Genomic DNA, 116,329 nt, shown 5'->3' on the forward strand with positions numbered 1-116,329 from the left:
GTGGGTTCACCCATTATCCCTTGGTGCCTATGCATCCATGTGGACGACTCATTATGTGCATGGTTGGTATGTGTTTAGACGTGTTTGGCTAGTAAACCCGATTGAGAGCTACTACTCTTTTGATAGGGGTATTGAAGCCGAGTGACTTGTGATGGCAATGGTTGGGTCTGTGAGCATCATGCATGCCCACTGTTATTATGTAGTGGTCGGGTTGCATATGTTAGGGTTGGGCTCATAGGCATCCAAAAGACGGTTTGAGTGGTGTGAGGAATAACATTTATAGGTGGGAAGGACACATGGACTAAAAGGGCACTAGATATAAGGAAAGGAATTCGGATCACATGTAGCACGAGATGTAGTTGACTTTGCATTTGAGCTAGACTTATCCTTGATTTGCGCCAGTTCTTAGATCAATGGTGTTGTGAGAAAAGGTGACCTAATCCCTAGCCACAATATGATGTGACTTGACCCCATCGTCGTAACCCAAAAGACGGCTTAAGTGTTGTGAAGGATAGTGACGAGACAGTCCAGAGGAGGCTGGTGTTGTAACTTAATGCATGTCTACCATAGAGACTACATTCGTTAGAGTTTTGGATCATATTTGCGTTGTTATCACCATCATTCATTATTTCATTGTATTATATTGTATATAAATGCGTGTGATTGTCGTGTAGTGTGTGATTATGTTGACCTCACTGAGTTCTATGGAACTCATTCCTTTATATGTATTTTCTTTTAGATTATACTGTAGGTTGTGAGGACTCATTTTACCTAGACGATTTGCCACAGGCTAAGTCCTATGAGGGATCGGCAATAGAGGATACAGAACATGGAGAGTCGTGTTCTTGCATGGACTGTGCCTATGGAGTCAAGCCCTTCTGCTTTGGAGATACCATAGGAGAAAGTAGTCGCCTTAGTTACTATCACTTTGTTAAAACAATTTCTTCTTTTAAACTCTAATTATGATTTTGATTTAATCAATATGTGAGGAGACATATGTCCGCTGTTATCATGCAATGATAGGGTTCCATACGTTAAGATTTGGGCTTATGGGTGTCCAAAAGATGGCTTGAGTGTCGTGAAGAGACATGAGAGGTATCTGCCCTAGCATATGTTGAGGATCATAGGGTTACAAGGTGTTAATCCAACAAAGGTGGCTAGTCCGTGAGGGTTAGCATTCCTACGTGGAGAAGAATACTGGTCCAAAAGGGCACTGGGCATGAGGAAAGATATATGGACCACATGTAGTGTGTCACTATCTGACTTTGCATTGGGTTTTAGAACCCCTAACATATGCCAGTACTCAGACCAATGGTTGTGGTGAGAGAGTGTGGACCTATGCCTTAGCCATGGTGATGATGTGGAACATACCTTTACCCGAGATCCTGATAGAGGTAGCCAGTTAGTGAGGGATCAAAGTGACAAGACCTACCCAAAAGAGGGTTGATGTATATCTTAATGCATGTCTGGCTAGATAGAGACTAGCATGGTTATATCATTAGTAGCATACTCAACATATTATTGCATTATTCATCTTCTTATATTCATGTGATCGTGGTATATATAAGTGGATTATTTCCTTACTGAGCTCTCTAGATCTCATTCCTTGTGGATTTCTTTGTTTTCTCAGATAGTTATGTAGGTGAAAAAGAAGCCCCGTATCAATGGGAGAGCCCCACTAAAGATTTACTGGAGATGCCAGTGGGAACTGGTTACGATGAGCACGAAGCTTCATGTTAATGCCTGGAGTGCTCTTATGACACCCATGACAAGAATATAACTTTGGTCATTTGTCAATGGGATAAAGGGATGAAAGGGACATATGACTCTTTTCATAGGACAATTGGAAGAGAAAACCTATAAAATGCTTAAAAATTACTGTAAAAAATAATGAGACTATTTTCTTGGCTTTCACTCACTTACCCTATTATATTTATTCCTTAACATTCATTTTGGGATTTTGGAACATTTTTTTTATTATTAATTGATGTATTGTTTATTTTTGCTCTTGGTTATAAAATTGTGTGCTTTATTTATTACTGATAGTGTAAGTAGATCTTGTAGCTATGGATCACATTCATGGGTTGTTGGGGGATCCGATGCTTGGGTGGGGTGTGAGAACTAGCATGAAAAACAAATAGGAAAACATTCTATTATCAATTGTGAAGACGATGGGTCGTCTGGTTACTCTAAATAAGAGAACTTGTTTGGGGGGGGGGGGCATTTGGCAATTTTCCTTGTTCCAAATCCATAGCTCTCCTCCTTATAACATCCAAAGAAAAAATAAATAAAAAAAGAAGCACTCATTCACCTAGGATTTGAAGTCCAACTCTTCCAGCAAACTCATTCGACTCAACGTTTTTCATGTTCACTTCACTGGAGATTCACTTTGAAAATCGTTTCCTTTGTATTGAAGGAATGCGCTAAGCCTTCCATCTAGGGTAGCTTTAATTTTCATCAGAGTCTATGCATTCAAGTTCTCTTGGCATCTGACTGTTACCTTGCTCTTCTTTGTTGCCAATTCATGTGATACTTCAACTGCACCAATAAACTTTGGGCTAACAGCTTGATAGTATAGACCAGTAACAATTGAGCCCTTATTGTTCCTGGATAAAATGAAGAAAGGTGAAGCACATTGACTATCAAGAGGAGTTCAACTAAGGTAAATTTATTAACTCTAGAATTACACCCATAGAATTAATAAGATGATGTGATTGTCAACAGCAATAGACAGTCCAAAGGCCACCTTAGTTAGATCTGTGATTTAGGTTTCTCACATGAATACCATGAAGTTTGTTTCCTACCATTAGTTAACAAACAATTTCATTACAACTTTGTTTCGCAATTATAAATTATTTTTTTTGGTAAATATTATAAAATTGTAACTTTATCAAGTTAATTCTAAAATAATAATATTTCAAAATTATAGTTCATAATAAAAAGAACATATCAAGAACGCCTAACATTTATGTTGAAATATATGAAATTTTGTAATTCACAGATTTGAATAATCATTCAACTCATTAAAAAATAAACAATCTAATTTAATTCATATTTTTATAGAATTAGAAATAAAATAAGTAGTATTTCAATTGCCTCCCGTATGTTAAACTTATTCTTAAAAAAAAAAAATTGAGAATCATTGTGTTAAATTATAACTAAATACATAGAAGTAATAGACCACATAGACAATAGCCACAAACATTCTAATTGTCCATGTGAATTTTGTTTGATTATTTATTATCTTCAATCATGCATAATGTATTTCTTAAAAAAATAAAATAATAAGAGACACCTAAAGACAATTTGCAAAAAGAATAGACACTCAAAAAATATATAAACTTGGCAGAGACACCCCCAAAATGTCTCTTAAATTTTCACAATGGTATATACTCCTATTAACAAAGTTGTGAAGTCATGGTTTGGTAATTTCATAATTCTCATATTACCTCTAATCTCTTGTGACTTTACTATGTTGCCATTAAAAAATGATCATAAATTTAATCTTATTTCTTCCTCCATGAATTTCTTCTTCATTTTCAATTCATTATTTTATATTATAAGATATAAGATATAGAATAATACAACTAAGGATACATTCGTTATTTTCTGTAACTAATTAACTTTTCTAATGAAAAAAAGGGGTTATTGCCAATTTAGCATAGTTTTTGGGTATTTATGTTTTTCGTCAATGGGGTGTCCCTAAAATTTTTCCAAAGAAAATCATGCATAATATATGAAAACAATAGTTTATAAATTATTAGTAAAAAAATAAAAAAAGACATGAAGTACTCTTAAAACATTTCATGCGATTAACATTTTTAATAAGCATCACAATTTTGAATATTTAATTATTTTTGTTCACTTATATTCACTACTTCACATTATATAGTTTGAAATATCATCTGCTTTCATAATACATATCCAACAACCTACTGATGGTCACATAAGATTACTACTTGGGATGGGTTTATCTAGTTGAAAGTTGACCTAACCTAATTTTGACAAGTTTAACTAAATATTTAAACTCTATAGATATGGCATTATGAGATCTATTAGTAATTTTGCACACAAGAGTGAAAACTAATTAATTGCCATTTTTTTCTTTCATAGAAGTTAATTACTATGTCATATATGTGAAATATATTACTCCTGTCTTCTGTCTGATATTTTTCTACCCCATCGTTTATGATTATGGTGCATATGCACGTGAAAGTTTACTAGTTATAAAATACAAAGATATTTTCTTTTTGTTTTATATAAAATTCACTTCCTTTCCTTCAATTTTTTTTCCCTTTTTGAAACGGGCGATGTTTTATTTTATATTGTGGGGATGAGATATTACATAGTAGGCAAAATTGAACCCATGACCTCTCTACTGAGAGGTGTTGGTTTTACCAACTGATAAACCATTTATCTCATTTTGCTTGTAGTTAAACGGTCATTGACAATCTTTGAGGGTTAGTGGAACAATTGAGAACCTCAAATTTCAGTGGAGAGGCAAGTTGATTCAACCTTCTGGTGGCATATGTAGCATCCCCATCCCCAATTTCCTACATATAAAAAGCACCTTTGTTGCTAATGCTGGTTGAGTGGTAAAAATCTATACTTCTCAGTGGAGAGGTCTTGGTTCGACTTTTGAGGACCACATTACATTTCTAGTAAAAAAAAAAAAAAAAAAAAAAAAAACACCAATGACAAAATTTTACAAAATCACCCTCTACAAGTTTTTGTTGTTTATCATACATTCACTGCCAAATCGTTTGAATTAGAAGGTTAAATTATAATCTAATAGATAAGGCGCCATTATCAGTTTTTTCTGGTTACTTCCTTGTGAGAGAGCCTACACAGAATAGAGGCTTTAAACACCTATACCAAGATCGATGTTCTTTCACTATTGAGCTCAGCAGGTAGTTTTATTCGTTGCCCGAGATCTTTGGAGCAACGAAATTTCAGCCTTCTCTATATTATTTAATTCGATTGGGGTTCCTCGAATTTCGTTGATATATGAATCTTAATTTTTCAATTAGAAGAAATCCATCGCTGATTTGTTTTCTTCGTTCAGATTTCGGCCGCAATTAATCTAAGAACATGAGCAGTGTTCCAGGCCATTGCTTGCTTCAGCCATCTTTGTGCCTGCCTACTCTTTTAGAGCACCCAAGTGTAACCAGTTCTTCTGGGGTTTCCCAAAATGCTCCGTTGCAAGCCTTGATGGCAAATGAAATAGCCCTTAAGATACGAAAGTGCAGGTTTGTTAAAACACGAGTAACCAAAGGAAGACGTAGGGTGATTGCTGTTGTTCCACGGGCTGTCTTAGCCGCAGATCCGGCTTTCAAGGTAATTTCAACATCTTCGTACTACCCTTAGATGCTTCTAGGCTCCACATGAAATAGCTGAGCGATGCCTCAAATCTTTTATTTGAAATGGTTTGCAGTAGATGTTTGATGACATTTTTCTTTTAAATCCTGAATAGCCTGCAGGAAAATTCAGTCTGGATGAGAATTCTGAATTACAGGTAGTAACATCCTACTGCATTGTTCAATTTAACTTGAAATTATTTCAACGAAGTTAGTGACACAAAGCTTTATCCCTGTAAATGGGCAGATTAGTATTGGTACTTCTACTCAAGGGTCTAGTGTCAAAATTAATATTCAAGTTAAAAGTAGTAGGGAATCTCTCATTCTTCACTGGGGTGGCATTTTTCATGGAAAAAAGTAAGTACCTTGATAGGCCTCAAGTTTTAATGTTCCGTCTCCTCTCCAGACCCCACAAGGGAAAACCTGGCTTAGCTCCATTTTTCCTTAATGTGTATCTTTCCAAGTTTTCTGGTAAGATTTTATATTTTCTTTCTTTTCTTCCCCCTTCTTATTATTGGGTTTTCCAGGAGATGGATACTTCCTTCTTGTCAACCTGATGGAACAAAGATATACAAGAACAAGGCTCTCAGAACTCCCTTGATGAATGTACATAAGTTTTCCCTTCGAATCTTGTATAATGAATATCCATTCCTTCTGTTCTCAATTAGCAAATGGGTTTTTTATTTATTCTTATTTGCTTTCTCATAGTCTGGTTCGGAATCATTCGTGGAAATAGAGATTGATGATCCTGAAATACACGCCATAGAGTTTCTTATATATGATGAGAAACAGAATAAATGGTTAGTGTTCTTCAATTCTGATGGGACTTGCTTTGATGATTTTATTGTCTTTCCCTACTGAAAAAATCATGTTATTTATTATGTAGGTTTAAACATAATGGGGGGAATTTCTGTATCCATTTAAAGGAGGATCTTAGCCAGAATGTTTTGGTTTCTGAAGAGCTTTTGAGACATGAAAGACAGGAAAAACAGAAGTGCACTCCAGAGCAAGAGAAGGTTATATATTTCTTCTATCTTCACCCTGGTGTACAAACAAGAGCAATAGTTATATAAAGGGAAAAATATACTTGCGGGTTCTACATTATCTTGCATTTCATAGCTCTTTAGTTTGTCTCACTTTAGCAGTTTGTCAGTTTTGCCTTATCTTTGGCCTTTCATATTAGATTTATAAAATTGAGCAAGTTATTTGGAAAACTCATAGCTTGTTGATTATTTTCTATCTTTTACCTTTGAAAAATTCAAGTAGTGATTGATCTGTTGACAGGGATCAGGGGATCCATAAGTTTCAATTGATGTTATCATGTGTAGACCCAGTATGTTCTTGTTTTCCATGGAAGTTGTGTATTGGGTTTGTCTTGATGCAGGTTTTATCTTACAAAAAGGTAAAACTACAGCACTAGACCTGATCACCTGATAGCTAATCATCAAAGCTCTTTCCCACAGATGAACTGTCACTTATCTCCTCAGTGATAAACATAGGAGATGCAATTTTTTTACTCCACATGATTTGATTACCTGTAATTTGCTTTGAATTGAATCTATCACAAAAGGGGAACTGCAACTAAATGGGCAAGTTAGTTTTGTCCCCCCAACCCACCCCACCCCACCAAAAAAGAAAAATAATACTAAAAGAAACTATACTTATCAAAGAAACTTTATGCGTTTTATAGGTGGAATCTGAAGTATCTCAAATTGGACTACTGGAAGAAATAGCCAGGGGAGTGTCCACAGAGGAAGAACAAGCTAAGCTAACAGAACGGGATGACTACAGTAAAGCTAAAGAATCATCTATGCTAGAAAAAGAGAGCATGATACCCGATGATCTTGTACAAGTGCAGGCTTATATACGATGGAAGAGAGCTGGGAGGCCCAACTATTCCCCAGATCAACAACTTGTAAAGTTGAAATCTTCTGTGCCTTAATTAAAAACAATTTGTTGCAGTTCTCTTTATATGGTTATGTTTTCTATATGATTACATTTCCACTATTATTAATTTATTTTTGATGGATTACTTACAATTTCTTTCTTGTAATTTGTAAGATGGGTCTTTGCTTATGTTCAATGCTGATGTGGTTTGTGTTTCATTACCAGAAAGAATTTGAAGAAGCTAAAAAAGAGCTGCAGGGTGAATTAGATAAGGGTGCCTCTCTTGATGAAATGCAGAAAGAGCTCTTCAAAGGAGATATCAAAGCTAAAGTTTCAAAGCAGCTGCAAAATAAAAGATATTTTACTGTTGAAAGAATTCAGCGCAAGAAAAGAGATTTTATGGGGCTACTCAATGAATATGATACTGAATATGTAAAACAAAAGATTTCTATCCCATCAAATGGCCCAACTGCAGTTGAGGTTTTCCTAAATGGTAAAGTAGAGCAAGATGGTAGTCCCATCCTGAATAAATCAATGTTTAAGCTTGGTGATGGGGAGCTTCTGGTGAGTTAGTCTGTTACCTTGACATCTTTCTTATCAAATGGACATTGCGTTTAAACATCCTCCTGACTGCTTACTTTCCATTCAAATTCTCAAGGTGCTTGTAACCAAACCTTTTGGTAAGACAAAGGTTTATCTGGCTACAGATCTTAAAGGGCCACTTACACTTCATTGGGGTATATCAAGGAAGCCTCAAGAATGGGTGGTGAGATATTACAACATCTATTAGTAATTGACTCATCAGGCAGATTTTGTGTTGGAATCGATTGGTATTGTTATCTTAAAATTTATTTTTTCAATTTTGTGTATTCATTTAGTTAAGTGGATGGAATTTTGTAGGTACCACCTCAAAGCATACTGCCCCATGGTTCAGTTTTGCTAGACAAGGCTAGTCAAACAGAGTTTGTTGAGCAGTATTATGATGATCCTCCTTGCCAGGTATACCACAAGAGCATTGATTGTTTTATGTGTACTGATACTAAACCACTTTTGCTTTTCTATCTGAGGTTACATTGATATATTTGATTTTCAGGTGAAATTCGTGGAGATAGATATTGGAGAACAGAATTTTGTGGGGATGCCATTTGTCCTTCTATCTGGAAGAAAATGGATAAAGAATGATGGTTCTGATTTTTACATTGATTTTGGCCTTGGACCTGGGAAACTTAAGCTGGTTATCCTTTGTATAATCTTCCATGTGGAACATTTTTTAATATTTGATGAACTATCATTTTTTATTGCTCCTATTTTATGAATCTCATAATCTTCTTTTATTTTAAACAGAGGGGTGAAAGCAGTGGTGAAGGCCTTGCAAAGGACTTGCTGGACAAAATTGCAGAGAAGGAGAGTCAGGCCCAAAGGTCTTTTATGCATAGGTGAGTATTCCAAGGCTAGACCACTCATATCTATGTAATAAAAAAAATTTGTGTTAGCTAATTCTTCTACCAGCAGCAGCTCTTCTGGTAATGCTGCATACCTTCTAAAGAGGAAGTTGAAAATTTTAAAGGAAAAGAATTTACAAAATAATCACATTGGCATCCCTATTGGAATTAGCGCTAGACAGGAATTTACTAAATCATGTCTTGTGCTGCCACAGATTTAATATTGCAGCAGATCTGATAGAATGGGCAAAAGATGCTGGAGAATTAGGTCTAGCTGGGATTTTTGTTTGGATGAGGTTTATGGCTACTAGGCAGCTTATATGGAATAAGAATTACAATGTGAAGCCAAGGTATATCTCTTAAAGATATTTACTCAAGCAAGTGACATGTCTATATTTTAGTCCTTTCTCTTTCTACGAATATTTTATTTCTCTTAATTTGTTTCCGTCTTTGGTATATAATAAACATACTTGCTTTCTAATCTTACATAAGCTTCCCTTTTATGCAGAGAGATCAGTAGAGCTCAGGATAGGTTTGCAGACTCACTTCAGAATATATATAGAAGTTACCCCCAATACCAGGAGATTCTGCGGATGATTCTGACATCTGTAGGTCGTGGGGGTGAAGGCGATGTGGGACAACGCATCCGGGATGAAATCTTGGTCATCCAGGTAGGCACCAGATCTACCTCCTTTATTTTCTTTTCTTTTTCTGGTTCAGCTTTCATTTTCAAAATTTTGCTTGTTTCTGGAAGCGTTGATTAGAATCAAATGGAAAGATTCTGGTTGTCTGCAGAGGAAAAATAATTGTAAAGGGGGAATGATGGAAGAGTGGCATCAGAAGTTACACAATAATACAAGTCCTGATGATGTTATAATTTGTCAGGTACTTGCTGAGCTAATTCAGATAGACCTTTTCATTAGTTTTACTGCTACAAATGTCTCACAAGCTGTTTCCTTGTAGGCACTCATTAATTATATAAAAAATGACTTGGATATCGGTTCTTACTGGAATACACTCAATTCAAATGGGATAACTAAAGAACGCCTTCTAAGTTATGATCGTGCCATACATTCTGAGCCTAATTTCAGGAGAGACCAGACGGATGGTCTTTTGCTTGACTTGCAGAATTACATGAGAACCTTAAAGGTATGTTTTGAGATATAATCTGTACGTCAGTTATGAGAAAAGTATGCCTTATGACTTGGAGAATTACCATAGTTGTATTGTATCAAACATGTTTCTGAAAAAGGAAATGTTGGACCTTCAAGTGTTCTACAATGTGATTAAAAATGCACAGATTATGCTGATACATCAGTAGAGAAAATAAAAAAAGCCATTTTTGAGTGCATAATATTTTGTTGTTGACACATCAAAAGCTTTAACTGTCTGATGTTCAACTTTAAATACGGGGGGCAAACTGCAAAAATGTGTGCCTTAAATGCTGGCCCATATGATATGCTTTGGTATGTGACTATATGATGTTTATGGTTAAGGTATAGTACAAGATCTTCAAAGATGGTTTTGAACAATTTCTTTGGCATCATATGGAAATTATTCAAAAATTCCCACCCCCTAAAAAAAAAAGAAAAAGAAAAAAAAATTCCATGTTTTGTGGAGTTAACTTGTGGTATGGGTTTTTTGTTTATTTATCTTGCAGGCAGTTCATTCAGGAGCAGACCTTGAAGCTGCCATTGGAAATTGTATGGGTTACAGGGCAGAGGTAATGTGATTAATTTTTTGGAATCACTGAGATCGTTTGGGTGATTGTAGTAACTGATACAGTTTTTACTTCAGGGTCGAGGCTTCATGGTTGGGGTGCAAATAAACCCGGTGGGGGGCGCGCCATCAGGATTTCCGGTAAATTTTTATTTTTATTTTTTATTATTTTTTTGGCTTCCTATTGGCATTTCGTGGGTTAGTTACTTCATACTTGTATGCCATAGTTGGAAAACGAGACCCTCCTATATGGTTACATGAATATTTGGACAGGAATTGCTGCAATTTGTTCAGGACCATGTTGAAGATAAGAATGTAGAGCCTCTTCTGGAGGTTTGTCACATGATGATACTGGAATTTATCTTTCTTTTTCTACTTAAGGATTTATACCTTATTCTTGCAGTTTGCTGCTTTCTGTATCTACTTTTCTGATGCAGGGTTTGCTTGAGGCACGTAATGAGCTTCGACCTTTGCTTCGTAAACCCCACAACCGTCTAAGAGATCTTTTATTTTTGGATATTTCTCTTGATTCTATGGTTAGAACAGCCATTGAGAGGGAATATGAGGAACTAAATGATAATGGACCTCAGGTAAGTCCTGTTTATGGCACATGCATGTGTTTTCCTTAGCCCATATTTTTTCACTATTTGTCTCTCTTTCCGTTCTCTTACTGGTGTCTTAATTCTCTATTTGGTTCGTGGCAGAATGCTGTATATGCTTTAATGTAAAAATCTAAATCTTATCTGGCCATCTCTCTTGCAGAAAATTATGGATTTCGTCACTTTGGTACTTGAAAATCTTGCTCTATCAACAGATAATAACAGGGATTTAATCTACTGTTTACAGGTAACACTGGCTCAATTCAATTATTGTAATTGCATAGCCATCATTAGGAACTCCAAGTTATCCTTGGGGACCTTGTCTGAAAGGGAAGTCTTTTATTGTGACAATTAAAAATAAAAGATTAAAATTATACTTCTAAAGCTTTTGTAACTTTGTCACAACATAACTAATTAGCTTACTAGTGAGGCAATCATTTGGCTTTGCTAGTGAGTGGTTTTGGATTCTGAGAAACTTCCCAAGTTCTACTATTTGTGATCGGGTTGGTAAGCTCGTGTTTTGTGCCTCTGTCCATCATCTTTGGTGGGAGTGTAACCTTCGGAGATGAACTTCCAAATCACTCTCAGAAGATATGATTTGGAATGTCATCTATTTTTATGTTTCTTCTAGGCTTGATGCCTCTCCCCATCACCTGATTGATGATATCCCAAGGAACAGGCTTATTGTTGTATCCTGGGGCCTTAACCTTTCTCTCCAGTCTTCTCCTAAAGACCATTCTTGTATGTTCCTTTCTCGTTAATACATTGTTTATTCATCCCAAAAAAAAAAAAAAAGCTTACTGTCATCTCAAGCATTTGAGAATCAAAAACGAATTTTCTAATTCTTCATTTGTATGCATTGTCTGAACAACTTCATTTTGAAGCTGAATAAACATGGACCTCTGGTATATTTGATCTGGCTGTGGTCGCCATTGAATTACGCCTACTAATTTAAGTTTCAACTAATGATCCCCTTATGTAAGTTGTTATTGTTTTAAATTTCTTTTGGGTTCGATTTGGTTGAGACAAGGCTTGTTATTGTTGTTGTCATTGTTGTTGTTGTATGGACTCTATTGCTTTGCCTAATTCCAATCCCTTGTTGGTTGAGCTTTGCTCCCCCGCCTCAGCGTTGTGCTTTCAATAAATACGTTTCTTTCCCAATTTTTTTTTTTAAATGTGAATTGTTGCATGGTATAAGCTGATTTTGCAGATCAAGCTCCTTTAAGTAGTCTTTCCTCTTCCCAACTCATCCTGTCTTAATGTAGTTATTACCCTTTTTAATATCTACTGTTACCTGTATTTAATTTGATGGGTGAGTGGACAAGTAATGTCGGTATGATAAAGGACATGATGATTCCAGTAAAGCAGGAAAAAAGTTTTGTTTGCTTGTTATCTTGTGTCTAATCCATGGTTTATGAAGGTCTCAGTTTCTTTTTGCTGTTTTGGTACAAGGACATGTATTACCTGTTTTTGTTTTGAATCTTATACTGCTGTTGTTTTTATCTTTTACAAGGGATGGAATCATGTGCTGAAAATGTTCAGGGCTGGAGATGATGACTGGGCATTATATGCAAAGTCATATCTTGACAGGAGTCGGCTTGCTCTTGCATGCAAAGCAGAACAATATGAGCGACTTCTGCAACCATCTGCTGAGTACCTTGGATCATTGCTAGGAGTTGATCAATGGGCTGTACGTTGTTGATTTTGACAGTACAAACATACACTTTTGTAGTGCCCAGCACATGGGTCTACCCAGGGTACTGCACTTATATGTGCCTCATGCAGGTCAACATATTTACTGAAGAAATCACTCGTGCTGGATCAGCTGCTTCCTTGTCCTCTCTTCTTAATCGACTGGATCCTTTTCTTCGGAAGTCAGCTAATCTGGGAAGGTTGGTTGATATTTGTATATATTGTTTATACACTATATAGTTGAGAGTGCTAGTTAGAGACTTAAAGAAACTTAAGAATTCACACATTCTGAGACTGTTGTTGGGTTGTTTGACAATTATTTTGGCTTATTCTGATATCTGAATTTTAAGGATTGTCATTTGTGCTTCATATTATATTATACTGTCATGCTCTGATGCAACACTGTGTACGAGTAACAGTTGGCAGGTTATCAGCCCAATTGAGACTGTGGGACATGTTGTGGTTGTGGATGAATTACTTTCTGTCCAGAATGAATCTTATGGGCGACCAACAATATTAGTAGCAAAGACTGTGAAAGGAGAGGAAGAAATTCCTGCTGGCACTGTTGCTGTGCTGACACCTGACATGCCAGATGTCTTAGCTCATGTTTCTGTTCGAGCAAGAAACAGCAAAGTAATTGGCTGGTTCTATTGGCAGTGTTGAAATTTCTTCGCTGATGCTTAACTATTAACGGATGATGGATAGTATGCCATGATGTTTGAGTTTGATGTTTATTCTGACAGGTTTGTTTTGCTACATGTTTTGACCCTGACATCCTGTCTGACCTCCGAGGGAATGAAGGGAAGTTGCTACATTTAGAGCCTACTTCATCAGATATATTTTATAGGTACAGTACACTGTTCATTTAACTTTTAAAAATCTGTCACTGGGATTTCTGGTCTGTGTTCTTTGATTTGCAGATCAGATGAGTATGTTTGTGGCCTCCCTAGTGGAGGTGGGTGGAGTTTAAAAGACCTGAACAAGTGTTTTATTCAGCAAAACACTAAACACCATAGATATGTTCAAAAAGTTAGATTGACAGAAGTCAAAGAAGCCTTGTGAAAGATGAAAGCAGGCAAGACCAGTTCCATATGAGATACGAATAGAAGTTTGAAAATCCCAAGGGGGGCTAGGGTTTTATTGGTTAACCAATTTGCTTGTCTATCAATACAAGGAAGATTCTAGATAAATGGAAGAGTAGCATTCTAGTCCCAAATCCCAATGTACAAAAATAAGGGGATATCTAAATTCGCAATAGTTTTAGAAGCATAAAGCTAATGAGTCAAACTATGAAAATTTGGGGAAAAATTATTGAAGAGAGCAGAGACTCAACATCTCTGTTAACCTATTTGACTTCATGCCCAGAATATTCATGACAAAAGCTATCTATCCGGTGAGGAGGCTTCATGAAAGATATAGAGATGGCAAGAAGGATCTTCACATGGTCTTTATTGACCTAGAAAAGCATATGATAGAGTCCCCAAAGATGAATCCGTCATGTTCTAGAGAAGAGAGGGGTGTCAAGTACATATGCAGATGCAATTAACGATATCTATGAGGAATTTGGTGATGGGGGTGAGATTTGTGGGGGGTGAAGGCAAGGAATTCCCAATTATTGTGGGTTACATCAGGGATCAGCATGAAGCCCTTATTTGTTTGCACTTATTATGGCGATCTAAAACCAAGAGCATTCAGGACAAGTTTCCATGGTGTAGGCTTCTCATTGATGAGATTGTTTTGTGGATGAGACAAGAACCAAAGGACTAACACAAAGTTAAAGCTATGGAGACCAACCTTGGAAATGAGAGACTTTAGGATTAGTAGACAAAGTTGGAAGTATATTGTTGGATTCTATTAGGAGTCTAATAAGAGTTTGTATAGGAGTTAAGTTAGAGTTTGTATTCATATAGAATTCTATTCCTTGTAATATTCTACTTTCCACTTAATTATAAATAAAGGGCTTGAGATCATGGATCAATAAGCCATTCTACTACAATCGTTTCTTTCAACATGGCATCAGAGCCTAAGTTCGATTAGTATGTTCTTCTATTTTTTTCTGTGTCTTCAAACCTATAAACCCACAGAGATTTTTTCTCCAAAACCCTTCGCAGTTTTTCTTGTTCTTCAACAACCCAATTCGCAACCATCGTTTGGCAGAAATTTTTCCCTTTTCAAACCCATCGCACCGCACCGCTGCACTATTTTTCAGTTCCACCTGAAGACCGGAGAAGAAAAAAAGGGAAAGAAGAAGAGAAGAAGAAAAAGGGGGAAGAAAAAAGAAGAGAAAGGGGATAGGAAAGAACACGGGGGAGACAAGAAGAAAAGGAAAGAAGAAGAGAAGCCACCAGAGAGGGATACTAAGGAAAAAATCTGATTTCGGGTGGGAAGAAGATATGATGTATTGGTGGTTTTGGGTAATGATTTGGTTTTAGTTATTGTTTGGTCAATTCTTGGTTCATTGTCCAAAAAGAAAGAATGTCTCGGATTAGATGGAAGAATTTTTGGTTAAAAAAAAAAAAAAAAAAAAAGAAGAAGAAGAAGAAGAAGAAGAAGAAGAGGAAAAAGGAGATTTGATCATATCATGTGGCTAGATGGGAGTTAGTTACAAGGGAAAGAAGAGAAATTTTCAAATGGCAATAGATGGTACAGAGGAACATTACCCAAATTTTCATCCCTGGAAGATTGATGGGACAAATTATGATTTGGTACGAGACTAACTATGGGGAAGAGGACTTGTTGGATACATAGGAATATAAACCTACACAAGGCGTTCCAGGGAAAATGGATTGAAGATCTTTATTATGTCATCTTGAATTCCATGATCAAATAGGGGAACAAGAAGGCCCAAAGAAGGCTACTAGAAACATATGGATGGGGAATGATGCAGGTTTATGAGCTAGAAAGAAGAGAGACTACCAAAAGGAACTGGGCCACATTATGTTGAGTGGATCTCTTGGCAAGAGTTGGATCATTATGGGGATATCACCACTAATCCGGATGATGTGGGACTTATAAGAAGCAATTGATAAGATTGAGATATGACTTCGGGCAGGTTTGAAGTGGAGTACGATGGATCGAGTACAAGTCTAAGTGCTCCCTAAAGAAAGAGCTCGTTAGTGTGAGGAAAGTGGATTAGCATGATACTATTTGGAGAAACCAGGAGAGGAAAAGATCGGCAAGGAGATTGTAAGGTGAGAGTCAAAACCCTATATACTAAGGAAAATTGTTGGAAACTCCAGGGAAGCTGGATTTTGAGAAAAAAGAGCACAAAAAAAGGAAAAGAAAGATAGAGAGGCTAAGACCGAGATGTTGGTCTCTCAGGAGGAGGAGTTAACGGAGATGAACTGGGAAGCCTACCAGTTACTAATCAAAAACTCTACGTACGGGTAAAATTTACAAGCTAAGTTTTACTACGGATTATTGATACAGGAGCATAGATCATATGGAGTTATCCTCTTACAATATTAACGGAAAGGATAAAGTTGAAGCGATGGTATTCTATGGAAAAGGGACATAACATTCTCCAGTCTTGTCAAAGTTTTAATGTTCCCTTTTTACTAACTTGTTCATGAGTTACAATGACTTAAATTGTAAAGTGACATTTTCCCATCTATTGTGTCTTAGGATCGTAAGGGGAAGGAGATTGGAGTGGAAATAGACAAGGACTTATTTGCGAGCGATGAAGGATTACGGATACATCTTAATGAGTCCATTCGGTAATATGGACCTTATGGGGCAGTAGGCTAGGTCACCCCTAGGAACTCAAGAAAATATTGATTTAGTTCTCGTAATGAGGATGATTTAAGCGCATTGGGGACTGCTCTACTTATTTACCTTATCTTCATAATAGAAAAAATATTCCTTTATGTTAATTCATACCGATGTGTGGGGCCGCCGACGTGTGTCTATCAGCCATAGGTACTTTGTTACTTTATTGATTGTACTTGCTCTACATGGATTTATCTTTTAAAACAAAAAAATGAAGTTTTCCAATGTTTTGTGATTTTCATAATATGATTAAAACTTAGTTCAATGCCACTGTGAAGATCCTTCGCAGTGACAATGGCACAGAGTATATTGATGGTGAATTTCAAAGATATCTCTCTGACTCTGGCATAATACATCGGACTAGTTGCGTTATGGTAGAAGATCTCGCCTGAGAGAGATCTCGCCACCTTGAAAAGAGAGATCTCGACCATCTCGGTGAGATCTCGGTCGAGATATACAATTTTTTGCGTCAACTCGGTGGCCCATCTCGGTGGGTTTTAGGGTCCCAATTGGGTGAAACTTGGTATTTAGCTTAATTAAGGCCTGAACACGTTGGTGGCCTTGGATTTGTATAAACAACCCTATGTATGATTTCTAAGTCTACCCATAGTGTGAAACCGAAATGTAGTAGGATTATGGAATGCAATGTTATACAACATGTAATATAGAACCTTTAAAGCATATTAATGAAAAGCAAGTATATCAAATGCATCAACTAACTTCAATGTTATCAAAATTCCATCCATATGAGTATCATAATCTCAATTTTCAAGAATAAAATAATTATACAACCATTAGAAGTTTATATAAGTCATTAAATCATAAATTCATCGGACAAGTAGAGAATGATTGATCTTCCTTGTTGTAGATGTGTTAAGAGTAGTTGAAGTGAAAATTCAGCCAAAATCCACCAAAAAAAGGCAAAAATTGAGAGTTCAAGCGAGATCCGGTAGGCGAGATATGGCGAGATATGGCGAGATATGGCGAGATATAGCGAGATATGGTGAGATCTGAGCGAGATATCCCAATGCAGATTGACTCTATCTGCCTCGCAAGGTGGAAAAACGAGATATTGCGAGATCTGGCGAGATCTGCGAGATCTGGCGAGATCTCGCGAGATCTCCCACCATGGTTGGTTGATACGGCTGCCCAAAATGGGGTGGCGAAAGGAAGAATGGCATCTCTAGAGATAGCCCGTTTATTATGATTGCATGAATGTACCGACCGAAGACGGAGTGATGCTATTTAGCTTTTACCTTATGAATAGGATGCCCGAGAGGATACTTGGTTTTAAATGTCCTAATGAGATTCTTTAAGGAGCCTCTTTTGTTATTTCCCCAAAGGTTTTGGATGCGGGTTATGGAATCACACAGGAGTAAGTTGGCTCGAGCCTATGCGCATATTTGGGGTATTGACTCGAAAGGGTAAAATGTTATCATCCTCCCTCCAAGAAAACATTATATCTATGGATGTACTTTTCACGAGTTTTGCCTTACTATACACCTCTCAGGGGGAGAGTCCTAGAGGAGAGGTGTTCTTTCCGACTCTAGATCTTCCTTTCACACACCAACACAACTTAAGAGTCCCGAAGAGTTTCCGACGGGGGAGACTTGAAGATACTAAGGACTTAATCTCCCCTTCAATTCGAACCACGTGAAGAACCTAGCCAAGGGGAGACCACTCGTGAGACAACCGTTGGGGTCTTTCAAAACGATTGACCAAAATAAAGAGGTGCGGACTTATCGGAGGAAGAAATACAACCGGCAAAGCGGTGGAGAAAGGGGATAGTTACCACTTGGGTCGAATGATTCTAGAGGTATCTTCTTGATCTTCCTATTGTTAGAAAAGGGGGGATTTGTACTCAACATCCATAGCTAAATATGTTTTTTATAACTCTTTGTCGACTCTACGTGCTTTATATCCTCTCTCATATGATCTGCTCTAAAAGTTGGGGAAGCCATCTTGATAAGAGATGGAAGGAAGCTATGGTAGAGGAAATGAGGCAATGAAGAAAAATGACACTTGGGAGCTGGTTACACTTCCTCCGAAAAAAAAAAAGTGGGCTAAAATGGGTATTTGTGGTTAAACAAATATGGATGGATCAGTCAACAAGTTGAAAGCTAGACTAGTTGCAAAGGGGTTTACCTGGACCTATGGGATTGATTATCAGGGAGACCTTTGTTGGAAATAAATACGCGGAGTTCGGGTAGGTGAACAAAACTGGAACTGCACCAACTAGACGTAAAGAATGCCTTCTTACATGGGGAGTTAGAAGAGGTCTATATGGAAATCCACATGGTTTTTCCGATGACAATCGAGGAAAGTCGGTGAAGAGGTCAATATATGGGTAAAAAGTCCCAGATGCGGTTGGACGCCAAGGCAATGACCATTGGGACAAGCAAAGCAAGCCGATCATACACATGCAAGAAGTCAAGTACAACATCACACCTCATTGCTATGTAGACGAATTGTCATCACAGGGAATGATGGTGAAGAAATTCAAAATGAAGGACTACTTGGCAAAGAGCTTGAAATTAAAGATCTAGGGAAGTTACAAGATCTAGGGATGAGGTGGCTCGATCAAATAAAGGTATACCATCCCAAAGAAAGTATGTCCTAGATCTATATCGAAGTGGGAATGTTGGGGGTAAAGTAGTGATACCCCATGAAGCCGGAGCTAAACTTAAAGAAAAAGAGGGAGAACCAATGGACAAAGGAAGATACCAAAGGCGGTAGGAAGCTTACACGCCACACCGGGGACATGCTAGCGAGGTATAGTGAGCAATCAGCAGACCATATTTAGCCATATGAAGGCGTTATCGAATACTACAGTATTTGAAGGGAACTCCTGGAAAAGGAATACTTTTGTCACCCACTGATAATCTAAAAGTAGAAGCATACACTGATGCAAACTGGATAGACCTTGGATAGAGCCTGTTGGAGATCAAGGATCCATGTACCAGGCTCTTTTTATCTGAGATTCTCCTGAGTTGATGGACTATGGCTACTTCCTCTTACTCTCTCATCTTTAGTCAATCTTTTTCTTTTTCTTCTTTTTCCTTCTTATGTTCCCATATTCCATTTCTCTTCTTCCATTCTGCAGTTTTCCCTTCTCTGTTTTGATTTGATAAAGCTGATTTGTTGTTCTTGTATTCTTTGATTTGCAGAAAACATAGTCCTCTCTGCCTATCATCTCATTAAATGAGCTTTTTAGCTCAACATTTTCCTTTTCTTTTCTCTTTCCTGTTCTGTACTGATTTTGAAATCTTCTGTAAATTTCTTTTGTTTCAACTATTTGAACTGAAAATTAAATTATTGTGCATTTTCTGTAAATTGCAGTGAAGTCAGGGACAGTGAATTGTCAGAGAAAAGGTTGCCAAGCTCAAAGGGATGTGACCATTCTCCTTCTCCTACTTTGGTCAGAAAGCACTTCTGTGGTAGATATGCTATATCATCTGAAGAGTTCACAGGAGAAATGGTTAGGCTTTCAAATAGAATTTATTCCCTTGCTTAAGGTGTTATTTCCTTTATTCTTTATTTATTTTGAGGTGTAGTTTCATCTTAGGGTTTGACTTATTTTTCCTTGCCTTGCTGTGATAAGCAAGTAGCTCAGAGTTTGCTGAAAATATGGAATTCTGACTATGGAACAAGACATGGTATTATAATTTAAATTTTCATTTGAACTTGGCTAACCTTTATAGGCCCTTATATGTTGCAGGTTGGAGCTAAATCACGTAATATTGCACACCTGAAAGAGAAAGCACCATCGTGGGTAGGAATCCCAACATCAGTGGCCCTACCATTTGGTGTTTTTGAGAAGGTTCTCTCGCATAGTTCAAACCAGGTTTGTGTTATCTGGTCTAACCTTCCTTGTGTACTCATGTAGTCATGATCAGTTTCTTATGTCACCAGTCTACATACTATGTGTGTTCTATTCCTCCAAGATCAGCCATATCTTCTGCCTTTCATTTGATAAAGGCTTCTGTTGTGGATGTGGGTCAGGTAGAATGTAGGCCACACATGATCTCATTGAATAACAATATCTTAGGATGTTTAATTATAAGAGTTATGCAAGATACTGAAAACACTCATTTTCTGCTCGGGTTGATGGTTATAACCTCCTAGATGTTGAATTTTAATGGGAAACAGAAAAGTGAACCCACCCCATAATTATTTGGCAACCTCACAATGGAAAAAAACATTGACCTGGTTTTCTTTACAAGGAGTGTTGCCAAGAGCACTCTTTGTTTTCCACTTCTGGATGACATTTGTCACTAAATATAAGCATGATTCCTCTTCATTTCCACATTAAAATGGCCCCATGTTTAGGTTAGAAGAGGAATGATGTCATCTGACTTATGTGGACAAAACTATGTGATGCAGGATCACTCCCTTGGACCTGACTGAACCAGTTTGAGAAAGTGCATCGAAAAGTAGGTCCAAATTTGGTCAGATAAAAAGGAGGATATTAGTTTCTTTTTGTATTCTCTATTTAGCTTAGTCTTTTAGCCATTTTTCTTTTTTTCTTTTACACTTTGCATAGTGGTGGAGTTCCATTAAATTTCTGTTTTAGGGTGAAAATATCTGTCTTTTGATTTTCTTTTATTTATAATATGTAATTGTTTTTAGACAACCAGATCTTAAGAATGATATTGATTTTGGTTCAGAGTTAGGAAAAGCGTTGTTTGATTTTCTTCCCATTGTGAACCCTTCGATTGAGAAATAGAGGAGCACTAGTTACTTATAAAAGTGGGAATTGTAGCAGCCAAGTAGATTTCTTCCTAACAAGAAGTGCAGATGGAATTTCACATAAGGATTGTAAGGTTATCCCTTAAGAGAGCCAAACCACCCAACACCAGCTTAGACTGGTGGTCCTGGATTTTAATCAGTTCCTAGAAGCGTGGGAGGAGGGAACCTACCAATCCCTTAGGTGTCCAACTTCTAATATTGACTAGTTCTCTCCTTTAGAGTTCTGTTTAATAACCAAAATGTTAGCTCCTTTGAGATAATTGATGAGACATCACCTTCCTATTTTCCTTATTTTTCCTATTGTTGAACTGGGTTGGTTTATGGTGAACTTGATAGAATATTTGTGACTGGGGTTCTGTATCACCTTGTCCTCGGGGTAGTCAATAGAACTGCTTAAATGGTGATGTGGTTCATAATCATTTGAGTTCTGATGAAGCCTTTTATTTTGGATGAATAAAAAATTATATGAAAGAGAAAGAAAGATTACAAGGTCTTTAAGCAGATGATCGAAAAGAAGAAGGAAGATCCCAGGAGACAACAATAAGCCAATTCCTTGGGGTATCATCAACAGGGGGATGGGGAATAGCTACTAGTCTAGAAGAAACATCAAAATAGATGGCATTCCAAATCTGATGAAGCCTTATCACATGTTTCATTTATTTTTCAGCTTATATAAGAGAATCGATTACTGTATCACCTTATTGCAGGCAGTTGCTGACACATTGGAGACCCTGAATAAAAGGCTGGAAGGAGAAGACTTTAGCGCACTCGGTCAGATCCGCAAGACGGTTCTGCAGCTTGTTGCACCACCTCAGTTGGTAAGGTTTCCAGTTTAACAATGGCTCCTCTCCCACACACTTACAGTTCCCAGTCAATCTCAGTGAACAGACAGCAACCATAGAATGAAACCAGCTTAAGATAATGATAAATAGCTTTATCAATCCTTTATCCAAGAACAGAACAGAATAAGCATAACGTAGCTAATAGAAATGATAAGTTTCAGAAGTAGTAGTCTCCTCCGACAGCTACCTGTGAGGAACAGCTCTCCTCCTGCAAGGTCTACCTTGCAATTTCCCTAAAAATAATCAATTTACCTACCTTGCTATGCTTCCCCTATATAATAATTCCCTTCTTGACAAATCACCCCCTACCCCAAAACTTTCTGTTGGATTCTATTAGGAGTACAATTAGAGTTTGTATTCATGTAAAATTATATTCCTTGTAATAGTCTTCTTTCCACTTAATTATAAATAGAGGGCTTGAGATCATGGATCGATAAGCCATTCTACCAATTTCATATTTCTCAACATGGCATCAGAGCCTAAGTTCGATTAGGGAAGAAAAAGAGAAAAAATTCTCGGTGAGAAAAACCTACCTCCATTACCGAGACGTCTCTCCAAGCAGCCATCGCTTTTTTTTTTCATCTTTGAAAAAAGAAAAAAGAATAGAAGAACCATCACCGCTGCAAGTATACCATCACCGCTGCATCTCTTGTCGAGCCAGAAGCCACCCATCGTAATTCCCTGATTTTTTTAAAAAAACCCATCGACTTTTTTTTTCGCAGTTCTGTTTGGTTCTTCAGTTCCACTGCACCCATCGCAAACCCTCGCAAACCCATCACAACCCATCTCCTTTTTTCTCTGTTCTTCAGTTCCCACTGCACTACAGTGGGTTCGATTAGGAAAGACCAAGAAGAAAAGGAAAGCAGAAGAGAAGAAAGAGAAGAAACACCATCGCCGCTGCTTATCGCTACTTGCTGCATCTACCCCTCAATTTGAGAAGAACAGTAACAGAAAAAAAGTAGAAGAGAAACTGCTGCACCAAGCCACCATCGCCATCGCCTTCCCCTTAGCTTTCGTTCTCGTCGTCTCTCCTGCTTTTGGGACTTCAGGAAGAAGAAGAGAAAATGAATCAGATAGCCTATGACGATGGGTGAACTAGGTAAACATAAATCAGACAGCCTATTTTGGTTTTCTCCAAATTTAGACCAAACCATATTTTGGTTCTCTCCAAATTTAGACCAAACCAGACCATTGCATATTTGGCCGAACCATATTTTTATTATTTTATCTTTCTTCTAATCTACTATTCTGTTAGAGAGAGAGAGAAAAAAAAAAAAGAAAAAAAGAGACTTGTTTGGGTTGTTTGGCTATTGCATTCTACGACATTTCTGTTACTTTGAAAGGGTGAAGATTGAAGAACTGCAGATAATTTTGTCAACATGACAACTATTGATGATACTCCTACTTCCACTGGCTCCGAACATTACCACACTCTTCATCCTCTTTCGGTAAGATTTGATGGGACAAATTATTTAATTTGGTCCCGATCTACTTACTTGACTATTGCTGGAAGAGGACTTGTTGGATACATTATGGGCACCACTATCAAACCTACTACCACAGGCATTTCACAGGATAAATGGATCTCAAATGAATCTCTTATTATGTCATTTCTCTTGAATTCCATGGTTCCAAATATTGCTCGTGGATGTCTATTACTTGATACTACTGCCCAAATCTGGAAGGCTACTACTGAAACATATGGACAGTTGGGGAATGATGCACAGGTTTATGAGCTACGAAAGAAGCTTCATGAGACTACCCAAAAGGAACTGACTGTGGCCCACTATTATACTGAGTTGTGATCTCTTTGGCAAGAGTTGGATCATTATAGGGATTATCACCCCACTAATCTAGATGATATGGCGACTTATAAGAAGCACATTGATAAGATTCGAGTATATGACTTCTTGGCAGGTTTGAACGTGGAGTACGATCAGATCAGAGTGCAAGTCTTAAGTTGTTCTCCCTTTCCTACACTAGAATAGTCTTATGTTCTTGTTCAATGTGAGGAAAGTCGTCGATTAGCCATGCTTCATACTCCTATTATGGAGAAATCAGCTTTACAGTCTGTTCGCACTAAAACCGCTGCTTCCTCTACTATCCATACCAACTCCTACCTTGCTACTTTAGGTAAAACTTTTACAGGCTTTCAAGCTTCTTCAGTTTCTACTCCTTGGATCATTGATATAGGAGCCATAGATCATATGACAGGTTTATCCACCTCTTTCTTACAATATTCTCCAACTTCTGGAAAGGATAAAGTTTGAATTGCTGATGGCTCCTATTCTTCCATTGCTGGAAAAGGGACCATTCAACATTCTCTATCACTTCATTTATCTAAAGTTTTACATGTTCCCTCTTTCTCTACAAACTTGCTCTCTATCAGTAGTCTTACACATGACTTGAATTGTAAAGTGACTTTTTTCCCATTTTACTGTGTCTTCCAGGATCTGGTCACGAGGAAGGAGATTGGACGTGGTAAACTAGACAATGGACTTTATTTGCTTGAGCCAATTGGAGAATCTGTGTCTGCTTTGACTACATCTTCTAATCCGGTCCATTTGGTAATCTCAGACCTTCATCAGTGGCACCGTAGGCTAGGTCACCCCCCTCTAGGAACTCTTAAGAAAATATTTCCTGATTTGGTTTCTTCTTGTAATGAGGATAATTTTTTTTGTGAAGCCTGCATTTTTGCGAAGCAGACTCGTTCTACTTATTTACCTTCTCTTCATAATAGAAAACCTATTCCTTTTATGCTAATTCATACTGATGTGTGGGGTTCCTGCCGACGTGTGTCTATTACTAGCCATAGGTACTTTGTTACTTTTATTAATTGTCATTCTCGTTCTACATGGATTTATCTTTTAAAACAAAAAAATGAGGTTTTCCTATGTTTTTGTGATTTTCATAATATGATTAAAACTTAGTTCAATGCCACTGTGAAGATCATTCGCAGTGACAATGGCACAGAGTATATTAATGGTGAATTTCAAAGATATCTCTCTGACTCTGGATAATACATCAGACCAGTTGTGTTGATTGATACGGTTGCCCAAAATGGGGTGGCCGAAAGGAAGAATCGGCATCTCTTAGAGATAGCCCATTCCATTATGATCGCTATGAATGTACCTGACCAATACTGGAGTGATTCTATACTCACTGATTCTTAGCTTATGAATAGGATGCCAAGTAGAATACTTGGTTTTAAATGTCCTAATGAGATTCTTCAGGGAGCCTGTTCTTTTGTTATTCCCCCAAAGGTTTTTGGATGCGTATGTTATGCCAGAATCACAGCCCACCAAAGTAAGCTGGCTCCCCGCGGCCTACGCTGCATATTTTTGGGGTATTCTGCTACTCAAAAAGAGTACAAATGTTATCATCCTCCTTCCAGGAAAACCATTGTATCCATAGATGTAATTTTTAATGAGTTTTGCCCTTACTATACACCTCTCCAAGGGGAGAGTCCTAGAGGAGAGGTGTTCTTTCCGACTCTAGATCTTCCTATCACACACCAACACAACTTAAGAGTCCCAGAAGAGTTTCTTGACCAGGGGGAAACTTCGGTCAGTATAACTGAGGACTCTAATCCTCCCCCTTCGATTTATGAACCATATGAAGAACCTAGCCAGGGGGAGACCACTCCTGTGAGACACACTGTTGGGGTCTTTCAAAACCAGATTAACCAGAATAAGGAGGTACAGACTTACCAAAGGAAGAAATACAATCGGCTAAAGCAGGTGGGGAGAAAGGTGATACGTTACCACTTCAGTCTCCTGCTCCAAAATCAAATTATACTGTTCCCCTTAAGGGATCTTCTTCTGATCTTCCTATTGCTGTTAAAAAAGGGGTCAGATCTTGTACTCAACATCCCATAGCTAATTATGTTTCTTATAACTCTTTGTTTGTCTCCTATCGTGCTTTTATATCATCTCTGTCATCTGTATCTGTTCCTAAAAGTTGGCAGGAAGCCTATGCTGATAAGAGATGGAAGGCAACTATAGTAGAGGAAATGCAAGCAATGAAGAAATATGACACTTAGGAGCTGGTTACACTTCCTTCAGGAAAAGAACCAGTGGGCTGCAAATGGGTATTTGTGGTTAAACAAAATATGGATGGATCAGTCAACAAGTTAAAAGCTAGACTAGTTGCAAAGGGGTTTACCCAGACCTATGGGATTGATTATCAGGAGACCTTTGCCCTGTTGCGAAACTAAACACTGTCAGAGTTCTGTTGTCTATAGCTGTGAATAAAGACTGGAACTTGCACCAACTAGACGTAAAGAATGCCTTCTTACATGGGGAGTTAGCAGAAAAGGTCTATATGGAAATCCCACATGGTTTCTCCAACGACAATACTGCAGGGAAAGTTTGTCGGTTGAAGAGGTCAATTTATGGGTTAAAACAGTCTCCTAGATGCTGGTTTGGACGCCTCCTGAAGGCAATGACTTCTATTGGGTACAAGCAAAGCAATGCTGATCATAAACTATTTGTCAAGAAGTCAGGTACTAACATCACACTTCTCATTGTCTATGTAGACGATATTGTCATCACAAGGAATGATGGTGAAGAAATTCAAAAGTTGAAGGACTTTCTTGGCAAAGAGTTTGAAATTAAAGATTTAGGGAAGTTACAGTATTTCTTAGGGATTGAGGTGGCTCGATCAAAGAAAGGTATATTCCTATCCCAAAGAAAGTATGTCCTAGATCTATTATCAGAAGTGGGAATGTTGGGGTGTAAAGCAGTTGATACCCTTATTGAAGCTGGAGCTAAACTTAAAGAAAAAGAAGGGGAACCAGTGGACAAAGGAAGATACCAAAGGCTAGTAGGGAAGCTTATTTACTTGTTCCACCCCAAGCCAGACATCGCTTATGCTGTAGGTATAGTGAGTCAATTCATGCATGATCCATATTTAGCTCATATGAAGGCTGTTATCAGAATACTACAGTATTTGAAAGGAACTCCTGGAAAAGGAATACTTTTGTCACCCACTGATAATCTAAAAGTAGAAGCATATACTGATGCAGATTGGGCTAGATCTCCAAACAGGAAGTCAATTTCAGGTTACTGTACCTTTGTTGGAGGTAATCTAGTTACTTGGAGAAGTAAGAAACAGAATGTGGTAGCTTTATCTAGTACCGAAGCTAAATATAGAGCTATGGTTTGTGGAGTTTGTGAGCTACTATGGTGGAGTTTGCTGCAAGATATTAGAGTCCAAGTTCCAAACCCTATGATGTTATATTGTGACAACAAGGTTGCTATTAGTATTGCTAATAATCCGGTACAACATGATCGAACTAAGCACATTGAAATTGACAGGTTTTTTGTCAAAGGAAAGTTGGAACAAGGGCTTATCTGCATGCCTTTTGTAAGATCTGGAGACCAAATAGCAGATGTTTTCACTAAAGGTTTGAAAGAAAGAGATTTCCTTCCTATTATAGGCAAGTTAGGCATGACTAATATCTATGCCTCAACTTGAGGGGGAGTGTTGGATTCTATTAGGAGTACAATTAGAGTTAGTATATGAGTTAAATTAGCGTTTGTATTCATGTAAAATTCTATTCATTGTAATAGTCTACTTTCCGCTTAATTATAAATAGAGGGCTTGAGATCATGGATTGATAAGCCATTCTACCAATTTCATATTTCTCAACACTTTCTAATTCAGTTATTTCCATTTCAGGACAGCAATGTCTGTTACAGATCTTATTCCTTCTTTTTATCTCTTCTTATACAATCCCTTGCTTCTCTTTCTATTTTTGCGATTTTAGACCCACGATACTAGGGGCCTATCATTTCCTACTAGTAAGAATGAAAATATATTTATTGAGCTTGTAGCTTAATATGATAGGAATGAAAAGAGAGAGTTTTTAAATATCTTAACAGAAGCCCACTACTTAACACAGTCCAAATTAGCATAATTTGTACTGAAGCCAGGTAATAAAAATATAAATTGTCCAAACCAGCTTTAGGAACTATAAAACTTGACAGAGGAAGTATGCCTGCAGACTTCAGTAGGCCAGTGTGCTAGCCTGATTTCTCCCTTTAAGAGTCCCAGTCCATTTGCACGAGAAGATAGTCGCAACCCAGTTTCATTTGGTGTGTCAGATTATCGTGTCCTTGTCAGGTTAGTGGGCTTTAATTAAATCTGAGAACCCACTAGAGCTCTCTAAAATTCATATTATTTTAATTAGTTATACATATCATTAGACACTTTTTTATGAACTGAACTCATTTAGAAAACAAATTTCTAATTGCTTCAAGCTATACCAATCAACTTCTGAGGAACATTGAACTCCAAATCTTGATTTGTGGAATTGAGAACTGTATCTGCTAATCTTGAAAATAATTTTCTTTTTCTTTTGAATGTTAGATTTGCAACTTTAAGTGCTGTTTTACTCTTATTAGTGGATTTTCTAGGATAAAATCATAATTTAATCTTGAGGGCTGTACTCAGCTGAGCTAAGTCAAAATGTGCCTTTTCGACTTTCTTACATGCCACATGCTGAAGTTTGAGAAATCTGTTAGGTCTGCTCCACTAATTCGCCGAAGGGAAACTAAATGCATTCCCTCACCTCTCCACCACCTATGGGGAAAAGAAGAGTCAATTTATATAGATAGCTGCTATTGTCATTTATATCTCATGCTTTTACAGTTTTAAGTTATACAGAAAAAAAATATACGTAGTTGGCATTTACTGCTTCTTCCTTTGGTGCCTAGCCTGTAAGTCTCATCTGCTGGTACTTCTTCATTACCTGGTCTGGAGTCCTGAAGACACATTCATCGATTTATTTTTATGTTCCTGGGCAATGGGCATGGTCCACATGAACCAAGCTAATCCCTTCTTTTTGTTAGTGATATTGATAACCCGGTCACCTGTAAGCATAATAAGACTACCCTTCTTTTGACATTACTTTTGGTTACCTATTTGTAACTTCTTGAGATAGCTCCTTGAAAAATGGGTTGACAGCTGAAAACTTCGATGATTATTTTTTTTTAATAAAATACATTGTTTATCAAAAAATGCATTTTCAGATACAGTTTCCCTCATAAAAAGGGGGCAAAACAGCGGTCACCAGGGGAGATACCAAAAATCTTATTTGTTGAGACCTATCATTGCTAAAGATGGGGTTACTTCAAAAAGGAAAAGGAAGCGGGAGGGGTTAGGGCATGTGCGGGAACACTATTTGTTAATTTGTTGAATCCTCACCTCAAACAAGAATCTTTGACTCCAAAAGTCCCAGGGTAGATGAAATTTACGCATCGATACGGCTTTTATTTTCAAATAAGACATGTAAAATTATATTTTCTATATTACATATGGTTAGAGGGTGCTGAGCAATGTCTTGTTGTCTAGTTTCCCTTACACTGCCTTGAGTCACCAGTTCCCTGATGTCGGTACTGCTTGGAGTACCATAGATATTCATGAACATACATGGGTTTACGCATGCCACTGCATGCCGTGGCATGTGGTTGATGTGGGTGTGAAATTTGACAGAGTGGCTGATTCAGCTGATCACGCACTAAGATATGCTGATTATCATGAATTGTGGAGTAGCAATTTATGCATATAAATATTATTGTTATTGTTATCATTATCATCAGCCCTGATGGAAGGGAGATGCTGTTAGGTGCAAGAGTTGAAGAACAAGATGCAAAGTTCCAAGATTCCCTGGCCTGGTGATGAAGGCGAGCAGCGATGGTCACAAGCATGGATGGCAATAAAAAAGGTAAGCATTAGAACTCTATATTCAACTGAAAGGCCTATTAGATATTTTCACTTTACCTTCATCTATCTCAGGAAAATATGATTAGTCAATATATATCTAGAGGCTTAAGGTTATTTTTGGGTTTTAATTTTGAGTAGGAGGTAAGAAGTCCTTAAAATACCCAGTTTTCATTGTTTCACCTTTTGCATTTTCACAAACATCAAAATGCTTACCATTAGGCTAATTACAAAAAATATTCAAATGTGATTTTCATTTGCTATCAGTTCACAAACAGGGAGAAAAGCAATAAGTCCACATATTATAACGTGATGGATGTAGAAACTCATTAAACAGGTGGAACAGGAGCATGGTGGTTAGTGTCATTACCTGACCTTTTGCATATTTTCTGTTATTGTCTACTGTCCAATTGTATTGTACAGAACTGCCACCCAAGGGTGATATTTTCCAGATATGCAACATGTGAAACTTTATGGTCCATATCAAGCATTTAGGCTATTGGTGTCTGCTCCTGTTTTTCAACAGTTTCTGTTCTTCAAACAGAACTGATTCTATCAAACAGTTTAAAAGTCTTACTTTGGCACTCAGTAGTATGGACTATGGAGATGAATTGGAAACTCACTGAACTGGATGCTGCTGTTGACGTTTCCACAAAATGTTGTACAAGAATGGAGTAGCAGTGTTAATTATTTTGGGCTTATGTTCCCAGTGATGCAGGACTGAAGACTTACCTGCATATGAAGTCCAAGAAAAATCAGGCCTAGAAAGACCCAGCTCTGGCTTTGAACGGTTCAATGTGCCGTAGGTCCATTATGTTTTCTTGTTTAAGCTAAAAGCGAGTTCAGGTTCAATTTCTGAACTACTTTGTCTTGTCTCTTGAATAGAATGTATGTTGGAAAGACTACCTATTCAGGTGCACACAGATAAAGGTGTTCTATGGTGTTTTAAACTATTGTCTTAATTTTATTCCCTTTTGTGTCGTAGAAGTTTCTATTTAAAAATGGAAGGAGTTCTGCTGATCCGTAATTTCATTGAAACCAGAAGAAGTGATGAAGTTGTGAAACTTGAGGAATGAGAACTACCACAAAGTGAATACTTTAGGAACTTGCAGCTAACCATGGACAAAGAGGCTGATATAGAGGATGATGTTTCCCACAAAATTAAAGTCGGTTGGATGGAGTCAAGAAGTAATTCAAGTGTGTTATGTGATAATTGCATGCTTAGCTGGCTCCAAGAGTTTTTGTGCTTTTGGAGCTAGGTCACTTTCTCTGTTGAATGAATCAATTTCCTTTTACACCCACACCCCCCCCCCCCCAAAAAAAAAAAAGAAAAGAAAGAAACGCATGCACACTTATTAGGCTCAAGGGGAAATTCTTTGTAATAGTAATAAGACCAGCTATGACATATGGCGCAGAATGTTTTGCAGTTAAGAAGAGTAATATAGATAACATGGGTGTAACAGAGATGAGGACACTGAGGAGGATGTGCAGCCCAAGAGGGACAAAGTAAGAATAATTATATTAGAACTGAATTGAGAGTTGCACAAAATCTAGACATGCTCTATGAGAGCCTGATGTAGGAGAAACCCTAGAAACTAGGGGACCTACAAAGTGGGCTACTAGACTCTTAGAATTAGACACCTATTCTTGACAGATAGTAAAGAAAGGAATTTGCAGCACTTGAATTCTGATTAATCATGCATTTAAGACAGCTAAAGTAGAGAAATAAACACAATAAGTCCTACTGGTAAGCACAACTAAACAAGAATCAATAGGGAAACAAGGGGATGGGGATCTTGGCACCATAACACTAAATTGAATGCAAGGGTATTAAGAAATTTAAAGAAAATAGAGTTGTCATAATCAATATCAGATTTCTAACAAGGAATTCAACAATTAACAATGTAAAGGGAGTCTTAGGAAGTTTTTGTTTTAAACAAAACTACTGCCAAAGAATAAATGAGAAATATTTAATGAGAGATAATGTTACTTGCTGATCCTGGCTGCAAAACAGGGGTTAGAAAGCATTTAGAAACAAAAATAAGAGAAAGAAAAAATATTTTGAAGTAGTGGTGAATCCTACGAAAGGAGAAAAAAAAATATTTTGAAGTAATGGTGTATCCTAGGAAAGAGAGTAGGTGATAAGAGAGAGGGAGAGAAAGAAAAGAAGCAAAGAGAAGGGAAGGGAGACTAACAAAACGAAAACTAGACGCCGTATAAGGGAAAGAGGGAAGAAAAAAAAATTCTGCAAGAAAAACAGAACAACTGTGGGGTTTGGGGAAGAAGAAGAAGATTTCCAGGAAAGAAACTAGGTATTTTTCAAGAAAAAAAAGAGTAGATCTTTGTAGAGCAGAGCAAGGGGAATTTTTCTAGTGGGAAACAAGGGTGAAAGGAGGAGAGAGAGATTATCTGGAGAGAGGGGGAAAGCTAGTTCCGCCAAGAGAGAGAGCAGCGTGAGCTTCTTTTCTAATTCTTTCATTCATTCATTGATTGCCAAAAACAAATTCCAAACAAGGTTTAAATTAAAAAATTGATCCCTCACAACCCTACGTGTTTAATTCCCAAAATAACCCCAACTTAAGTTGTAAATATAACCCTAACCCAAAATAATTCAAAATTGGGCCAAAATAGACTCTAAGCCCAGCCTCATAAAGACTCAAACATTAAATTAAAATATTTCAATAATAAACTACCACCCAACCCACTAAGACTAAGGAAAAAAACATGACAAACTGCTTATGAGCAGTGTTTCTCATCGAACCATAGGATCCTAGCAATCCGATAACCTCCGAACTCATCATCCATCCACATAGATACTGTCGTGGGATGATCATCTACATCGGCGTCGCCAGTAAACTCGGAACTGCTCACTGATGTCCTCATCAACTCTCCCCGACTTTGAAGAATTCACCTCCGGTAAATAAAGGCTCTAGTAGTACTCTAGCATGTCTGGGTCAAGTCGTTGTAGCTCCGCCATCGTGATCCAAGTGTTGTTGATCTCAGGATGTCCCCACCACTTAACTAGGAATTCTCTGTAACCTCCCTCTTCTGTAGTTATAACTCTCTCATCAAGGGTCTCTTCAACTGTCTCAACTCTGTTGTGAAATTTAGGCATAGGTGGTACTGAAGTAGTAGGGAGTGAAGGGGTCTTACCAGTAGGATCATCAAAAACAAAGGGAAGGGTGTCAAGGTCATCTGGATAGAAAGATGCAGTAGTAGGAGTGCCATGGAAGGGGACAAGGTCCTCCACATTGAAAATATTGCTGATCCCCATGTTAGTTGGTAGATTAAGAACATAGGCATTAGCTCCTATTTTCTTTAGAATCTCGAATGATCCTGCACTACGAGCATGTAGCTTGCTCGCTTTACCTTTAGTGAAATGCTGCGGTCTAATCCTAACCATCACCATATCTCCTTCTTGAAACTCTTGCAGTCGTTGATGCACATCAGCTTTGGACTTATATTGATCATTACTCAGTGCTATTCGTTGTCTTATACTTGCATGTAAATTAGATATGTGCTGCGCAAAAGACTCGGCTGATGGGGAAGTCCTAGAGCTGAACACAGTTGGAATAAGGTCTATAGGAGCCTTGGGCTGGTATCCTAGACAAACCTCAAAAGGTGATAGACCAGTGGTTCGGTTCTCAAAGCTATTATAGGCAAACTCGGCTTAGGTAAGGACCCGATCCCAACTGGTAAGGTACTCTCCTATAAGGCAACACAACAAGTTCCCTAGACTTCTATTAACAACCTCAGTTTGACCATCGGTTTGTCGGTGAAATGCAGAAGAGAAATGGAGTTTGGTTCCCATCATTCTCCATAAAGTCCGCCAAAAGTGACTAGTGAACTTAACATCCCTATCGGACACTATGGTATTAGGCAACCCATGGTACTTGACGACCTCATGGAAGAAGAGTTTAGCCACAATTGATGCATCATATGTCTTAGAACAGGGAATGAAATGAGCCATCTTTAAGAAATGGTCTACTACCACAAATACAGAATCATGACCTCTGAAAGTCCTAGGAAGGCCAAGCACAAAGTCCATACTAAGGTCTTACCACGGAGCATGTGGTACAGGCGAGGGAGTATACAACCTTGTGTTCTGTTTCTGTTGCTTAGCAGTCTGACATGTTTTACATTGACTCACTACCCTAGCAACATCTCTTTTGAGTCCTGGCCAGTAAAATCGGTCCTCTACTAGGCTAATCGTCTTATCTCGACCAAAGTGATCAACAACTCCCCCAGCATGCAATTCCCAGGTCAAGAAATCTCGAAGTGAGGTCCTGGGAATGCATAGTTTGGTTCCTTTAAAAAGGAAACCATCTCTCAAAAGGTAATCTAAGCGGCTAATAAGAGGATCTCCACTGAGAGAAGTGAATACCTCACTAAAATCAGGGCAAGTGGGGTATTGGCCCTTGATTCGCTCAAATCCTATAACCTCAACACTCATTGTTTGAAGTAGCACATTGGCCCGACTTGTAGCATTTGTGTGGCGAAGGTATATATTAACCGGCTTAATGCATCAGTAGCAATATTTTCAACACCAAGTCGATGTTTGAGTACAAAGGTGTACTCTTATAGAAATTCAACCCACTTGGCATGCCTCTGATTTAGCTTCTTTTGGGCACTCAAGTATTTTAGGGCCTGATGATCAGAATATAACACAAATTATTGCGGTAAAAGATAATGGCGCCAATAGCGCAAGGCTTGGACAACCGCATAGAACTCTTTGTCATAAGTGGAATAGCGTTGCTTGGCTTCATTAAGCTTCTCACTAAAGTATGCAACAGGATGTCCTTGACTAAGAACACCACCTATCCCAATGCCAGATGCGTCACAATTAACTTCGAAGACTTTAGAGAAGTCTAGAAGGCGCAGGACTGGAGCCTCAATCACTAACTTCTTAATCTCTTTAAAAGCCTTCTCAACACTTTTAGTCCATTGAAACTCCTTCTTTTTCATACAATCTGTGATAGGAGACATAATGGTACTAAACCGGTAGATAAACCTCCTATAAAAGGTGGCTAAGCCATGGAAGCTTCACACCTCATGGATCTTAGTCGATTCTAGCCACTCAACAATGGCTCTCACTTTCTCAGGATCAGCAGATACTCCCTGGGCTGACACAATAAATCCTAAGAAAATGACTTGATACTCATGAATGTGCACTTCTTGAGATTGGCGTACAACTTTTCTCGTTGAAGCACTTGGAAAACTTGACGCAAGTGATCTAAGTGGGAAGACGGGGTTTTATTATAGATGAGGATGTCATCGAAGTAAACCACTAAAAATTTGCCATTGAATGGTTGTAGCACCTGATTCATTATTCTCATAAACGTGCTAGGTGCGTTAGTTAAGCCAATAGGCATAACTAACTATTCAAAGAGGCCATCCTTTGTCTTAAAGGCCGTCTTCCATTCAACCCCAGGTCTAACCCTAATTTGGTGGTACCCGCTCTTAAGATCAATCTTGGAAAAGATTAATGAACCAGCCATCATATCTAGCATGTCATCAAGCCTAGGTATGGGAAACCAATACTTAATGGTGATCTTATTAATGACTCGACTATCTACACACATACGCCAAGTACCATCCTTCTTTGGCGTGAGTAGGGCAGGTACTGCACAAGGGCTAAGACTCTCCCTAATGAATCCCTTTTGAAGCAATTCATCTACTTGCCGCTTCAACTCAGCGTGTTCTTTGGGATTCATGCAATAATGGGGCAAGTTTGGCAATGAGGACCCCGAGACTAAATCAATTACATGTTGGACATCACGCATAGGGGTAATTCATCTAGTAGGTCATCGGGAAATGACTGCCGAAACTCCTCTAATAAGGGTTGCACTTTTCTTGGAACATTAACAAATTGGTCTGATGTGTGATGTGTATCTAGATTACTTTGCGAGGCAACTAGAGCATAAACAACTCCTAATTCTTTACACTCAACTTCAAATTCTTGCTGATTTAGTATGCCAAGTGTTTTAGAGCAAGTTTGTTTGATAGTACTGCCTTTATGCTCCACAACCTTAAACTTTTTTGGGGGTGCTAGGGGTCAATCGAATCTTTTTCCCTTTATATTCAAAGATACATATGTTAGATTTTCCATAGGTAGTGACATCCTTATCATATAACCAAGGTCTCCCTAGAATGATGTGAGCAACATCCATCTCTAGGACATCACACCACACTCTATCCTCATAACCAGCAAAATGTAGGGGAACTAAACACCTAAGGGTTACAGAGGATAGTAGACTGATCGACCCAAGCAACCTTGTATGGTTTGGGGTGAGCCTTTAGTTTGAGCCCCATTATGGAAACAGCACTTTGAGCAACTACATTCATGCAGCTACCACTATCTATAGCGACTCGGCAGTTCTTACCTTGATGGCATAGCGACTCGGCAGTTCTTACCTTGATGGCATGTGTAGGTAATAAAAATATTAGTCCGTCGCCAGTCATCAGTATCTTTGGGTTGTGATACCATGCAACACAACTCCAAGCTTAGACCCATATACCATAACAAGATCCTTATCAGATATGTCCTCATCTAGTCTATGGTCTTCATACTCAGCTGATCGTCATCCTGATCTAAATCCACATGGTCTTGCCCTCCAACATAAAGGTTTCTATTGGGGCATTCCCTAGAAACATGTCCAAATCCTTGGCATTTGAAACATTGGAGCTGGCCAGCTTTCATGGGGGGAATTCCCAAAATGCCTTTACCCTTGTTATCAATTGGATGCTATGGATTAACAGGGGGTCTTTGGAAATTGGTAGTGTTAGGGGTAGACCTTCGGAAACTAGATTCTCCGGGCTGAAAGCTCTTCTTGAGGAAAAGTCTTCATGGACATCTCAAGTTTTAGAGCAATTCTAAAGGCTTGAGGGACATCTCGCACTAAGTGGGGTGCAAGTCATGACCGGATATCGAAGTTAAGTCCAGTAATAAATCTAGAAAGTGTTTGCTCAACATCCTCATGAGTACAGCTTCTAATCTTAAGTTCATTGAAATTGTTCATGTACTCAGTCACAGTTAATTTCCCTTGCTTTAGGGTGTTCATTTCATTCAACAAGTTCAGCCTATAGGTGATAGGTAAGAACTCCCTTTTAAGCCTTTCTTGCATCTCAACCCAAGTGGTCATTGGCTCAAGTCCTAGATTGTTCTCTTGGTACTCTAATTCTGTCCAAAAATCTTGGGCAGCCCCGGTAAGCTTAATCTTAGCAAACCTAAAGCGAACCTCTTCCGACATATTATAAAAATCAAAGTACCTGTCCATTTGTCTAATCCAATCTAGTAAGACTTCCGCATCTATCTGGCCATCATAAGATGGGGCCTCTACCTTGACTATCCTCCTAATATCAAACCCTCTATCATGGGTGTCAAGAGCATTGTCATGCTCATAGGTTGCATGATGCATAGGACCAAGATGTCCACGTGCTCCACGACCTCTACCTCTTCCTCTTCCATTACCTTGGAAATTATCCCCAGTTCTATCAAGATCCTCGAAGCGGTGGTCAAAGTTCTGGAGGTCCACTTGGTAGTTTTCATTCCTTGGTCCATTGGCTTGAGTATTATGTCCATGCTGCTCTTGCTGTCCCTCTATGGCTGTAAGTCGTTTTGCAATGGTCCGAACATTACATTTTTTGGCCTGAATGGTGGTGGCTTGGGCTGCCTGTGCTGCCCTTTGGTTATTTAACTCCTCTTGAGTTGTTTGAAACTTTGAATAGCCTTTAAGATCTCTCCATTTTGTTGGAGCAGTTGAGTCAATTGGTCAGGGGTCAATTGGGCACTTGATGAACCAGTCATATTGGAATATTCGTTTCCACTTCGGGTTACTACCATACACAGTCTGACCTAAAGACACCTAAACTAAAACCAGCAATTCTAACAACTCAAAACCTAAAAGTCCAGCAGTACTGACACTCTAAACCATGCTCTAATACCATAATTGATGTAGGAGAAACCCTAGAAACTAGGGGACCTACAAAGTGGGCTACTAGACTCTTAGAATTAGACACCTATTCTTGACAGATAGTAAAGAAAGGAATTTGCAGCACTTGAATTCTGATTAATCATGCATGTAAGACAGCTAAAGTAGAGAAATAAACACAATAAGTCCTACTGGTAAGCACAACCAAACAAGAATCAGTAGGAAAACAAGGGGATAGGGATCTTGGCACCATAACACTAAATTGAATGCAAGGGTATTAAGAAATTTAAAGAAAATAGAGTTGTCCTAATCAATATCAGATTTCTAACAAGGAATTCAACAATTAACAATGTAAAGGGAGTCTTAGGAAGTTTTTGTTTTAAACAAAACTACTGCCAAAGAATAAATGAAAAATATTTAGGGAGAGATAATGTTTCCTGCTGAGCCTGGCTGCAAAACAGGGGTTAGAAAGCATTTAGAAATAGAAATAAGAGAGAAAAATATTTTGAAGTAGTGGTGAATCCTAGGAAAGGAGAAAAAAATATTTTGAAGTAATGGTGTATCCTAGGAAAGAGAGAGGGAGAGAAAGAAAAGAAACAAAGAAAAGGGAAGGGAGACTAACAAAAGAAAACTAGACTGCCATATAAGGGAAAGAGGGAAGAAAAAAAGAAAAAAAAACAAATAATTTTTTTCTGCAAGAAAAACAGAACAACCTTGGGGTTTGGGGAAGAAGAAGAAGATTTCCAGGAAAGAAACTAGGTATTTTCAAGAAAAAAAAAAGAGTAGATCTTTGTAGAGGAGAGCAAGGGGAATTTTTCTAGTGGTAAACAAGGGTGAAAGGAGGAGAGAGAGATTACCTGGAGAGAGGGGGAAAAGCTAGTTCCGGCAGGAGAGAGAGAGAGAGTAGCATAAGCTTCTTTTCTAATTCTTTCATTTATTCATTGATTGCCAAAAACAAATTCCATACAAGGTTTAAATAAAAAAATTGATCCCTCACAACCCTACGTGTTTAATTCCCAAAATAACCCCAACTTAAGTTGTAAATAACCCAAACCCAAAATAATTCAAAATTTGGCCAAAATATACTCTAGGCCCAGCTCATAAAAACTCAATCATGAAATTAAAATATTTCAATAGTAAACTACTACCCAACCCACTAAAACTAAGGAAAATAACATGATAAACGGCTTATGAGCAATGTTTCTCATCGAACCATAGGATCCTAGCAATCCGATAACCTCCGAACTCATCATCCATCCACATAGATGCTGTCGTGGGATGATCTCTACGTCGGCGTCACCGGTAAACTCAGAACTGCTCACTGATGTCCTCATCAGAGCCACTTAAGCTCATATGGTCATGTCTAACATAGACCCATGGATGAACTAGTAAGAAAGAGGGATTATATTTAGTTCTCAATGGTGCTAAATAAGATAGGGTTGGCCTAAATGACTATTGGAGGTGTGGAAAGAAAGAATATGCTTATAGTAGGGCTCAATCACTAGAAATCATGCTCGGTACCTTAAAGAAGCTTAGATGGAGTCATGAAGTACATCAGGAGTGTTATGTGACAAACACATGCTTATCTGGTGCCAAGAGTTCTGTGTTTCTAGAGCTAGGTCTCTAACTGTTGAATGAATAGATTCCCTTTTGCCCAAAAAAAGGTCAAATGCATGCTTATTAGGCTTGAGGGGAAATTCAATGGGTAGTAATAAGACCAGCTATGACATACGGGGCAGAATGTTAGTTAAGAAGAGTAACATAGATAACATAGGTGTAACAGAGATGAGGACATTGAGCAGGATGTGCAGCCAAGAGGGACAAAGTAAGGAATGATTATATTAGAACTGAAATGAGAGTTGCACCAAATCAATACATGCTCTATGAGAGCTACTTAAGCTTGTATGTCATGTCTAGCATAGAACCATGGATGAACTAGTAAGGAAGACAGATTAGATTTAGTTCTCGATGGAGCTAAATGAGGTAGGATTGGCCTAAAATGACTGTACTGGAGACATGGTAAGAAAGGATTTGCTTATAGTAGGCTCAATCATTAGAAAGTACACTCAGTACCTTAAACTTAGTGTCAATTGGCAACCCAGATTTTACTGGTTGCAACTTCATCTCCTTTCCTGAGTCAAAGTTTGTCAATTCCTACTTTGAGTGTGTTTTCAATGTCCGTTATGATTCTGTTGAACCTCATTCCAAATCCTTCCCGCAGGAGATCCGGGTTGACACTTGACAGTACCAGGATTGAAGTCTGATCATCCAAAAGATCTGTTGACCTTTTCACCACCCAGTTAAGATGTCATGGTGTCAAAAAGAATCTGTCCATTAATAAAGGCAGGTTTGAGCAGGTTAGACCAAACCTGGCTAGCATTTGTCCAACCTTGAAATGAGCATCTTGCTGAAGAATGTTGGGTAGGAAGGAGAGTGTATGTGTCTCAGTATTTGCAGCTAGCATACTTTCTTTGCCATGTTTTAACCTGATCTATTTCTGTTTTTACCTCAATCTATCTGATATTATCTTTGGGTACTGGGTAGTCTATCAATCTGTTTACAAAAGACTATCTATGAATGAGACATTTAGCTTGATGATTAAGTGAAGCTCACTCATAATCAAGTTTAGCATGTTTTTTTTGGATAGGTTATCAGCATGTTATTCACCTACTCATCTCGTCTATGTATTTCCTCAAATTTTAAGGTATTACTTGTGTCATATTCCATATTCCAGGTCTGGGCTTCAAAATGGAATGAGAGAGCATTTTTCAGCACAAGGAAAGCAAAACTAGATCATGGTGCCCTCTGTATGGCAGTCCTGGTTCAAGAAATAATAAATGCAGATTATGCATTTGTCATCCACACGACTAACCCATCATCTGGAGACTCGTCAGAAATATATGCTGAGGTATGAGCTGTGCCTCATATTGAGCTCTTTCTTTTAATGCCCCGTTTCTTTCTCAATTTCTTTATTCTCTTTTTGGTACTTCCTTCCCCCCCCCCCCCCCCCCAAAAAAAAGCGTAGGTGGTGAAAGGACTTGGAGAATCTCTAGTTGGAGCTTATCCAGGTCGTGCTTTGAGTTTTTCCTGTCAGAAAAGTGATCTTAACTCTCCAAAGGTGATTATTTACAATTAAGAGAGTAGTGTTTGAGAAAGATACATGTTTAAGCAGTAAAATTGTGTATAATTTGTGATCATGTACTCTTCCATTTTCAGCTACTGGGTTACCCAAGCAAACCCATTGGCCTCTTTATACGGCAGAAATCAGTTATTTTTCGATCTGATTCCAATGGCGAAGACCTCGAAGGTTATGCAGGTGCTGGCCTCTATGATAGGTAAGGATTTAAGAATGTCTTTGTTTTACAGTGAGCACAATAGTTCTTCCTTCTGGTGGAGAGCATAGAAGTTTAGAGAAGGACAAAGAGAGTTCAAATGCAGATATATTCGTATCACTACCTTTTCCCTCTACATATTGGGAAACCTTAGTGGAGAGATGTTTGCACAAGAGAATACTTTGGCAGAGTCTCTTGGCTGTGGCATGCTGCATGCATATATTGCATCCACTGTATGCGATATATGTCACCTGTCAAAATTTTCGTTTTGGAAGAACCTAAAACAAATTACTATTTAAAATTAACTGCAAAGGTGGAGAGTGAAATCCAAACCCTAGAGCTTTGCTTTGTCGACAACCACAACAATACCATCAAACAGATATCCACCGAAGGATAGCATGTATTCAATATCATTTACCATCTGATCCGCTCTTTTATGGTTCAAGATGTGGCCATTGACATGTCAACTTTCAAAGATGCTTCAATGTATTTGCAGCAAATTGAGTCAATTTTTGGTAGGCCTGGTCATTTTTCATGGCATGGATGTTCTAAGCATGCATTGTTGAGTTTTACATCCAATATAAATTTCTTATGTTGTCAATGGATGATGATGGGAGCTCCTATGACAGTGTGCCTATCGATGATGAAGAGAAGATTGTGGTGGACTACTCTTCCGACCCATTGATCATTGATGGTAACTTTCGCCAGTCAATCTTATCAAGCATTGCACGCACAGGAAGTGCGATTGAGGAGCTGTATGGATCTCCACAAGACATTGAAGGAGTAGTCAAGGATGGAAAGATCTATGTTGTCCAGACAAGACCACAGATGTGAAACCCATTTCCACTCAGCAAAGACCTATTTCTTTGTCCCATCTGCATTGAATTGTATATGATGAGTTTAAAGTTTGAAGCAGTAAATCTGTGTCTAAACAAACGCCCACACACCATTAGAAAGTATTAATCTAGGAAAGGATAGAAGAATCAAACTAAGTATAACTTATGGAACTTTTTTGATTGACCCTGACTGTCAATGGGATTTCTAGCTACAGCTAAAAAGGAGGAAAGGGTGCCCTTTTGACTGTCACCACCCAACTGAACAAGCACTTTTCAAATGCTGTAACTGGATGATCATTTAATAGTGGAAATAGAATAGTGTCTTTGGGTTTATTTTCATTTTGCAGTGTTTTCTAATTTTTTTAACGAGGCTGTGATGCAAATTTTCCTCCCTGTATGTTTATGATTTTCCATTTCCTTATTGTATGATTATGGTTCACCATTTTGCGAGCTCTTGAGATCAGAAATAAGCATACGATGACAGCTAGGGTGACGAGCCCAAGCGTTCGTAGGGCAATTTACTAGAACAACCGTTATCAACCTCACCAGACCCATTATGCAATAAACCTTCCAAGAATCTACATATTTCAGTGGCGGTGGCAATACCCAGCATTTTACCAGAAAAATGTTACAATAATTACTTCTGAAAAAACTGATACAGACTAAAATACAGCTAGATCGGAGGAACCCTTTTAAAGACAGAGAGAGGAGCTGCAGAAAAGATTCATTCTCCTCAATTACATGGAAATTGCAAAACTCTTTTAGTAAAATATGAACGCATTTCTCTCCTATTCTCCTGCCCAACCCAGTTGACGGGCACGTCGCTCCCACGAGGATGTCAGCTTCCTCTCCTTGATTAACAGTGCCTCAACTTGCTCTCTGGCATCTTCACATGTTTCTGTTGCAGCATTGCACTTCTCAGCTTCTCTTTGATACTGGGAAGCCACTCTTCTCGCTTCTCCAAAGGTGATGTTCATGTGGTGCATGTGTTCTTCAGAAACTGCCTCATGAAGCTTCAGTTCTTCTGTTAGGAGATCAACATATGGTTTCTCCAACTCTCTGTTGAGATCTGGATCACTTCTCCCACAGTCTGGTTCATTCAACAATATAGCAATCAAATACACAAATGTTTTGTCACACTTAACAAAAAGGACATGTAGCGGTGAAATATGGACGAACAGTTGAACACACACTGAAACCACCAGGGCTGGAGCAAGCTAGAGTATTCATCCCCAATAGTAAAGTTTAATATCTTAAAAAGGAAATCTGAAACTTTACATTCTTCTAATTATTATTTGCATTTCTTTATATCTTTCCTCAGATACAACATCATCTGCAAAGTCAATGGCATACCAATGTTTTGGCACAATGGAAAACATGGTTGATTCAAACATCATAACTTAAGGTTTACCATTCTGCCAAATTATTTTACTAAATATATGGGTATCATGAACAATCAGCTGTGGTTAAACTCTTGTATATAGGATACATCAGTCAGAAAAAAAGGAACTTTATCATATAGGGCAGTTCGCATCACGATCATTATCTTATGGGTGCATTTTCTAGATATTGTGTAGAGTTTGGGGATGCTTCGAAGTTTCCATGTTTTCCCTTACATAAATTCTCTTACCCAAGAAAAACAAGAATTGTAGAACTTCAGTGCTCTGACCTGATGTAGCCTCAATCAAATGAGGGTCAATTCTTCCAAGATCTTTAAGAGAACCAACTCGTATGGGGTGGATAGGTTTGGGCTTCCGGGACAAAATTTAATCAGGGTTTTGTGGTTAAAAATCATATATTCTTGAATGATATTTAAGGTATCAAGGATACTTAATCCATCCAATGGGAGATGCAGTAAATTCCTTGAGAAGGAAAATTGGGGTCCATAGGTGTAAGGTTAGAACTTGGAGGAAACGTGGATAATCATATAGGGATGTGATCCCCCAATTTTGGTTGGATTTGGATGGTTAGATTAGAAATATGAAGGTTTTCGTTTTGGAGGCTTTAGGGAGCACGAAAATTCAAGAAAGTATTTATAGTTAGAAATTGAGTCATCAAAATGGGGTCAAATTGGGACCTAAGGTCATAAGCTTTTAGGGTTATAATATACCCTAAGTGTGGGACAAAACTAACGATAAGATTGCTGTAGATATGACCTTGAAATTCTACGTCTCTTGAGAAGTCCGAGAATTCAACAAAAAAAAATGATGAAATAAGAAGGAGAATGTGTAGTGTACACTGCTAGATACTGGGATGTGGAGCCTTGTAGAGCTTCGAGATGAAATGAATGGAATTTGTAGGCTGTCAATTCAGCCCTAGCAAGAATTAAGGCTTGACTTTACCATAAAGCTGAGTAGTTCTTAAATCTTGGACAATCCAAATTGAACAAATACAGTTGCAGCAGCAACACACAAAGAGAATATTTGAACTACAAAGTTGGATGGCTTCCCATTGAGTGGAGGAGCTTAATTAAACACAATGCCTGGAGTTTCTAATAGGATTTGAACTCCTAACTGAACTCTAACTAAAAATAGAAACTAGTTGAGCTATACTAGGACAATTAAAACCGGAATAAAAACATAGGAAAAGACTATTTTTCTGTAGCTTAAGTTAGACAGAATCTAGATTAATCAAAGCAATTAATTAGACTGTGTCCGTACTTGGCTTAGGCACTAAACTTTTGGGTACACAAACCTATTAAATAAAGGCTCAACACCCATATCTATCAACCCTAAGTTGATATCAAAGGAAAATAAATCAATTCAGTGCTGGATCTGCATCATGACCACAAAGGAAACTCTAAAGTTTATTCTCTCTCGGGTCCAACTCCCCCAAGTCCAGGCTCTTCGGATTTAAGAAGACAACAAGGAGGTGAAATTAGCGAAGCGGGGAAAAAGGAAGGGCCTAAGCACTCACATGTAGAAAGATTATACCCACTGCTTTTATTCTACAAAGAAAAAGCAAGAAAACTTCATTCGATTCTCCCTCTTCCACTTCTTTTCAGTGCGCACAAAGAAGGCTAATATGCTAAAATTATCTGTAGCATTCAGACTATCCTTCACTCTATATATTTTAGAAACCTATATGCACATGCAATTGACTTATTCTTCCCCATACAAAGAACCTATCAACACCCAAGTTTGTGTTCAAGAACTTCAGATTTTAGGATTGCATCAACATAGACATAGATTCAATCATATGCATTTGACATCAAAATAGTATAAGACAGCCAACTCATATAGAAGGGAAGGCAGGAAGTGAAAAACAAAATAAAACAAAATGGTGGGGGAGGAATGGAAGGGTTTCCCTTCATTAACAGACTCAAACTTGTACATCTGTTAAAATTTCAATGACTACCACAATTGGAAAGGCAGCATAAAGGATTATCAAGGAAGAAATATAAAGAGCTAAATTTCCAGTAAAAGCTCTCACCTGAGACAGAAAGATTGACAAGCCCTGTCAAAAAAAAGAAACGAAACAGGGAATCATTAGTACATAAGTTGACATAACAAAGACAATCTATAAATGAATAATTGAATCTCATGTTCAATTCAAAGACTTCCAGCTCATGGTAGAGAATTACAGAACATAAACAAAGATTATCAAGGGAAGTTACTCTTTTCCATGGATATTTCCAGAAAAAAAATTGCATTTACTTATTTGAAGCCATCATCACATACAGCTTAATCTAAAAACACCCAATATAGTGGCTTTTACTAGATTAAGCTTCCAACGAGGGAAAATCAAGCCATAACTTTACTGCAATGAAACTATCACTTAAAAAAATGAGAATTTCCACTAAGGCAACCTATTATAAATTGTTCCAGTAAACTAATACTAGCAAACCCAGTTTCAAATGTATATGAATCCTGATTATCTTCATAAAATAAATGAATTCACACATGTCTCCATGTATATACAATACATCCATCTATAAGCACAGATAAGAGCTATCTCTATCTGCAACAGAATGTAACACTGTTGGTTGAAGAGCATACTTTGAATACGATAAGGAGGAATTCATTGCAGCTGGCTCTTTTGACCAAGATGAAAGAGATGGTAAATAACCTCCTTAGAATGAACTCAAGTTGTTCATTCAGAAAAGGATCACTCCTATAAAAATCGAATCTTGCATTAATAAGTTAAAAGTTCACTCAACTGCATCATAACTTAAACCCATAGGTCCTCAGAAACCACAATAGATAAGTAGACAGTTCAGTAAATTCAACCAAAGGTTCCAATTGAAATTTGAAAACAAGATCTTTCAGTGGTTCAGTAAACAGGCCAGATCTACAGAGTAAGATAGCGGTAGATTCACATTTCTTTTAGTACGATAATTCATTCCAATCAAATAAGAAATCGCCTCTTTGTGATAGAGATCCGCTGTTAAGATAAAATAAAATTTATCACCTCAGATAACAATCACAGACTAAAAAGGTTACGCAGACGGCAATAATAAACTTAAAAGAAAGAGCCAAATAACTGAACAGAACTTGTCACTAATAACTCTTCGGTAACCAAAAGCTCGAACTACAGAGCAGAATCCACAACCAGCAAAGAAGTAGGACATCAGAGCTCAAATGGGTAACCCCTAATTTCACTCCAATACGAAGATAAATTCTTGGGGAAAAAAAGCAGGAGAGAAAAACATACCAGGGGCGATGTTTTTGAGAGACAAAGGAGGAGGGCAGTCACAGATGCAAGGGCTACAACTAGGCGAAACCTTTCCCGACTTGATACTCTTCTTAAACCTCCAATACAGAGCAGGCCCAGATACAAAAAGAGCCGAAGCTACTGCAAATGCCACCAATAAACACCTCAAGCACGCCCCTGAACGGCGAGTTCCTCCCAACATCTCTACCTCTCTCTCTCTCTCTCTCTCTCTCTCTCTCTCTCTCACACACACAGCACACAGATCTGATACTTCTTGATTAGTATTCCCCTACCTTATTACGAAAAAATTTCAACATCTCTCCACTATTACTTATTAGCACCGACGCTTGCGAAGATCTTATTATTTTGCACTAAAAAGATTTAGTCAGAGCTGACCATGGAGAAACCTTCTGCTGTGGTTTCTAACTTTCTACAACGTTAGCTAGTTTTTATGAGTTGGAATTCAGATTTCGATTCTCAGAGTGGGTCAGTGAATGTCGGTTAGAATCCACTCCAATGGAAGACAATAATGATCCAGAGGAAAGCTCTAATGGTGAATAGTGAGACTAAAATCCTTGATTTCTACCAGATTTTAAGGAAAATTGAGGTCCACAGTAGTGCACTAGATTCCGATCCAACCATTTGTAAATGTGTGTGCTTTTTTTCTTCTTCTTGGTCAAATGAAATGTGTGTTGCCGACATTTCTTAATGAAGACGTCGTGAGTTTGACCCTGTCAAATGGTATCTATAATATCCGTTTAACCGTCAAAGATCAATAATATCTCCTAGGTAGGAGATCAAGAGTTCAAATCTACTTGTAATTTAATACATATATGTCCCCAAAGATTAGTCTAAATCTACGTAAGCCGGTTTGAACATTGTACAAAACAGGGAAAAACCTCTCCACCTATCATATGATACAACTAAATAAAAGTAACACTTCATATTTTTTTTTCACAAAACCAAAATATCTTTCATTCAAAACAACACATTTTTTCTCACATTAAACATACTCTTTCAAATCACTTCTTGTGTAATTTTCGTTGAATCAAGCTACCTATGAAATGTTGCACCAACTTAACAGGTTCTCTCGAAAGTATATCTCTTCAACTAACACCCTCTTACCTCAAACATGATATTTTTTCGTCCACCTCCTTTATTTTTCTCCTATATATATAATTTACAACCAAATGATTTCTCACTGTATTTCATCTCATCACAAAAATTTTAGAGAGCATTTTATTTCAAAAACATACCCTTCAAAATGAAAAATGAAAAATGAAAAAAAAAAAAAAATTCTTAATCCTTGGTAACATCTATTTTTACTTTAAAACAATAAATATAATTAGCTGTCTCTTTTCTATTTTTACTTTATCAATAAATAATTAGTTCTCACGCTTTGTTTGATGAAAATAGTCGGACAGAATAAAACTCTACTGCAATTACCACAATAAAAAACATTAGTAACTGATAAATTAATAACTTGAAAACGTTTAAAATAATAAATAAAATAATTCAACCTTGACCCATATTTTGTTCCTCCTCTTAAAAGAAAACGTTTACATGTTTAAATTATTTCAAAAAATAACAAAAATCATGCATATGAATTAGAATTAGGTTTCGAACCAACTTACGCATACAGAAGTATTAAGGAGATATTCAAACCAGCTTATATAGATCGAAAATTGCGTATAGAAGTATTAAGGAGATGTTAAAACAAGCTTGTGCAGATCTCGACTAATCCTCAAAGACATGGATTAAGCTACAATGGAATTTAAACTCTCATAATCAGAGTTTCAATCATTTGAAGAGACGACCTGTATAATAAATAGCTTGTCATTCCCATCCAAGGGTGGAAACATGATCATGTACCATACAAAGTCCATTTACAGAAAATATAAGAAAAGTTTACAGTTGTCTCTTGTACTTATGTTCTAACAAAAATTAAATAAAATGCAAAGATATTAATAAACCCAACTAAAATGAAGAACTTTTAATCATTCTGAATAAAATAACAGTTATCAAAGTAATTAGATGAACTACTGCAGAATTAATAAAACCTCTATTTTTCTCCATTTTAGTTTTCTTTATTCATGACAAGGATGACCTAGTTGTCCAGTTCTCAACTTATTTTAATACCTTAGAAATAAACTAAATCTAATTATCTATTATTAAAAATCTTTATAGTAATCATCAATCCACCCCTGAATGATCCCAACCTCTTGTTTCCTCTGAGCGATAAGCCAATCTGGGTCATCTTTCTTTGCGAACCGGAGATCTACATGGTGAGCTCCTAAAGGAATCAAATCAATTAACAAACCTGAAAGCATTAATGATGGAATGAAAACACACGAATATAACAGAGATGAGGAGCAACAAGATCACCTCTCTCTGTAACAAGCGCGATGATGCTGCCAGATATACTCTTCAACACTCTGAATAGGTTCAAAAATCACTAATTTTAGCTTCAAAGCCCAACATCTAAATTGATAGATATGAATCAAAACTTGAAAGAATAAACAAAAAAACATGTTTTTGCTGTACAACCACCCGATGGTAAGATAGACTAGAAAGGGTTTGAGCAATAAGAGAGAAACATATTTAAGATTAAAAGATAAAAACATGTTTTATGTTTACTCACCCTCCCCTGCTCCAAGGGTCTTGCATCCCATTAGAAAATATGATATTGCTTCCAGACTTTTTGAGCACTTGTTCAATCCTCTGTGAACCATTGACATTAAAAAAACATTAAAATTCATCAATCCACAATATCTAAGAGGGACTCTTTTGTTTTTTGGGATAAATTGCTTACATAGCCACCAAATTCTGTTGTAATCCAATGAGGCCTTGGCATAACACCATATTTGCTCCTGCAGAAAACTCCTAACCCTTCCATCTTAAAGTTTATGGGAGAGAACATGCTCTCATTAGAGGTACTTAATGGAATCACCATCTCTGTACATGCCTGTCAACATTAGAACATGATTAGGGTTAAGTTTTATTGGGTTCTCAATGGATGCATAGATTGAAGTCAATTCTTCCTATACTAATATACACATCGATTTCCAGTGGTTTCCTGAATGAGATTAGACCCTGAAACTGTTAAAAAGACAAACCTGCCAATTCCAACCTTGGAGGCCATGGGCATCAGTTCCATTTTCCAGATGGAAACATTTTTCAGTTCCAGTGTAGTTGTAAAACAGGTTTGCTGCTGCAAGCACTCTGTTGAGCTTGGTTGTCTTGGGTGAGAATCCATCAATTACCTTACACATCTGTTATTCACGAAAATAATAAACAAATACAGAACTTCAATAGAATTATAAAATGAGAATTCACTTATAAAATATTTTAAAGAAAAACCTTTAGAGAAATTATATATTCTAAATACACCCATAAAAGAATCATTCCAGGAATTTCACTTGTGAAAAATCATACCTCTGTTACAGGGTATGCTGGCAATGGTTTTACAAAATTGGCTTTGGTTGGATAATTTCCCATGGCTGTATAAACAAAAGCCTTCCAAAGCCAGTCTCGTGCAGTGTACACTGATTCAAGGTTTCTGTACATACCAAAGTTTATATGAATGAGTTTGGATCAATTTCAAAAAGCAACTGACATGGATCTTTTGATTATTAATCAGGTCAGACATCCTTGCAAAATCTTCCATTACTCTAGAATTATCAGGCATGCAAATTATGGGAACCTAACCAATTGACACTTGTAGCTGGACAGGTTTGGGTGGTTCAGTTATCTCAGTCTTCCCCCCCCCCCCCCCAAATGGAACATCTCCACCACGCATTATGGGTGGATCTACCTCCGAATATTGACAAAATGAATCAAATATGAAATTTCAATGGGCCCCACATAGGTCTCACCCCCAATGTGTAGTGGAGAGGTTTGTGGGGAGCACAGAAATCTACCCTAATGGATAGAAGATCCAAGCTCTCTTATATGAATGGTGGAGAGGTATAAGAGGAGCACAATCCTCTACCCTCGTAGATAGAGGATCTGAACTCTAACTAGTGCACTTCATTTTTTCAGGAAGCACACAACATGTGCTCACTTTGTGGTCCTTTGTATCCACATAGAACACAGAACAGCAATCCTATAAAGATCTTATTGGCAACTACCTAATAAGGACTTGACATTTGGGATGTCTAGCTATTTCAGGACTTGCCACATGATTTGTCTGGCTTTGTTTTTAGGGCATGGGAAGCTAGAGGTGGACAGGGAATTAATTTGTATGAGTATTTGGGGTGGTACGGTATGGTACTTTTTGGATATACTGTTCATACTGTATCTCATACCTATATCATACAGAATAGGCTTACTTGCAAGTTCTGAAAATTTTGCTGATTTTCATCAATCCATCCTTCTGTTCAGACAGTGCATGGAATTCAGCCCAACTGCCTTTTATCACCTTGTAACAATTCAAGCTTGCTTCCTAGCCCAAGTCAAAAAGATGAGAGAGAGAGAGGAGCCAATAAAGTTATCAAAGAAAGAGAAGAAATTTATTCAGTTTAACAAGAAAGCCTGAAAATTTTTGATCTTTTGAGGTGAACCTTGTAATCTTGGGATACAGCATCATAGAAGCTTGTCCACGGTATGATTTCGTCAAATTGCAAAATAGGGGCTGAAGATGCCATTGCTCCTATTGCTAGATGTGGGTACTTCAATCTGAACCAAGCCGCCAACACTGAAAAGGAGAAAGTAAAAGCTTGGTAGATAAGATGAATTCATTAATGGCTATCATTCCTGGACTGGAAGAAAAAAATACTAAATGTAAAAACATGGTAGAAATTCAAAGATAATGGACCAGATAGAATCATTTCAACACAAAATTTTGATGTACCATATATAGCTGACAGGAAGACCCACCAAATGGTTCAGTCACTCGCTCGAATGGACCAAAATAAAGAGAGGTTGGAGGGAATTCTATAACTTACTTCCTCCATAAGACCCGCCAAAGACCACTACAGGGGATGTTTCAGATGATAAGTTCTGCTTCAAACTCCGAATGAGAACAGCAAAATCTGCTAGTGCTTGCTGTGAATTCAGATACCCCAATGTCTCAGCTGACTGGTAAGAATCCTTCCCAAATGGCAGTGACTCCCCATAAAATCTATGCTGCACAAGTTTTTCAGTGGGAGATTAATATGAAAACAGAGGAACCCATAATAAATCTTTGTTACTATCTATTCATCTTCATAGAGAAATAGTTACTTCAATGAAGACAAGAAGAGCCCGGAACTTGGGAGCAATGTCCCACATGAAACCAGTATTTTCTGCAAACCATTCTATTTCGCCTTCATTGCCAGTATAGACAAAGATAGGACCTCCATGATCCCAATACTTTTTGTCGATGAGGTACTTCTGGTTGAAGGTTTTGTAGCTTTGAGGCTTGAATGTGAAGTGATCTAGGAGCTGAGGGAAGAACTCGATCTCATATGAAATATTTAGCTTTGAGTTCTTAAGATGGTTCATAAGAGAGGGATGGAAGACATTTGGAGTTAGGTCTGCTATTCCTGTTCCAGTAATAGTAAAGAAAAGCAGAACGAGAAGATTTGAAGATGAACCCATCCCTCTCTCCCTCCAACACCCCCAAAACACAAACACAATTGGCCTCCAAGATATAACTACTTATTTTGAATATATATATATATAACTTAGCCTCCCTCCAGCTTCCTTTTTGGATAAATACAAATTGCGTATATATATTTCATAACCCTGTTATCAATTAGACCTCCCTCCAGGCTTTCTTATTTGAGGTTTATAAATGCAAATTGATTCTCTTCAGTATGTAAACTAGTGAAGAGATGCATTCACTTCCATTTTCACCGCGCCCGTTTTTCCCAAAAAAAGGGTAAACCCTGTTGGTTATCAATTATCTGATCAATTTGAAATTTGTTTTAAATTGTTTGGCATCATTCTAATTTTATTTTTATTTAGAAGAATAGAAGACCCAAACAAAAGAAATTATGATAAGATGAAAATTGATTCTCTATGCATTGTGTAGTGTACTAAGAAATAAGATGAGGGTAAAAGAGTCACTTCCATTTTATAACAAGCATGCTGCTCACAGTTACACATTTTTGCTTTCTGCCCAAGCTTATCATTTCAGGTACGTAAATCTACCCCAAAAAAAAGAAAATAAAATGACTAATTATTACCTGTTCGTGCGTGAGGACCTATGAGTGTAAGAACTTAATCATAATGATGGCATTATTTTCTTTGCTTCATTTTCTATCTTGATTGCTTGAACTCCCTTTCTTTATTTTCCATCCTTCTGTGATGATCTTGGTTGTTGATTACAATAACAATGACATTTTCCTTTTTTTGCCCTTTTTAAATTGATACATTATATCTTATTGTGGATGATCCACAGTAAAGAATGTCATAAACCATATAGGACTCTTTTTTTCTTTTTCTTTTTTCTCGGAATTGTAGCTTGTATATATCAAGGGGGGGCAACTTATAGATGGGAGAAAACACCAACTTCAAGAAGATCTGAACTCATGACCTTTTTTAAGTCCCAAATAATACTGTAAGTTTGCTTTTTCACACCATGCTCATTATTTTTAGTCCCATATAATACAGTGTTCATACCAATTCTTGGAAGCCAAATTAATCTAGAAAATGCATCCCTAACTGGGTCATCAAGAAGTTCATATCCACTAGTGACAGTTGAAAATTATCTCCAGAAAGGAATTCACATAGCCAGCATATGGAAGCCAGGGAAGGATGCTACTTATGGATTGAACAATGAACACTAACAAGTTTGTACACTGAACAATGCAGACTGCAAACAGAGCATGAACGCCCAACATATACTAATGTGATAAAAGAGTTAACACGGTTAAATTACGGAGAAACAAGTAGCAGCCTATCCAAACACTGGACTGACCTCTTCACTAACAAAAATGGCTGCAGCATCGACATTGTGTAAGATGTTTAAATATTGAAGCTTTCTCTGTTTTAGATGATAACTTACTTCTGCTATATTGATTACAAAGACAAACCATCAATATAAGAAAGGTATTCACATCTATCAATTCATGTAGATTTCAAAGCCCATGTTTCCTTGTAAGAGCAGAGAGAATCTTCTGCATGTTTCGAATTTCATCATCCTTCTGGCGTAGTTCCTGTTTCAATCTTTTGATCTCATTGACATGATGAACAGACTGATCTGAATTTGTCTTCGGCTCTGACAGTTCCTCCATGATTACCACATCTGTCTTCCGCTTCTTGGACTTATTTATGAGCTTTTCGACTAGGGCCATCTTCTCGTCCAAAGAAGATTGATTAGGGGAATCAGCACATAAAGATTGCTTAGAGGGATCAGCACGTACCATCTTTCGGACATAGATTTCAACAGTTTGTCCTGTGCTAAGCTGAACCGTAACAAGTTTCTGGGGCAGTCCACATGAATCCTGAAGAAGAAACGAAGAAAGAAAGAGTTTAGCTCCAAGGTTCATGACCACAGCAAGCAGTTCCTTCTCCAAGCTATAATATGTAAATATTAGCATTGAACTGGGACAAATCAGATAGAGAACTAGGAAATATGTATTATGGTACTGTGCCAAAAAGACAAACTACCAACAACGTTGCAACTGTTCCATATAACCTGAAAGGGGGTGGGATGTGGATTAAAGATGCAAGTTTTCCCATCACATGCCCAAACCCATTGGAGCCTTTTCTCAAAATTATGTCAAGGATTGGCCCCTTCAATATTATCAGAATACTTAGTCAAAACACTTGATGATACCAGCATTTTTTTAAAGGAAAACTCGAAAGTGGCTTAATAACAGAAAACAGACTCATGCAGTAGCATGCATATACAAGGAGGGTCAGAGATCATGACTAATCAGAAATCAAAGTAGAGAAAATCCTGATGACGCATATATACCTGCTGTTCATCTCCTTGAACTCTTTCAAATGCTTCATTTGCCTCCTGTTGATCTTTGAAAATGGCAAATACAGAGTATTTTTTTCCTCGAGAATTTTCTTTTGCCTGCTAGCAGGTTTAACACACTCAGAACTTCTATTAAAAAAATACATCAAGCTTTTAGATTTTTAACTAATGGATAACAAGGGGCAGCCTAGAATCTGTATGTCTATGTGCATGCAAGTGCACTTCCTTCTTTTTTTCCTTGGGGGGAGGGGGTGAAGAAGGATGCACCGGTCTCCCTGGTCATAGAAGCAAAAAATAATCTAATAATATTATTCTAGCATTTAATTGAACTTCTAAACCCTAAAGTATACTAATGGTAGTGGCCAATAAAATTTTCAATGTTGCGAAACTTAAAGGATCCTTTTGACATAGAAATCTCCATAACACCTACATTTCAAGGTTCAAATACCCAGGCACATGACACACATGTTGCATCTTTCAAATGGCAAAACCTTGATTTGAATTCATAAAAAGAAAAGATTTTCATCCATAAGACATACACAACCTTCAATTCTACTATAAAATTCTTTGGAAATATGCTCCGCAATTCTTCCTTGGGAACATCAACTGGTATTCTGTGGAGAAGCAGCTTTTCCTGTTCAGTTTGAGGTACCTATAATCTCAAAGAGCCATCATGAATTAGCAAGCATTGTCATTGGGTAGATGAAAGGTAAGAACTATTGCATTTCCAACTTACATCTTTGCGAGGTAACACTATACCATCTTCAAATCCATGCTTTATCTTGACAAGAACTAGTTTCATTGCAGCACGTGCATCATCTAGACAGTTATGTGGAGCACCTTCCTTTCGAAGTTCAAGGCCTAACACAGACTGTCAAAGATTTAAAGATAAATACACAACCAACAAGGTTATGATCATTGGAAAATTTCTCTCCCCCCTATACTTACTGCTATTTATTCCTACTCCCCTCTCAAAAGTTTCACTACTGACTTCCCCAAAAAGAAATGAATTACTCCCTGATATTTCAAAATGGCCAAATTACCCTTTATTTGGCTCCTTTGATTGATTATAATCTGTATTTCCTTCCTATTCTCATCCTTTAGAGGAATTATAGGAACTTTTCATCTATATTTTCCTTTTATGTTTTCCATTGCCCTTTGATGATTCTCATTAAAGAGGGAGAAATAAAAAAAAAATGCATCTAATCATGTTTAATGGACTCCAATTAAAGACGGAGGACGAAAATGTTGAAATAACAAAAAAACTCTAAACACATATAATATATAAGAAAGGAGAAGGGGAAAACAAAAAAAAATTATATACAATAAGAAGAACGAAAAAAAACTTAAAAAATAAAAAGTACATCTCTAATCACGACTTCATGTACAATGGACTCTTATACAATCTCCATCAAATAACTGAAAAATGAAAATGGCTATCTCTTAGTAGTGCATCCTTGGGAAAACAAAACTGAGCCATGCAGGCAAGGAGGATGAGTTCAGGGTTTCAGTGAGAAAAGTGAGTGGAACCCAAGTTGGATGCCAATGACAACTCAGCTAAAGCTACCAAATACACATACAGTATTTCACCACAAAAAACAAAGCCGACAATAATTCTCAGAAATAAGACAGGATAATAATGGTTTTTTACCAAAGTATTGAAATTCAGAAAGTACCTAACCATATTAAGGTTTCGCAGGATGATAAAATGTCAGTCTAAAACTCCAGGGAAGGATGACAAAGTACTGCTGTCTAAGCTAGCTCATTAATCCTGAACAAATGCATGCATGACATAAATCTGGGGGAGAGAACGCTAACAGGTTATGACCTATGCGGCTACGCCTAGACATAGAAACCGCCCAACCGCCTTGTGCCCATGAAACAAAGGATATCCCAAGGTGCAAGACACTGGGCAATCTCTATGTCTAGGTGGGGAACCCCACCCCCAACACACACAAAAATATAAGGCACCAACTAAATCTGGGATCACCATGTTGTTAACTAAAACACAAAGATTAAGATTTCTGGTTATAGCTCAGCAGATCCATTAATTGGTTAAAATTTACCTAGTGAAATAGCATGGGTGGTAATAACAGCATCCAAGAGTGTGCTATTCCTTAAAATTCAATAAATTAAAATGAAGACCAAATAATGAAAAAACTTCAGAACCGCATACTGCTTAAACACCCTGAAAGTAGAAAGCAAGCTGCATGAGAAAATAATAATATCGAAGCTGCAGCAAACAATATATCAGAGACTTGCCTTACACAAATCCCTCAAAGAAGGTTTTCTGGGTCCATCAAGAACTTTGAATATGAAAGATGTGTCAATTATTATTGCATGGTCCAACTTTAGTGCTGTGGAACAGAAAGCCAAAGTAAAGATCTAGAAATGGAAACTAAAGATAAATTGTGGGAAGTCTAACAATTAAAGTGGCAAATAATTAAGATTTGAGCAAAGTTCATAGAATACCCCGTAGATCATTACTCAAACTGTGGCCCACTAAAATAGTTCCGTGTGACAGTAGCTTCTTCAATGATTTCTACATAATATCCCATATCTGGTCAGTCACATATCTGGCCGAGCAAGAAAATAAAATAAAACATATAAATCAAGAAACTTCAACAACAATGCCATATCACCTGTACATCAGCCAGTGAATAATTAACTGATTGCAAATCCTCTGCAGAAATTCCAGTAATATCATGTCTATAATCAGCAACAGCCTTATTTGGGTTTACAAGTTCATTAAGTTTGACCTGAAATCATTCCCCAAGAATATTTATACCAATTTAAACAGATAAAGTAACATAATTGATCCCTCCAATAGTCCTAAACGTTAACCAAAATCGCCAAATAAGTTAAATGAACATTTAAATGCCAAAAAAGAAATACCTACTTCCAAATTGTGATCGACAGCACATACTTTAACTACTGCTTCTGTACCATCTTCACAAAGAACCATCTCACAATCAATAGCAATCATTGCATTGGACCTCAAGGCTTTTGAACTCTTACGAAGCTTTGTAACCACCCATTCCTGTTTCATTAAGGAAAAGTGAGTTTTTTCCCCCCTTTGGTTGGGGGGGAGGGGGTTTGGGGTGGTGAAGAGAGAATAAAAATGAACAGAAAAAACAGAAACTCTCAATGTATTATCCATAGAGAAGAATATTTCACATATGTATTAATCCTATGAAAACTTCTCAACTTCAAACAAGGAGACAAAACTCTGAAGTGTTGCTCCGAAACTTACTAATGGGGGACAGAATAGAGTAAAAAGAAGGATAAAGAAGTTAGGGGGAAGAAGGGAAATCTTAGAAGAATTAGTCTTGAAGAAGAGGAAGAGAGAGAAGAACACTCATAAGAAAAAAAGAAGAAGAAGAAGAAAAGAGGAGAGAGAGGGGGGGCTGCAAACACACAAAGCTCAAGCTTCAATTCATTTTTTTCTATTCCATACTCAATAAGCTGATTACAAGTGTTTAAATAACAAAACAAACATACTTGATACGAAAACAGACTATAATAGGACTCTTGGTAATTTAAAACTAACAAAAGACTGATCCTACAAGGACTCTTAGGAATTTAAAACTAACTAAAACTTATCCTAGATATCCTACCCAAATAAAAAACTTCGATTACATGATTATCCCAATAATAAATAATAAAATTCTAAATTATCTCTAGAACTCCCACGAAAACATATCCTATTTTATCTCCTTGCAAGCTGGAGTTTGGGCCCACCAAATATGAAAAATATCATCTAGGTTACTGTTCACGCTACTGTAGCGTGAACAGTAATTTCTGGTTGTGCTGCATCACTTACGGTATGGTTAAAGAACTCCAGATGCAGCAGCCCTTAACTGCAAATCTGGATCAATCGCAACAACAAAATAACAATTAAGCCTCTGAAATTTAATATGGCAAAAGGTTCCCTCATTGGCCTCCGTAATGAAGTCCTCTCTCAGGTCATTTGTTTGAGTAATCCATCTAAAACTGACAATGCTCTAAAGGACAATTCAGCCTTTGGCACCAATTGTTGACAAGGATGTGGGCAAGATATGAGATCTCGCTCACGCCTTTTTGAAGGTTCGAGACAAGACTCTAGTCGTCTCTTGTCTCACGAAATACCCAATCTCGACCAAGATCTCAGTTCAGATCTTGGTCAAACCGAGATCTCCGTCCAACTACTGTTTTAAGTCCCACAACTCAAGTGAGACCTGTCTCACCTCCTCTTGCCTCCCATCTCGCCAACAGTTCCTAAGTTCATTTTTTGTCAAATCGTTGCCTCCTCTTTTCAACAACCTCACAAGTTCATTTTTGCCGGATCATTGCCTCCTTTCACCAACAGCTTCCCTAAGGCACAGCAGCTACTCATGGGCCCAAGCCCAAACTGCAAAGGAAATCCCAAGGCCCAAAGTGATATAAGGCCTCTACAAGCCCGGGGGATTTGCCACCTGCACTCCCCTGGGAGCAGGATCTCTGTGTACGTTGACGGGAAGGTCATCGCCAACAAAATGTGAAGCATGAGCCATACCCAACACTTCTGTTATGAACTTATGATTTATATGGAAGTTATGATGATTGTATTATTGTATTCTTGAGAGTTAAGAATGTGAAGTTATGTTGTACTCACATGCACGATTGTCAAAGCATTCGCCTAGGCCCCTTTTTTTGTCAAGACGACCTGGTGTCGCCTTGGTTTTCATTGCCCTCTGTTGCCTTGACAACCATGCTCACATGGATGGAATTATGTTGGTATTTAAATTATTTTATGTATCTTATCACTTGTTTTTCATTTATATGTCCTAATGGTTCTATATTTCATGTTTTGTAACCTTGCATGTTCATTCCTGCAGCATTTTGATTTCAAACTTAGGGTCTAGCTAGAACTCATACTTAAAATTGTTTCCTCACAAAATCTAAGGCCACCAATGTGTTTAGAAGGCCTATAATAGGCTAAATACCAACTTTGATCCCAACTTAACCAAACCCTCTTGAGATGGGCCTTCGAGTTCACTAGAGTTGACCAGAGAAAAAAATACCAGATCTCGAGCGAGATCTTGCTTTTTCTCAAGGACGAGATTGCCCTCAAGAGCAAGATCTGGTACCTTGGATGTGGCCATGTTCAATCTAGAGCCCAATGCCATAAAACTAATGGTCATGATACCAGTATTGATTATGTTGATAAATCTTCAAACGACACCTAGCAGAATAGATCATACTATTGATACATGTTCTATTAAACATGAAAAGCCTGAGTGGGCGAATAAGTTGGTTACTACAGCCATGGAATTTTTTCTCATAAACCAACTGGTCCAACCAGGTCAAACTTTGTTCGACCGAGTTGAGGGAAATTTCATAGTTTTGCATGGTTTCGTCAAAATTTCCCAGGTTAAGATTGAAACCTAGGACTTTTTTTTTCATTTTCTCATGATTTCATTTCGAGGTCCTGGAAATGTGAAATTTCACTCGATATTCCGAGGATTCAATCGAATTTTGTTCCATGTGCTCAAGAGATAGCATTTAAAGTGGCTAAGTGGATCGAGATCTCTGTTTGACCAAGATCTTAGTCAAGATCTCGCATACCATGTTAGAAAGAGAATTCAAGGTATGCAAACATTATAAGGCCATCTATAGGTTAAAAATCTTTCCAAGAGCATTATTTGATATTTTGAACTCATTTATCACTCATTCTAGATACAAGGCTTAAGCCATGCATTTCTTTCTCACCACTGCTCTTAGGGTTATCTTTAGTTTGTCCCTAGTTTTACTAATTCCTTCAATCTAGATTAATCACTTCTCCGTGTAGGGGCATTTAAAAGTCTCCGTTGAATGTGGATGTGTCACCTCAATCAACTTTCTTATGGCATATCATTTATCAGAACTACTCCTAAACCAGCGCTAATATGATCATTTTTTACCTTACTATTCCTAGTTTTGTCACTCATCCATATTTGCGTCGTCATTTCTACTATCTGAAGTTTATCTACATGATGCTTATTAGCCCAACACTCCACACCATACATCACTAGTCATACAACGGTCCTATAGAGTTTTCCTTCAAATTTTAAAGGAATACAACTATCTCACAAGACTTCGAACACACATCTCCACTTCATCAACCATATTTTAATTCTTTGGGGAACATTATCCTCTACACTTTTTTTTTTTTTGGTGATTGAGCCAAGGTACCTAAAATAATCACTTTTTGGAATCTTCTTGTCATCATGTTTCACCACTCATCATTCGTCCAATCACAACCAATGTTACACTATATATTCCATTTATTTTATAATCCTCCTCCTTAGCCAAGTCATCAAATTTGCTTTCAACTACACACATATAGGAGGTAATCAACTTAGTTTACAGCATGAAACGATATCCAGTACAATGGAGTATTCAATAGGTTCACCAACATAGACAAGAGACGTAATCGTAAAGTTAACCAAAGAGAGCAGGTAACCGATCCTGTATAAAACTTTTGATGAAAAACATATACAAAAATACATAATGACAAGGAGAATTAAGAATTAGATCAAACCTCATTATGAGATGGGAAGGAGTAATCTAACAGGTATTGTGGGTGTTCAAGAGTCAGACAGACCAGCCTCTGCATTGCGAGCACAAAAGTTAAAACTAAACTACAGTAGAATATAGTGTTTTTACATGGGGAAGGTAGGAGAGACTCAACAATTCAATGATAAGGTTAACACCTTCAACACCATGCACGACAAAAATTATCAAATTAGATACCAGTAACCAGATATGCATAATGAATCTATAGATTATTACTAAGGAGGTTATGTATATTATACTTCTTGTGGGGACTCATGGTCTGGATAGCTCTTACAAAGCTCCACAACTGCTTGACGGTTCGAATGGCACTGCATTGCTTTAGCCAAAAACTGCAATCATGAGTGCAGCAAACTACAATATTATTTCAAATAGAACAACCACATTAACAAACAAAGCATCCCAAAGCTTGACTCATAATTCTGTTAATTTACCTTTAAATCTTCATCTTTTGTAAATGTCTTCAGAAATGCAGCTAATGCATCCACTGTTCTTCGTGAAGGATCACTCACGCTAGAACCAAACCTTTTATCATAGGAATCCAAAAATTCTTTCCAACCCCCTTTAGCCCCCTTCATACCCTGCTTTTGGGTTGATTTCACAATTTCAACGAGAACCTACTCACATTAAAATGGTGAACAAGAATTAAAACAAGAAAAATGGCTGAGGTGGGAATCAATCTTTCTACATAAAAATAAGAACCAGATACTCTCGTAAAAAACATTATAAGCATCAACTGAAGAACTATCTTCATAAAAAATAAATAAATCGCATTATTGAGCTAAACCACTAATATGCTAGCAGCAAGTCATCATTGATAATCAGAGTAAGTAATTCAATTACAGACTTAGTACTGCCCAAAAATGTGGCAAACAAATTCTAAGTGCTAAACTTCTAAGTAGTAACGTCATTAGATATAAATAACCCAGTTTTAAAATCGTCATGTGCAACATTCTGCGCACACAGACAAAATTTTGTCTTGGACAATTTATTAGACAGCTCAAATATATCCATGCGATAAGAAACTTGCAGTTCAAGTTCAACGCGCATAGGCACGCAAAGGCACGCAAACACTAAGTAACATCGTGGTTCGCCCAGAGAATTAGCATTTTCTGCTAAGCTCCAACAACCAAAATCCTGCGCTTTATACCCAACAACAGTTGAATATATTTAAATCACAAAATTTGATAAAGCTCACACATTCATAATTAGACGAATTTCAAATCATGTTCATAAATTACAAGCAGAAACCTCACAATAAAACCACCCCAGGAATTCCGAAACTGTAAAAGTGTGAAATTTAAGGATTGTAACAATCTACTCGGTAAGTGAGAATCCAAAGTGGTCGGGAATCAGGCTTAAGTACTTAAGGCATTGAGATGGCTGTTGGCCAGCAAGGTTGCAGGTTTACCTCCTTTTCTGTGGCGTCAATCTTCTTGTCCATGGCTGACATCTGAGAAACACACACTAGCAGAGTTTTCTGCAAGAGAAGCTACGGAACAGGAAACTTATCAAACTTAAAGGAAAGCTAGGGTTTTCAACGTTCCATTTATTCCGACGAACTCAGCCCCAGCTCTCCAGGTTTCCGGTACTGCTAAATAGCCTAAATTCAGAGCCAGTTTCCCGCCGCCACCATTGCTAGGCTTAGGGCCGTCAACACGCTAGAGAAAAGAAATACGAAATATGAGACGATACAGGTCCACCGGAGAGTCTCATGTCCTATTTCCTTTCAACAGGAGGGTATATAATGTAATTTCACACTTAAAAGGAAGAAGAAGAAAAAAAACCTGAACCCAGTCAGCGGCACATCTCCGTCAGAAGCGGCTAAACCCGCGAGGCATTAGTTTCTCCTGGAGGACGGCGGTACCACCGGCACGCTGCTGATACTCTGGAGAAAAGGCAAAGGCAACAGAAGCGGCTGAACCCGATGTCACGCCCTTTTACTACAGCCCTGGTCGGAGACCACCTGTAGTTTTCCTCTCTAAGAAGATTCCTTCACTCAATCAATACCAACACTTTAAGAGATGTACGACAGTAAATACACTTCGTATGCTTGCTGGCACAGCTAACTAGGGGTGTAAAACTGTAAACGGATTGGATAGTGGCATATCCATATCTACATCCTATTATTTTCGGACGGATTCTGATAATATTCTATCGATTTTCGAACGGATTCTGTCGGATTCGGATGATAATCGGATAGTTATTTTCTTAAGTAGATTCTTCTAAACGGATTGAATACAAGTTTTCAACTACCTGTTTACATCTTTACATTTTTATTTGTGAGGGCTAGGTTTGAAATTTAAGAATTTAATAACTTTGATAGCTATTTTAGTAGAAAATCTAGAAAAATAGTCACATATTATAAGCAAAATTTATAAAAATAAGAATAATAAATATAAATAAGTAACTTAATCGGATAATTTTATCGGACGGATAATAATCGGTAAGAAAAGGGTATACCATATCCACATCCTATTAATAATCGGATGGATTCGGATACTCTTAAACAGATGCGGATGCAAATGCAAATTCGAAAGCGGATTTCGGTTATTCATTTACACCCCTACACCTAATGCGGGGGATGACTTCACCTCCAAGAGGAAAATATGAGACCCAGTTGAAGTGGCACCTAAAGCAAGTCAGGCCCACCAGGAATTTTGGAACACAAAGCCCCCAGGCCCTCATGTCTCCTTGTAAAGCCCACCTCACCACCCAAAATCCCTTATCAAGCAAATGGGCCAAGTTTGCACCTAGAGGGTGGTGTAAAGCACACTTTTTTTTTTTTTTTTTTTGGTAATATGTAAAGCAAACTTAGATGCCACTTTCAATGAGCAAGAAAACCGTAGGGGCTTGGGCCTAATCATAAATCATAATGGGTATCATTAGAGCCGTTTTCGAGCCTCATACCTTCCAATCTTCATTGATGGGGGAAGCCTCAGCTCTAAGGTCCGCAATGTTTTATATAATTAATATAAGCGGATCTTCGCCCCTAGTCCCAAGGGAATTCGAACTCTAACCTCATATTCAAAACCATAGTCTTTTGTCAACTAAACCACTTATCGGAGTTAAGTTCCACAATATTGTATGCCCCATCCGAAGCTTAGAAAAGCTATGCTTCGAATAAAAAATATTGCAAGGAGTTAGAAAGACTTCCGAGTGTATTTTTTCCCTTTGTTTCCAGACAGGGTTAACCTTATGCTGACCGCTAACCAATAGAGCCTAATTGTTGACGTACACCACTGTTTGACCTATCTTCATTCCTTGGTTGATTGAGCTTTGTTCTTCTTCTCCATCCTTGTTGTCTTTGGAATAAAATGCGTTCTATCCCAAAAAAAATTGCATCTTATAATTTCTGTCATAATTTTTTAAATATCAAAATTTTATTATTACCACGATTGTGATTTTTTATGTTGTTGTACATGCATCTTATTAAATTTTATACATTTTCTCATGTTTATTATGTAGTTACATACATATGGTCCATTTTAAATAGTAAATTTGTTATAAATGTTCACTCTTCTACAAAAATGCAACGTGGATACATTTCCAACCACAACAAAAGTCTTAACTTTATCACAACTTTATTTATTTATGAAAAGAAATGTATTAACAAAAAAGAGAAATCAAGTGGAAGGAGGTACTCAAGCACAATAGACTATTTGACGATATATTATATAAGTCTTCAGGAATGCTCCCAAATTTAATACCAACCGAATTCCTAGCTATGAAAAGCAAAATTGGGACTAACTCGACAGGCCAAATTAGTCCAGCATGCTTAGGAATAACATTTAACAAGTCATTACACTTGACACTGATTTAATAAGATTTATCACAACTCGATTGGAGCTCATACATTTGTTAGATTGGTATCATCACTGTTGTATATAATAATGGTATCATATTGATTTGGTATAACAATCTCAGTCAATACCATGTAGAATTTAATTGATTTTTGGCACTCTTACCAAAAAGAATCGAAATTTGTACCATAAGGTATAACAGGCATTTTTTTTTGTTGAACCAAGTGTTTTTTTATACATATTGGGATGAGGAAATTATAGGATAATTTTCATCTGGACCCCCTAAGGTTTGCTCCATGTCATTTTTAGTCCAAATAAATTGACACTTTGCATCTACTTCCCCTGAGGTATCTAATAAGATCAATTAAGGACAATTTGTGGTTTTTATGACCAAAATACCCTCACATCTATTCTACCATAAGATTTGCATCATGTCTTCACAATTAAATATAACGGTAAAAATAAAAAAAGTGGGGTATTTACAACTAATAAATTTATGAATTATTAAATTATTGAATATAAAATCAAATAAAGTGGCTTCACTTGTAAAATCTATTTTTTATTTTTACATTTTTAGGATTTAAAAATTCTTAATATACAAAATCGACCCCTTATTTACCCAACTCCCAAATCCCTCTTCATTCTGCCTAGATCCTCCGCCCCTGCTTAGCACATCAAACAACAACAATGGCAAAAAAAAAATTTACAAATTAAAACCCTAACTGTGAACAAAAACAGTTTATAGTTTAGAAAAACAAGCACCTCCATTCTTGTGTCTCCAAGCCTCAGAGACAACACATTAAGTAAACAGTGGTAGAGAATATATAAGAAGAAAATTAAGACAACACGCTACTCTTCTCGCTGCCGAAGCACTCATTGGATGTCTAGTCTCTCTCTTTTTTTTTTTTTTTTTGGTTTGCCAACCCCGGTTTATAAACCGGTGGTTTGACCCGCGTCACACACCTGGCTGTGGTGGGTGAGTCTCCCAACGGGGATTTTTTGCATCCACAAGGATTCCATACTGGAACCTTGCTTAAGCGAATCAAGTTGCTTACCACTTGGACCAACCCCCGTTGGATGTCTAGTCTTTCTCTGCTATCGTGTTCTAGTTTCTTCTGGTATTGTTTCTATCAGGGCAAAACCAATTTCCATTTCCATCATTGATGCTCCGGCCAGGTTTGGTAAGTCTCCCTTTCTATTTGTATTTTATCTTTCTTTGATTGATTCCATATTCAACTCTCATCTACGATTTAGAGTTTATTTTTGCTTCCTTCTTCAGTAAGTTTTAGAATATATTTCAGGTCAACATTATGAACTTTCTCTAAATTAATCTATTTTCTCCTTTGAAATAACATGTGAGGGTATTTTGGTTATAAAAATCACAAATTGTCCTTAATTGATCATATTGGATACCTCAGGAGAAGTATATGCAAAGTGTCCATTTATTTGGACTAAAAATGACATGGACCAAACCTCAGGGGTCCAGATGAAAATTACTCAAACTTATATAACATACTATCAGGCATAATTGAATTCACAACCTTTTTACTAAGAAGTATTGGTCTTACCAAATGAGCAATCTTGCCATGATATAACTGGCATGAATTTTCTTTTTAACATATCAACATTGTTGCACAAGTTGAAAATGATTCATGTTAATTTTTTATGATCTTTTTTCTATGAAGTTCTTTTTCTTTAAGGAAAAATTACTCATGGACTTCTTGTTCGACACCCTCTTTTCAATGTTGATTTAGGTGATCATTTTACTGTTGATGATGCACCTCCCTATTAGCCACAACTTTGATACCATGTCACTATTTTGGTGGTCATTTTACTCTTAAAGATGCACCTCACCTGTCAATCACAACTTTGATACCATGTCACTATTTTTTTCTTTCTTTTTTCTGATAATGCCTCTATTATATTGATTGCTTGGAGTGTAAATGGTACAAAATTCATTTAAAAAAAAAAAAAATTGAATCCATCTTAATTTTGTTGATTTCACTAGAAACCAAGTTGATACTATATCAAACAATGCAATCGGACAAAAATGTTACATCAGAAAATGAACATCAACTATCCGTATGGGTACTCACACTGGGACATATCTGAACCTATAAGTGCAATGCTCTTGGGTGTTTATTCGAAGGGGTCCATCGTATCAATGTTTCAAATTTGGTTTCTTTTTAGATACGTGATGGAGAAGTTAAGATGATAGGTAGAAGTTGGTGCCCTCACATATCTTCATTGTACATTTGGAAGGTGGCCAAACTGGAGGAGCTACCTTTGATTTTTCTTAGAGTTTTTCACTGGTGGCTCCATGTGGGGGTTAAAATTGAAGGTACCTCCCTTAAGTGTCAAATATAATTAATGACTCTCTTTATTGTTACATTTTTTTTTTTTTGTATAAATCTTAATATTACAAGTTTTTTTTTTTTTGGTAATAATAATATTACTAGTTATTTACACCTAACAAAGTGAGCAACTATCTACTAAGTAATTCAAATTTTCATAATTAATTGACAAAAATACCCTTAAGTAAAGTGTTATGATCAAATTATACCTATCATTGTCTCATCCCATACTCAACACTAAGACCCCCTCCCCTATTGGCCACCATCGCCCCCACCTTTCCCTTGTAGGAAATCCCATGGTGACAAATCATGAACTCAACCAAAGGGGTTGCATTAAAATTGGCATTTGTAATTGGAAGCTCCAAGATGGCAACCGCAACCGATGTTCAAAGGTGTTTTTCAACCTAAACTCTAAAAAAACACAAATAACCACTTTTGAAATGGTGATCGACATTTTTTAGAGGGGTGTTTTTTTCTCCCTGTAGTTTCTGGTGGTGGGTGATTTTCGATAAGAGAGGGGTGTGGTAATTTCCGGTGGTAGTGGGTGATTTTCTATAAGCAAGGTGAAGGAAAGAGATAGGTGAAGGGATATTCTCTTTACCTACCTAAGAATTGGGTATGTGATGAGATACTAAAGATTTTCCCTTCACCCACCTAAGAGTTGGGTATAGGATGAGATACAAAGGTAATTTAGTAAATTAATACTTAAAAGAAAATCTTGGTCATTTCATTAGGGGACTTAACATAATCTTTTACACTTTACCAAGTGTTATTAACTAGTAATATTTAGGTGAATCATTAGTAACTAGTAATATTTAAGTGAATCATTAGTAATATTTGGTATTTGAGGGAAGAGTCCGATCCTCTCCCCTAACGGGGGAGCCCCGTCACTTGTCAAACAAACTACAACGAGGGCCACTGGTATAGATGATTGATTCTACATTTTTTTTTTTAATTATTCTTTTCTCCGACCGCATTTGTTTGTTGGAATAAAAGTGGGGTGAGAAAATTCTTTGAAAAAAGCAAATTTTTGCTATTTTTCCTTGTAAATCCTAAAATGTACATTGTTTAGTTGCTTGTGTTTCTGATGAAGTGGTAATCTAATTTTTCCACCCCAAACCTTTTCAAAACTTCACAAACGTATGAGACTTTGTGGAAAAGTGTGAAAAAATAAAATACAGAACCTACAATTAACATTTTTCCACACTTTCCTTTTCTTTCTTTTCCTTCACCCCACTATACATGGCCCACATATTCTTTTAATAGACAGTCCAGACTAAGAACAAAGGGACATGCACTTTAAATGCGTTTGCAGAATTGGGGTAAAAATGTCATTTTATTCATATAAGTGAAACCAAAATGAAGCCCTAGTAAAGTACTAATTTATAATTACCAAAGGTTATAAAATGACAGTTTTACCGGAAGATCCGGGACTGACAGCTTACAAAAAGATACATATGCACCACCGGAAACCAGAATACTCCGGAGAGTTCCATTCGTACGCCCATGGTTTCTCAGGCATTTTGGGCACGTGTAGGACCACTGCACTCTGATCTCTACACGTTTTTTCATATCAAACTAACAAACAAAAGGGACAGGAAAATATCCGTTTAAAGACTGAAACCTAATCTTCAACCCTCCGTTCTTTATCCTTGCTCCCCAAGTCTAATCTCTAGAGCCATTCATCCTATAAAAGCAAAGAAAAAAGAAAGAAGCTCATCAATCAGAAGCATCAATCAGAAGCCACAATTCCTCGCTTAATTCTTGAATACCATTGCTGCGGAAACTATGGCGTCGAAAGAAATGGAAGTTGTGAAGGGTTTAGACTTGCAGAAATATATGGGTCGATGGTATGAGATTGCTTCTTTTCCTTCAAGGTTTCAGCCCAAGGATGGTGTCAATACAAGGGCTACTTATACTTTGAGAGATGATGGTACTGTTCATGTTCTTAATGAGACTTTTAGTGGTGGGAAGAAAGGCTTCATCGAGGGAACTGCTTATAAGGCTGACCCTAAAAGCGATGAGGCAAAGCTGAAAGTTAAATTCTATGTTCCTCCTTTCTTGCCTATCATTCCTGTTGTTGGAGATTACTGGGTTCTTTACATTGATGATGATTATCAGTATGCTTTGGTTGGGCAACCTAGCAGGAAATTTCTTTGGGTATGATTATTCCATCATCCTTCTCTGTTTTCTATTAATTTTTTGTGTCTTCTTTCATGGGTTTCTTTGGAGATCACTTTTTTTCAAGTATAAGTGGTTTGTAACCCAAAGCCTATTCTTTTTCCCCTAACTAAATAAAAATTAGAGTGAAAGCGGAAGTATTTTGCCATTATCATCACTCAATTCTTTATGAATGAAATTGGATTATTCATGTAGAGATTGGGGTGATGACAAATTAGAGTAGTTGTTGTCAACAACTCTCTACTACCTACTCACTGTGTCATTTATTAGGAGATCCTCTGACAGTGGGATCTGTTTTATGATTTGTTTAGAGGAAAGAAAATCTAAGGCTTCTTAATAAATTCGTGTCATAGCTTTGACTTGTAAAGCTGTAGTAACAACTGCTATGGGGTTCCTTCCCTAGTTTCAATGGGTTGTAGACTTGTATTAGAGGATATTAGATTCAGGATTATCCCCCTCAGCAAATTTCTTCTTCCAGCTTGAGGTTTGAGAAAAAGAGATTTGTGCATGTTTTCCTTCATTTTTGTGACAGTGGATTTGGTCTTTTTTTGATAAACAGAAATTAAAACCTGACTTCTCACCTATTCTTTTTGCAGACCTTGTTTTATTTGATTTTATGTTACCTAATTTATCTTCTTTTTTATTTTATTTTAGTTTATCTTTTTGGGTGCTAGGAAATCTGGTTTTGGAGTCTCAATTTTTTTTAGCTTAATTTTTGTCAACATGTGGTTCTAAGATACTCCCTCCCTGTATATGTTGAAATAATCTCTTAACATGAAAGTTTTTGTTTCTACTATGCTCAGATCTTATGTAGGCAAACCCACATGGATGAAGAAATATACAATCAGCTGGTGAAGAAAGCAGAAGATGTGGGTTATGATGTGAACAAACTCCACAAAACACCACAGAGTGATTCTCCACCAGAGGAAGAAACCGCACCCAAGGACACCAAAGGCGTGTGGTGGATCAAATCCATTTTTGGGAAATAAAATAAAACAATGATGGTGATCTGCAGACAACTTTAAGGGTTTTATTGCTAAGGAGGAAATCCCATAATCAATAGATTTTGTTTGAATGTATTTTGATTCATAATGATCCTTCTCTAGTTGTAAAGGTGTGTATAGAAAGTTCTTAATGTAAGACTATTTAGGATATTTGTATCTCTTTTAAACAGATTTCCAGGTGTGAAGTATCTGCTGTTGCTACTATTGCTACTTTGTTATTCTATTGTTGGTTCATTTAAATGTTAATTGATTTTCCATCATTCTTGTAGCTATTCAGTCGAGTCTTCTTCATTATTTCCTACATTTGTGTTTCAAGTTCTGCCAAAAAATTGAGAATGGGTTGTCTCCTGGAAAACAATAACAAAAGCCAAGACACCATCATCTCCTTACTCGAGAAGGGGCAGATGTGGTCTTAAAAGTTAAGTGTTCTATTCTAATATTCTATAATATTCCTCATAGTTAAATCAACGCAAAAGATTTTTATTTTCTTTAGCAAGGTAAAAGTCACTGGAGTTCATTTTCAACTATTGGGTAGGGTCACAACTCATATCAAGTTGTTTTAGGGAAAAAAGACTTTGGATGCTTTGGATTCTTGAAAGGTGAATTATAAGTCCTATCTCCTATCTGCGCATGATTATTTTCAGTAGTTGATGGGATTTGCTTGAATTTTTTCCTTGAATGGGTAAACTTTTACTGTCATTGATATTTCTTCTCTTTTCCTACTCTTACATCTTTGCTTGCTTACACCTTAGGTTTTCTGTTCTAGGAGTTGAAACATTTTTTTTTCCGGATGAGGAAATTCACTAATAAAGTGAAAGAAAGGGGAAAGGGGAAAGGGGAAAGGGGAAGGATACAAGCATATAGCGGTTCAATTTTAGTGCTGAGCGGCATTGTAAAGACAACGGTCGAGATTAAAATTTTGACTTTGTTTTGTTTTTAACTACGTATAAGATCGATTTTGATTCGACCTTTGGCAGCAGGTGTTGTGCATTAAATACGCAATATTCAAGTCTTGGCCAGCATATAGGAGACCAAGTCTAACCAAACGAATGCAAAAAGAGGCATTAAGAGTTGACAGACAACAGCAGACCTATCAAACGAACTAAAAAGATAGAGAATAAAGACCTTAGTTTTTGTATCTAATCTTCGTTTTGTTCTTCTTTTTTTGAGATTTGAAAGTGAAAATGAAATCTCTATGTACTTGTTAATTTGCTTTAAGAGATGTGGTTCTGTCTTCTACAACCATCACCATCACTAGCATTGTCGTCTTCCGTAGCCAAATATGGGCGCTCCAGCTCCAACGTGGGACTAATCCTGATACGCACAATAGTCACACTGGAAATCTTCATTGTTATGTTTGTAACAACCATTATCTTGCATACAATACGAGTTACCCACCGTGGCCTCGTAGTCATGGTTCTCGCAGTCACCAATACCTACAACAAGGTCTAACAAATATTGTCCTCGAAGGTTGAGCTCAACAGATCAGCAAGTAGTTCAATCATAGTAAACAACTACAAATAGCTCAAAACAAGCATGATGCAAATGATATGAGACAATGATGCAAGTATGCTTATAACTCTATATATGCTAGTCTCTAGTGGCAGACATGCATTAAGATAGAATACCATACTCTTCTGAGTAGTTTCAGTCACTCTTCCCTCAACCATCTTAATATCTTGGGTTCTCTGCGGTAATTGGGTCAGGGTATCCATCTCAAACATTCCATGGCTGGGGTTTAAGTCACCACTATTTCACTCCACCATTGGTATGAGTATTGGCGTGTGTCAGGGTTCTACCAAGCCCAATACATAGTCTTCTACTGAGTCATATCAACTCAAAGTTGGATACCTCCCTTCCGTGCACTAGACAGTTTGTTCCGGTATGAAGCCTCCCTTCTGTGCCTAGGCAGTCCATTCCGGTGCCTCCCTCCCTATAGACATCGTCTCATATGGCTCAAACCAACTCGGATTATAGATTTTTAATCCTATTGGTCATCCACACATAATAAACGGGAAGCTCTCATGTCCTTTCACGGGTTGGTTATAGGTCTTAAGTGCCCATGAGCAAATACTTATTATATACAACCCTACCAATGAATGACCCCCACAATGTGATTGCGTCCTCTCACGAGGTAGTTACTAGTCTTGAACGCCCAAAATCCCCATTGCTGCCACGGGTCACTTGATCACAATACCCTTGTCAATGGGGTTAGATATGACGGGATTTCCTAGTCAAACTCATCTAGACAAGTCTTAAGTATGACATCCAGTAATTGCGGAAAGCGCTAAGGGACACCATAGGAATGCGTTTCATACCACCTTCACTGGTGTCCAATGACCGAAACGCCCAAATGGCATTCCCCATTCCACAACCACAACTTAGGCAATCACATCACATCATGATCCATAAATATCATAACAAGGTCCAACTCACAATTGAATCATTCACATTCATACAAATATGCAATTTACATAATGAAACATATTATGAAATTACAGAAGTATCACATTATAGAAAAAGTACCATTACAGTAGCTAATATCTACATATGAGTTCTAACATGTCAAAGCATGTAACCATGTTAATTGTGAGTGAACGTACTCACCTTATATCCGATTCGCTAACTTCAAAGAAAATAGATCAAAGGGGTAGGTCCAAAGTCATTAAAATAACCCTAATAAAATAAGTATAAAACATAAGGAACAAACCCTAATGATCGGAGAAGAAAAGAGGCCAAAACAGAGGAAGTTGTTGTCAAAGTGCCCTCTAGTTGCTTGGGGCGACCAAGCCAGGCGATCAAGCCTCCTGTGTACGGACAATAAACTCCAATTTTGGTGGAAAACTCATCGTTCAAGTTCATAACACTTCGAAGTTAATAGAAAGTTTCTGAAATAGTATAAGAATAATATCTAGCATGATTTAAGCATCTAGCATGGTCATTGGAATAGAAATCTATCGGATCGCATAATAGGCTTAATCCTAAATCAGTCCGTAGATTTTATGGATAGACTAGAATGAATGGATTCATTCTAGAGAGAAGAAAATGGTAGATCATGGTCGAAATTCACTTGAGAATAGATCTAGCATAGATTAAAGGTTAAACAATACAAATAGAATTAAGATCATGAAGATTATACTAGGTTTGATACCGATAGCACGCCGTATTGTCCACGGAAAGAATAGAGTGAATGAGATTTCACTCTAAGACTATGAAGATCAGAGATTAGGCTATTACAGTAGCCATAAGACCTTCCTCGCCATCACAATCATGGGTAGAAACAGAAGAAAGAATATATCTAGAGAGAATGAGATCGAATACTAACCTTGTAGAAGAAGATTTGACGGAGAAAACTCTCAAGGATGCTTGAGGATCTTCTTTGGCCTTGAAGAGAGTGTTCTAGGGTTCTTCTCACGTTCTCCAACAGCTTCGAGGCAAAGTGGTTCGAATTAGATCAAAGTTTTTATATATAAAGCTCTGGAAACCTAAACTTCCAAAAATACCCAATTCTGTTTTAAGGTAACCTCTAGGTTCTTGGGGGCAACCAGGGTAATCGACCAAGGTGTCTCTTTTTTAACAAAAAGGGCATTTGGCCTCCGAATGCCCCCGACTTCATCTTGGGTCTTTTTCCAACTTATGAGAGTGTCTTACTAGGCTTTATAGGACCTTCCAATGGTGTCATCACTGTACTCAAAATCCATCTTCCAAGTCCATCATCGTTCAAGCTACCTCTTCTACCAAAGTCTGTCAGGGTTTTCATAATAGGATCTTCATTATTAATCTCAATTGGTTCTAGGTCAGACTGAATGGATTTAAATGGAATGACTTACAGCTGTCTTCTTCCTTGACTTCGGATTTTCGGACCTATAATATAGATTTTCAAATAGGGTTGTAAGGGATTTCACACTGCATCTCAAAGTCTGATAGTCTATCCACTTCAAGAGAAAAATTTTGAACCTACATTGTGGGATTATTGACAAATGTCCAATCTTAAAATGAAATCTTGTTTTTCTAGTAAATTAGCTAAAATAAAATTTAACATTGTTTATCATTTTTACTAAGTTTGTTTTGAGATTGAGTATGCCTCAATAATTCAACTATGTGAATTGAAATTTTATTTTAGCACTTTGTTTTTGTGCATCAAAATCCCATTACATGAATCTCTCTTTCTCACATCCATTGACCTCAAAACTATTTGCGGGTCTTACATCTCTTCACTAATATTAAGAGGAGGTTTATATTGGTCTATCTTGTGAGTTTTCAAATGTATATCTTCCTTTTTAAATGTGTGATAGAAGAGTGTAGAAAGAATAATACCTTTGTTTCCTTGATGGGGAACGACCCTTTAATGACTTATGATTTGAATGGGAAACCGAACTTTCGTTTCCTTGATCGAGAACGACCCTTCATTGACTTGCGTGACAAGCTACTCATGCATATGGACACCAAATCAGCAACTCCATGGCTACGATTTTTCCATTGCTGATGCTATATCTCAACTTGCCATCCTTTCTGTCTGATTCACGACAATTACTTCGAAGGAAAGGAAACTGAACCTTCCACGAAAACATTTGTTGTCATCGCCGACATAAACATTGTCCCCTCAGGACATCTCAGAAAGAGATTTGCAAGTCTAGATCACCTCTCGTGCCCAGACGTTTTATGACCGCAAATTTAAGAGGGCCCAGATGTGCAAAATTATAAGAAAAAAAAGTTAGAAGTAGGACCCACAAGATGTCCTTGGTGCCCGCCCTTATATTTGTTGTCATAACTCATAAAGTGTCAAGAGAGCACCCATCAGAGGAGGTCCGAGCAGAGTCCGGATCATTTCTCCGTTGGGGAAGCACAGAATGTTTTCCCATGGCTTCCTGACTATAAAAATCAGTGGGCCCATGATGAAAAACACATTATGGAAAAAATAAAAAAACTTTTTTTTTTCACCCGTGGGCCCCACTGGTTTTTATGGTCAAGAAGCCATGGGGGAGATGGAGATGATCCGGATTCGTCCGAGCATCGCTAAGGAAAGGGAGCTGTGTGTTCATTGTCAGGGATTAGGAGAACCAACCCATGATCGACTGGTGGAAGGAGGCAGATTTATTCCAACAGGAGCAAATACTTCTATTACCACCCAAATCAGGGACTTTACATGAGTCCGATTTGGTCAGCATCAGACCTTTAGGGGCATGGTAGATCAGAAGAGCCAAATGAGGTGAAAACCTGAAATCAATTATTGATGAGATTGATGACTTGTTGAAACATTGGAAATCAATAGCTGTATACGTTAAACACAACCTCATCCCCATGACCTGAAAGTTGCACCCGCTCCCATGAACAAGGGCCATAACTGAGTGAGAAAGCTGTAATGAGATCCAAAACCATCTAGGTGGAGAAAGAATTGATGTGAATTTGGAAAAATCCACCCAATTCCGGCAGGTTCAATAAGAATTGAGCCAATTAGGAGACATTCAATTTGGTTTGGAGCGACACAGACGACCATCACCCATTTCTTCAACTGCAAAATAAAAACCCAAACAGATAACATGGCAAAGTTCATCTAATGCCATTCCAACAACATTTTCTCCTTCAGACTACTGTCAATAATCATTTATGATAGCCAAACATGTTTCTGTTTCCTTACGAACAGGGAAAAGGCATTAGTAGGTTGCCAGCTATTCAAGTTGAACCGTAAATTTCGTTTGCATCGTGAAACCAAGAGAAATGGGGGAGGAGAATTTTCTCGCTTTCGTTTTCCTATTTCCTTTACAGAAAACAATCAAAAAGAAGTTCAATATGTTCAGTTAACCACATTAGAACAAATGACGTGTTGCACACCACATTCTATTTTTTTTTCTGTTAAACTTCTGATTCATACACCAATCAAACATCATAAACAAGAAATATTGTTCAGTAGCTTAACAGCAGGTTGCCTCGTGACTAGGCGCCTATAATATGCTACAACACTGGTTCGTCTTCTTCGCTTGTTTGTAAAACATCTGTTTCAAAATTCAACAACACACATGTACTGTCAGAACTGAAAGTTCCTGAAATATAAATGCTCCACACATTCTAAATCATACATGTATTTAAAGATTTCACCCCCCAAAAAAATAAAACAATACATGTATCTTAAGAAACTGATTCAGTGACAACAATACCTGCACTCAAAATATCCATGTGTACTACACCTCAATATAAAGTTTAGCATGTCAACATTCATCAGAAACTCTAAACAGAAAACCATGAGGACATGACAACTTTCTCATATTAGCCAGTGTAGGGCACAGAGACGATAAAAGCCAGCATCAAATATGTCCCATTTAAATGTCCTTAATGCCCAAAATATAAGGGCTCTACTACTCTGAAGGTGATAACAGCGAGTTGTAACATATCCATTGGAGTATCAGAAGCACAATAAATGATCTCAACATAAGCATCAGGCATAGGGTATTACATCAAATAATTAATGCAGATTGCTCACATTAATTCCAAACTGTAACAACAAAGGGGTGAACTCATCTAGAGGCAGTTCTTACCAGATGCCCTACTTCAACGTCTTGGCACATCTGTCATGATCAACAGGAACAAAGACATGATCTGCTAAATCATGAAAAGGCAACCAAGCACTTGGAGGTGCATTCAGAAGGACCCTTATGGCAGGTATCTATGCTCAAACAGAATGGCAATGTACTTGAATAGATTTGGACAGGCCACATAAGTAATCAGCCTTTGGCACACTAATCCATCATTCTTGAATAACAGGAACACAGTACATGTGACAAAGATCAAAGGCCATCCTTGGACAGTGAAGGAGCTGAGAGAGAGACAGTTCAATGTCTCTCTAAAATATTCGGTCAAACGAGATTTTAAAAAAAAGGAAATTACATGATTGCCCCTTTACTAAAACAACATACATAAACAATGCTTGTTTGTGTTTATTTATTACTTTATGCTCACAATATGTACTTCCTACAGAATCCTCATATATATCATCAGTCAGTGTACCTCATCAATGGCATTCACAAAAAATCATTTGCAGAGCTAAATGACAAAAGAAAAGAGCATGCATCTGTTGTAAGACATGTCCATGGGTAAATGGACACACTAGTGCTCATCATGGGTATGAATGTGTTTATACCTGTGATGCCGCACTCAGATCTGAACTTTTCTCAACCAAACTGTCCAGCTTCTCCCCTCTAGCAAGCACACTGTCAATGGTCTTATGCTGTATCCACCAAGAGAATAAATAAATAAATTGAATAAAAAAACAAATCAATAACATATATGGATGATAAAAACCAAGGTATGCCAGATCTGTGGTTTAAAACAACCACAATAGCCATATAAAGCAAGGGATGCACCCCCCGGGGGGGGGGGGGGGAGCAAGGATTAAATGTAATCAACTGTTAAACCATTACCAAGGTTGGAAAACCAGGATCTTGACCATACCTTGTGTGATAGACCAAAATTGTCTTGAACAAGTCCCTACCGCAAGTTTTATAGGTAAAAATATACTTTGATACAATGTCCCACTATCACATATGTAAGTTGGATAGAAAATTTAATACCACAGACCCAAACATTTGTCATTCACAAAACAAAAACAAAAAACAGTAGATAACAAATTAACAACAAAATACACAAGAAATACAAGACCAAAGTAAGTTGTTGGTTTGTACCTACTCTCATGTGGTCAGGTATGTAATTGAAAGAAGAAGTTCAAATGAAACATGTCTACATCGAATACAAATAATATTAGGCATAAAGATGCATTTGAAATTGCTCGACCACCTATTCTCTGTTTTGCTCATCAAGAAGTCAGCTAACCAGAAAGATATTTAAGTTAAATCTACATTGTTTTTGTAGTCCGCTTGATCTAATTTAGATAATAAATACAAACATCCACCTAAATGTTGAAACTCAAACCCCATAGAAACATGAGAATGAGTTTCCTAGCAGTTTTCTAATTTAACCACCCATTTCAAACCTTATCTTTTTGTCAGGGTGTTCTAAACATTTAAAAAAAAAAATTGAAGTTCCAAATCCTGAATTTGAAGTTATCAACATCGTTTGCTGAAGCTTAAGACTTGACTTCATCAATCTGAATGGTCAATCTCAAAAAGGTAGGAATTCCATCAACGAAAAGGGTTAGAAAAAGATAATTTCATAGTATCTGAAATAAGACGAGACGTACAATTTAGTTAATGCAATTCCGGGTTTGAAAATCAAAGTTTGGAACCCCTTTGGGCCCACCCAAGGGCCTAAATAGGTTGATATGTGATGGGAATGTCAATTTAGTAATTGAGAAGATTTTTCAAGTGGCTGCTTGGTAGGTTTAAAAAGAAAAGGACATAAACAGACCTATGATTTATAGCAAAAAATAAGGATATAAGTGAATAAGAAACAAGCTAAGGACATAAAGAGACCTATGATTATAGCACAAAATAAGGATATAAATGAATAAAGAAACAAGCTAAGGGGAATAAGGAACCCAACACCAATAATTACGACATTGTAAAGCAGAGCGGGTTTTCTCCTACCTCCAGCTGAAAAACAGGATGTGTAAACGAGCAACACTTGAAGGAGAAAACTCCTACATTAGAGTTCTGTTGGATCTGGGATTTTGGATCAAGGTTCTAACTATAAGGCCCCATTAAATATACCCAGTTAACATACGGAAGAGGGTTTAAGGTTTGGCAAAAGAACCTGCTGGCAAGCACAGCTTGATGTTTGATCCCATCCATCGAACCCACAATTAGGTTTCACTACTTGGTCAAGGGATAGCTACTCCAACTCCAAACATTGCACATAAAAAGATTTTCTGAAGTAGATTAAAACATCATATTTCCATTTGACATGTAAAGAAAGGGAATTAAGATTGGTAAAAGAAGGATATAGGAAGAGGGTGAAATTCATACCAGAGGGAAAAGAGGGTGGGGAGAAGAAGGCAGCAACTAAGCTGCCCCAAGCGACACGAACTTCAACTAAAACAGATTTAACTCAATTAAATCCCTGCATATTTTGATGGCTGCATGTATATTACAGCTATTAACCTAGCTACTTTTAAAATGAATATAGGACCCAATTAGAAACCTACCACCATGTATTATCAGAGGGGGGGGGGGGGAATACACTCCGATGTATTCAACCCAAATGAAAATAATGATTAGATGATTATCCCAATAGAGAAATAAACGAAAAACATAAAAAACCTTCTGGACCAAAAACCCAGATTTGGACCCAGCTCTCAGTCTAGGCCTCCAATTGGGTTCAGCCAACTATAAAAAAGCTACTGCAGCATAAGCTTTTCAACTCTCCCACAAAACAATAAAGGAGAGGAAAAAAGGTTTTTCAGGACTGGCAAGTTATGGATCCCAATCCATGAGGTTGAGTTGCACATAAATCCTGCCCAAGTAACCAACCAGACTCTTGATCATGTTGAACTCAGATCATGAATCAACTTGGTGAAGCCTCTTGTCAGACCACGGAAGCAACATTGCTCTCTTGGCAGACCAGAAAAACAAAACCCTTCCTATAATTTTACTGTATACATAAAATAAACTACACATGCACATGCACAAAAGAGAATGGTGAGAATTAGTAGAAAAAGCAATACTCACTAAAATAATTTTAGTTTCATCGAGCTCCCGCTGTATTTTCAACAACTTGTCAGCTTCTGCAGGGTCCTGAAGGAAAAGAACTGGGAAGGTTATATGCAGTGAAAATCAAATATTTATAACCATATGATATAAAGATAAAAGAATAACGCAAATAATCTAAAAAATGAAGGGAAGAAAGGAACTATACCTGTTATCAGTCTTAATTTTTTCAATATGACGAGAGAGAATATAGATAGGTACCTGAAATTTTGTCAGAGCTTCAGCCAGATATGGCCATGGCTGAGATACATCTGCTTGCATGTTCCTCCATGATTCCCCAAAATTCTTCTGGTATTCATCGAGTACCTGAGGACCATTTTACTGTACTTGTCATCCTTCTTTGCAGAAAAACAAATAATGAATCGCAAGTATATGTGGCGCACTGACAAATTGCCAACCTAAGGCTTTGTTTGGTTGAGGGGAATCAAATGGAAGGAAAGTGTACTTTCCAAAATAAACATTTGTAATAATTACCCTATGTGACTAGCCTCCAAATTGTTCCATTTTTTGTTACTAAATCTCAGTTTACTATGCATCCAGTTCCCTTCGATTTTTAGAAGCAAATAAGATTACATGTAAAATGCATCATTACTAACATGATATTAAATTCAAGTAGATTACACAATCACATGGGATATTGATTACCAAAAATTTCTTTTATCAGTTTTAAAATTTTCATTCGCTTCTGCAGCCAAACATATTGTAAATGTACAATAATTTTAGAAGATAGATTATCAACTAAAAGGATAAAATACAAAGAATGGTGAGAAGATGGAAGAAATCTCAAGTTTTTCTTCTTGTATTCTACATTATTTTGCTTTATAGGACATGTTGACAATAAGGCCTTCACTAGTTACATAGTTCAAAGAAAGTGATTAGAAACACTACTACAAGCAAGCTCATGTAAGTACAAAGGAAACAAGTTCCTTTGCACTGTTGTTCAGCCTTTCCCAACTAAATGGGGCTGGCTACATGGATCTTTACCCTCAAATCAGCTTTATTCAAAGCCATACTCATTACAAGGCCTAATCCATTCAAACCATTCCTCAAAACTTCTCCCAGGTTCATTTTAATCTTCCCTAGCTCTTTTAGCCCCTTAAAGACTGAATAAATCAGCCCTCTACTGGAACATCTAGAGGCTTCCATTGTACATATTCATGCCACTTCGAACAACTATCTGACATCCATTTCTTATCAGGCATCAGAACCACTCCAAAATCTGCTAATTCTGTCTGTTCCTAATTATATAGTTACCAGATCCACATGTCCATTTCAACATCCTCATTTCAGCTACTCCAATGCATGGTTCAGGATATTGATCTCGAGGGCTCAAGGCCCATCTTGCCAACTTAGAAGAGAGAGTTGGCTTGAGATCTCGCCAAAATCTCACCGAGAATGGAGGGACTTTTTGCCCCAACTGAAAGCTCCAACTTGAGGCGTATTAGGGGTCATTTGCGGCTGAAACTTGCTATCCTGCCTACTACAGCCTTGAACACATTGGAGACCTCAGATTTATGAGGAGGGGGGGGGGGAATACTGTAAATGTGAGTTCCACTTTGGACCCCAAATGGGAAACCGCTACATTGACGGCGGAAGAAATTTTTCTGAATAAATAATTGAATTAACGCAAGAGAAACAAACATACAAAAGACGGTTTTTTAAGAGGAAGATTGAAAAGAAAGGTTAAGGCCCCAAGAGACGACAATAACCTATTCCTTGGGGTATCAGCAATCAGAGGGGGGGGGGGGGGGGAAGCAACAAGCCTAGATGAAACATCAAAATAGATGGCATTCCAAATCATATATTTTTAGCAGGATCTGGAAGTCCATCTCTGAAGATTCCGTTCCCACCAAAGATGATGAACAGCAACACTAAACACGAGCTTACCAACCCGATCACAGATAGAGGAGCCTGGAAAGTTTCTCATAATCCAAAACCACTCACTAGCAAAACCAAAAGATTGCCTCGAACGGGGCCAAATAAAAGAAAGGGCTTTTTCCCAGATAGAATTGGAAAAGGGCAAGAAAAGAAAAGGTGATCAATGTCCTCCAAACCATTCCAACATAGGAAGGCTTTAAAATGGCCTATTGTAGACATTATAGACTCATATGTTAATGCTAAAAATTCAAAATTCAAGCAAGTTGAATACATTATGCCATAGTTCAAGTTACAATGTTCAAATGACAATCCAATCACCAAAGTTGGAACTCAAAAGTGGAGACATGAGACTTCATGTGGTAACCACATCATCTTGTCATCTCATCTTGCTCAATGGAAAAATAGAGATATCTTGCTAGATCTCAGTGAGACCTTGAGAGTCCTCTGACCATGCTCCAATAAATGTTTTTTTTTAATTGGCCATCAAAATCACACAACAATCAAGATCCACCTCTCTAATATTTCAATCAACAACCGTTCACATGCACCTCCTTTATTTTCATTCTCTATGCAACATCAGCCTCTAATTTCGACTGTGCAATCACTCTGTGGAATCTCCCTCTCATTATTTCAAATAATCACCTTACCCATCTTAACCATGGTTCTACATATATTGTCACGTGAGATAAGGAAGATTGAATATTTTTCGGATGACAAAGTATTGCACAAATTATATGTAGAACCATGGCTAAGTATGACTTGGCATTCCAGCAAAGTCCAATAGTAATTACAAGATTCATACTAAATAAAATATGTATCATGTTCTAAACAACATGTGGTGCTCTATGATTTTAGCACCAGAATTATTCCCAACCTTCCCCCCCCCACCCGTGCAGTGTTTTGCATACTGCGTATACACCCCTGAAATTTCAAATACCCCTCTTTTTTCTTGTCTACAGAATACCAAAATAAAAACTATCCAGCTCTCGAGTCTCGACCAGTCATGCCATTGCAAGGAGGGCTAAAGCCAACCACGGAAAACTCATTAATGACACTGACTTGAAAGAAAATTCCCTCTTTGAGCTTAGAAAAATAGAGATGGTTAAATCTCCATGTTCTCCTCTTTAATACGCCCCAACCGTATCTCCTCCTTCCCGTTAGTTTTTTCCCCCCAATTCTTTTGCCCCCTCCATGACACAGAACCTGAATTGCACAACTCTTCTTTACATACCAAAAACCAAAATTTGTTCATCCATCTATACCTTCTACTTGCAAAACCAAGAATTCCAATATGCAGTCCAGCAATAAACTGAAAAGATAGTCTATCTAAATCCCAAAAGGCTGAGCTAAGATACCTTATGAGTAAATGAGCTAACTACAATGCATATAACAAGTAGAAAAGAGAGCAAACAGGTATCCAAACAAAAACTTTGAGCAAATCGTAGAGAGAGAGAGAGAAAGAGAGGGAGAGAGCTCAAAAACAAAACATAAAACAGAGGAAGAAGAAGAGGGTAGTTCTGAGTTGGAAAATGATCATCTCTTGTCCAACCACAGGGGCATTAGGTTTGGATGTGAAGGGCAACGATGATTTCAGTTTAGTGAGCACGGGGTTCACAGTAGGGTGCTGGTTCCAGGATTTCACGGTGGCTCTTACTTTCAAAGGACTGCAAACAAAGGGATTGGGGTTGATTAGGGAGCAAAGTAGAATTCGCTGATTCATGATTCAGGATTTGAGTTTCACTTCCTGCAAGCCTTGCTCTAGAGAAATGTGTAGAGAACTCAATTCAGGTCACTGGCCTGTTTTACCGCCTAAAACACCCAACTAGGGCATCAAAGATGGTGCTGAGAGTTGCGGTCTAGAAGTGGTGTTCTGCAGAGAAGAAGAAAGAGATGGAGGTCATTTTTTAATTCCAAGGTGGTAAATGTTATTAAGCAAAACCAGATGGACTAGAAGTAATTCTCCAAGAGTTAAAAGCAGATTCATTAAGAGTATTATGGCATTTAGTTAATATATGGCATCATCATCACTTAACTGTTTCCAGATGATGGTAGGGTTAAGTTTGCAAGAATATTTCAAACGGGGAGGTTAATGACAATGATGAAAACCAGAGGCAGTAGTAATGTAGATACCGAATTTGATTGATCAAAACAGTACCCAAATAGGACCTTTCACAGGGAATCAACTTCAGATTTGATAGACAAAAGTCAGATATAATGATAGGCTGAAAACCAAAGTGGTAGAACAAGGATATTGGTTTAAGAACAAGGACTAACTAGGTTTTCAAAACAGCAGTATGCTATAAAGAAGAATGGATGGAACAATATAAGAGAATTAAGAGAACAATAAGGACAACAAAGTAACATGTAACACCCGGGCTTCTCACCGCAAGGTGGATCGAACATCAATCTACCTTGATCAAACACAAAGGTTCTCCAAGAGGAGGAATGCTAGCAAGCAATTTGATTTCATTTCACAAGTTGTGTCTTCACCTCTTACATAAGTCTCTTTATATAGCATTTTAAAGAGACATAAATACTAATGGTAACATCCAACCACTAGCTAACACCATCTACCTATTAATAACTCAACTACTACCTACCTCTTTGACAAAGGAAAACTCATTTGACAATGGGTTCTTTTATTTTCAAACCACAGCCCCTTTTATTGACTTTTTAAAATCTAGACTTGGGCTTAGGTCTAGACTATAAAGTTCAACATATGTGGGCTAACTTTAACCCACTACAATAGTTCTAGCCCATGCAAGCCATGGGCTGTTTTGGATCATATCCTTAGGCTTTGATGGGCTTGACCATTGGGCTTTTCTCTTCCTTGTATATGCTGCCAATTCTGCATCAACTCTCCCCGGCTTGAAAACATTTGTCTCCGACGAATAGATGAATGATATGTAACGCTCATACCAATCGGGATCGAGTTTCTCGAGATTGTTAGCATGAATCCAAGTACTATCATGCCGTGGACGATTCTTCCATTTTACGAGGAAAACATGGTATCCAGTGTGATGCAGAATTGAAGACATATTTACAAAAGAAGAAGCCCATTGGGTTAGGCCCATCAAAGGCCTAAAGTTGTCACCTGAATCAGCCCATGGCTTTCATGGGCTAAGGCTGTTTTAGTGGGTTAAAGTTAGCCCACATATGTTGAACTTTATAGTCTAGACCTAAGCCTAAATCTAGTTTTTGGAAAGTCAATAAAAGGGGCTTTAGTTTGAAAATAAAAGAACTCATTGTCAAAGGAGTTCTCCTTTGTCAAAGAGGTAGGTAGTAGTTGAGTTATTAATAGGTAGGTGGTGTTAGCTAGTGGTTAGATGTTGCCATTAATGTTTATGTCTCTTTAGAATGCTATATAAAGAGACTAATGTAAGTGGTGAAAAAACAACTGGTGAAATGAAATCAAATTGCTTGCTAGCATTCCTCCTCTTGGAGAACCCTTGTGTTTGATCAAGGTAGATTGGTGTTCGATCCACCTTGTGAGAAGCCCGGGTGTTACATGTTACTTTGTTGTCCTTATTGTTCTCTTAATTCTCTTATATTGTTCCATCCATTCTTCTTTATAGCATACTGCTGTTTTGAAAACCTAGTTAGTCCTTGTTCTTAAACCAATATCCTTATTCTACCACTTCGGTTTTCAGCCTTCCATTATATCTGAATTTTATCTATCTTAAGTCTATCAAATCTGAAGATTATTCCCTGTGAAAGGTCCTATTTGGCTACTGTTTTGATCATTCAAATACAGTACTACATTACAATGCCACGACGAGTGGTTTTGTAAGAGTCATCCAAAACCTCTTCAATGATGTCAGTGATTGGTGGTTTGAGTTGGGGCAGCCTCAACATTTGTTCAGTGTCTCCATCATCAGAGTGGTGTCGCCATGAGCCGTCTTTCTTTGGAGTGAGTAATGATGGTACAACACATGGACTTAAGCTCTCTTGAATGAATCCTTTATGTAGCGACTCATCCACCTGTCGTTTGAAGTCATTGTGCTCGCTAAGGCTGAGGTGATAGGTCGGTAGGTTTGGTAACACCGAACCCGATACCAAATTAGTAGCATGCAGAATATCGGGCATAAGAGGTAGCTCAATAGGCAACTCGTCAAGATCCACCTCAGGAAAATTAGAAAGTAACTCTTGGATAAGTAGAGGGAATGTCACCTTAGGTTGAGGGGTAACTTTTCTCGTAACAAGAACACCTGATACCAAATCAGTGGCATGCAGAATATCATGCATAAGAGGTAGCTCATTAGGCAACTCATCAGGAACCACCTTAAGACAATTAGAAGGTAATTGTTTGATAAGTGGAGGGAATGTCACCTTAGGTTGAGGGGTAACTTCTCTCGTAACTGAAGCCAATACCAGCCCTGTGTTATGGCTAATGTGAATGAACTCCTGGTGTTCAAGCTTTACCTTTTGAAAATCACCAACATGCTCATTGAATTTAGGTAACTCTTTGATGAGTAGAGGGTGTGGACCATGAGAAGAGGCAACAACTCTAGCCTCCATTGCTAAGCGCCTCTCTTCCTCGTTCTTGTGACTTGCAGTGAGTTGGTTGCTCAATTGTTGCAACATCCCCATCATTTGTTCCATAAGGTCAGTATCCAATCAAGAAGTTTTACTCCCTGTCATGGCTCTGATACCAAATAATGTAGATACCGAATTTGATTGATCAAAACAATACCCAAATAGGACCTTTCACAGGGAATCAACTTCAGATTTGATAGACTTAAGATAGATAAAAGTCAGATATAATGGAAGGTTGAAAACCGAAGTGGTAGAACAAGGATATTGGTTTAAGAACAAGGACTAACTAGGTTTTCAAAACAGCAGTATGCTATAAAGAAGAATGGATGGAACAATATAAGAGAATTAAGAGAACAATAGGATAACAAAGTAACATGTAACACCCGGGCTTCTCACCGCAAGATGGATCGATTGGATCGAACAGCAATTTACCTTGATCAAACACAAGGGTTCTCCAAGAGGAGGAATGCTAGCAAGCAATTTGATTTCATTTAACAAGTTGTGTCTTCAGTCTTCACCTCTTACATAAGTCTCTTTATATAGCATTTTAAAGAGACATAAATACTAATGGTAACATCCAACCACTAGCTAACACCATCTACCTATTAATAACTCAACTACTACCTACCTCTTTGACAAAGGAAAACTCATTTGACAATAAGTTTTTTTATTTTCAAACCACAGCCCCTTTTATTGACTTTTTAAAATCTAGACTTGGGCTTAGGTCTAGACTATAAAGTTCAACATATGTGGGCTAACTTTAACCACTACAATAGTTCTAGCCCACGCAAGCCATGGGCTGTTTTGGATTATATCCTTAGGCTTTGATGGGCTTGACCATTGGGCTTTTCTCTTCCTTGTATATGCTGCCAATTCTGCATCAAGTAGACATGATTATTCACAAAACCAGGAGGGCTAGATGTAAATTCTCCAAGTAATATATTTTGAAAATCTGAAGTCAAAAGCTACAAAAGGTGCAGTTGTTCTTGACTGAAATTCATAAGCACAATTTTAGATTCCAACCCCACGCTTTCGGAACTTAGGGTGAAACTTGAAAGTGCAAAGAATTATTTTTGATGATCCAATGGTCATATTGCAAAAACTGTTCGGTCCACTGACATCATGACAATTCATGGAAGATGAATGGCACATTAGGAATGACCATCTTTTTAAAGGTTGATGATTTCAATGGTCTGACTGTTCAGTTCATCTGCAGTCAACCGGCGACCTTGACAATCCCTAAAAGCACCGGATCGAAGAATATTCATCGGAGCAATTTGAACAATATAGGAATCAGAATTACAAAAGAGATGGCTAATCCTCTTGACCCTTTAACTTGGATGTAGCATTGTGCACAATCCTGTTCCCAGAAACGGCGTACACATGTAAATTTTTACCAGAGATTTGCATGACAAGACTAGACATTTCCATGAAATCGAATTCTTTCTTTGTTACCGGGGGGGGGGGTGAAACTTATGCAATGAGAAGGCTGATATAAATGCTCTGGTCAAGGACTTCAAATTCATCCAATGAAACAAGATGTATCAAATGCATATTTTGTACATGCTATACAGACTAAAAAGTTTCAGGACCAAAATATCATTAATATTATGAATCTAAAAGGGTAAAAGCCTGAATTTGAGAAAGCAAGCATTCAGTGGACCATAAAATCGTATCATACATTAGATGGTATTTATATAAATCTCTCCATAACCCATGCAGCTACACATACTAAACACCAAAATTTTGAGAAAGAATGAATCAAATGGAGTCGTCCTTATTAAAATTGTGTCATTTACATCTCTTGGAACCCATGCAGCTACACATGCTCAAGCATTTCTATGCCATCGTCCAAGTATTCAAGAATCAAGGTAGAAGGGCATCAGTACAGGTGTCAGCATCAGTATGACATGGATAAATGTTGTGCAATACAGCAACTGATTAGTAAATTTCTATGATCAAAATATCATTTTTGTTATGAATCTAAAAGAAAGACACCTAAATTTTGAGAAAGCAACCATTCAATGGAACAGTCCATGTTAAGAATTGTATCATTCATACAATTATATTTATATACCTCTCTCAGCAACCCATGCAGGTACACATACTTGAGCATTTCTACACCACACTCCAAGTATTCAAGACCCTAGGGAAAGAGGTATCAATACACGGCATGGATAAATTTTGTGCAAGATAGCAAATCTGAAGATTTTATTTAGAAGGCCAAGGTGTCAGTTTCCTCATTGATACAAGCAAGGTTTAAAGTATCGGTATCAAGTATCGTATCGGTCAGATGATTTTAAGAGATGTATCGTCCTGTATCGAGTATTGTATCACTTTGGCTAATGTATTTTAGTGTAATTTAATGGAGAGACATATCGAGATGTATCGTATCAATTGGATCAAATAAAGATACGTATCGGCTAGTATCGTATGGTATCGTGGGATACTTTAAACCTTGGGTACAAGCTGTGCTATTGTAAACGTTTGGGAAAATAAAGACTGCTTGGTATGCATTCTGAAAAGTACTTCACATGTTTCAAGGCCTAATAGACTAATGATTAAAAAGGAGCTACAGCATAGTAGCAAAATATTAACTGTTATTGAAAATGGATATTTATAACAGATAACCTTTACTATCTTACCACAAGGTCAAATAAATCGAGAATTTTCTTAACATCTTTTAGGACTCACACAATTTACTTATTCCTAGGGGAATTCAGATTATTCTTGATATAAACCAGGTGACAAACCTTGCTTTTAGGTCGCTATGGCCTTGCACAGATGAAATAATTGCCAAACATGAAAATGAGTAGAAAATTCATCATTATATTGAAGTTCAGAATCAGCAAGCAAAGAGAAAACAAAGTTATAGACTTAATTGGAAGCAGATATTTAGATGAGGGGTGCTTCTGGAAACTAAAAATAAGGATGGAGAAATTTTTTTTTTTTTTGGGGGGGGGGGGGGGGGTGTTATAAAAATTAGGGTCTTCTAATAACGAAGGGAGGTTCTCTTCAACGTCTTAAGAAAGAACAAGATGTGGTAACCTGAAAACATCCCAAAAGAGGGAACTATTTCGTATGATCAAAGACCACACTGAATTTTTGAGCAAGATCACCAACTCTTAAGTCACAACAGTCTTGAGCGTACCCATGATTGATATAAAAATCAACATACACCACCACGAGAATCCCCTAAAACACGGTAGGGAGGTAGAGCACTTCCAGCAATGCATCCCAATTTGGCTCTCACAACAGAGAAGGTTTTACATGACCAGCAGTCAAGGATTAGATCAACTAGGGGAGATAACTGACTCCCAGAACCTCAGGCTGAAAAGCAAATGAGTGAAAGATCTAAGCCTATGGGAGGCAGCGGTTTCATTAGAATGTCACAGGAAAGAAGGAAAAGAGAGGAAGAATGAAGGAAAAAAAGGGGGAGGGAGAAGATGTGAGAAACAACATAGAGGGAGTATGAGAGAGAAGGAGAGAAAGAGAGAAAATGAGAAAGAAATAAGGAATTGGACATTACACAAGCAACAGGTTCAGGATTGTGGAGAGAATAAGGGAAATAATCATGCACATCAGCATACCATGAACTAAAAATCTTCTTTCAGTTCATCCCCATAATAACTGATGGTAACAGTGATGCATATGTAAAAACTAACAAGATCAATGCATTTCAATATACATCTATAACAAAGATGAGAAGTAAATTTGAGTCCATCAATTTCCAATTCACCAATGTTACCCAAACTCTTCATATTGCGAGTCATGAAAAATAACCAAACAACTGACAAATTCCCTACCAAACCCCATTGGACCCAAATCCATTGGGCCAGGACCACCTTGGTCTGAATTTCCAGAAAGCAAGTCACACAAGTCCAGCCATGGCAATGCTACTGGATCACTTCTTGTCCTTGACTCTTCAGGAAACCATAAGAATTTGTATTATATTGTTCGTTGTAATGAAGTGGGAAATAATCTAGAAATATGACTAAGTTTGTACATTTGTTGCTAGCTACCCATTAAACCTGTCCCCTCTTTTCAAATCATTTCTTCAAAAGATTTCTTTTAATCATCAAAACTTTACAGAAAACAAAAAGGAGAAACCTTTTAATCTTTCATTAACTACCGTGGACAACTTTGAAGGTGATTACATCTCATCTAGGCAGATCATTTGATCCATAGAATTACTCGTTATCTTCTACTCAACCTCATTACAATAAGGTAAGAGAAACACCTCCTGCCTACAACCGAAGTCAAATCATAAACTACCTTGGTAATAGGCCCTACGAAATAACAGGCAGTAGGAAATTTTGCACAAAACAACAAAGATAATGTTTACCTGATTAAGAAGAGAGAAAGCACTTCGCACGGGGTAATGGTCATCCATAAATCCCAATGCACAGAGTCCATTTCTGTTGTAACAATGAACCTTGTATTCTACAAAAACACCAAAAACAAAGAAATGAACAAACTCTCACAACCATGTCCTCAACTAAATCTAATTCCACAACAAACCATACAGAACAATTGGAAGACATAAATAGCAAAAATCAAATCAATATATTATAAACGCATGGATCCCTAAAGAAACGAAGACAGAAGGAGATCAATTTGACCTGATAACGATTCATCTCTTAGAAATTAGAACTAATTATTAAAATCAACAATTTAATAAAATAACGAAACGTTAAAAAGATTTTCTTCTAATTTCTTGTAGGATCACAAAGAGGAGAAGAACCTTCGTGTTGAACCGATTGGCGTTGTCCCGGAGGAGTTCTCTTGGCGACGGTTCGGCCAACGAAGACGATGAACTCGCGGATCCCAGTTCTTTGGAAGTAACCGAAGGAGCTTACATCGGAAGCGTTGGCCAGAATGACGGGATCAGATCCATCAGGATTGTATCTCAGAACCAAGAGAGCCGTGATCTTCATCTCTTGCTTCCTCTCTGCAACTTTTGAAACCGTTCTATATCTCTCTGTACACGATTGTAGAAAGGGAGAAAGCTCACAGCTTCGATCGGTTTGGGTTGATCTACTTCCGCTGGTGTCGTCGGTTGATTGATACTAACAAAGCATGAAGTTAATTGGTGAAACCAAACGTATCGAGTTACCGTACGACTTGCCAAAGTGTACGCTGATCTTGTAAGCAATAAGAAATCTGGACCGTCTATATCAAATCATTGGAAAGCAGCTGGAATCTCATAATCACGCGGGCGAATAATTTAAAGAAGAGGAACCGGAGCTGACTTGTTCCTAAAGCATTTAAAGGACAAGGCTCGTTCGTTCACCCAGGTGTTGTTGTGGTCGTGGATGGCTCGATTGTTCTTTACCTTTTTGAGGAAGGTATATATTCTTTTCATTTCACATTACTATCAGGATTTTTGTTCGCGCCGGTACGGATATCTCCGGCCCTGTATCGGCGATATGACACATATCCCTTTTCAATCCAACGATTGAAAATAAGGGGAATTTTGCAATTAGCTTAATTAGGTTAAACAACTTATTAAAATTACAAAGTTCATCCTTATTCCTTGATAACAATCTAATTAAATAATGAAGTCCAAATAATCCAACAACCAAGGTCAAGATTTGTGAACCTAAACCCTAACATGTAATTCTGATTTTGGATTAGAAGTTAAAAAAAAAAGTGTGGATCATCTTTCCAAGAGCACTCTGTACTCTTCTAAAGGTCTTACAACCACAAATTATGTGGGACTCACAAGTTAAAAATAATAAAATATAAAAAAAATAAATCTCAATCACCATAATTCAGTCGGTCCTCCTGTAATTTGTAGTTGACAGTCGTGGTCTGGACTTCATAAAAACTATTAGTTGCAAACACACAGCAATAGAAGAAGGAATTTAACATCCAGCTGAAGAAATTGAAAAAGAAAAAGAAAAAAGGAGTTAGATGTGGATTCTCCCACCTTTCTATTTCCTCAAAAACTGAATTTCCAATAATAGATTTTTTTTTAATTTTTTTTTTTTTGTAAATAGTAAAGAGAATTAGAATATTTTAGTTTTTAATAATATTTTCTTGAAAAGAGCTTTGAAGTGAGTTTTTAAAAATAGGTGGATATAACCTAAATGTGTTTCAAAAGTAGATTTTTTTCTACTCAAAATCAGTTTTTTAATGTTAGCCTTCTATTTTGCATATTCCACATGTCGTTTTTTTATAGTGCAATGCTGTGCACAACAAACAATATTTTTCCACATAACTAGTCTCTTCCGAGACATTTGATAAAATTAGATATACTTTACATAACTAGCCACTACAGTATTATACATTCTTTTTAGACGATGATACCCTTAATACATCATCTTCTTCTTCTATGAGAACTTCCAAACACCTTATTCCGTGAAGAGGTGTTTGGAGGATGAAACAATTATTGACAATACAGTAACTGATTTTTTTGTATTTTTGGTAATATCTAAGTAAACGATTAGTCTTACAAGTATAACAACATGCAGAGAATTAATTGAGAGAGCCGGTCTTTTTCAACTTCTCCAGGTTCATGGTGGTCTTTTTCAACTTCTCCAGGTTCATGGTAAGGTGTATCATTGTATGTACACATGTGCATTTAATATTAGTTACAATTTATTTATATAGAAAATATTTTAATTTCAATTAATTTTATTATTAATAATTATTATTATTATATTTAGAATATAAAGTTAAAATTTTGAACGTCATTTATTGTTGTCTTATAAATATTGATTGAATAGATAAAGGGTTTTTGGAGGAAACAAACCTTGAGTTCATACTTCATATTCTGTACGATTGGTTTGATAAAAATAGATGATTTACTTGTAAGTTCCGAAAAAATAGATCATTGAAAAAAGATATAGAATTGAGTTGCATACACCTTATTCAATAATTAGACAACCCTTTCTTGAAAGAAAAAAAAGCACCAAAACCATCTATGCCTGGAAAGCACACAGTGGCAAACACCACCTTCTTTATTTCTTTGCGAGTGAAAGGCGGAATCAGAGATTCTCTCACACTTTGATCTAACTTTCAATGTAAAGGAAGTTGAAAATTCGTGCATCTTGTGGAGTGTTCAAAAATTGCTGCTACTCTCTTCCCCAATAACCTCTTCAGCAGAGATCCAAGCATCACTGGAATCCTGAATCGAGGTGATTTTATTTTGAGGTCTTCGAATTTTAACGATCCTATGAAAGAAGGCTGTACCATCATCAGTCTCCTCCAGCCATTTGCCTTTGGCACGCTGCTGGTTTTCCCGGTCACGGACTTTCAGAAGTGACTCTCCATGGCCGATATATCCGCTATCCTCTATCTCACCATCCAAACTAACTGTAATTTTTTTATCAATTATCACAAACAAAGGTAATATGACCTACCTCGCCCGTTTGGGTCTGGTTCACTCAGCCAGTCACCGAGCCAGGTTCAGCACCTTGAACCTGAAAAGGACCATCTCCGCTGAAAGGAATTCTCAGGGTTTTCATGTTCCCTGCTCAAATGACTCTCCATGACCTAGAAATCGGCGCAGTTGCATTTCGATTCGACCACCGATATACAACCTCCAACAAATGAACTAAACAAGATGATGAGAAACCCTAGTTACTTATTTGTTCGTGATCTACCGAGAAGAAACAAATGGAAATAGTTACTCTATTTTCTTATCGTGATTGGGGGCTCAGGTTCGCCTTTTCTCAGGCAACATAAGGGTCTTCTCCACCAGTGGCTGCAAAACAGCGATTGCCAGTGAGAGGAGAGACAAGAGCCTCCCTCACGACCATCCGAGTTGCCCCGCCAATGCAGGTGGAGAGATTTTTCCCCGACGCCTGAAATCGGCAAATGCCGACATTTGTCATCATCATCGCCCGTAACATTCCAGTTGAAGGGGAAAAGGAAAAGGAAAAGAAGAAGAAAGAAAGAAAGAGAAAGAAACAGAAGAGAACCGTAGCAGCGGCAGTGCCAAAACAGCACCAACAACTGCACTACCACCACATATACCACCACCACCACACGCACGCAGCAGCGCACGTAGACACAGAGACAGAGAGAGAGAGAGAGAGAGAGAGAGAGAGAGAGAGAGAGAGAGAGAGAGAGAGAAGGGCTGTTGAGTAACAGTGAATCATCGGCTCGGAATTGAGAAAAGAATTCCCAAATCTCAGAGAGGGGCAACCACCCTTTGAAACTTCCCGTCTCTCCGAACAAGCCTCATACTTAAACTAATGTGTCTACCACCACAGCGAAGCCCCTCTATTTATATAGCCCTAAGTTTTCTTTTCCTCATTTACCCTTATCTTAACCCTGGTTACAGCATTTTTGTGGATGGCATTCTGGTCATTTAATATCTGGCATCTAATATGGTTTTTCTTTTCTTTAGGTAAAATGCAATATACCATAGTTATAAACTTATATAATCTTCTCACCCAAAAAGAAAAAAAAAAAAAAAACCCTTATATAATCCAAGTAGTTGCACCAAAATTAAAATTATTATAATCCGGGTAGATAAATTTTTTTAGCCATATTCCCTTGTATGCTTTTTTTCTTTTATCAACAATTTTTTTTTTGGTAAACCTTTCTTTAATCAACATAATGCTTATGTTAGAAACTTTGGAATAATATTTTTAGACTTGATTAAGAAAGTGTATATACTTTACAACCAAACCACACATGAGATAAACTAAAGACCTTGAAACTCTAGCCAAGAAGTCTGCATAGAGATTCAAATTTCTAGACTCAACAAAAGGAACTCAAAATGTGCTGAAATATATATATATCTAATATTTATAGAGATGCTACAACATAACCAATACAGATGATTAGTTTGCTCATTTACAACAATAGCTTTACAATCAGAATGAAAGACTACATGTTTGATATCTAATGCTATTACCAAATTGACTAAATCCCTGATGGCTTCTAACAACACTTTAGTTGTTAACATAGCTATACAAGCTCTTGCCATTACCATTGCAAACTTTCTTAAATTATAAAGTTTGCCCAAGTTTGTGGAGTTTTTTTTTTTTTTTTGGTGAAATGTAGAGGTCATTAAAAATAATATAATAATCTTTTGTATTTTATACTATTTTTATGTTCTAAATCATCAAATCTTGCACTAGAAAAACGTATCATTTTGGATACAAATGAAGCCTGTGGAGGGTTAAATTCCCTTCAGACAGCCTCCCTTCTAAAATACAAGAGAGAAGGAATGATAGAAATTAGGTAACATTTTTTGGGTAGAAAATTAGTGTTACCTGAATGGTATGGATCGTAGTACATTATAAAATAAAATACAATCTGTTGTGAGCTAGTTTTCTGTAGAAACAAAATCATATTGCATATTTGGGTAGTGAAGATTCCCAGTATTCATCATCGTTGAAAATAATTACACAATTGGTACAAAATTTACATGAATAAAAAAAAAATTTGTCTATCACTATATTGACAGAAAATTTAATTCATTCTACCCACCCAAAATTGCTCAGCTAGTAATAACTAATCCCCCTTAGTGAACAAATTCATAAATTCGACTATTTTATGACATATTTCTCCTCTTATATATAAAATCCCCCCTTATCTCTCAAAACAAAATTTAATTTATTTTCTGATTTTCTCATTCTCATCTCATATCTCATACCTCTCTCAGAATATATTATAGAGAAATACTTAGGTGAATGTGTGACGAGAAAACGCTGCATTTTATTTTTATTGAAATGTCCATATAATCAGTATCTCTACAAAATTTCAACTTCAACTAGGCATTTCAATAAATTATTTCAGTTTTATTTTATTACCAAGAGGATTACATTGTAATGTGTATAGTGTACCTAAGACTTTTGTTGCAGGCACACATTTTTATTAATGAACCTTCATCCAAGGTTTAAAGTGGATATTGTATCGGATATGTAAGTATTGTATCGCCTTGCTAATGTATTTTAGTGTAATTCAATGGAGACACGTATCGAGATGTATCGTATCAGTTGGGTCAAATATGAATACGCGACTAGTATTGTATGGTATTGTGAGATAATTTAAACCTTGCCTTCATCAGTTCATATTTTATGTGGCAAACAACTCATGCTACTTTAATTATTCTTGCCTGCCCCCACAATATTTTTCAAATTATTTTGGGATTTCCAAGAGGTAAACAATTCAAGAACTAACTTAAAAAAAAGGAACTAAATCCATGATGGAGGCGCATTTAGTATTGCCATTAGGTACTAACATCATTATTATTATGTAAATATCCTCTTAAAAGTGAATTAGATAATGGATATAATTAACCAACACTTCTATTTTCTATACTTGTTTTACACACTTTTTCCAAGTTTTGTCAGTGCTGTCCGGGCAGTCCCCCATTACCCTCTCAGAAGGATTCAAAATGACCTCTCAGTGTAGGTGTAGCAGAGCAGCAGTGGGAAATGACAAGAGGCTTGGAAAGCGAAGTTAAGCTGCAGCATACACAAAAAGTAACCTGTTCTAATTATCCTAATCTAAAAGGTTTTTTCCTCTGTGAAAACGAAAACTTGCATTTGGTGAAGAAAAACTGTTTTTCATCTCTGATGTCATTTTGGTGAAGCACATTCTTCAATGCTAAGAACACTAAACCAATCAATCCTCATTCCAGGTAATGCAGTAACCATCCATCCAAGTTCTGATAATCTAGGGTCTACAATTGCTACAAAAACTCGCTGCATGTCATAAACTCATACCCACCTGCAACATATCACAAATAATAACTACATCCATATTAAATGAAAACTTGATCGAAACCCTAGTTTCTTCTTCTCTGTTCATCTGCTATTATGAGATCCGGAATAAAGAAAGGTGACACGTTAACCCTACCCTGAGAAAAAGGAAAATTGTTAAAAGACATTAGAGTTTTTTCTCACTTTGATCGGGGGGCTCAGGTTCGCCTCTTCTCAGGCAACAAAAGGGTCTCCACCAGTTGGCTGCAAACAAGGGTCACCTGAGAGAGACAACATAATGCCTTCTCCCAAGATGAACCGAGTTGCCCCGCCAATGCAAGTGGAGAGATCTATCCCCATCACCTGAAATTGGGCAAATGCCAAACATCATCGCCCATATCAATCGGTTAAATAATAAGAAGAAGAGAAAAAGAAGAAGAAGAAGCAGCAACAGCAGCAGCAGCACAGAACAACAACAACAACAACAGACCACCAGGTCCTAGAGTCACACACACGGTGAGAGCACTGCTTTTTTTTTTTTTAAGGTAGAAGAGAGAAGGGTTGTTAGGTTTCAGAATCATCGACTCTGATTTAAGAAAAACCTAAATCTCAGAGAGGGGCAACCACCCTCAGAACACCCCATCTCCCTGAACAAGTCTCATGCTCACTGATGCAAGCAACATGTAAGCGGTGATATCACTTTATAGTGCTCCAACTTCACCCTTCGTTTCCCATTTTCCTTTTGGACCTTTTGGTCCAGCTTCTGGGTCTTCTGTTACCATTATTAGTTATGGCATTCTGGTCATTTTGCCCTTTAATCTATAATTATGAATCAATCCTTCAAGAAATAGTTTCCAAATCAACTTCTCTAGTCAAGTAGGATAATCCATAATTGCTGTGCTCATGGCAATCCTGTTTATTCTCCAAAGAGCAATTTCGAGAAATGCTGGCAAGATCAAATGACTAAATGCAGAAAATGAACAACCCCTGATACTAAACAGTGGCAAATTGAAGCTTGCAAGTCATTCAAGGATACTAATGAATGAATATCCATCTAAAATAAATATAATTCTCTATGCTCTTTAATTTGCCAATCCTCCAATCAAAAACTTGGAAAATGAATTAGTTCGATACAGATGAAGCTTTTAGTTTTCCAATGGAAGGGTTAAGAGTCAATTTCCAGACATCTTTTATAAAGACAGCAAGTGAACCAAATTAGAGACAATGCTGAGTCTATTACATGATCTTAGGGCCTGTTTGGTTGTGTGAATCCAGCGATTTGAAATGAAATGACATTTCAAATTTATGAATTTCAAATCCATGGAATCATGGTTCAAAAAATTAACCATTTAATTGCTTGAATCTAGTAAAATGAAATCTGTGAATTTATCCTAAAAATTGTTTGTTTACTTGAATATGTGGATTTGGTTATATGAATCCATTGATTTCAAAATGGATAATTTTCATCTGGACCCAATGAGGTTTGGTTCAAGTCACTTTTAGTCTAGTTTAAGTTTTCTTTTTTTTATGGTTCGCCTGTGGTTTCAATAAATGATTAAATAAGGACAAACTTAATAGAAACCGTCAGTTTAATAATTTTTGTGGAAAATACCCTTTTTTTTTTTTTTTCCGATTTTAAGGAGATTATATTGCTTTTTGTTGAAGTTAACGTCAAAATTGGTTGACTTCGATGGATGCAAGTGCACAAATATAGATCCTGGATTGTAATCTAATATTATTCCTTCTTTGGAACTACAATGCCAAGTACCAATAACTAAGCATCAGTATCTAGTCACTACCAATGCCTTAGCTAGACATATGTTGCCTCAAGTCTTCTCCACCAAAAAACCAAAAAATTTTCTACTAACTGGGAGGACGTTTGTTTGGGCTAATATGACTTTTTTTAACCAGTAATTTGAAGTTGCATAGGTGAAAACTTTCCTCATGAAGTTTGGATACAACAAGGTGCAAGGTGAAATGAACGCAAAAGAGAGCAGGCATAGAAGTGGCACGGAGGGGGTAAAATTAGAATCATAAAAAATAAAGTACTTCAAACAAGCTAGTAATATTGTTCAAACTTGGAAGTTCATAACCGTTGGTACATTTCTCATCAACACAAAACAATGAAATTACAGAAATTCCGAATGGGTTATCAAGAGTTCAATAACACACTGAATATATTCTCAAGGCTGCTTGTAAGTTGCGACAGCAGCAAGTAACTGGAACTCGATAGAATAACTTAAGCCATAAGTCGGTTGATCATTGACATTTGCAGTCAAAGGTTGTTTTTGGTTCAAGAATGTGAGGAAACACAAATATAATGTAAATCCTCCAAGGAGGCAAAAAAAGATTTAATCAATATATTGCATTCCATCAAAGGCCTTTAAGCTGTTCAACCAATCCAGTCAGCACAGTCCATTTCTCCAGTGCACTGGCAGAAGACACAAAAGCTCTTTTGGAAGATTCAATGTCATTCTGGATTACTGCACCCAGGGTAGAGTACAGGAGAAAACATTGCAGATGAAGCATGGAGGTATTAGAATAGTCAAATTGCACCAAGAATGGTAACCCCACCTGATGAAATCAAGGAAGCCAATGACAAATTGAATGTATCGATTACAGTCTTTTCTTCAGAATTGGAGCTCAGCTGTTACATACAAGTACATAAGCAAAACATAGTTGCATTCTTGTAGAACTTTGAAGATTAAAAGAAACAGCACTGATATTGAGCAATAAATCCATATAATATGGTATATTGATCCAGATTTCAAGAGCTTGTTTACAATGTGCCAAATGAAAAATATGTTACATTCAAAAGTTCCAAATTTAACCAGAACAGAAAGGCATTATGCCACACCTTGCAATGAAAGCAGGGTAATCACCAATGGTCGAAGTGATAGAAAACATCCTGCATCAGAACTTTGCCATGGTGGGAGACAAAAGTGAATTTTTCTCCACCGAAGTAGTCAAAAGCCTGCTAAAGAACAGCATCAATGGTTGTCTCACATACAAATTCTGCACCTTTTTTTTGGTTGTGTTGATTGGGATTGTGATTCTGCCATATAACAAACAAAAAAAGAAGCACCATTATGGTAGATTAATAGATCAGTCCTACAAAACAAATCTGAAATTTACAAGTGCTATATACATAAAGAAAGGAAGGGTGTCATTTCAAATGGGGGATAGAGAGAGGGTCTTCACTGTGAATATGTAGCTTACTGTCCCTCATAGATGCAAGAAAGATTGATTTGTCCAGAGTACAAATATTTAATTAATCCCACAATCCTTTCACTGTGTCGACATGTGTCACTAAGTCAATAATGTTTCCCTCTATGGAGTTTAACCTCTGTCCTAAAATTTGAGCATCCATAGTTTCCCATGTTTCATTACCGGTTGCCATAGTGAGATGGCTTGTTGCCCACAGCCTGTCAATACAACCCTATCTTTTTCAACTAATGAAAATTGACAGTTCCTTCTAATTTCTGTTTCGAAGTATGGTGAGATGCAGAGGACATAATTTCAGTCATTGTGGTTTTAGGTTCAAGTTTAGTTTCAGACATGGTAATACTACTTTTAGTCCACACAAGGGAAACCCAACCCTTCTTCTGTCCAGGAAAATAATAGCACAAACCAATCTGGAAAAACAGCACAGCAATAGAAAAATAATGCAGCAATTAAAATGTCTTCTTTTCCGATTAACCAATAACACTTAGCCACAAAAATAATGTCTGAAATACTGTGGCAGCAGTAGGAATGTGTTCAAAACAGAATTTCACAAGAAATTAAATCCCAAATACTGTGGAAGCAGTAGAAAATAGAAATGTCTTCAAAACGGACCTCTGAACAACTCAATAAAAAAGATACCTAACAACAGCAATGTCAATCCCCCAAAACAAATAATCACGCCTGGTAATCTCAAATAACAGAGGAGCAGCAGCAACAGTATCCTTTTCCAGTCAACAGAAACAGATACAAGGGCCAGTTCCAAGACTTAATAACAATGAAGGATTTCAAACTAAAGGTGCCATAGCCTTGTCACAGAACTTCCGTTCTCTAGATCAACACCATGTATCAATCAATCAATAAAGAAAATTAAAAAAAAAAAAAAGGAAACACAATGTAGATAGAACTCATTGTATACCTATTGCTCTGAAACATCATATCATTACTTTGAAGATTAACAAATCATGGCATAAGATCAACAATGTCTGGACAAATGAAAATCAACATGGAAAATCAATTGAAATTTGTAACTACAAAAATGCTGCAACAACTGTCCCTCCCAGTGGTTTCATTCATAAATTTCACCATTGATGGCATTTGACAACTGTGGAAAACTGTAGCATATTTTAAGGTTTCTAGTTCTGAATTGTGGATCACATATTGTTGTATATAAATATGGCAAAGATCAACACAGGAAAGTTCTTTTATAGCTTCTTTTTTCAAGGGTTCATAATACCATAAAGAACACTTATATAGTCTTAATGTAATTGTATATTTAAGTTCCTGTACTTGTAAGAGACCGATTTCCTTTCCCCCCATAAGAGGCTGATGCTTTTCCCCCAAAATCTACTGAAGAACAGCCCCACCCACCCCAAAGGTCCAGTGAGAAGAAAAAAAGTGAATAACAAATAAAAAAATCCCAATAGAAATAAAAACTAGGAGACCCTGCATATGAATATTATTATGCATATCATATTTGAGATTAGATAACCATGAACAGAGACCAGAGCAGAAACCAATTCATTCCTTTTTCATATCAAATATGATACGAATAACAATATTTGTTGCTGCAACCAGGTCTGCCCTGGTTCATTCTTTTTTCCTTTTCTCGTATAGTAGCCGAGTGCCATTGGGTGAATGAAAATGGTGTTCCTAATTTTATCACTGGGTGATTCATGTGAAAAATAAAGCAAATTAAACTCTGTTGCTGGGGAAAACTGAGATCAAATTCAATTCTTTCTTTCACTGAAGAACAATAGAAGCATTAACCATTGCATTTGTTCAACCCAGCAAATGGTGAAAGATACAGAATAAACAGAATTATACTCTCAAGCATTTTGTACCTCTGATTTGCTCGAAGATAATAAACTTGAAAAACAACAAGGAGAAGAAGACAGAGAAGAAGCACAATTTGTACCTCCGATTTGCTCGAAGAAATAACTCGTTTTGTGCCCTCGGTCCAAGAATAAACTCCTTATGCCCAAAACCCTACACGAGAAAATACATCAGATAAATAGAAGACAAAATCTAAAAAATAGAAGATGAAGAACAACAGCTAAAACCCTACCGGAGATAAAACACCAGAGAAATAGAAGAACGAGGCACCTTCGACTCAGCTTTAAACGTCACCTTCAAGCTTCAAAGAACGAAGCACCTTTGACCAACACCTTCTCCTTCGATCCTCCAAAACTCTACTGTGAGAAAAAAAAAACTCAGACAAACTAGAAGAAATGTTGAACACCAACATCAAGAACACAACTCACCTTCAAGAGTCGAAGATTGTTTGCGTGTTGTCGAGAGAGAAGGCTGTTCGAGAGAGAAGTTGCCTTTCGAGTGTCGTTCTACTCGTTCCGTCAAACGTGAATCCGCTCATTCAAGCCCTTTTATAGGTAGAGTTTATTCCACTCATTTCACCCAAAACCCAAGACTCAATTCATTCACGTTTTTACCCTATATTTGAAATGGCTCGATTCATGAACCGCCCCATGTTTTCCAACCAAATAGGGTCAAAAAACTGATTGATGAATCCAGGGATTTCAAATCCCTGGATTCACACCACCAAACAGGCCCTTAGAAATTAGATACAATATTCATGGTGCTTCTCCTGTTTTTCACAGTTTCCATGGGTGGAACCCAGATACAATGAGTCTCACTTGAACAAAGTAGAACAAGAAATGCTATTGAGGCAGTCCATTCCTTCTCTATAAACAATGAACCGGTAGTAAGTGACAACAGAAAGGAGTCTTTTACAAAGTCATCAGATTAAAGAGTGGAAAGCCTGTGTTGAATGGGTTCAAAATCAGAAGTTGATCATGCTTCCTACAAACCACCAGCTCTTTGACCTCCATTCAGGAGAGCCTGTTCCAATGAAGAAATCAACATGGTAGAGATAGACAAGAAATGCACATGGCAGACATAGACACGAAATATACAAACATCACACATGTACAGTATAATCACATACCCATCCCTTTCCAAACAAAGCAGTGAATTACTTTCTGCCATAAAACCCATTAACTCCAGGGGTGAATACCCACTGCAGTCAGTTCCTTGTTCTCATTATTCGTATTACCTTGAGTACATTAGATGATGTAAATCTAAAAGGTACTAAGTTCCTCAAATGAAATTTCGAAGCTTCCTTTTTTATTTTTTGGATGAATAAATAAATATATTAAGAGAACAACAAACTACAAGAAGGATCCAAAAGAGAAAGGATCAGAGAGAGGGATGGAAATGGGAGTTGAGACCCAAGACGGCCAGGAGACAACAATCGAGGGATAGGGGATAGAGGAAATCCTAGTGGATACTTCAAAATGGATAGCATTCCAAATTAAGTCAATAGACTGGGATTTAGACGACCAACGCCTAAGATTACGCTCCCACCACAAATGGTGGATCGTGGCACAAAAAACAAGCTTACCGATCCGGTCACAAATAGAGGCACCTGAAAAGTCACTCAAAACCCAGGAGCAATCACGATCAAACCCAAAGGAGCAACAAGAGCGGGGCCAAATGGAATTAAGGGCTTTTCTCTAGAGGGAACTAGAGAAAGGGCAAATGAAGAATAGATGCTCAATGTCCTCAGTTCCATTCCAGCAAAGGATATAGTTGGGATTAGCAGGGATGTGACGGCTAATAAGAAAAGCTTGGGTGGGTAGGGCTAAGTTTAGGGCACGCCAAAGGGTAAGGGAATGACGGGGAATATGACCTTTGAACCACACCAAGGAGGGGGGGGGGAGAAGGGGGTGCGGACAAGGTTCCAAGCCGAAGAAGTGGAGAAGGATTTAGTGGGCGAGGGGAGCCAAACTAATGAATCATGGGAGGATGGTAAAATAGGGGGAAGGGAGTTCCAGACATGTGTGAGACTATGGTGGGGGAGATGGGCTCAGAACCATTAGAGATGAAAGCCGAGAGAGGGGTGAATTTGGGAATCCGGATTTCATAGATAGTGCGGGGAGGGAAAAGAGAAAGGAGAATACCCATCAGATGCCATGGATTAAGCCAGAAGGAAGTTGAGGAACCAGAGGAAACATGGGTGGTGATGGTAGGAAGAACTTGAGGTCTAATAAGGAGAAGCTTCCTCCAGATCCAAGAAGGATTAGGAGGGATAGGGGCAGTCCAAAAGGAATTGGATTTGAGGAGATAAGAGTGGACCCAATCTACCCAAATGGAGTCATGTTTGGAGAAATCTTCCAAATAAGTTTGAGCAGAGTAGCGGAGCTAACCTCTTGGATCCGGCAGATTCCAAGGCCCCCCTCAGATTTAGGTCGACAGATGTTAGACCAACTGATGGGGCGAAGGAATCGGGAGGATTCCTGGCCCTTCCAGAGAAAGGCACAGAAGAGGGATTCCATTGCAGAGGAGATAAACTTGGGGGTCGGAAAAATTTCACACCAATAGAGATAGGAGGATTAGAGGACTAACTAGATGAGCTCAACCCTACCCGCGAAAGAGAGGAGCCTACTTTCCATAAGTGAAGACTCTTACGGATATGATCAAGCATAGGGGAATAGTGATGCCGAGAGAGCCTACCAGGGATGAGAGGAAGACCAAGGTAAACGACAGGAAAGGAACCAGGATTGAACCCACAGAGATTTAGGAGGTTGGAGCGCAAAGGCTCAAGATACCCCGAAAGAAAGAGAGTAGATTTGTCAAGGTTAACCTTGAAACCAAAGATAGATTCAAAGAAGGAAAGTGCCGAAATGATGGAAGATATAGAGCTATGGTCAGCTTTGGAAAAGATCATAAGATCATTAACAAAGGCAAGATGAATGAGATTGAGAGATTTGCATTTGGGAATGGGAGAAATCAGGAGCTGATCAATTTTGGATTGGAGGCGACGGGAGAGAACTTCCAGGGCTAAGGAGAATAAGAAAGGGGAGAGGGAGCAGCCTTGTCGGATGCCAACACAGGATGGGAAATATCCAACAAGGGAGCCATTAGTGATGATGGAAGTAAGGGGTAGAGATATAGACTTCAATCCAGTGGATAAAAGAAGGGGAGAATCTCATAGCAGAAAACACATCACTAATGAAATCAAAGGCTTTGTGGAGATCAACTTTGAGAAGAGCAGCAGGAGAGTGAGAAGATCTCTCGAACCCCTGGACAATCTCTGCACAAAGGAGGATATTATCTGCGATACTCCGACCCGAGATGAAAGCCGTTTGATTGGCATTGACTAGATTAGGCATAACCTTCTTGAGCCGGTTCGCGAGAATTTTGGAGATGAATTTGTAGAGGAGATTACAAAGGGAGATGGGGCGAAATCAGAGAGGAAGGAGGCACCAGCCTTCTTAGGAATGAGACAAAAGAAAGTTTGATTGATAGAAGAGAGCTGGGAAGGATTAAGGAAAAAGCTGCAGACAGCACGCACTAGGTCATCTTCAATAAGATCCCAAGCACTAGAAAAGAATCCCATACTAAAACCATTCAGGCCAGGGGTTGGATTTGTGGGAACGGATAGCCATGAGAATCTCCTCCGAGGAAGGGATAGAGTGGAGAAGATTAAGAGAATGGGGATCAATGAGTTTATTGAGGAGTTCAAGGGGGAGAGGGGGCCGGACCAAGAGGGAAGAGGGAGAGAGGAGATTAGAAAAATAAGATACCACTCTAGCTTTGATTCCAAGGGGACCAAAAATCCAAGAGCCATTACTGGAGAGAAGGGCAGGAATGGAATTATAGTTATGGCAAGCTTTAAGGGACCGATGAAAGAAAGCATTATTGAAGTTGCCAAGCTGAAGCCATTTGATTCTGGATTTTTGGCGGAGGAAGTTTTCTTCAAGAGAGATGAGAGAAGAAAGATCAAGGGAACAATCTTTCTCACTTTTCGCGAGGGACGGGTTGAGGGGATAGGATTGGAGGAGAGTTTGGATACGCAACAGGCTGGAGCGGCTTTCAAAAACCCTAGAGGAAATATTCCCGAAAGTGGAGGAATTCGAGCGACGGGGAGCTTCCTTAGTACTTCTAAGCCGGCGAGCAAAAGCAATGAGAGGGAGCGAATGGCAGTGGACAAGCTTCTCCCTTTGTAAATGCATTGTCCTCAATTTTGTGTAAGATTTCTCACTTGGCCATACAATACAGTCTCTTGAAACATCCATTGTTTCCATTTGCTTCTCATTCTTCATGAATTGCCAATGGTGGAACCGGAACAATGTGTCTGGCTTGAACAAATTAGAACAAGGATTGCAATTGAGAAAGCCTATTCCTTCACATGAAACATTGAATTGAAGGTGAGTATCACAAAGCTCTAAAATTAGAGTGAGTAGAGAGCCTTTGTTTAATGGTCTCAAATTAGACACCGCTTTAAACCATAAAGGATGTAGCAATCATACTAGTAAGTATCAGTCACTCTGACGGATTGCTTGTGCTTCCACATAAAATTAATATCAAGAACTCCTACTACTCCTTGCCACCTAGGTGTGCTGGATCTGATAATCATTGATAACCCACATTATACATTGTTAATAAGAATAAAAATGAGCAAAATCAATTCAGCAAACAAATACATCAGCTCATCTGATTTGTGTGATATAATTTGAGAGTTTTAGAGGTTTCGATATGGTACTGTGAGGGACTAAGGCATTTATTTCACGGGAATGTTTCACATATCCAAGGAGGAATGAATACTTCAGATCCTCCTTGTTACCTGAATTATCAAACCACAAGCATCTACAGCCAAGAATATCTAAAGCAACACAATACCAAGTGTATCAAGAGGCCCAGGCCACGGTCTAGTTTGACTTGTATTCTTATATTACTGTACTAATAGTTTTTGCACCAATAAATAAATTGTTATTTCAAAAAATAACATTTCAAAGAAAAACTCATAGTCACATTTAAATCAGAAAATATATGCACGATCAACTATGCGATGAAAATTTTGAAATAAAAGAAGGGATAACAGACCTTTTCTAGGAAAGCCCCTCCTGTTGAACAAGCCAAAAGATTGAAAGAAATTGAACTGTCGGAAAGAAAATGTGCTACAAAGGGATTGTTTTTCCCTCAATAAACTAGTGTGATTGGTTATGCTCCCTACACAACTGCCCACATCCTCACCTTCATGTTGGATAGTTATGAGCTTATCATGGTGGGAGATCTCGCGAGATATCTTGCTATTTTGACATAGCGAGACGAGATGAGAGGCGAGATCTGCGAGATGGGAGATCTCGCCACATCTCGCCGAGATCTCGCCTATATCTCGCTGCAACCATAAAAAATTGCCAGAAACTTGATTTTTTTGTTGGAATTTGTTGGGGATTCAACTTCTAAACATCTTTAAAACATCAAATTATCATTCATTCAAGCCTATTTTAACTAGATCTACAACAAAGGTAAGATTTTCCCCCAAATTTGAATTTTTTCAAATAGAATATTCTACAATGGGTGTGTGAGTTTAGTGTAAATATATGTTGATCCACAAGCTTTGATCTAACTTTCATGGAAACCAATTTAATTTGACATTTAAACCTATATGTGACATACTATAGTGATGAGTTGACTTGGGAGTCATATGTGGCCACTGTTCAGAATCAGTTGATGCAGAATGCTGAGTGATACTCTTGTTGTCTTGTAGTTTTGTAATCTTATTACTCACATACTCTTGTGATTGTGATTGTGAACTTATGGATTATGATTTATGACTTACTAAAAGTCTAAAACTTCTTATGGTTGTAAAATTTTGAAGCCATTTAAGTTCTTTGATAGTTTGATGTGTAATGTATTTAATACTTTATAGTTGATAACATGAATTACTTCTCTACATTTCGGTTTTATACATAGGGTTGACTTAGAAGACATAGTTAGGGTTATTTTCTCACAATTCTAAGGCCACCAATGTGTTCAAAAGGTTTTAAATAGACTAAATACCAAATTTCAGCCCAACCGGGGCCCTAAAACCCACCGAGATGGGTCACCGAGATTACGCAATTTTTTGGTAGATCTCAACCGAGATCTCGCCATCTCGGTCGAGATCTCTCTATTTTGGAGTGGCGAGATCTCGCTCTCGAGCGAGATCTCCCACCATGGAGCTTATAGATGGTGCAAAAGGCAGGTTCCAACACAAGAACCAACTATGGTGACAGAAGTTGCAAATAACAACAGATCTCAGAAGGCAGGAGCAATCTCAGCAGAAAGACAAGATGCATAAGTGTCACTGTCAGGGTAGGTTCTGATGTATGGAATGCTGGAGCAGATGTGGATTGTGGCAAACAATGTCACAAATAGACCCAACACCTCATAGCATAAGGTAAAGAGTTCAAATATCCTTGTGGCCACAGCTGAAGCCCTGTATATATAAATAGTTCTTCCCTTTACCCCTCCCATATATAGCTACCAGTTGCCAAAAAAAAAAATGTCACAAATAGGTTATAGGCTTGTGATGTGTATAGTATGATACTCCTGTGGCTTGTGATCTGTGCGCAGTAACAGGCTCAAGTCAGAGAGGATTGAGGTCAAGTGGGTGGGTAGACTTAGAGTAATGAAATGGACTTGCAGAAACGGTTGAACAAGAGGTGCATGGGGAGGGTTGCACAAGAGGTGACAGGGAGGCTTGTGCAACAAGAGGTAGGTGGTTTGCAGGGGAACGAGGATAAATCCCTGCAAGTTGGGCAAGCTGCTGTAATGGCTACGATTTCACAGGTTATGTTTTGTATACCATGAGTATGATGAAAGGGGGGGGGGTATAATGTATGACAAGGATAAGGAGTTAACAGGAATAAAGAAATAAAGAGGTAACAGAGCAAATAACGGAACTCTGATAACTTTTCACCCTCCCCAACCGGGGTCTCCTCTTCCTCTCTGGCGGCCCTCCACCCTGATCCCCATCTTCCCTTCCTAAACAACCCCCATCCTCCTTCTACAACCCAAATGAATCCTCTCCCAGCTATCCTGAACCACCAACCAAATCTTGGAACTCCCTGTTCAACCCCTCCCACCTACCCAGTTCTTACCTCCCCACCCATGATTGCAACCTCACTTTCATCTCCCCTGCCCCTTCTTCTAACCCCATCCCTTTGGTTCACTGCCCCTCTGAAGCCACTGTAGATAGTAGAAAGCACTGGAATCTTGCCATTCTTGGCCAATTTCTTGGCCCCTGCCCTCCCCTCGATATTGTGAAAGCATCTCTATCTAAGCAATGGTATGCTCAAGGTTCGATGGATACTTACCTGATCGATGCCAACACGTTTCTATTCAAGCTTGCCTCTCCCTCTTGCAAGGCCAAAGCAATGGAGGGTTCTCCTTGGTTCGTAGGAAAATCTCACATCTTCATCAAAGCTTAGGAACAATCAAAGCCTTTTTGCAGGGTCAACTTCAACACTATTCCCCTGTGGATCAACCTCCCTGGTCTCTCTAGATTTTTGGAACAAGGATTGCCTCAGTAGAATTGGTTCTGCCATCGGTCACCCTCTCAGGACTGACTTGAAAACTATCAGACTGGAACGCCTCTCGTATGCCAGAATTTGTGTTGAAATCTTACCAGCCAAACCTCTCCCCCCCCCCCCATATTATCATCCAAGACGATAATGGCCTGCTATATAACCAAATTAATTGCATACGATTGGATCCTTGATAGATGTGAAGCTTGTTCATCATTCGCCCATGAAGAATCATCCTGCCACTCCAAGTTTGAGATCAAGCCTTCCTCTAGTATCCTACCCACACTGGTTGCTCAAACTCGGTCGTTGGTTAACGAAGACTGCATCCCTCTGCTGGTTGAAGAAAGAATGGAAGAAACTTCTGCTCCACTTGCTCAGATTCCTCTAATCGACAAGCTTGAGCAAATCACTATGACCGTAGCTCCTGTCAGTGCCTCTCCGATGAAATCTCCGACAACCAAGACCTACCGGAGAAACAAAAAAAAGAAAAAAAAGAATTGATCTGCCGCAGGCACTGCCACTTTGACTTCTCTGACTTCTGCAAACCTTGCTTCTCAGGTGAACGCCGTCGCTTGCTCTAAAGATTCTCTGCTTGAGGCTCCCATGATCAAATCCGATGGCCTGAGTGACAAAGCTATTGCCTCTCGATCGTCGCTACCACTGGTACCTTTTGACCTTGCTCTTCATAGCATCCCAAAGTCTCTGACATCGCCAGTACTAGAAGTTTCCTCTCCTATGTTACCGCCTATCTTGTCTTCGCCCCAAACCATGCAACTTCCCTCTTCTATAAAACAGATAAATCCTTTAGCCTCATCTTCGAATGGCTCTCTCTCCTAACAGCTCACAATTCCACTAACCCATTTATCCCCCACTTACCTCCCCCTCCCTGTGGGCCCACACCTTATTCCAAAACTTTACCCATTGGGCCCTCTACATCAAGCCCAACTTTATTAACCCAAACCCATCAAACAAATCTCATCACGGGCTCTCTCCCTTAAGCCCATCCCCTTCTAACCAAAACCCACCCACAAACTTCGGCCCAAACCATTACCCTTCTACTAAGTCTGGCCCACCCCAACACCAAACCAGTAAACCATATGACCTTCCCTCACCAAAACACCAGTGTCCTTTGAACCAGACCACCCCAACCCCTTCTTCCACTTCCTTTCCCAGTGATCCCACGCTGGTTAACCAAGTGGAAAATCGCCATTTTTCCCCTTCCACCCCTAACTCAGACTCCTCCATTGACCCAAATCTCTTTGAAACTCCATCTCCCCTGCATTCCCCTTTGTGTGAGATTCCCATTTTAACCCCTCTTGCTTGGCCCATTGTATCCCCTCCCCCCTCTCATGCGGCTACCATTACCCCCAACAACAAACTTGAAGCCACTCTCTCATCCCATCAGTAGGTATGTCCAATATCAGCATATGATGTTAGAGGATTAAATACCCTCTCCAAACAAGTGATGTTAAGTTTGCCATTTGTGATGCAAAAGCCTCCATTTGTGCCATCCTGGAAACCCACATTTATAAGGACAACGCCCTTCGGATTGCCAGGTCTATAGCTCCCTCTTGGTCCTTCGTCTCTAATTCTAATCTTGCCCCCAATGGTCGCATTTGGATCCTTTGGGATCCCTCAAAATTCCATCTCAATCTTCTCTCCTCCTCTCAGCCCATACATCTTCAGCTCTCTTCTCCCATCTCTCCCTCTCCTATATTCCTCACTATCATTTATGGCTTTAACCAATCTTATGATCAATCCCCTCTCTGGGATGACCTCCACTCTCTTGCTCCTTCCACTGAGGGATCCCCTGAGGAATCGAGGGCTATTTCAATATCGTCCGACTCTCTCACGAAAGAGTAGGTGGGAATCTCCCAGACCAGGCAGCTGTGAATGATTTTAATTCTTGCTTGGAGGATACGGGCCTCTTTGACCTTCGTTGGTCTGGCCATCTTCTTACATGGCAAAACTGTAAGATTGGAGATGCTCATATTGCTTCCAAGCTTGATCGCTTTGTGGTCAACAAGTCTTGGCTTTTTTCCTTCCCTGCTTCCCCCCTCTTAGCCTCTTTGATCATTCCCCCTACATCCTCCATATTTTTTACCCTCCCTCCTCCGGCGCCAAGCCCTTCAAATTCTTCGATATGTGGGCCTCAAGCCCTTATTTCCTCTCCACCATCTCTACGGCTTGGAATCAACCAGTTCACTGCAATCCTCTCCCCCTCATTACTTTCGCCCGGAAGCTGAGAAACAATAAGGTCGCCCTTCGTTCTTGGAACTCCTCCACCTTCGGCAATATCTCATCAAGAGTTTCTTCCTATCGTTCTGATCTCTCTAGGATCTAGCACCTTCTCCAGGGCAACCCCTCCAACCCCTCCCTTGTCGAGGAAGAAAGATCTCTTTCCCTCTCCCTCTCCTGTCTCTCCTCCCAGAAGGAAAGCTTCCTTCGACAGAAGACAAGAATCAAGTGGCTTGACCTTGGGGATGCCAACACCGCTTATTTCCATCGTTCCCTTAAAGGTCGCCTGAATTTCAACTCCATTCCTTGTCTCCTTTCTAGGAATGGGACCTGGATCATTGATCTTCCCAGTATCAAGTCACAGAGATTGTCTCTTTCTTTTCCAACCTTCTTGCCCCTTCCTCCCTCCCCTCCCGGCTTCCCCTTCATGCCTCTCTCCTCAACAAATTTGTCCCTCCCTCAGCTTTATCTTCTCTCCACTCCATTCCTTCCCATGAAGAAATTCTTTCCGCCATCCACTCCCACAAAGCCAATCGTGCCCCTAGTCCGGATGGATTAGCATGGGTTTCTTCCTGGCTTCTTGAGACCTCATTAAGGATGATCTCGTCCATGCCCTCCGTAGCTTTTTCCTCAATCCTTCCCAACTCTCCTCCATTAACCAAACTTTCCTTTGGCTTATCCCTAAAAGGCCTGAGGGCCTCTTCTCTCTCTGATTTCCGCCCTATCTCCCTTTGCAATGTCAGTTACAAATTCATCTCTAAAAGCCTTGCCAATCAGATCAAGAAGGTCATTCTGTTGGTTGTGAGTTCCAACCAATCTGCCTTCATTTTGGGCCGTAGCATCTCAGACAACATCCTCTTTTGTGCAGAAAATTGTCTGAGGATTCGATAGGTCTTCCCACTCCCCTGTTCTATCATCCCTACTTATTACTTCTCCTCTGAGCAGTAACGATGGATTAATTGAGGCCAATTAAAATTGGCCATAGATAACCTTTCATTAGATGATACTATATGCACGCAAGATATATTAGGAAAAAAGAATCATTTTCTTTACAGTTTTATTGTGATAAGAAAGCGCTCTTAGTTTAGTTTGGTAGAACGTGGGTCTCCAAAACCCAATGTCATAGGTTCAAATCCTATAGAGTGTGATTCCGTTCTTGTTTGTTAGGTCAACTTATAATGAAATACCTTTACTAATTCACTAACTTGAATAGCGGGCTGTACTCTATTTGATTATTTGATTTGATTGACCCCCTCCTTTCTTTAATTCGCAGAAGGTCAATCAAAAAAAGAGATGACACCCGGATTTGAACTGGGAAAAGGGATTTGCAGTCCCCTGCCTTACCACTCGGCCATGCCGCCAAAATAATACAAATTAGATGGAAATATTCTCTTTTCTTTTGGGTTGATAACTGAACCTTCCCTTTTTTTGTTTTTGATTGAATTCGGTTGAGTTCTTTTGATTGATTGTACTGTATAATATCTCAACAATGCCTAAAAACTTTCCTTCTTTTTTCTATTGAAACGAAAAGAGAAAATGTGGATTTTTATTTTCAGTCACCGAATCAATCCAAAATTCAGGTCAAATTGGAACCACTAACTATTTTATTTATATTGTAGTGATTGCAAATTCCTAAAGGATTCTTAGATTTTCATCTCTATTTGTGTTTTCTTACATAATTTCTTCATGCTTGTTCCAAGTTCAAAGTACCATTTGTACAAATAAGAATCCCCTTCCTTATATGATTTCTTCTTCATATAGATAGATATAGGATCTATGGGGCAATTACTTAGAAGTACATTTTGTGCAACTACCCTTCCTATCTGATAAAAAAGGATCCCATGATCCTGAACTGCAGGGGCTCGACCACATGCCTATTGAAGAATGAGCCGGCGACTCATAGGCAGTGGCTTGGTTAAGGGAACCCACCGGAGCCGTAGCGAAAGCGAGTTTTCATAGGGAAATTGTCACTATTTATGGACCCGAACCTGGGTGATCTATCCAAGACCAGAATGAAGCTTGGGTGAAACTAATGCCCTCTTGAAAGTGGACCTTCATAGAGCCTTTGATTCTATCCGATGGGACTTCATTAGCGAGGTTCTTTTGGTCATGGGTTTCCCCCCTTCCTTTGTCCACTGGATTGAGGTATGCATCTCCACCCCCCCCCCCACTTCTCCATCATCACCAATGGCATGGAAAAAAATTCGATCGAAATGGTCGAAATTTCGACTGAAATGCTTGCAAAATTCCAAATCGAAACGAAACACAGGTATAGGCACGAAATGTATCCTGTATCGTTTCGTATCGACCAATATTTCGGTTGATACGAGTCGATATTTTGGCCCGATACCACATCGGGCCGAAATGATACCTGCGTAGGCTTTAAAATATTCAAATCGACCCAGTTTTCGACATTTCAACGCTATTTCGACCTATCGAGCCATATCGCCAGAGCCATTTCGACCTCCTTTTGAATTTTTTGCTAATTTCTCTTGTTTTCATCCCCTTTTACACCTAATTTCTAGTATTCCATTTCCATCAAACACTTGATTTGCTCCTCCATTTGTGCATTTTCTCAAATCTTGCAAGGTGAGTAACCAATTTCCTCATTTTTTGATTTTTGTTTCATTTGTGCCTTAAATCATGTTAGATTGCTTCCAAATTTATATATGTTTACTTTAGAGTTTTGATCTATGAACTTGTAGTGTCAAAATTATTTTTTTATTCTTCCTACTATTTTTTGATTTTTCTGTTATTAAAAATTATTTACTAAATTATGTATACTGCTAAAAATGTATATGTATAGTACATGTATAAGCTTCAAATGAATGTATGTGAGAGTTAAGACACCATTTTTGCATTTGAGGCTCGAAATTGAGTTTTCAAGAATCAGGAAAAAAGTATCTAGTTTCGGTCGAAATTTCGACCGAAACCTCGAAATTTTGACCTTTTCCAAGGTCGAAATGTTCATATTGATCGAATTTCTTCCATAACCAATGGCTCTCTCGCCAGATACTTCCCCTCTTGGATAGGAATCTGTCAAGGCTGTCCCTCCTCCCCTTACTTGTTCACTCTGGGGCTCGAGGTCCTCTCCTGCATCTTCCAATCCAAAACGGATCAACACCTAATCTCTCCTATCCCTAAGTGTAGATCCTCAAATCTCACCCACTTCGCTTTTGTTTGACGATCTCATGATCTTCTCCAAAGCTAACCACCTTTCCATTTCCTCCATTCTCTCCTCTCTCTCCTCCTTCGAAGCCCTCTCTGGTCTTCGTGTCAATCTTAACAAATCTACTCTCTTTCTCTCCGGAGTCTCGGACTCCATCCGTTCCTCCCTTAGCTCTCGGGATTCAATCCTGGGTCCTTTCCTGTGACCTATCTTGGCTTGCCCCTTATCCCTGGTAGGCTCGCCCGCCACCACTGTTCCCCTATGCTCGATCACATCAGGAAAAACCTCCAACTTTGGAAAGGAAAGCTCTTATCCTTTGCAGGTAGGGTGCTGCTCTTCCAATCCGTTCTCCAATCTTCTTATCTCTATTGGAGCGACATTTTCTCCATTCCCAAATCCATCATCCGGTCCATGGACACTCTTTTCTGTGCTTTTCTCTGGAAATGCCAAGAATCCTCCCGCTTCCTCCATCCTGTTTCTTGGGCTGCAGTCTGCCGTCCCAAATCTGAGGGTGGTCTGGGTATTCGTCACATCCTTGACGTTAACATAGCTTGTCTCCTTAAGCTCATTTGGAAGATTGCTTATAAGCATTAATCTATTTGGGTTTCCTGGGTCTATTTTTACATACTCAGGCACGACTCCTTTTGGACGGTTGCGTGTCCCTCAAATCCATCTTGGATTTGGAGGAAGATCTTGCTCCTCCGGCCTAAAGCTCTCTCTGCAATTTCTATCCAAATTTCTCAAGGATTTTACACTCTTTTTTGACTAAACCCCGAGCATCCTTTGGGCGTTCTTTACACCCTTATTGGCCCCTGTATGGTGTATAACCCCAAATCCTCCACCCTTGATACTTTCATCGTTGATGGGTCCTGGTCCCCCCTCCCCCACCCCAGTCTCACACAAATTTAGAATGCTCACCCCCTATACATAACCTTCCCCGAGATACCACCATTTGGAGCCCTTCTCCATCTATTTGGAATCCTTTACTGCTTCCTCCGCCTGGAACCTTATCCACTCCCCAAACCCCCCGGCCCCCTGGTCCCCCTTGGTCTTGGTCAAAGGAAACATCCCCCGTCATGCCCTTCACCCTTTGGAGAGCCCTCAACCATGCTCTTCCAACCCAGTCCTTCCTCATTAGTCGCCACATCCCTGCTAACCCTAACTAATCCTTTTGTTGGAATGGTTCTCAAGACATAGACCAACTTTTCTTCTCTTGCCCCCTTACCCGTC

General features: G+C 38.0%; 6 protein-coding genes, 1 long non-coding RNA gene and 1 other non-coding gene across 15 annotated transcripts; 3 read left to right on the forward strand and 5 right to left on the reverse strand.

The window, feature by feature from the left end:
• The first annotated feature begins 4,744 nt into the window (after positions 1-4,744).
• Positions 4,745-42,205, forward strand: LOC149025362 (alpha-glucan water dikinase, chloroplastic-like). Of its 5 annotated transcripts, XM_089145584.1 has the most exons (34): positions 4,752-4,910; positions 5,066-5,337; positions 5,474-5,515; positions 5,605-5,714; positions 5,885-5,963; positions 6,066-6,157; positions 6,244-6,373; positions 7,048-7,272; positions 7,470-7,808; positions 7,903-8,010; positions 8,145-8,243; positions 8,338-8,478; positions 8,589-8,680; positions 8,902-9,036; positions 9,195-9,357; positions 9,482-9,571; positions 9,650-9,835; positions 10,347-10,409; positions 10,484-10,546; positions 10,679-10,738; positions 10,843-10,995; positions 11,168-11,251; positions 12,518-12,694; positions 12,790-12,896; positions 13,116-13,329; positions 13,440-13,543; positions 19,804-19,942; positions 20,183-20,308; positions 21,921-22,031; positions 29,686-29,784; positions 40,446-40,619; positions 40,737-40,829; positions 40,928-41,046; positions 41,673-42,204. In XM_089145584.1, the coding sequence occupies exons 2-34, from the start codon at positions 5,092-5,094 to the stop codon at positions 41,875-41,877; spliced, it is 4,368 nt and encodes a 1,455-aa protein (XP_089001710.1). In that variant the 5' UTR covers positions 4,752-4,910; positions 5,066-5,091; the 3' UTR covers positions 41,878-42,204. The 5 variants fall into 5 exon arrangements, 4 of the variants coding, with proteins under 4 accessions (XP_089001712.1, XP_089001711.1, XP_089001710.1 ...); XM_089145586.1 differs by lacking the exon at positions 21,921-22,031 and having other exon boundaries at positions 4,745-4,910; positions 41,673-42,205; XM_089145585.1 differs by having other exon boundaries at positions 4,751-5,337.
• A 242-nt stretch (positions 42,206-42,447) lies between these two features.
• On the reverse strand, positions 42,448-47,093 carry LOC149025363 (uncharacterized). The gene is made up of 3 exons (XM_089145589.1): positions 46,533-47,093; positions 45,312-45,335; positions 42,448-42,969 (listed from the first exon to the last, which is right to left on the reverse strand). The coding sequence occupies exons 1-3, from the start codon at positions 46,732-46,734 to the stop codon at positions 42,668-42,670; spliced, it is 528 nt and encodes a 175-aa protein (XP_089001715.1). The 5' UTR covers positions 46,735-47,093; the 3' UTR covers positions 42,448-42,667.
• A 1,610-nt stretch (positions 47,094-48,703) lies between these two features.
• Positions 48,704-52,112, reverse strand: LOC149025364 (alpha/beta-Hydrolases superfamily protein). Its single transcript, XM_089143115.1, has 10 exons — positions 51,756-52,112; positions 51,479-51,659; positions 51,095-51,228; positions 50,864-50,976; positions 49,968-50,091; positions 49,649-49,804; positions 49,345-49,497; positions 49,174-49,253; positions 48,918-48,967; positions 48,704-48,825 (listed from the first exon to the last, which is right to left on the reverse strand). The coding sequence occupies exons 1-10, from the start codon at positions 52,110-52,112 to the stop codon at positions 48,704-48,706; spliced, it is 1,470 nt and encodes a 489-aa protein (XP_088999241.1).
• A 954-nt stretch (positions 52,113-53,066) lies between these two features.
• Positions 53,067-62,904, reverse strand: LOC149025365 (small RNA degrading nuclease 1-like). 3 transcript variants are annotated; one of them, XM_089145590.1, is made up of 13 exons: positions 62,805-62,904; positions 62,429-62,678; positions 61,452-61,634; positions 61,260-61,349; positions 60,986-61,054; positions 57,344-57,484; positions 57,087-57,203; positions 56,917-56,986; positions 56,707-56,801; positions 55,181-55,315; positions 54,989-55,096; positions 54,439-54,543; positions 53,070-53,962 (listed from the first exon to the last, which is right to left on the reverse strand). In XM_089145590.1, the coding sequence occupies exons 2-13, from the start codon at positions 62,468-62,470 to the stop codon at positions 53,597-53,599; spliced, it is 1,521 nt and encodes a 506-aa protein (XP_089001716.1). In that variant the 5' UTR covers positions 62,471-62,678; positions 62,805-62,904; the 3' UTR covers positions 53,070-53,596. The 3 variants fall into 3 exon arrangements, with proteins under 3 accessions (XP_089001717.1, XP_089001718.1, XP_089001716.1); XM_089145591.1 differs by lacking the exon at positions 62,805-62,904 and having other exon boundaries at positions 53,067-53,962; positions 57,371-57,484; positions 62,429-62,725; XM_089145592.1 differs by lacking the exons at positions 62,429-62,678; positions 62,805-62,904 and having other exon boundaries at positions 53,069-53,962; positions 61,260-61,371; positions 61,452-61,534.
• Positions 62,905-68,776: 5,872 nt separating this feature from the next.
• TIL (temperature-induced lipocalin) lies at positions 68,777-70,656 on the forward strand. Its single transcript, XM_089145593.1, has 2 exons — positions 68,777-69,334; positions 70,159-70,656. Exons 1-2 carry the CDS (start codon positions 68,963-68,965, stop codon positions 70,342-70,344), a joined length of 558 nt encoding a protein of 185 aa, XP_089001719.1. The 5' UTR covers positions 68,777-68,962; the 3' UTR covers positions 70,345-70,656.
• A 5,366-nt stretch (positions 70,657-76,022) lies between these two features.
• YKT61 (SNARE-like superfamily protein) lies at positions 76,023-91,535 on the reverse strand. The gene is made up of 6 exons (XM_089145594.1): positions 91,174-91,535; positions 90,775-90,872; positions 80,217-80,321; positions 79,977-80,042; positions 77,495-77,581; positions 76,023-76,352 (listed from the first exon to the last, which is right to left on the reverse strand). The coding sequence occupies exons 1-6, from the start codon at positions 91,364-91,366 to the stop codon at positions 76,302-76,304; spliced, it is 600 nt and encodes a 199-aa protein (XP_089001720.1). The 5' UTR covers positions 91,367-91,535; the 3' UTR covers positions 76,023-76,301.
• Positions 91,536-99,577: 8,042 nt separating this feature from the next.
• LOC149025368 (uncharacterized) lies at positions 99,578-104,934 on the reverse strand. 2 transcript variants are annotated; one of them, XR_016171726.1, is made up of 4 exons: positions 102,583-104,934; positions 102,387-102,513; positions 102,237-102,307; positions 99,583-100,151 (listed from the first exon to the last, which is right to left on the reverse strand). It is a non-coding gene; the product is annotated as an uncharacterized LOC149025368 (long non-coding RNA). The 2 variants fall into 2 exon arrangements; XR_016171725.1 differs by having other exon boundaries at positions 99,578-102,307.
• Positions 104,935-113,003: 8,069 nt separating this feature from the next.
• TRNAW-CCA (transfer RNA tryptophan (anticodon CCA)) lies at positions 113,004-113,077 on the forward strand. The gene has a single exon. It is a non-coding gene; the product is annotated as a tRNA-Trp (tRNA).
• The last annotated feature ends 3,252 nt before the right edge of the window (positions 113,078-116,329 follow it).

Source organism: Hakea prostrata, chromosome 2 (genome assembly GCF_041222555.1).
Source record: "Hakea prostrata isolate BN-2017 chromosome 2, UWA_Hpros_2, whole genome shotgun sequence".
Classification (NCBI taxonomy): domain Eukaryota; kingdom Viridiplantae; phylum Streptophyta; class Magnoliopsida; order Proteales; family Proteaceae; genus Hakea; species Hakea prostrata.

Excerpts from the sequence above, each read along its gene's own strand:
- LOC149025363 (XM_089145589.1), bottom strand. The coding sequence starts at position 46,734 with ATGTTGGGAGGAACTCGCCGTTCAGGGGCGTGCTTGAGGTGTTTATTG. Across the intron at positions 45,336-46,532 it reads TCTCAAAAACATCGCCCCTG|GGCTTGTCAATCTTTCTGTC; the intron begins GTATGTTTTTCT and ends TTTTTTTGACAG. Across the intron at positions 42,970-45,311 it reads TGTCAATCTTTCTGTCTCAG|ACTGTGGGAGAAGTGATCCA; the intron begins GTGAGAGCTTTT and ends TGAATGAACCAG.
- YKT61 (XM_089145594.1), bottom strand. The coding sequence starts at position 91,366 with ATGAAGATCACGGCTCTCTTGGTTCTGAGATACAATCCTGATGGATCT. Across the intron at positions 80,043-80,216 it reads AAGCTCTGACAAAATTTCAG|GACCCTGCAGAAGCTGACAA; the intron begins GTACCTATCTAT and ends CTTTTCCTTCAG. Across the intron at positions 77,582-79,976 it reads ATGAAACTAAAATTATTTTA|CATAAGACCATTGACAGTGT; the intron begins GTGAGTATTGCT and ends TGGTGGATACAG.
- TIL (XM_089145593.1), top strand. The coding sequence starts at position 68,963 with ATGGCGTCGAAAGAAATGGAAGTTGTGAAGGGTTTAGACTTGCAGAAA. Across the intron at positions 69,335-70,158 it reads CTAGCAGGAAATTTCTTTGG|ATCTTATGTAGGCAAACCCA; the intron begins GTATGATTATTC and ends TACTATGCTCAG.
- LOC149025364 (XM_089143115.1), bottom strand. The coding sequence starts at position 52,112 with ATGGGTTCATCTTCAAATCTTCTCGTTCTGCTTTTCTTTACTATTACT. Across the intron at positions 51,229-51,478 it reads TGGCGGGTCTTATGGAGGAA|TGTTGGCGGCTTGGTTCAGA; the intron begins GTAAGTTATAGA and ends TCTCCTTTTCAG. Across the intron at positions 48,968-49,173 it reads GACCCTTGGAGCAGGGGAGG|AGTGTTGAAGAGTATATCTG; the intron begins GTGAGTAAACAT and ends GAACCTATTCAG.
- LOC149025365 (XM_089145590.1), bottom strand. The coding sequence starts at position 62,470 with ATGTCAGCCATGGACAAGAAGATTGACGCCACAGAAAAGGAG. Across the intron at positions 61,635-62,428 it reads TTGACGCCACAGAAAAGGAG|GTTCTCGTTGAAATTGTGAA; the intron begins GTAAACCTGCAA and ends TAATGTGAGTAG. Across the intron at positions 55,097-55,180 it reads TAGTGTTACCTCGCAAAGAT|GTACCTCAAACTGAACAGGA; the intron begins GTAAGTTGGAAA and ends TTGAGATTATAG.
- LOC149025362 (XM_089145585.1), top strand. The coding sequence starts at position 5,092 with ATGAGCAGTGTTCCAGGCCATTGCTTGCTTCAGCCATCTTTGTGCCTG. Across the intron at positions 5,715-5,884 it reads GGCATTTTTCATGGAAAAAA|GAGATGGATACTTCCTTCTT; the intron begins GTAAGTACCTTG and ends TGGGTTTTCCAG. Across the intron at positions 7,273-7,469 it reads ATTCCCCAGATCAACAACTT|AAAGAATTTGAAGAAGCTAA; the intron begins GTAAAGTTGAAA and ends TTTCATTACCAG.